The sequence below is a fragment of the Alligator mississippiensis genome, chromosome 3, assembly GCF_030867095.1.
Source record: "Alligator mississippiensis isolate rAllMis1 chromosome 3, rAllMis1, whole genome shotgun sequence".
Classification (NCBI taxonomy): domain Eukaryota; kingdom Metazoa; phylum Chordata; order Crocodylia; family Alligatoridae; genus Alligator; species Alligator mississippiensis.
The window spans coordinates 71,775,990-71,920,168 of record NC_081826.1 but is presented as its reverse complement, the minus strand read 5'-3'; the positions used below and the strand labels follow the sequence as shown (position 1 = coordinate 71,920,168).

Sequence of the window (144,179 nt, the reverse complement as noted above, 5' to 3'; positions counted from 1 at the left end):
GATTCAGTACTGAAGAGAAGGAATTGTGGATTATAGTAAACCAGAAGCCAAGTATGAGCTAACAGGGTGCTCTTGTTCCAAAAAAAAAAGAGACAACAGCATCTTGGTTTATATTAACAGAATCATTATTTTGAAACACAGGAAAGTGAGTTTTCTGCTCTGTTCAGCACTTGTAAGACCTAACCTGGAGTACTGTGTCCAGTTTTGGACCCCACCTTCCAAGAACAACATGGATGGATTAGAGAGAAATCAGCACTGAAATTATTAGAAACCTGGGAAGGAAGACGTATGTTAAAAGGCTGACAGAACTAGGTTTATTAAGTGTGGAAAAAGAAGCGACAGCTGAGGGGGGATTTGGTAACAGTCTTCAAATATGTGAAAGGCAATTATAGAGAGGATGGAGAAGGGCTTTTCTCTGAGGGCACAAGGGACAGGAATAGAGCAACAGTTTCTAATAACTGCATCAAAGGACATTTAGGTTAGCGATTAAGAGGACTTTCTGAATATATGGCAGGTCAAGCATTGAAACAGGTGAACTAGAAGAATTGTGGTATCTCCATTCTTGGAAAATTTTCAAGAGTAGGTTAGCCAGACACTTGGCTAAAATGGTTTAGACAGACTGATCCGCCTTGTCCAGGGGGCTATATTAGATGACCTCATTAATTTCCTTCTGGCCTTACATTCCTGTGATCTGGTCATTGTGCACAAGTGCATGTTTTTTTACATCCTCACCCACCCGTGTAACCTTAGTGATGGACATTCACCATTTAGGTTGGGAAATATATATATATCTCCACCATTTACACCCACCATATTTAGGTGACCAAGAAGTCCATCCTCAGGTCCAGTCTTGCTGACTGGGGCTTCCCAAGAACAAACCCCTTTGCATTCAAAATCAACAAGTATCCTTCTGCTTCATGGGGGCCTCATTCCTGGCTCTGTCAGATCCTTTCAAATCCTCTGGTCAGCAAGTATCCCACAAGCCTTCCTGCCCATGCCTCTATTCGACAGCTATTCCAAAAGGTGAAGCAGGTTTAAGAATGGACAATTCTGCTAGCACTGGCAGGATTGAGACATTTCTGGAAACAGAACCTCCTACTGAAACCTGTGAGGGATCGATTCCAAGAATCTGGCACTGGTCCTAGACCAGCTGACCCAAGGTGGAAAGCTTCACCTAGACCTGCACTCCATCTCACAGCCAGGATGCCCACTCACATACAGCAAGAATGTTCTACTCAAGTCAGAGATTTTCTTACCGATAGATGAACATACCTTATGAAATGGACCAGGTTTTCTACTCAGCACAAAGCAAAGGAATTTATTACCAACCAGTTGCTAGTCCAGTCATACTGGAGTATTTGCTAGCACTCAAAAAAAAGGGGGGGGAGGTGCACAATTTGTTAGCAGTCCCAGGGGTGGGCCAAAAGACCCATATCCACTCCTATACTTCTGTGCCAGCTTAGTGCCCCCGCCCTGCCCCCCCAACATGCCACCAACCTGCATGACAAAAAAACTGCCCTGTCCTGAGTGGGCCAGTCTCAGGGTGGCACATGCCCCCCCTTTGTTCCCCCTACCAGTCGCCTGCTGCTGCTGCTGCTGCTGCTGCTGCTGCTATCTCAGCTCTGCATCTGCTCATTGATAGGATGTCCCTCAGCCAACCACCTTAAGGTTTGTCAATAGCTTGGCAAAAGTATTTCCCTATGCTAGCAATCCAGTTCTTGCAAGGGGACTTGAACTTGATTGATTCCTATACAGGTGATGGGGCAGTCACAAGCTAGGGGCGATGGACTCTTTGTTCCAACTCTCTATTAAAAACAGCATTCCTTACATCTACAGCTTCTTAAAAATAATAAAAAATAAGAAACAGACAAACATGGTTAATATCTAAGAGCACTTCCTCCTTCTATCAAGATAAGATGACTCTGAGAACCCATGTGAAAATCTTGGGAAAAGGGTCACTTATTTCTGTCTCCTGGCATTTTTTCTGAAGCCCCATTGCATCTGAGCAGAGACAGTACCATACATGCTCAACAGGTGCTCCTGGTAGCCTTGCTCATCTGTACAGAATCAAGTCACATGAGAAATCTCCATAGCTGTTCCCCTGAGAGATCAGAAATTGAAGATGGATAGCCCAGAGACAGTCCAGCCAAAGGTTATGTTACAAAACAGGCAATATGGAGCTACCTGCTGTGATATGGGCCTACTCCACCAGATCCCAGGCCACTTCCACAGACTTGATACCAAATATACCAGGACAGTCTCTGAATACTGTGTCTGAAAAATCCTAGTACCCAGTAGGTGCTTCCAGAAATAAATGTGGTAGCATGCTATTTGAATGAGTAGCCACCTAGACCTCAGTGCATGTCACTGACGCCTTCAGGCAGAGACCACATTCAGTAAGGTGTCCTGAAGTTCATGTTCATCTATGGGACTCCAAGTCTTTTCTTCAGGTTTATGGGCACTGATTTGGAGCCATCCCCAGTGAAAATCTGTATGTAGTCATTCACTCCAAGGAGAAAGTAAAGCTTTGTGAAGTATTGTTTAACATAAGCCTTTTCATTACTGCCTAGGGAAGTCCTAGAAACTCAGAATTCACTGGAGTTATTCAAGAAATGGTTGGACAGCTGCTGTTTGGGGATGATTTGGGCGTAGATATGTCTATGATTCACTATGGGTATTTCCCATGCTTTGGAGTTGCACTGGCTTCCTACACCCCATACCCTGCCCTCCCACACCTTTCTATTACATGCATCAGCGTTTTTTTAAGCCTTTCTCAGAGGCATTGGGTGTTTGCTGCAGCCAAGCCTGGGGATTTTGACTGGGGTGTGTCAATGCTTCTGCTAGAATTTAAAGCCAGAAGCTCCTGGCTAGAGGGGCTTGGCCTTACACTAGAGGTCAGATCAATTACTATATTGGGGGTGGGAAGAAATTTTACACTATAATTGGATTGGCATGGACTCTGGAGGTTTCTGCCTTCTGTAACCAGGGCATGACCCTCTACCTGGGATCTCTTTTTGCATATATTAACAAACTTTTATAGAAGCAGGACATTGGCTACTTTGGTTCTTCTCTGCTTTATCTGTGGCAGGTTAGAGGACTATGTCTTGGGTTGTACTGAGGTTGATGGTACCTGGCCAGCCCTGGGCTATACAGGGGAAGTCTGAACATGCAGCCCAGAGCTGGATTAGGACTGCCCAAAAACAGGAGAGTCCCCAGCCACCTTTCCCATGCAGTCTGCAGCTGGCTGGGAACCATCCTATTCAGGGGCAGGTCCCAGCCAATTTCAAGCTAGACAGAGAGCAGTCCCCATGCAGGAAGCTCCCAGCCCCTGCTCTGCTATTGCAATTGTGATTGGAGAGTGGGGGCTGGGGAGCTTGTTCCCCCATAACAATTCTGTACTTGTGGAGCTGGTGGGTAGAACAAGCTCCCCAGCCTGTTCCCCGCCCCCCAGCTCTGTGCTCATGGAGCTGGGCAGGGAACAAGCTGCCTAGCCCCCTCCTTCCCCCTTACCCAGCATGGTTGTGGGGCTCAGGCTGGGAGATCCTTATCTCCCAGCGGCAGCTCCTGACAATGGACCACTGCTGGGAGATGCTTAACCACCCAATCTGAGCCCTGTAGTCATGGGGCTCAGGCTGGAAGATAAGGGTCATCCAGCCCAAGCCCCACAAACCCCCTAACCCCAGGCTGCTGTGGTGGAGCCTGCCCTGGCAGCAGGCAGCTCCTGGGTGCAGGGTGCCATCACCTGCCCCCCGTGGATGGCTGACCAGGAGCAGATTTGCCTCCCAGACAGGAGTCTACATGAGTACTATGGGGCCATTACTAATGCCAAGTAAATTTTCTACTTGCATTTGCAGGTAGCATATTTACTCAGGATTAGGGAGATTTACTTTGAAGTAAGCATGTGCACATCAAGACCCATGTGCTTACTTCACAGTAAACTATGCTAATTCACTGTTAAGCATCTCATGTAGGCGTGCCTTATGACTCTGTGGCTTGCTGACTTCAGCAAGGCTTTTGACAAAATCTTACATGACCTTCTCATAAATAAATTAAGAGAAATGGGGGCTAGAGAAAACTACTATAAGGTAAATGGACAACTGGCTCAACAGCTGGAAGCAAAAGGTAATTACAAATGTATCCAAGTAAGAAAGGTGTGAGGTTTTGAGTAGAGTCCTCCAGGTCTTTGTCTTGGGCCCAGTATTATTCAAACACAGTTATTAATAGTTTGGATTCCAGCATAGAAAGTTTCTTGAGCAAATTTGTAGATGACACAGCACTAGGAAAGCTCACAAATACATTGGAGGACAAGAAAACAATTCAGAAGGATCTTGACAGTTTGAAAAACTGGGATGGAAGTAACAGAACGAAGTTCAAGACCGCCAAGTGCAAGGTACTACACCTCAGGAAGAACAATAGCAAATGTAAAGAGAAAGTGAGCGACACCTGTCTGGATGGCACCACTATGGAGAAGAATCTGGGAGTCTTGATAGATCACAGATTCAATCCAAGTCTGCAGTGTAAAGTAGCTACACAGGAGAATGCAGTTTTGGGATACAGCAATAGATACATTAAGTGCAAGACATGGGAGGTGATGGTGCCTCTCTATTAAGCCCCGGCTAGGCCTCATAGACCTGTATCGTGTGCAGTTTGGGGCTTCACCTTTTAAAAAGAACATGGAGAAATAGAGAGGGTACAGAGGCAGGCAATAAAAATGATAAAAGGCTTGGAAGGCTAGTTACATGAGGAGAAGTTGAAGGAAACAGGCATGTTTAGCTTATGGAAAATGTACTTAAGAGGTGATATGATAGCAGTCTTCAAATGTCTGAAGGTCTTACCATAAAGAAACAGGAAAACACCTTTTTTTTTTTTTTTAATTTTCCTATGGCCCTCTTCCTTTAACCTCAAATCATATTTTACCAACTTTGCTGCAGCAGCGCACTAGCCACATTGGTCTCCCTGCTCTACCTGTGGCAGCTTAGGTGTTGTGGTTGTGTCAGGAATGACTGTAGTTTTGATAAGAGGGTTTATTATGAATGAGGATGATCCTGTCACTGGATTGCACTAGATGACCTATGGAGTTCCCTTTCAGCCGAACTTTATGATTCTATGTTTTCATGATAAATAAGTTATCAGGAGGCTAGAAAATATCAGGTGCAACCAAGCTCTATAATATGGCTCAATTTTAGGACCCACATTTTATGCACAGCAGAAATACTAAGATACACTATAATTGCACTCTGCTTTCAGCATTATACTGCCATCAGTTCTGTATTTTTGCTCTATAGTAAAACTCCCTGTGTGTGTATTCATCTATAGTGGCATGGGGATATGAACAGATTTGCTCTGTGGGTCCTGGGCTAGTCTCCAGGGAGCCCCTGTCCACGTGGTCCACCCACCCATGATACCCGGGCAGCAAGGCTGGGGCCAGCAGCACCAGAAGACTGAAGCATGGAGCAGTATTCAGGATGAGAAAGAGGTTCTGTGCGAGTCTGTGTAAGTCTGTTTAACTGTGAGGTTTGCAATGGCTTAAAGGGAGAGAGGAAGCCATGAATGCATGCCCTGTGGAGGGTGTTGTCACCGAAGGTGCCAGTAATGTGACCCTGCATTTTTGGCCTGTGGTTTGAGGGCCCAGTTCAGGGTCCAAGATGCCAGTCTGAGAATTGAGAAGAGAGAGGGAGAGAGTGGCAGAGGCCAGAGATGTACTAGGGCTTCTTGAGCTGCAAGCTCAAGGGCTGACACATATAGCCTGGCCTCTAGCCTGAAGTGTTGAGACAGGGACCAACACATAAAAAAGGGCCTTGAGGGGTTGGTGCCCTGAAAGGCAGCCCTCTGGGGACAGGGGGAGCTGAAGTGAGAGAATGGTTAAAGTACACCCACCAGGGGTCCCTTGGCTGTCTCTGGAGGCAAACCCATTACAGTATGGAAGGAAAGTCCTTATGAAGCATTAACAGCACAGTTTGGACATGGCCTGGATGTGTATGAGGTCACACACAAATATGAAAAAAGTGGGAGGTAAATGAAAGACAAAAGGCAGCCAGAATTGCAGACCTCCAGGGTGGGGAGAACGGTAGGAAAGGAAGGAAAGTGGAGACTTAGGTGTAAAGATAACAGGAGCTCTGTTTTGGAAATAGTGGGTGCATCTACACGAGATGCTGACTGCGCAGTAGTCTGATACTACTGCGAAGTAGTGTTGCGTGGCAAAAACCGTGATGCAATACTACTGAGCAGGAGTATTAGGTTTCTGCACAGTAGTGTCGCAAAAAAGGTGTTTGGAGGCGCTATTGCATAGTAACTCAGGTTGCTGTGCATTTATTTAGTAATTGTTTATACAAGTACTAAATAAATTCTCAGTAATCACTGTGCAGTAATGTTTCATGTAGATGCTGCCAGTCTGTCTAAAATAGTAAGACACCCAGCAAATTCTGCCAAAAGGACAGCTGTGTTAGCTGATGACAAATCTCAAAGAAAGAGGGCTAAATTGTTATGGTTTAGCTCTTATCTCATCAGATAAAGCCTATGCCCAGCAGAATTTATTATACACCAGTTGGTAATACTAAACCTAAGTCTCTTTTCTGATGTACCCTGTGGTAATTGTTTGCCTGCCAATACCCTTATATCCATTGACAGGATTGATGTCTACAGGTGTTTTTACTCACCACTTTTGCATCTATAGCCAGCTGAGCAAAGCCTTTACGGTGACCCCATATGAGTTTGTAAGTTTTGTCACTAAAAAGTGCTTCTGGAGCTCCACCTGGTGCAATAGCCACTACTCGGCCATTTTTCAGTGCATCCATACATTCTTCTTTTGTACCTACTATAAATGAATAAGCTTCTAAAACTGATTTAAGACCTGTAAAAATATGTACCAAATAAATTATTAAAATAGAACTTAAATCATACAACAAATACAGCAGTCATATGACAAAAAAATATATAGTAGCATAAAAACTTTTCATTAAAAAAAGTCCAATGGCTAGCTACATTCTAATAGAATAAAGGGCTTAGTCTATGTGTCTGTCTGTCCGTAATGCTTTTGGGCAACTGTGCATGCGCTGCCGAGACGGCAGGTGATGATTGGCTGTGGGGGCTTCGCCTGCTCAGGCAGGGAGGGAGGCGCTGCTGCCTCAGGTGGCAGCACAGGTGGAGGTGGGCGGAGGGGTGGGAGGAGCCACTGCTGCCTCCTCAGCTGGGAGGAGAGCCCCGCTACTCCATTGGAGGAGGTGGAGGCAGGCAGACAGGTGGTGGGGAAGGAGCTGCTGCCACCTCCTCAGACAGAGGGAAGCCCCACTGCTCCGCACAAGGAGGCAGGTGGGTGGGGAGGGAGGAGCCGCTGCAGCCACCTCCTCAGAAAGAGGGAAGCCCTGCTACTCTGTGGGAGGAGGTGGAGGTAGAGGCAGCAGGGATGGAGGGGAGCTGCTGCCACCACCACCACCTCCTCCTCAGGCGGAGGGGAGCCCTGCTGCTCCATGGGTGGAGGCAGAGACAGGTGGGCAGGGGGGAGGGAGCTGCCACCACCACTTCAGGTGGAGCAAAACCCCGCTGCTCTGTGGGAGGAGGCAGGCAAGCTGGGGGAGGGAGCTGCTGCCACTGCCACTTCCTCAGGCAGAGGGAAGTCTTGCTGCTCCACAGGAGGAGGCAGAGGCAGGCAGGAGTGGGGGAGGGAGCTGCCACCACCGGAGGCTGGAGGAGCAGGCACTGGCAGCAGAGGGAGAGTTTACATGGCCGGCCCCGAAAGGTGAGCGGGGGGCATGTAAACACTTCCTTAAATGCTGTGTCATTTATGATGGGCAATTGGCTAGTATTTAAAATATAAGACTAAGAAATATATGTTGGAGGAAAACATTGTAGAAGCCTGAGGTTAGCAGTGCTTCTGGGCAAAGTGCCAAAAATACCTGCAACCTCAACTTGTAAAATGCTGGTGTTCCAGGGGTGGGTGGTAGGGGAGCAGAGAGGGGCCCGATCCTTGTTGTGGCAGTGCAACCCCAGCCATCCTCCCTGAGGCACCTGTGCCAAGCAAAATGCTATTACATGCCCCACTCTGGCATGCTTGCAGAGGGTTGCCTACCCCTGGTATAAGTGTTGCACTTCTGACATTATATTTTCGAGAAAAGACCCCTCCCAACACTTATACATGAATATATTCATTTGTTCTTCTTTATTTAGTTAAAAGAAAGGTAAAAAGAAAGAAAAACATGTTTTTATTAAAATGTAAATAAAATTGTCAAAATAAGAGATCCCAAGAATTCCCTTTCAAGTCATATTCAATATAAATTCGTTTCTATTTCAGGTTTTCCTTTAAAACACGAACACACACTAAGCAACTGAGCTATGTCACACTGAACATTCCATTGGTCTATGATAAATTTACACAATGAATCACATGCTCTGCAACAAAGTCAAGTTAAGCTGTCATAGTTAAGACAAAAAGGTAGGCAATGCAAAAATTAAGCATCCAACAAAACCTTTTTAATAGGCAGGGATCCTGGTTTTCTCTGATAAAAGTTCCATTTTTTAATTGGAATTTTTTTCCACTATATTATATAGTGGTGTTTCATTTTAATCATGGAAAAATGTGAATTTGGGGTTACATTTTTTTTTTTTAATTGAAAAAGTGGTTTGCTTTTTTATCAGAGAAAACCAGGATCCCTTTTAATAGAGAAGAGTCTATTAACAGAAAACAGTCAGCCCTGTTGAAAGAGCCCAGGTGCAGGCATTAGGATAGGCAGGAGTCCTGCTAGGAGTCTTAAACAGCTCCCAGAAGAATGTGTAGAGCAGAAGGGAGCTGCAATGAACTTGACTGCTTGCAGCCAGAAAGGGCCATACTGCTGTGCAAGAAGCCAGAGCTTTCTCCTGAAGTGCCCAAGATGAAGTAGAAGAGCTTGCTTTTGTTCATTTGTTTGCTTGTGTGGTATCTGAGGACTGTGTTATTTTGGACAACTGGCTGGAAGAGCTCTACAGAGAGCAAAGCCCTCCTGCAAAAGCCAGCATGCTAGGTAAATCTATACCTTTCTATTGCATAAAGGGTTGAGTGAAATTACATGCTAGATTGCAGATAATGAAACCACCCCAGAACTTTCTGAAGCCCAAAATGGGAGAGAGAAAGACTTGTGCTGTGTGCAAATTGTTTGTAAATTTGTGAGATGTGTGTAGCATTCCTCCTCCCCCAATTCCTGAACTTAACATCAGACCACAGTATTGGAACATGTGACTGTACTAATTAGCATACCTCACAAATACTATGAATACAAACATCACTAAAAAAACCCAAAAAAAACCACTTTAATATATGTGAAAGTATTTAACTATATACAATAAAAATGATTTTACCTGGTATTTTAAAAAAATAACGATGAGCTACTGACACACACATCCGGTGTGTCAAGATAAAGTACCTCGCTAGAAAGATCATGTGGTCCACAGCAAGAGCTCCATGATAAAAAACAACAACACATGGTCCTTCTGGTATGTCTTCCAAACCATGAAGCTCATAACCTATTTGAAGTACAACATTGTTAATATTACTTTTAGTTTATTTGTAATTTGAATACAGGCTAGACAGAAGCATAAATTTAAGGATCAAGCAATATAGAGCAGTTACTGCGAGAACTTCCAACACTTGGTACATTTGTCAGAGTTCAGATCCTTACAGGTATTTGGAGATTTCTCTGCTGAGCACAGCAAGACCAAAGTGATTTAGACACTTCAACATGACTTAAGAAATGAAGAGCACAAGTGTAGACAAAAGTAATATATTTCCTCATGAACAATATGCCCCAAATAAAATAGGGACCATGCCCTTTTTCAAAAGGCAGAATGTAGAAAAGGACTTCTGCAGTGTCATGGCTACCTGCATGACAGAGTCCTCCTGGAAACACAGAGTGTGAAGAAAGTGTAGCATCAGGAACTTCTTGATATGGCAGACTTTACCTGTGATGCCATCCTTCCTGGACATTCTGCATTTCCAAGAGGACTTACTCTGTGGGTGTGTCTACATATGCATTTAAGCACACCTAAATTTAATGTGCATTAGCTTAATGCTCATTAAGTGGGTTTAGGTATACATCTACACATACAGGCATTAAAGCACATTAACGAAAGTTAGTCCCAGGTCAGTCCACACAAAGAATGAACACACTTTAAGTTGTCTACATGTCCTTTAATGTGCTTTAAGCACTCATGCCTAAATGTGATGCCTGCATGTTCAGGTATCAAATTTAGGTGCAAATAGCTTAATGCACATTAAAAATGGTGAAGTTAAAGGTGTGAACATGTAGACATTCACCCTTAATGCTCATTAACTTAGCCTAATGTGCCTAGATGCACCTGTGTTACATACGGTTAGGCCTCAGACACTTGAAAAGTTGCAGTTTTGAGACTGTTAGTTCTTTACTGCAAGTAGTTCTTCATATAAATGTTTCTATATCACAAGCCTCCATAAGATACTATGAACAGTTGCTTGCTGTTTCAGGCACAAGCTTCAGCCAATAGCTACAGCTGCAAGAATGTAAACACAAGGCTCTGCCCCTTCAGTTTGCTGAACAGACATGAGCAGCAGCCACCTTCACACTTGGTGTGCTGTACACCTGCTTCCAGGAGTTCCATGATTTAACAGAGCCAGTCTCCACTCCTTCCTCTAGATTAGAGATTTGGACTTGAACTTGACACTCCTGTATTAATGTGAGCATACCAACCACTGAGTATTTGTGCCTCTCTCTCAGATCAATATAAATTATTTTGCCAAAAAGAGGTCTCAAATGATGGTTTCCAATATGCATACTCTGATAGGCTAGTGGTGAGAACAGACTCCTGGGATATGAAACGTAGCAGTTCAAATCCCTGCTCCAAGTCTGCCAGAGCAAGGATTAGAAATGCTCCCTGCTTCCTAGATGAGCAGTTTCCAGATGAGCAGTGGGCATAATGGGGTGGTAACATATGGCTCTTTTTCACGAGAGAGAGCTGGTTTGTATCACATAGTGTGATAAGTGGCTACTCTTGGGGCTGAGTTTCATGTTGACCCACCCACCTGTCTCTACAGGGCAATATGCCCAATCCCACCTGCCATGACTTTGTTGTTCCCATATATGGATGGTACAAGCGGGAGACTGCCCATTACTGCCCTGATGTCAAGGGGCACTATCTGCAGCTCCAACCTTCCCTACACTGCAGCCTATGCCTCACAGATGGCATCCAGATTAACTTTTATTAGTAAATGTTTAGGATTGTGAATCCAAAAAGCTGACAAAGTCAGTAGGGAAATACATAGTGCCTGAGCAAGGGACTAACAATAGAAGGATGGGGGTGAGGAGGGGAACGCAACTAGTCTGAGACCAGAACAAACTGAGTCCAAAGTTGGGATACATGCACTCACCTCCCCTCTCACGGGAGGCCTCTTCCACTCCACCCTTGTCTCACCAGGGCCTCTGGCATACTGCCCATTACCAGGCCACACTCCACTGCCCTGCTCTTCCTTGAGCAGCCCCTCTTGGACCATTAGGCTTCACAACGCTCATACTGGCCTGGCCATGCAGAACCTTTGGTTCCCACAAGTTCCCTTACTCTACGTGGGTCAGCCTTATGCCAAACCCTGGGCTAATTCTGCCCCAAGCCTCTCACCAGGCACAACTTCTCATAGGGCTGGCCCTTGCGCTGTCCTTCAAGTTTACTCTCATTCAACCCTAATCAGCACAACTTTTGGGCTATCCTTCAGACCTACTTGCACGTCAGCCCTACTCTCTGTGGGGCCTCTCAATGCTCTCCATTCTACCCCTTCTGGGGTCTCCAGGACCTCATATCCCTGCTGGGCTCAGGCACCTACATGTGGACATACCTGGCCCCCACTACTTCTCCAGCTGCCTCCAAAACCCACCCAAAGATGAGGGCTGGGGTTAAGGCACCCCTCCTTGCCTTTCACCAGGGAAGTAACTGCCCTGACATTTCCTAGAGACTCCTGCACCACCAGAAGCCCCATCAGGCCACCCTTCCCTGGCAGGGCACAGTTTTAGGTCATGCCCAAAACCAAAAAACTCCAAACCATCCCCATAAGCTCCTGCCCTTACCTCCAAGGTTGCTCCTGCTGCAGCTCAGCTAGGCAATGTTTCTACCTCCCCTAGCCACAGCAAAGTGCAGCCTTTATATGCCTTGTTCAGAATGGCTGCCCTCATCAGGCACCTGATAGCTGCCTGCCTCTGCCCTTAAAGTGGAAGGCACCCAAAGGTGTCCTGCCACACACAGGTAATGCCAAGATAGGTCTGATGGCTGACAATCCCAAGCAAAGATAGGTCCCTAACCTGCAGTTGGATGCTAACTTTAAAAAGTGAGAGCCTGTCTTGGAGGAAAATGCCGTTTCTTTTTCAAAGAGTGTTTAGGATGTTATTTTTGTTTTTCATTGGATGAAAACTGTTCTGGGGACTCAAATGTTCAGCACTGGAATACACCCAGGCCAAGCCTGGGGACCTCAGTATTATTTATGCCAGGTATAAAGGCAGATGTATTTGGTAGCCACATTGGTCTGAGACAAAAAGAAATGCAAAACTCTAGAACTCTTGGTTCAGAAACAATACCTTTTATTAGACCAACTAAGAAATTACAATTTTTTTTGTGTGATTTCTTAGTTGGTCTAATAAAAGGTATCGTTTCTGAACCAAGAGTTCTAGAGTTTTGCATTTCAGGTATAATGGCAAACTTTTATGAAAATTTGTTTGCAAGGCTAAAAAATTACAGTGAAATTAAGGAAAGTAACCCAGGAAAACTGGGCTCTGAATGATGCCAGCATCAGCTGAAGTGCAAAGGAAATTGCTATACTGGTTTTTAAGAATGAAATAAAGCCAAACTATATACAAATGCAGAGTCCCATGGGGGAGGTGGAAGGAGGAGTGGATGGGGACAATATAAAACAAAGACACCAAGAAAACTTCTGCAGAATCCTATTTTACTTTACTCTTCAAGCTGAGCCACTACACCCAGTATTTAGTATTCATTAAATGAAAATAGAGTAGCAGGGAATGGTCTGTCCTCTCAAGAACAAGGGCATGGACTTAATTCAGGGCCTTGTCCCTTACAGAGCAACATCCGTCCCACTAAGGCACACATCTTCTAGCTTGCTTATTCCTTCAAATCTGTCTCACCTGGGCACCCAAGGAGCACAGCTTCAAAAAAGGAGGGCTTGAATGGCATCTGCATAATGCACACTCTGGATGCCATTCAAGCTCACAGTGTTCTGGCCAGGAAGACTGGGAGGCCCAGGCCCGGTGGTTAGAATACAAGGCTAGACATTGACCTCAGATACAGGATAACACCCTCTTTGTGTGAACAGGACAGGATGCTAGGACCTGGCTCATGCATTTCCCAGACAAGCGTCCTAACCCTTAGGCTAAAGAATGGACAGGCTCTTCTCCTCCTCCTAGTGTTTGTCAGGTCAGAATCCTAGAACTCAGTTATATGTGTACAGAGCCTTTCTGGCTAGAACAGAGCCTGCTTAACTGCTATTTGGGTATGTAAATAGAACAGGATTCTGCCCTTTGTGTACTTCCAGCTTCAGTAGTCAGTGACAGCTGGAAAGAGACTGTTTTGCTCCAGGGAAAAGTGGGGTTGCGTTGGGGTTAAGATTCTGTGCTTATGAGCTTGGAGCTTTCTAATCCCAAACGTGATTATCACATAGGCTAGGGACAGGAGTTACACATAAACTGGTTTAAGTAATCAGAAACTGGTTTAAGCCTGTAACAGAACAGAAGTTCACATAAACCAGTTTCAAAATGGCTGAAATTGGTTTAAAATAAACCTGGTTCATAGATTCATAGATGTTAGGGTCGGAAGGGACCTCAATAGATCATCGAGTCCGACCCCCTGCATAGGCAGGAAAGAGTGCTGGGTCTAGATGACCCCAGCTAGATGCTTATCTAACCTCCTCTTGAAGACCCCTAGGGTAGGGGAGAGCACCACCTCCCTTGGAAGCCCGTTCCAGACCTTGGCCACTCGAACTGTGAAGAAGTTCTTCCTAATGTACAATCTAAATCTGCTCTCTGCTAGCTTGTGGCCATTATTCCTTGTAACCCCCAGGGGCGCCTTGGTGAATAAATACTCACCAATTCCCTTCTGGGCCCCCGTGATGAACTTATAGGCAGCCACAAGGTCACCTCTCAACCTTCTCTTGCGGAGGCTGAAAAGGTCCAGTTTCTCTAGTCTCTCCTCGTAGGGCTTGGTCTGCAGGCCCTTAACCATACGAGTGGCCCTTCTCTGGACCCTCTCCAGGTTATCCGCATCCCTCTTGAATTGCGGCGCCCAGAATTGCACGCAGTACTCCAACTGCGGTCTGACCAGCACCCGATAGAGGGGAAGTATCACCTCCTTGGACCTATTCGTCATGCATCTGCTGATGCACGATAAAGTGCCATTGGCTTTTCTGATGGCTTCGTCACACTGCCGACTCATGTTCATCTTGGAGTCCACTAGGACTCCAAGATCCCTTTCCACTTCCGTGCCACCCAGCAGGTCATTCCCTAGGCTGTAGGTGTGCTGGACATTTTTCCTCCCTAGGTGCAGCACTTTGCATTTCTCCTTGTTGAACTGCATTCTGTTGTTTTCTGCCCACTTGTCTAACCTGTCCAGGTCTGCTTGCAGCTGTTCCCTGCCCTCCGGCGTGTCTACATCTCTCCATAGCTTTGTTTCATCTGCAAACTTGGACAGAGTACATTTCACTCCCTCGTCCAAGTCGCTGATGAAGACATTAAAGAGTATCGGTCCAAGGACCGAGCCCTGCGGGACCCCACTGCCCACACCCTTCCAGGTCGAAACTGACCCGTCCACCACGACTCTCTGGGTGCGACCCTCCAGCCAATTCACCACCCACCGGACTGTGTAGTCATCCAAGTCACAGCCTCTTAACTTGTTCACCAGTATGGGGTGGGATACCGTATCGAAGGCCTTCCTGAAGTCTAAGTATACGACATCCACCCCTCCTCCTGTGTCCAGGCGTTTCGTAACCTGGTCATAAAAAGAGACTAGATTGGTCAGGCACGATCTGCCTGCCACGAACCCGTGCTGGTTTCCCCTCAGCATAATTTGTCCTGCCAGGCTCTCGCAGATGTGAGCCTTGATAATTTTTTCAAAGACTTTGCCAAGGATGGAGGTGAGACTGACTGGCCTATAGTTGCCCGGGTCCTCCTTCCTCCCCTTCTTGAAAATGGGGACCACATTGGCCCTTTTCCAGTCCTCCGGGACTTGGCCCGTGCGCCACGAGCGTTCAAATATTCCCGCCAGTGGCTGTGCAGTGATGTCGGCCAGTGCCTTCAGCACCCTCGGATGGAGCTCATCCGGGCCTGCCGACTTAAAGGCATCCAGTTCTTCCAAGTGACTCTGCACCATCTCAGGGTCTACGCATGGAAGTCTGGCACCTTGCTGCTGCCTCTCTACAACCCCAGTGAGAGACTTGTCGTGCCCCTCGCTTAGGTTTAATGCAGTATCAGACTTACCTGATTTGGGTCAAACTATTTATGAAACTTATGTCCCAGACCCCTTCTGGTTCAAGTTAAATCACAGTCCCCCAGCATCCCAGCAAGCTTTCCAGCCCTGGGCTGGACTTGGCTGTCTGCTCCAGCAGCTAAGAGTTGGCGGGGAGGCAGGGATTGCGCCCCCCCCCCCCCCCCCGCAGGCAAGCCCTGGCTGGGGTCTGGGGCCAGGAAGGGAGATTGAAGTCACCTTTTCCTGAGCAGAAAGCTGTCCTGATGCTAAACTTACTGAAACTTACTGCTGGCTGTGGCTGTGGACTACAAATCCCAGAGGCACCTGGAAACAGGAAAGGAAGTGATGAGCAACCTTGCAGAGTCTTCTTGTTGTGATTCTGGACTGCAAATCCCAGAGATGTTGGGGGCAGCAAGAAGAGGAAGCAAGCAGACAGCCCATGCTGGGTATGTGCCAGAGAGCCATGCTCTAGTACTGCCTGGCTTCTGGCCTGAGCCACTGCAGGCATGTGGCTGCATTTCCTGAATCAAAAGTGAATGTGTGTCTAGTTGTTCCTTAATTTAATCCCTGCAGTTTAGATTAACCTGAAAAGACTGAATTGATTCAGCCTTGGGCTTTTTGACTGTCTGTACTTAGCCATAAGCAGTTCTCAAAGAGAACTCAGAGGCTTCTGTATCTAATCATCAGTCCACTGAGTCATCCAAGGCCCCCAAAACCAAAATAAAAGTAAACAAAGACTTGCTGAATTTCTTTGTACATATCCTATCTTTCAGGTCTTGTAACTCAGCTACATTAGTTTAAGCAGGGGGGAAACAGGATTTGCAGAAAAGGCAAGTAGGATTATCATAGACATGGCAAATTAAATGTTTCCCTTATTGGTGAAATTTCAAAATGCTTGCTCAGTGTCTGATTGGAACGAGGCATATGTTTCATTGCCAAACAGCTTTTCCACAAATTTTAGCATCTTAAAAATCAAAGTTAAATTTACAACTGCACAACTTAAAACAACCCCAAAAACAAAAACAAAAAACCATAATAACCCATTTTCTGTTAAACATGTTCTGTTTTTAGTGCATAGTGAACAGCCACCATGGTCGTCAGTATAAAAAAGCATTTTAGTTTCTTCAGACAGCTTAAACTAGGTATTGGCTGCAGCCAAGATTGGGGATTTTGATTAAGATATACCAGTTTTCCTGCTAGGACCACAGAGGGAGGTTCCTGGCTAGAGGGTCTTGCCCTTTGCTCTGGGTCAGGCCAATCATCATTTGAGGACAAATGAATTTTACCCCGTGGCCAGATTGGTATGCACTTTGGGGTTTTTGTCCTCCTCTGTAGTAGGGGGCATAGCCCTCTACCTGGGATCTCTTGGATGTTTTTTTATCAATCATTTAACGAAGCAGGATACTGGCTGCTGTGATTCCTCTCTTTTACCTGTGGCAGATTAGGGTGTTATAACTTGTGTTGTGCAGTTTTACAAAAAGTTTAGATAATGGATTACATAAAATGTTTTGGAAAGGGATGATCCTACCTCAGGCAAATGGTTGGACTAGGCAACCTCTGGAAGTCTCCTTCCAGCCTTACATTTCTAAGATTTATCTATCCAATGTGAGCCACAATGTGCCTTTCTCAGTACAGTCCATTTTTGTCTTCTATTGTAAGCTCTTTTTGAGACAGGGATTCTTGTGTACTCTGTAGCCCCTAGCAAAACTAGTATTGCTTTCTCAGTGGGTTGAGGAAGCCTAAGGTTTAATTTGTGGGGGGCATTTACCTAATTAAAATAGATATAGAGTTTCAAACAAAGGACCTTTTACTTACCATGCCATATCCTTCCATACAAATCCCACAAGTACAACAAGGCTTTCCTTGGACCTTCCCAGAGATCATCAGAATGGTTTGACTTTAGCCTAGCATTTCTCTTATAAATCGTAGCCACAATACTACTAAGGTAGAAACAGAGGGTGAGCATTAAAGGAACAAAAGTAAAAATTAATATTGAAGCCACCATCACCAAGGTGACCACGTAAATAAGCATATCCCCAGATATGGTATGATATTCCATTGTTAGTGATATGTAAGCCAGGTAGTTGATGCAAGTCATAGATATCTCCCTGAGAATTCTGTTATTCTTATCGTCTCCTGTAAAAAAGGAAAACAGAAACTGAATGTAACTCCCATTATAGCCATGGCAGCATCATAGGCTAGGGGGAAAAAGATAACTGACAACAAGAGTAATTAGTAGGGCTGTGCGAGTCTTCGGATTCTGCTTTGGATTCCATGCCCAGATCGAAGCAGGGTGTGTCAGCAATGATATCCGAAGCGGGTCGAAGCATGTGAAGTGCTTCAGATCCGCTTTGGCCATCTTGAGTCACAATTAGAAGAGGGAGGGGGAGCAAGGGGAGGGAAGACTGACGTCTGTAGGTAGCCAGTGAGATGGATTTCTCCCTGGCTACCTTTCCAATGGCAGCGTCTGTGGGGTGGGGCTAGAAACAGCATAAAAGCCTCTGTTTGCAGCTCTTCTGTGCCTTTTGCAGTTTGTTCCCTGTCAGCAACTGTGTGAGAGAGAAACACTCAGACTGAGATTTGCCTGCTCCTTTTTCTTGTTAAGAAGGAGTGGGTAGGATTTAGCTTAGCTTAGCTGTTCTATTCAATTATTATTAGTATTACAATTCAATTTATTTCTTTGAATTTATATTTGCTCTTTCTTTTTGGAAACTTTGCAAACAGAAAGGCATGTTTTCCAGGTAGTGTGATCTATCACTGTGCAGGGAGGCACAGGTTGCTTGCACGCACGCACCCCCCCACATACACAGACACACACAATATAGAAAAAAAATCAGATATTCACAGAAGAAGGCGGCAGACAGACAGACAGCACACAATTTTTACATAACCCTTAACACCGAAGCAAACATTCAAAGAAGAGGCCAGTGCACGCACACAACAGAGGGAATAAAACGTACAATACAAAAGGATTCACACACACACACACACACACAGACCTTTTGCAGCAGAGGAAAGATCAATATGAAGCGTGCTGGAAAGGCAGGTGCCAGGTCTTCTGGCAGGGGAGGGAGAGGGGTATAGGGAGAGCTAGAGCTGCAAGCCCCCCCACCCCCAAACACAGATGCACTCTTTTCCCAAGCAGCCATGACATCAGTGCTGCCAGTGGAAGCCAGGAGGCGGGCACAGTGTCTGCACCTGATGTCCCTGTACCTGCACCACCTCCACTCAGTCCAGAAGTGGGCACCAGCAGTGGAATCACTGCCTCCTCCATCCCAATTTCAGCTCTCAGCATTAGTCTCCCACTGCCAGAGGAGGAGCTGGAGCTGGAACTGGAACCAGGGATGCTGAGCACGCTGGCTCAAGCAATTCTGGGGACTGAGGGGGAACCAGAGTTAGTGCTCCACACCCTTCAAGTTTCCCCTAGACCCAGGTCTCCTCTGGAAAGCAGCACCTCAGAGGAGGCTGAGGCTGTGGAGGCAAGTGGCTCAGCTGAGGCAGCTCCTCCTGCTGTTCAGCCTCAGCCTGCTGAGAAGGGGGAAAAAGGCAGGATCCTCGCCCTCGACCCAGAGGTGGGGGAGTAGTGTAGTGTGAGAGCATTTTGAGGTGGCAGATGATCCCAAGTTTGCCATCTGCCAGCACTGCCGAAGGCACATGAGCTATGGCAAGGACTTGAGACACTTTTCCACCATAGTCATGCTGCTGTACCTGAGGAGGCACCAACCCCTTGCCTTTCTTCCTGATGATAAGCCTGGCACCAATGCGAGTGTGCTGAAAGGGAAGTCCCCCGCTCGCTCCAAAGCCCCCTTCCCCCCAAAGCAGAGGCAGGCCACCCTGGACCAGTGGGGGAAAGGTGGACAGAAAGCAGGGCGCGTTCCCAAGGCGAGCGAGATCACCCGGAGCATTGGGGAGATGCTTGCTCTGGATAGCCAGCCCTTCTCCCTAGTTGAGCGACCAGGGTTCAGGCAGTTGGTCACATTTCTGGCCCCATTTTACAAAGTGCCCACATGCACCACCTTTAGCAGGGCAGTGTTGCCCTCCCTGTATGAGGCATGCAGGGAGTACTTGAGGGAGGAGCTTCGCAAGGCAGGTCTGCAAGGTAGCTTTGCACTTCACCTCCGATATCTGGAGCAGCCGGGGTGGTGATCACGCCTACCTCTCCCTCACAGGGCACTGGTGCAATCAGTCAGGCCATCGGTGGGCTCTACTGCAAGCCTAGGTGCTGGATGAGTCTCACATGGCAAGGGAGATCATAGGGGCTATGAACCACATGGTGCAGGGGTGGCTCAGGCAGGCCGAGCTCACCTGCGGGTTCATGGTCACCGACAATGACGCCAATATGGTGAAGGCTGTCTGTGATGCCAACTTTGTTGGCATCCTGTGTGGCACACAGGCTGCACCTAATAGTGAGGGATGCCTTGGAGGGGGAGAGGGCTGCCGTAACGGTGCCACCACCACTACTGCTACAAGCCAGCTGATTTTGAAATGCAGGAAGGTGGCGGGCTACGTCCATCACAGCATCAAGGGGGGCAAAATGCTGTGGGAGAAACAGGCAGAGCTCAGCATCTCACAGCACAAAATCATGCAGGATGTGGAGACTTGGTGGAACTCCACACACCTGATGCTCAAGAAGCTGGTGGAGCAACAGAAGGCCATCCATGAGATGGCCTTGCTTGGGGAGATTGGGATCAGAGCCGCTCTGAACAGAGCTGAGTTGGGTACCATCTCCCAGATCTTGCTGGTCCTCAAGGCTACTGAGACCCTTAGTGCTGGTGATGCCCTCCCCAAACATGTGACCCCCTAGTGAGGGAACTGGAGAACCAAATGGAGAAGTTCCAAGGGATCAATGTTCCTGGCTGGGGCAAGCCGCTGTCACCACATGTGCAGGCACTGGTGAGGCGACTGAAGGAGGGCATCAGGAGACGGCTGGATCCCTTGCAGTCCAGTACGGTCCACATAATGGCAGGCATGTGCGACCCAAGGGTGAAGGGGAGCATGTGCACTGGCAACCCCAAAACCCTTAACCACTGGATGCGGGTGCTGGTGAACAAAGTCAGGGAGGCCGAAGTGCAGAGGTGAGGGGATGTGGAAGAGGGGGATCCACTTTCCCATGCCAGCACTCCCAGCACCAGCACCAGTGTCAGGACCAGCCAGTCTCCTCCATGCCAGCCACTGCCAATGTGGGCCACGGGCATGACTTCAATGCTGGGGTCCAAACGCACCAGACCCCAGCCTCGGGCAGATAGCTCTGAGGCTTCGGTGGCTACCTATCTCGCTGAGGAAGTGGAGCCACTGGACTGTGACCCCTTGGCCTACTGGGCAAGCCACAGTCAGATGTAGCAGGATCTGGCCACGGTTTCCTGGCAACACTGGTCCTGTCCACCGACTAGTGTTCCAAGCGAGAGGGTGTTCAGCATTGCTGGGGATGTTGTCACACCCCACCGCACCTGCTTGGATCCTACGGTGGTGGAGCAGCTGGTGTTCATAAAGGTGAACCTCACGCTGCTGGGGTTCCCCAAGCTCTACCTGCAGAAGGACCGAGTGCCACCCTCCTCACTCCGTCTGCACTAATTTCCTTTTTTGAGTTTTTGAAAGCCAAGTAATGTCCCACTCTCAGCTGGAAGGGGCACTAACTGCATCACCAGCCAGCAGGGAAAGAACATGTCCCTGCTGAGCTCATCCCCCATTATAACCTATAGCTGGATCTCCAAGGCAGCTTCAGAGCCGCTTTGGCCAGATTGAAGTGGCAAACCGATCCGGAGCTCCAGATCGGATCACGGCCATCCATAGTGGCTGGATCTGAAGCCAGATCGGATCGCTGCCGACTCATACAGGCCTAGTAATTAGCATTAAATATAAAGGCTAATATGAGTTCTTTGTTAAGGATAGGATCCTTACTCTTTCATAAGCATAGACTGAGACATGACTATATTGAAATGCCTCCTGCCAGAGGATCTGTTTACACTATACTGAGAAAAGTAATTGCAATATGGAGTATGAGATGGCTAATGTAAATCTGTTGTGGGTAAATATGGCACTACTATCCAGGTTGCTAGTTTAAATATGGCACTACTATCCAGGTTGCTAGTGAGTATCTCTGTGCTGCATAGACAAATAAGCAACATAGACACTGCTATTTTAAAGTTTGCTCAATCCTACTATCAATCATTTTGTTATCTGTCTTCTGAAAGGGCCTGCCTGCACCTGCCTGTTCCTATCCAGTATGAAACTTCAGAAAACGGCTCACAGCTCCTCCATGCTTTGCTATACAGTGGGTCAAAAGAGGCACAGCTTAACAGGGCCAGCAGCCTGTAGCTTGCTGCCAACCCCCAGCAGTTTCCTCACCAGCCACCTCTATGCTCTGAACAGTATGCTTTACCAAAGGTGGGTTGGGGAACATGGATCATACTGTTCAACCCAGCTCATCCCCCATTCATCACATGCTCCCAGGGTTTCACCCCAAAGCATGGTGAGCCAAATTCAACACTGGTGTAAGATTTCTTAACTCCCTCAAAACCATGGAAATGTTGTTCTCTTAGCTGAGTGGTGAATTTGGCCCCCGTTTCATTCACTGTTTTTCAGTTGTTTGGCTTTTTCATCATTTTCTTGGCAAGGCCATTGAATAACTTGAAAATAAGTACTAAGACCTTGAACTTGATTTGGGTGAGATAAATAGTTGCTATTAAATGTTGAAAAAGGCACTTAAGGCATGAAGGATCACATATTCATGTTTGTTAACAAATGCTAAGTGTTAAGTAGCATCTTAAAATGATGCGATTTGAAGTCAGGATTATCTTTGAGGGGTGCATCTACACGTGAGCATTTAATGTTCATTAACCTGATTTAAGGCACATTAAGGGTGCATATCTACATTTGTGCACCCTTAATGTGCCTTGAAAATGGCAGTTTAAGGCTATTCATGCCTAAATTTGATATCTGCATAAAGCACATATCAAATTTAGGTGCAAATAGCTAAATAGCATTAGCAAACATGTAGACACACTAATGCACATTAATGCAGTGTGTGTTCATTGACTTGGGACTAACTTTAATCCCAAATAGGTCCGCACACCTGTGTTAATGTGCATTAGTGCGTGCATGTGCAGGTGTGACTAAATTGCCTTAATGCACATTAGGCAAATGCGCATTAAGTTTAGGCGAGTGCAAAAGCATGTGTAGACACACCTGAGATGTGCTACACAGCTCTATTTAGCCTAATTTCTAATTGTTCATGGAAGATCAAACAATCAATTCAAAATCCTCCAATAGAATAGTGCCCCAGGAGGCACTGCTTTTACATGTACTAGCTGCCTTCCTGGGCTCTGATGTCCCACTGTTCTCCAACAGCAGCAGCTGGTGAGTGGGAAGGGGAGCTTCTGGGCTTTTTTTTTGTCCACTCATATAGCTTCCTGTGATGTTTCTGCAGCTCCTGTCTGTTACTTGGGATTTGGCTATGCCAAATAATTTGGTATTTGGGATAATATTATTATTATAATTTGGCATCTGTAAACTTGGAGATTTCACTGTGCACTCCCATTTCCAGATCATTGATGAAAACATTGAACATTATTGGGCCCTCCACTGATCCCTATGGGACCCCACTTCTGACCTCCCTCTATCCTGGAAAGTGATCATTTAGCTCTACTCTTTGCTTCCTGTCTTTTAACCAGCTCTCACCCCACAAAACAACCTTCCCTCTAAACTAATGGCACATCAGGTTTTTTAAAAGCCTCCAGAGGGGGTCCTTCTTTCACCAGGTAACAGTATCCTGTTGAAGAAAAATCTACCTTATTATTTGAAAAAAAAAAAAAAATCTACCATTGATTTCATCTTCCGCTTTCAAGTGATCTAATCTTCTTTCTTTCAGGTCTTCAAGCATCTTGGTCACACCATCTACTTCCTGCCTCTTGAGTTCCTTTTCTCCAGTTTCATTCTAGATTCTCCCTGTTGTTGCTTTCTTGTAATACTCTACATTGAAACTGATCATTTCAGAGTCATTAAGGTCCTCTTCCTGCTCAAATATCACAACTTATAGTCTTTTCCTTTAAATCTTATTTTCCCTTTGACATTTGACATGGGTATCTTTTCTCTTCTTAACTCTTTAATCATCCTTTGGTATTTTTGTGCTGCAAGTTCTCATTTTCCTTTCCAAAGGACACATCTTCCTGAAGCCTGCTCCCTTTTCTCCCTCTACAACCTATTCCTTGAGAAACTTCCAACTCTATCTGCACAGTTTCTACTATCATTTTTATGTTGGTGTCTCTCAAATCTACCTTCCTATTGTAGACTTCCCTCATTCACTTTCTTTTAAAAACATAACTTCAGCCTGCATTTCCAGTTCCTGATTAGAGAACAAAATGATCAACAGTGAGCTCTTGATTTCTTGAAGTCTGAATTCTTCCCTCTACTTTTTATCACTGTTGCAAGCACAACCATCCAGTCACTCAGACCCAAGATTTGGTGTTGTTTTTGGATTTATCCAAACTGGCTGAATGTTTCTTTCTCTGTTACATCATGGAGATACCTTTCCTCTGACCACTCAGTTCATTTCAAGATTGTCAGGCCCTTCTTTTTCTTTAACTTCCCTCTTCTATGCCTTGATGCCTCTAATTCCTAATCACCTCCTTCTCTTTCAAGTGCTTAGAAATAGATTCCTTAAGGACCTTGTAACAGGTCGCCCTTCCCAGCGCCATCTTCCTAGTACTCTGCACCTTGCGTGGGGCGCCCTTGGATCCTGCTTTGGGGTTCTTGTGTCCCACCCTGTACTCTCCTGCCACGTCTTGATGGAAATTATGATGATGTTCTTGCGAGTGGGAGGCTGCCTATTGTACTGCCTTGGTGCCAGGGGGTGCTATCTGCGACTCTGCTTCCTCCTCTACACCGCAGTCCATGCCTCACCAATGGAATAGACATTGCCCTGTCTGGGCCTACACCCTCTCTGGCGCTTGGGCTCTCTGCGGCCCTGTCTCTCTCCGTGCCTTCTCTCTGACATTTCTCTGTAATGCCGCCCTCTCTCGGGGCTCTTCTACAATGCCGCCCTCTCTCGGGGCCTCCTCAGCAATGCCGCCCCTTCTCCAGGGTTCACTGCAATACTACCCCTTCTCCGGGGCTCACCACACCCGCACTGGGGCTTCTCAGCAACACCCCCTTTTCTGGGGCTTCTTAACTACCCCTCCCTGGGGCTGAGGTCTATGCACCCCAAATGCTGCACCCTTACTGGCACTGGAGTCCCCACTCTACTGTGAGTCCCCTATGAGGCCTCCTCCAACCCCTAATAGCCTCACCCAAACCACCGGTTACAAAAAGTTACACAAACACAAGCCCATAGGCTATAACATAAACAGAAGCCGCCTGGCTATAATCACACTCAAGCCTATCGGGGTTCTTCATCCCACAGCTGTGTCAAACGCTGCTCCTTCATCAGGCTTCTCTTCTCTTCTCTTCTCTTCTCTTCTCTTCTCTTCTCTTCTCTTCTCTTCCACAGCAGAGAGCTCCTTCCTCCTGGGCTGCTGGCAGGGAACTGCCTCTGGCCTCAGCCCCCAGGGTTTATAAGGGAGTCAGGCCCTGCCCCTTTCAATCAGCTGACCACTGGCAGGTGCAATCTCTTGCTGGCTCCAGTTGCCCTGGCAACCCACAGCTGGACTCCTTACTCACTGCTAGGGCTCTTTCCCCAGCAGTCTCCCCTCTTTAGGAGCAGAGCACCTCCATGCTCTGCAACAGACCTGCTCTATGTCAGTGGAATGCTCAGGAGTTCTTAGAACTAGCTAGTTGACACCAATCAATAATAATCTTTCCCTGAAGAGGCCCAACTTTAAGGTAACTAAAGGGCACTTAGCACTAATTAATGAGCCTAAAGTGAAGTTGGGGACAACTTCCTCATACAAGTGCTGGAGAGACCAACTAAGGGATGTGCTCTTCTTGATATGTTGCTGCTCTTCTTGATATGTTGCTCACAAACAGGGAAGAATTGGTGGGGGATGTAGAAGTGGATGGCAAGTTGGGCAGCAGTAACCATGAGATGATTGAGTTCAGGATCCTGACAAAAGGAAGAAAGGAGAGCAGCAAAGTATGGACCCTGGATCTCAGAAAAGCAGACTTTGACTCCCTCAGGGAACTCATGAACAGGATCCCCTGGGAGGTCAGTCTGAGGGGGAAAAGAGTGTCGGAGAGCTGGTTGTAGTTTAAAGAAAACTTACTGAGGGTGCAGAAACAAACCATCACAATATGCAGGAAGAATAGCAATATGGCAGGTGACCAGCGTGGCTTAGCAGAGAACTCTTCAATGACCTTAAACACAAAAAGGAAGCTTACAAGAAATGGAAGCTTGGCCAGATGGTTAGGGAGGAGTACTAAAAATATTGCTCAGGCATGCAGGGATGAAGTCAGGAAAGCCAAAATGCAACTGGAGTTACAGCTAGCAAGGGATGTGAAGGGTAACAAGGAGGGTTTCTATAAGTATGTTAGCAACAAGAGAATGGTCAGGGAAAGTGTGGGTCCCTAACTGAATGGGAGAGGCAACCTAGAGATAGATGGTGCAGAAAAGGCTGAATGCCGTTTTTACCTCAGTGTTCACTGGCAAAGTCAGTTTTCAGACTACTGCAGCAGGCAGCACAGTTTGGAGAGAATGTCAGCAGCCCTTAGTGGTGAAAGAACAGGCTAGGGACTATTTAGAAATGCTAGACACATACAAGTCCAGGGGGCTGGATGCAATGCATCTGAGAGTGGTGAGGGAGTTGGTTGATGAGATTGCAGAGCTGCTTGCCATTTGAAACCTTGTAGTGATTGGGGGAGCTCCTGGACAATTGAAAAAGGGCAAATATAGTTCCCATCTTTAAGAAAGGGAAGAAGGAGGATCCAGGGAGCTACAGTCCAGTCACCCTCACCTCAGTCACCAGAAAAACCATGCAGCAAGTCCTCAAGGAATTCATTTATAAGCATTTGGAGGAACAGAAGATGATTAGGAACAGTCAGCATGGATTCACCAAGGACAAGTGAGGCATGAACAACCTGACTGTCTTCTATGAAGAGATAACTTGCTCTGTGGATGTGGAGAAAGTGCTGGACATTATACACCTTGACTTTAGCAAGGCTTTTGATACGGTCTGCTACAGCATTCTTGCAAGCAAACTGAGGAAGTATGGGTTGAATGAATAAACTATAAGGTGGACAGAAAGCTGGCTGTATTGTCAGGCTCAATGGGTAGTGATCAATGGCTCAATGTCTAGTTGGCAGCCAATATCAAGTGGAGTGTCCCAGAAATAGGTCCTGGGGCCAGTTTTGCTCACTATCTTTATTAACAATCTGGAAGATGAAATGGAGCGCGCTCTCAGCAAGTTCATGGATGACACTAAGCTGTGGGGATTAATAAATACTCTGAATAGTAGGGCTAGGATTCAGAGTGACCTAGACATATATGAAGATTGGGCCAAAAGAAATCTCATGAGTTTCGACAAGGACAAGTGCAAAGTCCTGCACTTAGGACAGAAGAGTCCCATGCATCGGTACAGGCTTGGAACCAAGTGGCTAAGCAGCAGCTCTGCAGAAAAAAACCTGGATGTTACAGTGGACAATAAGCTGAATATGAACCAACAGTGTGCACTTATTGAAAAGAAAGCTAACACCATACTGAGCTGCATTAGTAGAAGCATTGCCAGTAGATCAAGAGTAGTAATTATTCCCCTCTGTTCTGCACTGGGGAGACCACATTTGGAATACTGTGTCCAGTTTTGCACTCCCCACTACAGAAAGGATGTGGAAAAGTTGGAGATAGTCCAATGGAAGGCTACAAAAATGGTTAGGGGGCTGGAGAACATGACTTATGAGGAGAAGCTGAGGAACTGGTCTTGTTTAGTCTGCAGAAGAGAAGACTGAGAGGTGATTTAATAGCAGCCTTTAACTATATGAAGTATGGTTCCAAAGAGGATGAAACTAGACTGTTTTCAGTAGTGACATGACAGAACGGGGAGCAATGGTCTCAAGCTGCAGAAAGGGAAGTTAAGGTTGGATATTAGGAAAACCTCTCTCACTAGGAGAGTGGTGAAGCACTGGAACAGGTTACCTAGAGAGATGGTGGAATTTCCATCCTTGGAAGTTTTTAAGGCCTAGCTCAAGAAAGGCCTGGCTGGAATGATCTAGTTGGGGATGGTCCTGCTTTGAGCACTAGGTTGCAAAGCAAGACCTCCTGAGGTCCCCTCCAAACTGTAATTTTCTATGATTCTATTAAATCTTTAAATTTTTGAGCATTCTAAGAGCTAATGGCAGTATGTAATCCCATCTTTAGGCAGGAACTGGTTGAGAGTCATAAGGTTTTGTAGATGATAGCCTATTTCATCAGACATTAACCTTTGGGGAATAGTACACATTGGAGTTTGTGAGTGCTAATTTAAGGAAAGTTAACTGGTAAGATGGTAATCAGGAGCTAATGATCAATGGCACATTACGGTTTAATTCATTCACTAACCATGAACTGGTCAGACTTGGTGCTAAAGGACAAGTTTTAAGCACTCTCAACAAGAGATAATTACTAGGGCTGTGCAAAATGTTGCCAACTGTTTCATTTCAATTCTGTTTTGACCTGTTTCAAGTTCAAAACAGCAACATTGAAATGAAACAAAAGGCTTCAAAATAGCTTCAAAAGTTTTGAATGTTTTGAGTTTCAAAGTTCGGCTTGCTTGCAGCTAAAGAGAAACTAAGAAGAGGGAGGGGGAAGAGGGGGAAGGACTGCTTTAATATTGACTGTGTAGCTGGCCAGTGACTGTGATCATTCCCTGAGGTCCCTTCCAATCCCAGTGCTCTGGGGGAGGGACGGAAAAACAGCATAAAAAGCATTGTTTGAGCTAAACTTTCTCTGTGCCTTCACACTTACAAGTGATGCAAGTTTTGCTCTGAACAGTTTGAGGTGCAGTTTCCCAGAAACCCCTGCACCTGTCTCCTTGAAATCTAGCAGGCATCATAGCCTCGAAAGGGGCTACCATCCCTGCAAGTTTCATCAGAATCAGGCAAGAAATGACAACATTATAGGCAGTTTTGTGCTTCCCCATTATAGCCTATGGGCGAAACATTGAAACAGAGTCAAAACAGCGAAAGTTTGGACGACACAAAATGCAACAGTGCTTTCAAAGTGAAACAAAACTCAAAATGGAACACTGTCCTGTTGAAATGGCAAAATGAAACTTGAAATAAAATGGTGCTGTTTCACACAGCCCTAGTAATTACAATGTGTAATCTTAACAACAGGTTTAGAGATTCAGGACAGATCCAGGTTTTGGCAAGGGAGGGTACAGGAGAACCCACTTGCTGTTAGCATAGCTGCACCTCCACTCCCATTCCCCTCCTTGGAGCCTCTGGGGAATTTTTTTTTTAAGTTCCCAAAGAAGGTAAGAACCCTTCCCCACTTCTTGCTCAGTGGCACATCCCCTTCCCTCCTGCTGCTAGTGTTATCCTGTTCTCCAGGGGTAGGGGAAGCTTCAAAGCTGCTCCTGACTGCTCCAGCCAGGGCTCAAGGCAGCTGGGCTCAGCTGGGACAGTGACAGTGGTAGCAGTGGTGAGTTGGGAGAGGGGGTCCCTCCACCCTGCCTGGTCCCCCTGAGAGAAGGGGTAGGAAGGGGAAACCCCCCTGCCTATCACCTCTGTTGCTGTCACTGTTCCCCACTGACTCACAGAATCACAGAAAATTAGGGTTGAAAGGGACCTCAGGAGGTCATCTAGTCCAACCCCCTGCTCAAAGCAGGATCAGCTCCAACTAGATCATCCCAGCCAAAGCTTTGTTTAGCCAGGTTTTGAAAGCCTCTAAGGATGGAGCTTCCACCACCTATCTGGGTAACCTGTTGCAGTGTTTTACTACCCTCCTAGTGAGGGTAGTAAAAAGGAATATTTGGATCCACAGATGATCCATAAGTTTTATACCCATTACCCTTTAGCATCCTGCTCCACACCACCCCAGTTCTCCCCACCTTAATCTACTCAGTCCAATTTCCTTTCCATATGAATCTACAAACAATCCTTATTTTTGTACCTACTACTCATTTCCTAAAATGTGGAGATTCACCCTAAGCCTCAGATGGGAGGGAATATTTAAGTATACTGGAGCAGTAACCCTCCTAGTGAGGGTAGTGACTCCACCTTGTGCAGCTCAGCTGGAGTGGGCAGGAATGGCTTGGAAGCTTCTGTGCCCCAGGACAGTAGGAAAAGCTGTAGCAACAGGTGGGGGAAGGGGGCAATGGTGCCTCTGAGCATGAAAGGGAAGAAAAGGCATTCTCTTGGGTTTTGGGGACTTCAAAAAAGTCCCCAGAGGCTGCCAGGGTGTGGTCCAATCTGAAGGGAGAGTGGGTGCAGCTCTGCCACTGCACCCCCATTGGATCTGCCCCTGCAGAGAGGCACAAGCCTTTAGGTGACAGCTTGTCTCATCAGACACTAGCCCTCTATACTGGGTTTGCTGGGATGTGTGGGTATCCCTTTAGGACAGGTCCCCACACCCCCATCAGCCCCAGACCTAGCCACATGCTGGTGCTCAATGCCCGAACCCAGAAGCCAGTGGACGTGGCCAAGAATTCTCACCTGTCTCTGGCGCAGCAACACTGACGCCAGGATGAGACCTTGAAGTGCAGGCAGCACCTGCACTTCAAGCTCCAGGAAGGCAGTAGCCACCCAGTCTCACCTTGTGGTTGGGGCAGCTCCGTGCCTAGCTCCCACGAGGCATCTCCACATGGGATGTGCCATCATGCTGGGTTCAAGGATTCCCCATAGGGCTGGGCAAAGCTGGAGAGGCCAATGGCAGAAGCCTGATTTGAATTTTCCTTCTTTTCATATTCCAGTCATGTGCTGTTATGCGTCACCACTGAATTAGGGCAGCTTTGGTACTTGGTATTTTCTTCAACTGAAGAAGCAGGGTGTTGTAACCTAGTCACCTCGTGCTCTTTGTGATAAAATGTTTTCAGCCTTACTCAGGTATTTGCTGCAGTCCTTGAATCACTTTGTGCTTCTTACACTCCCTCCCTGAGCTTTTAATTTCCTTTTGGAAATAGATCCCATGAGTTAGGCATAGGCTCCAGTACTGCTCCGCCCTTGCTATAAACAGTAATTAGAAAACAAAAACCACCTCTCTACTCTTTACTTCCATTTACACCACCCAGTCATGCCTCTTTCTGTCTAGCTACAGCCTCGTGCTGGGAACATGAATTCAACTAAGTTTTGTTTTGTTTTACCTTTTTTAAATTATTATTATTATTCAAGCAAATAGAGACAAAACTTCAAAATTGGAATTACATGTTAGTTACTACACAATAGCTAACATACAAATAATATGCACCTTCTTAGAACTTCTCATCTGGGCAATGGATATTAAGTTCATGTATATAAATATAACCTTTGCTAACAAACAATCTGGCTAGATACACTGGCTGATTGGCTACTAAATGTATGTATACATACAGGCACACGTGTACATACATACACACATATTAAAGGAACTGTCTTCACCTCTTTATACTATAAGAAAATAAGAAAAAAAGCATATCTAGGTTATGCTTGGTGTATTTAATATTGCAACAATACTGTTTCGGGCCCTGTGTATTCTTTTAAACATTCATGTCCTGATATTATCTTTATTTACTAAAAGCTCCAGCTCCTCCACAGAATTTCCCAAGTCCAGTTTCCCTCCTACTTGGATCCACAGATGATTCATATTTTTTTATACCCATTACCCTTTAGCATCCTGCCCCACACCACCCCAGTTCTACCCACCTTAGTCTACTCAGTCCTATTTCCTTTCCATATGAATCTACAAACAATTCTTATTTTTGTATCCACTACTCATTTCCTAAAATGTGGAGATTTACCCTAAGCCTCGGATGGGAGGGAATATTTAACCCCTCTATACCGGTGACTTCCTTCGTGGGAGTTGCCCTATTCCAACCCTAGGGCAGTCAAAGCACTACATCACAACTTATCACAAGGGTGGGCAATTATTAGGGCCAGAGGGCCACTTAGAGAGTTTGGGTGAACTGCTGTGGGCTGGGACAGCACCCCTTTCCCCTGTCAACAGCTCACCAAAACTCCTTAAGTGGCCCTCCAGCCCAAATAATTGCCCATTCCTGATCGAAGGGCAGTCCTCTTTTCCCTGCACATGTCTGCCAAGTCCCCAGCACATGGCTAGGCCAGTGCCACACTGTATTCCTGCATGGCACACCAGGCCAAGTGTAGCAGCTGGTGTAGCTCCTGCCTGACCCGACTGCATTCTGGGGACCAAGGTTGAGGAGGGGATACAGGAAGAAGCAGGGAAACGAGTGTGGCACTGACCCAGCTGGGCACAGAGAATCCATGACTCCCGACCCCCTTCTCCCTGCCCTCCTCCCCTCATCCCAAGGCCACAGCATGCAGCCATGTCTGCCAGGAACCATCCCAGCTGCACCCATATGGCCCAAAGTGGCAGGCAGAAATAGAGTACAGCACCAGCCTGGCTGCATGCCTGAGACTTGAGGTGGCGTGGGGATGCAGTGAGAAAGAAGCTGGGGGCTGCATGTTATCTGGGCCCAGCCAGGCCATTGCTGCACTGGACTCAGGGTTGGGCAGGCGTGGCACTGGGGTCAGTCAGGAGCACTCCAGCTGCGCACATATGACCTGAAGCAACATGAGGGAACAGTGTGGCACCACATTAGCAGTGGCCACACCCTACCAGGCCCCAGCCTAGCAGAGCCCAGACAATCTGTGGCTCCTAGCCCTTTTCCCCTTGCACCTCCTCCCCTGCCAGCAGGGGAACCTTACCTGAGAGTTGACTCTCCATGGGCCAGGCTGTCTGGTCTGCGATGGGCTGCACGGTTGGAGCTGCCTGCATACAGCCCCACTGGGCAGAAACCTGGCCAGGAGCTCAGTGTCTTGGAGGAAATATATATATATATATATATATATATAGACAGCAGGGAGGGAGCAACAGCCAATGCAGCCAGTGTGACTGCACCAGGGCCCATAGCTTAAAGGGGCCCATCCTTCTTGATACCCTGAGTAGATTCAACTTTGCTCACATCCAGTGCTTTAAACACTTTTGACATTTGTTGCTCAGTGTCATCATAATTTCCCTTTAAGTGTAAATTTTAAGGATGATCATCTGCCATACTGACAGATATAGAAGATTTCATTGCATGATACACATGTAATTTAGTAGAAATAAAGCCTATGACAAACTGTCTGTCTCACAGCCATTGTCAGATTGAAGTGTAACCCTTCTGCCAGGCATAGGGTTGCAGTGAGAAAGGCTGGGTTCACATTCTAGGGTACCCAGTGAGTTATACCAGTGACTCGAGCCCCCGCCCAGAAACCTGACAACACTAAATTTGACTGGGATATCCCACACAGACAAACCCCATTCTCACAAGCAGCATAAACCAACAAATACAAATTCACTACCAAAACACAAACAAAAAAACCCAAATAAAAGAACAAAACCTTAAACACAATATAAACCTTATGTCTACAACTACAGCTCATAGGTTGAATCCCTTTAGCGAGACTTCACTCCAGCCCAGGGCAGCCTGGGGCTCCCCAAAGGGTTCCAGGGCCCACGCTGGAGCTGTCTTATGATTGGCATTCACCATACATCAGAAAGCTGCTAGTGGTCAGTGGTTTGACTGTGATGAAAGGGGCCCCTTGCAGCTCTTGTAGAAGTGGTAGAGCATTGATCTTTGCTCCCATGGAGGGGTGGTGCAAGGGGTTGACTGCGACTCCAACCAGCATATACATACCCCAAAACTTCTGGACTAGATTATTTGGCCTGCTGAAACAGAAATGTAATTTCTCTTTTCTCTAGCTACAGATTCCTTCTCTCCTCTCTCTTCAACAGCTCATAGCAGCTTTTCCCCACTCCAAACCAGCCTAGCTGACCTTATATCCCTTAGTGTGATATCACCTTAGCCTTGTCCTGCTTCAGACTTTGTCTCAAACAGTCTGCCTGGAGAAGCTTCTGCTCCCCTTGGCCAATCAGGCCACAGGATTTTACATATCTTACACAGATACAAGGCCACAGCTTTCCATGTTCAGAGCACATGGGCAGAACAACAGGGGCCACCTTGCCCATGTGGCCAGACCTCGTGTCTTCTAAAGCAACAGGCCAGAGGAGAAAGGGGGCAGGGGGAGGGATACACATACACAGCACAAGTGTGTCTGGGTGTTACAAAAGTTTTTAGGTCCCAGTTCTGCAGCCAGGCCAGCAGTGGTGGTGAGAGAGTTCAATCAGTAGCTGTTAGCTGCAGAGCAAGGGGACATGGAGCCAGGAATACAGTCCTGCCTGTGAACAGGCAGTAACCAAAACAGACTGTAACCAAAACAGGAAGAATAAGTAATAACTGAAAGTTCAAAATAATAATGTACTGAATACTAATTCTCAGACAGCAAAAGTGTAAAAGTCCAAGGACAGTGCAGTAAGAAATACTAGTGATGCACTATTTGATGAGCATGAGTCTGACAAAATAAACTATGGATGAGAAAATCCCAAGAAAAGTACTCTAGAGTGTCAAGAAGAAATATATCCCACAGATGGAAGACATTTCCCGTTGGAGATTCCAGACAGATATACAATTTCAAAAGTTTCATGTAAACCCAAGGGACAATTTTCACAGGATGAAAAATAAAGTGGGTAGTGTTTTTCAAAAAGGCATTACACCATCGGAACAAAAGCTAGAGTAATCAAACTGTATACAGAGCGTTGCTATTTTTACATGCACAGAACTTTTGTGTACTAATAAAGACACACATTTTAGCTTGCAGGAAATTGGATCTTTATCACAAGAGCTATGTGCTCATTGCTGATGCTTGCAGCCACGTGGTACAGTGTGTGCTTGGAGCTACTGTGAAATTCTCTAAGCACCTTGAACTTCCTGGTGATACTCTCCAAATCATCCCCAGCACAACTTGAGTTCCAATCTGCAGAAACTTTGCAGGTTGTTCCACCATTAACCTACAGTGGACAGCACATAATGCAAGCCATGTTGGCTCTTTGCTGACTTTAGGTCTTGTACATGAAATGTGGCATGGGTGAGAGGTGTTAGAAACTGAAGAGGTGTCGTTGAACTGTAATGATAGATAGACATAAAACTTCACATTTGCACTTAAATGTTTACATAGTGTTTCTGCTGTGGAGATGAAATGGCATTTTTTGACAAAGATCATGAAAAAGATTTCAAGAAAGCAAAGACCTCCTGGAAGCAAGCACTTGAGCATCTCAGCAATGTAACTTTATCAATGACAATATGCAATTCTCTTTCAGGGGGCATGGGGAGGTTTTAGGTAGGGTGACCATATGGGATCATAGAAAATCTGGGACAATGCCTACTCCCCAACCCACATTCTCCAGGTCTCGTAAGCAGGATGGAGCTGACCAGGGCCACAGTCCCCCCTACTCCCCCCATCTCTGCCAGGCCCCTCAGGGTGGTGAGCATCCAGCCTGAGCCTGGGCATTACCCCATGCAGGTGTGATCCCTGCTACTGCCACAGGGTCTCTGCCTGCCTGGCAGATCATGCCACCTTCCCATCTCTCCACCCTCTTCCTTCCCTCTAGCTCTGTCCTCTGGTCCATTTCCCAGTCCCCTTCAGCACAGCCCTCAAAGCCCGCAGAGGGACTCAAATCCATGGTTGTGGTGAGCCAGTACCACAGCTCTGTGCTGCCAGGGGCACCGGGCTGGTGTCCTCCTACCTGGGGAGAGCGTGGCAAGCAAGGAGCAGCCAACATCACCCCTGCTTGCCTGCCTGCCCAGTTGCAGATGGCCAGAAAATGCCATTGGGGGGATCCATACCACTGCCAGGGCCAGGTTGAGCATGCTGAGCTCCTCAGAGCCCCACCACAGCCCCCTGAGGGCACTGCTGTGCAGTGCCCATCTCATATCCCAGTCACTTCCAGGAGCAGGGCAGAGTGGCAGCATGAGTGGCCTGTACCTGTTAGCCCTTGTAAAGATGACATACATCCAGGTAGGTTGGGTGGGTTCAGAGTTTGCCCTGGGGGATGGGAGGGCTGCCTGCAGGACACCTGAGAATGTGAGTTGGGAGTGGCTAGGGCTGCCTGGGCAAGGGCACAACTAGAGCCATCCATCTGGATAGAGTGGGGTGTAGCTCCAGATCCCACAGTGCCCTGTCCTGCCTGAGCCTGAGGAATCTGGTGGGGACACGGGCTGGAGTGGAGTAGGGAGTCACCTCCCTAAACATGGGTCCCCGGCAGCTGGAGTCACCCCACCAAGCATAGGCCATGGTAGCCTGCTCCCCTCAGGGCAGGGGTCTGAGGCACCCTGTCCCCACCCCATCCCCACCCCCACCCCTACAAAGAAGCCCCCTGGACTCAGAGAAGTGGTGGCTGCTCCCTGGTCTGGACTCTGCTGGGCTGCAAGAGTCACTTCTTCAGTAGAGTCTATGGCTTTTTGTAAATGGCTGGGATCCTGAGCCAGCATACCTACTGCCTAGGAAGTGACCTGCTTGGAGGCACGGAAGCAGAAAGGGATCTTGGAGTCCTAGTGGACTCCAAGATGAACATGAGTCGGCAGTGTGACGAAGCCATCAGAAAAGCCAATGGTACTTTATCGTGCATCAGCAGATGCATGACGAATAGATCCAAGGAGGTGATACGTCTTCCCCTCTATCGGGCGCTGGTCAGACCACAGTTGGAGTACTGCATGCAATTCTGGGCGCCGCACTTCAAGAGGGATGTGGATAACCTGGAGAGGATCCAGAGAAGGGCCACTCGTATGGTTAAGGGCTTGCAGACCAAGCCCTACGAAGAGAGACTAGAGAACCTGGACCTTTTCAGCCTCCGCAAGAGAAGGTTGAGAGGCGACCTTGTGGCTGCCTATAATTTCATCATGGGGGCACAGAAGGGAATTGGTGAGGTTTTATTCACCAAGGCACCCTTGGGGGTTACAAGAAATAATGGCCACAAGCTAGCAGAGAGCAGATTTAGATTGGACATTAGGAAGAACTTCTTCACAGTTCAAGTGGCCAAGGTCTGGAACGGGCTCCCAAGGGAGGTGGTGCTCTCCCCTACCCTGGGGGTCTTCAAGAGGAGGTTAGATGAGTATCTAGCTGGGGTCATCTAGACCCAGCACTCTTTCCTGCCTATGCAGGGGGTCAGACTCGATCTATTGAGGTCCCTTCCAACCCTAACATCTATGAATCTATGAAAGATGTTTGGTCATCCTAGTTTTAGGCAATGTTAATAACAGAAATTTTCTGTCACTCATTGAACTCTTGGCTAAATAAGGCCCAGTGCTGAAACAGCTATTTTATATTGCAGAAGGTTCAGTGTGGTACTTAAATAATTTCACTCAGAACATAATCACAGAATTGCTGTCAAAATGTGTTGAGGGAGAAATTGTTAAGGAAATCCAAAGTGCACTGTTTTACTCTTATTATGGATACAATCCAAGACATTGCAAAGGTTGACCAGCTAAGTCTATTTTTTCACAATGTAACAGTAGAAACTAAGTATATGAATATTGCAAATTGATGAGAAAATCAATAAGGCTTTTCTAGGATTTCACAAACCATTTGATCAAAGTGGTGCTGGTCCTGAACAGGAAATTGTGAAATGCATTAAAGGGAAATGGTTGAACATCTGGAAGTGTTGTAATCAAGGGTTTGATGGAGCTGCTAATGTGAGAAGTGTTTATTCCAGAGTGCAAGACTATCATATAATCATTGTAAATTAGGGTTGGAAGCCACCTCAGGAGGTCATCTAATCCAACTGCCTGCTCAAAGCAGGATTATCCCCAGTTAGATCATCCCAGACCGGGCTCTGTCAAGCCAGGCCTTAAAGACCTCCAAGGATGGAAATTCCATCTCCTCTCTAAGTAACCTGTTCCAGTGTTTCATCACCCTCCTAGTGAAATGGTTTTTCCTAATATCTGACATTAACTTCCCTTCCTTGAGAACAACTTGAGAACATTGCTTCTTGTTCTGTCATCTATCACCACTGAAAACAGACTAGCTCCATCTTCTGGAACCACCCTTCAGGTACTTAAAGGCTGCTATCAAATCACCTCTCAGTCTTCTCTTCTGCAGATTAAAGAAGCCAGGTTCCCTCATCCTCTCCTCATAATCATGTCCCTTAGCCCCCTAACCATCTTCATTATCCATGCTGGACTCTCTCCAACTTGTCCACACCCTTTCTATAGTGGGACCCTTTCTATAAAACTGGACACATTACTCCAGATGTGTCCTCACTAGTGCAGAGTAGAGCGGAATAATTACTTCCCCTGATCTGCTGGCAACCTTCTTACTAATGCAGCCTAGCATACTGTTACCATTTTTGGAAACAAGGGCACACTGCTGGTTCATATCCATCAAGCAACTTGGTGACTTGCCCTGGGTGACTTGCCCTTGGTGAATCCATGTTGACAGTTTCTAATCAACTTTTTCTCCTCCAAGTGCTTAGAAATGGATTCTTTGAGGACCTGATCCAGCTTTTCTAAATAGCCCCTAACCTGTTCTTTCACCACTAAGTGCTGCTCACTTTCTCCCCAAACTGTGCTGCTCAGTGCAGTAGTCTGGGAGCTGACCTTGCCTGTGAAGACTGAGGTAAAAAGAGACATTGAGTACTGCAGCCTTTACCTCATTATCTGTCACTAGGTTGCCTCTCCCATTCAGTTAGGAACCCACACTTTTCCTGACCTTCCTCTTGTTGCTAACATACTTGTGGAAACCCTTCTTGTTACCCTTCACATCCTTTGCTAGCTGCAACTCCAATTGCACTTTGGCCTTCTTGACTTCATGCCTCCATGGCCAAGCAATATTTTTATACTCCTCCCTGGGCATCTGTCCAAGCTTCCACTTCTTGTAAACTCCTTTTTGTGTGTAAGCTTATTGAACAAGCAAATCCTGGGACGTCATTCTCCCCTTGTACTCAGCGTTGGTGAGGCTGCAGCTGGAATACTGCATCCAGTTTTGGGCCCACAATTCAAAAAGGATATGGAGAGGCTTGAGAGAGTCCAGAGAAGAGCCACGTGCATGATCAGAGGTCAGGAAAACAGACCTTACAATGACAGGCTGAGGCTCTTTAGCCTGGAAAAGTGCAGGCTTAGGGGTGATCTGATGGCCACCCATAAGTTTATCAGGGGTGACCACCAGTATCTGAGGGAACATTTGTTCACCAGAGCGCCCCAAGGGATGACGAGGTCGAACGGTCATAAACTACTACAAGACCGTTTCAGGCTGGACATAAGGAAGAATTTATTTACTGTCCGAGCCCCCAAGGTCTGGAATAGCCTGCCATCAGAGGTGGCTCAAGTACCTACATTGAACACCTTCAAGAGTAAATTGGATGCTTATCTTGCTGGGATCCTATGACCCCAGCTGACTTCCTGCCCTTTGGGCGGAGGGCTGGACTCAATGATCTTCCAAGGTCCCTTCCAGCCCTAATGTCTATGAAATCTATGAAGAGTTCTTTGCTAAGCCAAGCTGGATGCCTGCTGTATTTGCTATTCTTCCTGCACAACAGGATAGTTTGTTCCTGCACCCTCAGTAAGGTTTCTTTAAAATACAACCATCTCTCCTGGACTCCTTTCCCCCTCAGACTGGCCTCCCAGGGGATCGTGTTCATGAGTTCCCTGAGGGAGTCAAAATCTGCTTTTCTGAGGTCCAGAGAGCGCTCTACTGCTCTCCTTTCTTCCTTTTATCAGGATCCTGAACTCAATCATGTTGTGGTAGCAGCTGCCCAACTTGCCACCCACTTCTACAACCCATACCAATTCTTCCCTGTTTGTGACCAGTAGGTCAAGAAGAGCACAGCCCTTGCTTGGTCTCTCCAACACTTGCACCAGGAAGTTTTCACCAATGCTCTCCAAAAACTTCCTGGATTGCCTGTACACTGCTGTATTATCTACGAGAGAAACAAATGCAGAATGTGCCTTATGCTGGCCACAATTTCAACTTTAAACTTAATGACTGTGTTGAGGAAATACCTGAAATAAAACATTTTAATCAGATGATTGAAGGAGTTTAGGCTTTCCTTGGACATAGTGTAAAGTGATCAGCCACGTTACCTGAATTAGATTCCATCTCAGAGCTCGTCAGCAATGTTACTTTGAAGAGAGTGTGTCCAATATACTAGTCATCAAGAAATGAATTGGCCATTGCTTTGAGGTTCTGCTATGCTGATATAATAAAAGAGCTTTCCAGAATAATTCTTCAGAGTAAAAAGGTAGATGAACATAAGAAAGCTTCAAATTTAAAGAAAATCTTGGGAATGTTCACTTTTTTTTTTTTTGTTGTGTTTCAAACAAAAACTCTGGAAACGATATAGTCTGTCTCTAAGAGCCTACAGTCTAAAGACATATGCTTAAGAAAGCCACAACATGGCTTCACAACATAACAAAATCACTTGTTTCAAAATATTTCAGAGAAGCCAAACCAAATGCCATCAAAATGTCAGAGAAGTGGGGTGTGCAGGTCAGGTTTGCACTGAAATATGGAAAAAATTTAAATACATATTTTGATTAATTATGTGGGGATGGAAGATTGAATGATGTCAAGAGCTATTTCAAAGTGAACATGTTCTACAGCTGTTTGGATATAGTTTTCGCCCAATTGTCAAATTGTTTTCATAGTTTGAATGAACTGCTACAAAGTTTAAAATAATTATATCGAAGACACTTGGACCAGCAACTGATGAAGAGATATAAGAAGAAGCTGAAAATGTAGTGAAACAAACAACATGGGTTTTTTTGTCAACTTGCCTGGACAATTACTTACATTTACAGCATGTCTGACATTAAAAATTTTGAAGTTACTTACACTGAAAGATTAGGCTAAATTCATGGTTGTTGATAACAGTGCTTTGTCATCATGGTTTTCTGAAGTATTTAAGGAAGTTGTGTTGTTTCCAAGCATCCCCCTACAAATATCAAGTGGTGAATGTTCCTTCTTAAAACTCAAAATAATTAAGAATGACCTTGTAGCAGGGTGGGGTCCCTAGGGGTGGCCATTTTACCCCTAGGCCCCTTAATCGTGCCAGTCTTGCCCTACAGGCACCCTCTATCTCACCCGCCACGTCTTGTTGGAATAATTGATATAGGGAGGCTGCCCTTGATCTTTGGGTTTAGACATGGTCTGGCAAGATCTTACAGAACCCTGTAGTTCATAGATCCCTTGGCACCCCTCACTACAGTGGATGGTTCCTGAGTCTCCCAGCCTTATGGGCTATGTGTATGGCTCCAACCACCCCTTTACCATGCCCTAGGCCTCACAAATGGCACCAACATTGTCTTGTATAAGCCTTGCTGTGATCTGGCCCCTTTGTCCTCTCTGGGCTCTCCGCAGCCCTCGTCTCTGAGCCTCATGGGCGCCTGGGCTCTCCACAGCCCTCGTCTCTGAGCCTCACGGGCGCCTGGCGCCTGGCACCTGTGCATCCCAAATACTGCACCCACTCTGGTTCTGGGGTCCCCACACTGTAGTAGGCCCCCAATGAGGCCTCCTCCTTCCCCAAATAGCCTCACCCAAACCACCAGTGTTATCAGACAGCAAACAAACAGCAATCAAACATGAGCACCCGGGCTATAATGTAACAGAGTTCAGGGCATGCTCTTCCCCTTCAAAAGAGTAAAACTTCTTCTCTAATACTAGGTGCCTAGTAGGCAGGGGTACTTGATGGGATCCTGGTGCCCCATTATCCCTAAGGGTAACATATCTGATGGCTGTAGCATCTCTGAGCCCTTCCTTCCTGAAGGCTCCTTCCCCTTTGGCTGCTGGCAGGGAACTGACCTGCCTGGTCCCAGCCCTAGGGTTTATATGGGCCTAGGGCCCTGCCTCTGCCGGCCAGCTAACCAGGTGCAGGTGTGGTCAATTCCCTCATTAGCCAGTTGTCATGACAACCTGCACCTGGGCTCTTATCTGGCTCTTTGTGTTCCCTCCCCAGGCAATCCTTGCTCTAAGAGGGGCAGGCACCTGCGACACACCTCCTCTCTTAAGACCCAGACTCACCAGGGCAGGTCTTCACTCTTTTCCACCTTGCCTCCTTCGTCTAGGCCCTCTTGAGTTCTTGTTCTTGCCCACTGACAATTCTGACACATGGTGGCAGTTTTCAGGTGCCTCCTGCTCACCTTTTCCATAAGGCGCACCATGTGGGATTTAATGGGAGTTACCCTGCCATGGGCAATCCCCCCACATTAGCCAACCTTGGTAGGATGGACTTCAGTTGGTCAAGCTCCTTGCCTTCTACAGTCAAACCTCTCTTCCTACCCTACTCTCTGGGGGGGGGGGGGGAGCTTTCCCCCCTCCCCTTATTTGCTGTCTGTCCAAACTGAGCCCTTTTGGGGGATAGTCTGAATCTTTTCGCTCCTCCCCAAGGGGGCTCTTGCCTACTTTTGGGGGTTTTCTCCCCCTCACTTCTGGCTTGTCTATATTCAACCCCTATATACCCTGGTCTTTTTCCCAGGGCTGATTGTGGGGTTTCTTGCTCCCCTATGGCTCTCTGGAGATCCCAAAGCTTTCCCCACATCTCTCACTGTTTCCTCAATGCCTCCCGGGCTTATTCTTCCTCCCAAAACTCTATCTTCCCCTGGCTGGTGGGTCTTCCTTTGGGTCCCTTATAAAATTTTTACATACGTGACACCCTCAATTTTTGCTTCCACGAGTTTTCTCAAAGTCCACCATCTGACCTGCCCTGGGATATTATCCATGTAAATCTGAGGTCTTTTCCCAGGCCTTTGTCCCCCTTTGAGAGATTGTTCCCTCCTCCTTATCTCTGGCTCCTTGGCCCAACTTGCTTTTCTGGGTTCCACTGACCCCTTTTTCCTGGGGCTTGTCTCGGGCCCATGTTGCCTCAGGCCTTGGGCTGCCTGCGTACAGCCCTGGCGAATCAGCTGACAGGTCTCATTCCTTGGGCTAGCCTGCTTACCCTTCCCTGCCATCCCTACATCTATCGTGTCTCCTTCCACTGGTGCCCCAGACTGGCTACTGTGATTCCTCCCTTGGCTCACAGTTTACAGAGTTCCCCCAGCTGAAGTCTTAGATGGCTCATCTCATCCTCATGATGATTCAGCCATTGGCCCCATCTTCTATTCCAGCACTCTAGGAGGGCCGGCAGGACCTCTTCTTGTAGGATCATAGGATTTGCCCCTATGGATCCCTTCTCTCTGGCTGCCCTGGTTCAGCCTCCTCTCTTGGATTCTCCAGGCCTAGGTATCCAGGGAAACTCACTTGTTCTGCAGGCTTCAGGGCCCCTAGCCGTGTGGTCTCCAGCTGTGCCTCCACTTACTTCAAGGACCCCTCAATACTTCCAGCTCATGGTACTACTCTAGGTGTACCAAATTGGCCACAACCACATATTCTGGTAGTTGGGCTCTCAGCGTCTACAACCTCTCTTGAATTGTATCTGTGGTCTTTAACGTTTGAGGTTTCTGTTCTGTTTCAGCCAGTGTGGCATTCCTCGTTTCATCGGGCACCTCAGCCTCCCCAGGATCTTGAGCTTTTTGTAGCCATCGGATCGTTTGCCACCTGTAGCATTTTATTTTCAACCTCCAATGCCTGAATTTGTTGCCTTAAGTTTTGCACTTGAAGCTATAACTGCTCGCTCTCTGTGTTCATCACTGCCTTTTTAGCTGAGCTGTGTTCTAGGAGGGTTTTAAGGAGCTGTGCCTGTTCCCCAAGTTGGTCTTTTTCCGCCTCCCCACTCTGTAACTGGGTCCATAACCCATTGTTCTCTCTCTCTCCCTGGCCTCTAGCTGCTTTTCCAGGGACAGCTTTCAATCGTGCAGCGTTTCATAATTTTCCATGCAACCTTTGATATTTTCCATCTCTTGTGCGATCACCTTGCCCATTTCTTCTCTCCGCAGCCCTTGTCTCTGCACCTCATGGGCACCTGGGGCCTGTGCACCCCAAATACTGCACCCACTCTGGTGCTGGGGTCCCCACACTGTAGTGGGCCCCCAATGAGGCCTCCTCTTTCCCCAAATAGCCTCACCCAAACCACCAGTGTTATCAGACAGCAAATAAACAGCAATCAAACATGAGCCCCTGGGCTATAATGTAACACAAAGTTCAGGGTATGCTCTTCCCCTTCAAAAGTAAAACTTCTTCTCTAATACTAGGTGCCTAGTAGGCGAGGGTACTTGATGGGATCCTGGTGCCCCATTATCCCTAAGGGGAACGTATCTGATGGCTGTAACATTTTTGAGCCCTTCCTTCCTTCCTAAAGGCTCCTTCCCCTTTAGCTGCTGGCAGGGAACTGACCTGCCTGGTCCCAGCCCTAGGGTTTATATGGGCCTAGGGCCCTGCCTCTGCCGGCCACCTAACGAGGTGCAGGTGTAGTCAATTCCCTCATTAGCCAGTTGTCATGGCAACCTGCACCTGGGCTCTTATCTGGCTCTGTGTTCCCTCCCCAGGCAATCCTTGCTCTAAGAGGAGCAGGCACCTTAGTGCCCTGTGACAGACCTGCATAGCACAATGGGACAAGAAAGCCTTTGTGGATTAGCAATACTATCTATTAAAAATTAGATGGCTATGAAATTTCATTTCGACCAAGTTGTTGATGAAATTGTGAAGAGGAGGGTGTGAAAGATGAAGTTCTACTAGTAGTAGAGTGAAAATGAAATATTATTTTGCTAATTATCTCTCTTTCCAACATTACTGTTTTTATCCTTTTTTTTCATTTGTAATTTACCCCTTTCATTTTTTCCCTTTTCTACTCCCTCTTTCATAGTTGGTAGGGTCAGAAGGGACCTGAGCAGATCATCAAGTCCAACCCCCTGCCATGGCAGGAAAAAGTACTGGGGTCAAATGACCCCATCAAGGTGTTCGTCTAACCTCCTCTTAAAGACTCCCAAGTTAGGAGCCAGCACCACTTCACTTCGAAGATGGTTCCAGATCCTAGCTGCCCTGACAGTGAAGTAGCGCCTCCTGATGTCTAGTCTGAATCTACCCTCTGCTAGCTTGTGACCCTTATTTCTAGTCACTCCTGGTAGTGCTCGGGGGAACAGGGACTCCCCCAATGCCTGCTGGTCCCCTCTGACTAGTTTGTAACAGGCCACTAGATTCCCCCTCAGCCTTCTCTTGTGGAGGCTGAACAGGTTCAGGTCTCGTAGCCTCTCCTCGTAGGGCCTGCCCTGCTGCCTGCTGATCATGCGAGTGGCCCTCCTATGGACCCTCTCCATGCTGTCCACATCCCTCCTGAAATGCAGCGCCCAGAACTGGATGCAGTACTCCAACTGTGGCCTGGCCAGTGCCACATAGATGGGGAGGATCACCTTCTTGGACGTGCTTGAGATGCATCTGTGGAGGTGTGGTTGACCACAAGGTGTGGTTGACCTTCCTGACCGCGTCCCCACGCTGTCGGCCCATGTTCATTTTGGCATCAATAATGATTTCAAGATCCTTTTCTGCCTCTGCACTGACAAGAAGGGAATTCCCCAGCCTGTAGGTATGCTGCTGGTTCTTCTTCCCCAGGTGCAGCACCTTGCACTTGTCAGTGTTGAAACCCATCCTGTTCTCATCTGCCCACCCCTGTAACCTGTCTAGGTCCAATTGCAGCCTATTCCTCCCTTCTAGCGTGCCCATATCCCCCCACATCTTCCTCATCTTCAGTTCAGTCCCACTCAAATCCTCTTGAATACTCTCAGTCTTGTGACTTTTCCCAGTCTCCTTGTCCTTGTACTTGGTATTGTCGTTGCTCTGGACTTAAGAGATAGCCATTCAAGGTGCTGACATACAGGCCCCTGCTCTAACTCATGGTGCTTTACAGAAAGACCATTATAGCCCGCCCTCCACACCCTTACTCTCCACCTGGACAGACATTCACCTGTTGGGTCTGGGTGAGTGATTGAGCCTGCCTACAATGAAGGAGCCACTCCTCTCCCCCAGCTCTGCCCCTCCCAGATTAAGTGCTGTCTGCAGGAAGTGAAGGGTGGGAAGTGAGCTGTGGGTTGGGGTTTGCCTGGAGTGAGCTGGAGGGGAGAGATGTGGGGGTTGCCATGAGGTGAGAGGGCTCCAGTCCATCTGTCCCCCTCCCTTGGGTGCCACCTGAGTCAGGGGGGCACATGCCCTCCACCAGTGGCCAGGCAGCTGGGAGGAGCATTTGCTGGGAGGAGCAGACAGCCAGGTCTGACCACTCACGTAGGTTCCTGGCTGTATTACAGGACCTTCACCTTATCCAGGAAGTGCACAGCCCCACTAGGGGTAACGCCTTGCTGGACCTGGTCCTGGCCATGGGGGATGACCTGGTGAGGGGACTGCAGGTCCTTGACCACCTGGGCAATAGCGATCATCACCTGCTGGATTTCAGTATCCAATGCAGGGCGTCAAGGGCTCACACCTTGACTTCAGAAGGGCCAACTTCAATGAGCTTAGGAGACTAGTGGGGGAGGCACTAAGGGCCCAGAAGTTAGAGGAGATGGGAGCCCACGAGGGATGGTCGTACCTTAAGGGGGCGATCCTCCAGGCCCAAAGGATAACAGTCCGTGAGAGAAGCAAGTGGGGTAAGAGTGCTCAGAAACCGCCTTGGCTCAGCAAGGGCATTCAGCAATGCCTGAGGACTAAAAGGGAGGTGTACAACCAGCGGAAGGGAGGAACTATCACCAAGGAGGAGTACTCCTCCTCAGCCCAGGAGTGTAGGAGGGCTATTAGGAAGGCCAAGGCAGAGATGGAACTCAGGCTAGCATCCAGGATCAAGGACAACAAAAAGTCCTTTTTCAAGTACATTGGGAGCAAGAAGAGGGCACCAGGCAATGTAGGGCCCCTGCAAGACACAAACGGTAATCTTGTGGCTACGCCAGACAAGAAAGCTGATATTTTTAACAGTTTCTTTGCCTCTGTTTTCCTGAACAGGGACCAGGATATCCCACCTACCACAGGTAGGGACAATCTTGGGGATAGCTCTATCAAGCCTTCAGTCAGTGCAGATGTAGTTAGGGATCTTCTGGAAGGGCTAGACATTTTTAAATCTGCAGGTCCAGATGCCCTCCACCCAAGGGTGTTGAGGGAGCTGGCAGGGGTCATCGCGGAGCCTTTGGCCCGGCTGTATGAGCATTCATGGTCATCTGGCCAGGTGCCGGGGGATTGGAAACTGGCTAATGTGGTCCCTATTTTTAAGGAGGGGAGTAAGGAGGACCCAAGTAATTATAGGCCTGTAAACCTCACCTCGATGCTCGGTAAGCTCTTGGAGAGGATCATCAAGGAGCATATCTGTGGGGGGCCTGCAGGGGAGATCATGCTCAGGGGCAATCAGCATGGCTTCACCAAAGGCAGATCCTGTCAGACCAACCTGATTGCCTTTTACGACCAAGTAACTAAATCCTTGGATGATGGTGTCACTGTGGACATAGTCTTTCTAGACTTTAAGAAGGCCTTTGACACTGTCTCTCACCCCATCCTCATCAATAAATTAAGTGACTGCGGCATTGATACCTGCACAGTTGGATGAGTAAAAAATTTGGTTGATGGGGCACACCCAGAGAGTAGTGGTGGACAGGTTGTACTCAACCTGGCGAGATGTGAGCAGTGGGGCTCGGTCCTCGGGCCCGCACTGTTTAACATCTTCATCAGCAACTTGAACGAGGGGGTGGAAAGCACGTTGTCCAAGTTTGCTGATGACACTAAGATGTGGGGCGAGGTGGACACACTTGAAGGGAGAGAGAGGCTGCAACTAGATTTAGACAGACTATAAAAGTGGGCAGACGAGAATAGGATGGGGTTCAACTTAGACAAATGCAGGGTACTGCACCTTGGGAGAAGGAATCCACAGCATACATACAGGCTGGGGAGTTCCCTTCTTGAAAGCAGAGGCGGAAAGGGATCTCGGAGTCATTATTGACTCCAAGATAAACGTGAGCCGCCAATGCCAGACCGCAGCCAGCAAGGCCAGCCATACCTTGTCCTGCATCCAAAGGTGCATCTCAAGCCAGTCCAGAGAGGTGTTATTCCCCCTCTATGTGACTTTGGTCAGGCCACAGTTGGAGTACTGCGTCCAGTACTGGGCGCCGCACTTCAAAAGGGATGTGACCAGCCTGGAGAGGGTTCAGAGGAGGGCCACCCGCTTGGTGAGAGGGCAGGACAGGCCCTATGAGGAGAGACTGAAGGACCTGAACCTGTCCAGCCTCAGCAAGAGGAGGCTGAGGGGAGACCTGGTGGCTGCTTACAAGCTCATCAGGGGGGATCAACAGCAAATAGGCAGAGCTCTTTTCTCCCCAGCACCACCTGGGGTGACAAGGAACAATGGTCATAAGCTGATGGAGAATAGGTTTAGGTTAGAGATCAGAAGGCAATATTTTACAGTTAGGGTGGCCAAAATCTGGAACCAACTTCCCAGGGAAGTGGTCCTCACCCCTACCTTGCACAAATTCAAGAGGAGGTTGGACGATCACCTGTCTGGGGTCTTGTGAACCCAGCATTCATTCCTGCCTGTGGCAGGGGGTCAGGCTACATGATCTGTTCAGGTCCCTCCTGACCCCAGCTACTATGAAACTATGAGGTCCCCCACAGCCAATCTCACCGACTTGGGGGCGGGGGTCCCCTGCGGACAATCGTGCCAACCGGGAAGCACAAGAGGCACTCCCGGAAGTGGCAGTGGCGCTTCTCCTGGCACCACCTGGTGTCCCCACTCTCTGGCCAGGGTTCATGGAGGGGCACCAGTGTTCCGGCCTGCCCCCCTGCCTGTCACCTAAGCGGGGAGTGCTGTCTGTCAGGGCGTGCACCAGCACTCTCAGGGGGTGCATGTACACCCCCATGCACCCCCTATGCATCACCCCTGCCCCCTCCAGCACAGGCCAGGCAAAGCCCAGCCCATAGCTTGATCTGTCTTCCCCCTCATCAGCCCAGCCCTGATTTAGTGACAGCCTAACTGTATTGTTCTTTGTCTTAGACCAACACAGCTACAAAACAGATCCCTGAAACATGGAAGATACCATATTTTAGCCAATTTTGAAAATATAAATTTCACTGCTAATCAAGAAAGAAAGATTCCTATACCTCCCTGGAATGGGACTAAGTGGCGTTAAGTGTATGGTGATTGACATTTCTTCCTTCCACTCACCAGGGAGCAGGGAGTGGTCTCCATACAGCTGAGGCATGCTAGCTCATGGTTTCACCCTCAGGAGGGGCCGCTGCCACCTCCTCCTCCTGCCCAGCCCTGATGCTGAAAGTCTCCAAACCTGGGTTGTCATCCACAGCCTTGGAGAAAATGATGGACAGTTTGTCATAGAAGGTAGCAAGTGTGCGACCTGCTCCAGAATGAGAGTTTGCATTTTTGGCTCTGTAAAATGCTGATCTCAGGGACTTGATCTGGCACTGGACCTGAGCCCAGTCACGATTGTGCCCTCGCACCTGCACACCTTTTATGATCTTGACATAAACGGGCTTGGCTTATTCCTCCTACTTTCCAGTCCATCGATGAGCTTTGGCTCTGACCAAATATTGATTAAGTCCTCCAGTTCTTCTCGGGTCCAGTTGGGTCCACAGGCATTGGAGGTATCAGCATCTTGGGCTGTCAGCTCCATCCTGCTGGCCTTGGCTTTCTGAAACATGGCGAAGCAGTTCATGGTCAACAGCACAAGTGATTTGTGAAAGGGGCTAACAAATTTTGGGCGAGGGGGTACCTTTATACTCAGGCTAAGCTTGCATGAAGGTCTGGGAAAATTCCAATGATTGTGAAGTCATTACCTGTAAGTGTCAAAACACCCAATAAGGCCATTGTACTTTGGGATGGCTGCTCAATGGCCCGGAATGTTGCAAAAATCGATCCCTACCTGCCTGCTTGTACAAAATAATTTTATTACAGAAGCACAGCCTGTTTTCCCTAAAGTGGCAAAAGTTTTGAGTAGCCTATATTACCAGGAGAGGAGTAGGCAAAACATCTTTTGTTTGCTAGCTTGATTACATCAGAACACCAGTAGCAGCTAAGATCAGGATGAAAGGAAAAAAAGATGTGCAAAAGTCCTAATGCCCTGGGGTGCTAGGGTAAAGTGTTGAAAAAACAGTTACACCAAGCTCCAGACCACACAACACCCTCCAGTCCCTGACCCCCGCTTGGTGCAGACAGGTGAGAAGCTGCTGCTGACGGAGAGGTGCAAAATGGAGAACGAGGATGAAATACGTGACAATGGAGAACAACACAATGAAGAGTCCTTTGACATGGAGAATATGGAGGACATGGGTGAGCAGTAGGAGGAGGAAGTGGCACTACTGCTTCTACAAATGCTGTTTACCTGGGGATTACTGCTGCAATGCTTGAGAAGGATAGGAACTGTGCTACAGTGTTCACTGACAAGTTGTGTTCCTGGTTTAACAGCATTAATGACAATAAGAAGATGATACAGGTACCCAGAGGACTTGGAATACACAGAGGAAAGCGAAGAAGTGGAATTTGACTGGGCTCTGTTGAGAAACCTGAGGAGGACCAGAATCTGCACGGTATGGGCCTGTGAGAGCAGCTCAGAATGGTGGGAGCGAATTATGCTGATGACTTGGAACAACCAGCAGTGGCTGGAAATGTTCTGAATGAAAAGGGGGATGTTCTGTCATATCGTCTCAATGCTAGAGCTCCACATCACAAAGCAGGACACTAACCTGTGTTGGGCCATCCAACCAGACAAGAGGGTTGCAATGGCCATAATGAAACTGGCCAGCCCATCCTGCCTCCGCTACATTGCGAACCAGTTTGGCATGGCTGCCTGCATAGTCAGGCTGGCAAATCATGAGGTATGCCAGCCACTTAAGGAGATCGTTGCAAACAAAATTATCTGTGTGGCAAATCTGCAGCAAGTCATACATGGCTTTAATGAGAAGGGGTTCCCTAACTACGTGGAGGCTTTAGCCAGCACTCACATCCCAGTGCTGTGCCCTGCAGGGAGGGAGGGGGCTTTCACAAATAGAAAAGGATATGCCCCCATGATCCTGCAAGTCGTGGTGAACCACTAGGTCTGCTTCATGAACATTTGTACCAGGTGGGCCGGCAGCGCACATGATGTGTGCATGTTCAGAAACTTCCCTTTGCCTGGCCTCATAGAGAAAGGACACTATGCACCCGGCGTGGAGGAGACAGTGTTGTCATGCCCCCGATTACATTAGTGGACACTCCCTACCCCTTAAAGCCCTGGCTCATGAAGCCTTATGGAGGGAACATCACCGACCCACAGAAGCTGGTTTTTAACTACAGTCTGAGCAGTTGCAGGATAGCCATGGTATGTGCATTTGGCTGACTGAAAGGATGATGGAGGGCGCTTATGTGCCAGCTCAAGATGGAGCAAGAAAATATCACAGCCTTTGTAGTGGCAGTCTGCATGCTGCACAATATCTGTGAGAGCTGGGAAGAGGTTTTCAAGGAGTCGTGGGAAGAAGAAGTGAGATAGGCAGTGGCCAAACAACAGAGACATGTCTGGGCAGCAGCAGCAGCAGAGGGACCAAGGAGATATCCTGAAGGAGAGGCTGGTTGGGCAGCCCTTGTGCATGATTGTCTGGCAGGATATATTGCTGACAACAACACCTAGGAGTGCTTTGTTCTTTCTTTTGGTTATGTTAAAATAAATTCATTTACACTTCAAATTTGTGTCTGTCTACAGGGGCATGCAGTGTTGCAGATGGGAGGTGGAAGGGAAGATGGTCAGGGGAAGGAGGAGGAAATCTGGACTGGGCTAGGGGTTTGCTGCTTCCAGACTGTGAGTAGTTTGGGGGAAGAGGGCATTAAGCACGATCACCCACATCTGAATGTGCCCTTCCCCCCCCCACATGGGTGAGAAAGTTAACTATTATAGCTCTTGGCAGGGTAGGCAGGTGCAGAACCAAGCCGAACAGCAACCCACATTTTCTAAAACATTCCAAAAACATTTATAAAACAATTCACAACACACCTCCAAAAGCCATATGTGGCACTACACAAACAGATTGATGGTGTACGTGGGTAGGGAATGGGAGGGTTCCAATGGAAGCTCCTATTGGAAACTGTACAAAGATCAATGAGTTCAGGAATGCTGGGAAATATAGTCCAAAAAAAAAAAACCCAGAAGAGCTTGCCACCACCACCAATATTGACAGCAATTGCCAGTCAGCCAGGTGGCAACAAGCACCACCCACCCACACTACTCTAAACTCTGAATATTTTATGATATTATAGCAGTTATCATAGCAGCTATAGTAAGTAAAAGAAAAAACACATATATTTGTAACTTGGTGGAACAGGAAGGGAAAGGAATGAGAGGATTCAAGCAGCTTGTCTTTGGGATTGGGATGGGGTTTTGGGATCACATACTCATGGAGAGAGACCAGAGCAACTGAGCATAGGCAGGTGCAAGCGACAAGGATTTTGAGGTGACCATGACCATGCCCAGGGGAGACTCCCAATGAGTCAGGACTGCCCAGTGAGAGTCTGGGGGCAGGGACTGGGGAGCCCAGGTGGTTTACATGCGTCTCCTGCTGTAATACTTAGGAAAGACGTTACAGAAGGTAAATTCGTATTTAACTCTGCCTACTGAAATCTGCGGGGAATGGCACACGAGGCTTAACTCACTCAAAAGTGCAGTTTGTGCAAACACAAACACTGTGTCATGCAAACAAAAATGCACTGCACCAAAAAAACTGTTAAATGTTTCAGGTGCTCTACATTAACACCTGTGTCATTTACACATGCTCACTGTTATTAAATCCTTCTCAGCCCTCACCAGGCCCCATATGCTGAGATTGGGGCACTGTGCAACCCTATGTGCTGGTTGTAGCACACAGGGCCACAGCCATTGGGAGTCCTCTGGGCCAGATGACAAGGAACAAGGGCCCTCTTTGCTTTTGGTTCATTAACTTCACAAAAATGCATCTTTTTGCATAATCTCTCCATGTGTTGCTACCGTCCATACTCAAGCAAGGTTCCCATTAAAATCATCAGAAATCTTGCTTGGGTAAAGCCTCCAGAATTGGACCCTGCATTCAACAGATCAAATCAACTACAACTAATCAAATCATTTTCAAATATACAGACACCTTTAAATTAAATATGCAACATCAATGACAATCAACTAGCAACCATTTTTGAGGAACATTTATTTTTACATAAATTTTCAGTGGGATGCTTATTGAACTACATGTAATTTGGGGTTTTATAACTGAGTCATTAAATAGGTAACATGTTCTAATCATCTTTTTGTGGTTTATCAAACCGTGCCAATAAAGCCTTCCATATGCTTCCTGGTATTTGCTGGTGACTTTGTATCAGATTTTGGAGTGCAGTCTTTGTCTGTTAAGTAAAAAGGAAGAGACAGTTAAGCTTTTAAAAGTCTTCACATTATGCAGGTGTACACATAGTAGAGCCCCAGTTATCTTTTTCAACTTGGAAATGAGTTGGGAGACAGAAAAGGTGCATGTAGCTCTCTCTACACAATTTTCCTTTAAAAAAAAAAAAGAACTATAGTTATAATCTTGGAGAGCACTTAAGTAGCTGCATAACTTTCATTATGGGTTTTCAGTACATACTAACATTATATGTATACATACCTTACTGACTTACGCAGTCCATATGAATTTATAATAATGAAACTGAAATGATAAATGCAGAAGGCCTAATTTGTGCTCCATCTGAAATGTATGGCAAAATTATCTGCTGACCAAATGAGCGCAAGATGGCTGTTATATTTTAATAAGCACTGCATAATTTGTCCTGCAAAATTATGAATAGATTCTAATGTACCATCTTTTCACTTAATTAATACTTTAGGTTTTTTAATTCCCATTGAAACAGTCTGGGAATATGGTTTTGTGAAGTCAGTACCCAAGTCTTCCAGAAGTCAGAGATATGGAATTCGGTGAATAGCTCCCTCAAATTTGGAGAGCATTACTAGAAAAATCCTTTCTAACTGGCACTAACTACAGAGTTCAAGGCCTACTGGAACAGCTCCTTTGATTAAATAGAATGGACCTGACTGGCCCTACAGCTACACTTCCTCAAGGGTCTACATTTCCCTAAGAACAGTTCTTGCAGTCGGAGCAGGCTGAGGAAAAGGAGGTGTGTAGGATCAAATATTTATTCCTAGTTTTATAGAACTGATTCTAGAAAATAATGTGTAAAGGAGCATGAACTAGGAGTTGTAATATGGTATGGTAGAGCTTTAAATGACTTGCTTGTCTTGTGGTTAGACACTGGAAGCATGTGTATAGTCCAGATCAATTCCCCAGAGAACTGCAGGGTACAGAGGAGTCTGGTATTAGACCTGGAGTTGGGAGCCATAGCTGAAGTCAAAACAGGACAAAGGTAGAAGCCATCATAGCTAGAGACAGGGTAAGCCGAGAGTTCACCAGGATCGCGAGCCAAAAGCCAGTGCTGCAGGTCAAATCAGAATCAAGACCTGAGAACTGAAGTCAAGGAATGTCAAGGATCTAACCAGCATACCAGCAAGAAAGCACATGGAAGTTCAGGAGCAAGAACTTTTGCCTTTGTTCAGACAAGGGTACTGTAGATTTGGTCTAGTTTTTAGGGTGGATTGGGTGGGGCCTGCTGCCTATGGCTACCAGTGCAGGGGCTGCCCTGATTGCCTCACTCAACCCAGCTGGGATCAAGGCACGGCTGGCTCTGTGGCTGCATCACATGGAGTCTGTTCAGTGGGTGACTTGCCCTAATTTCCTGATTGTGATTGGCTGGGTACTAGGGTCCGGTCTGACCTCTTTTCTGTGAAGTCCCTAAATAAGATGTAGTCATCAGTAAAAACACTAAGCACCTGCAACTTGATGGAAGCTCTGACAGACAGAACACAGCAACACCATCTCATATCCAAGTGGGAGCACAGCACCATGCAGGGAGCAGTCTCTAAACTGTGTGCTGTAATACTCTGGGTTGTCAGTAAGGTCCATGGCAAGTGGAGCAGGATGATGCCAGGACCAGTCAGGGAACAAGGGGGTGGCAGTGAGTTGGGGGCCCTGGCAAGAGGGGCAGGACAATCTGAAACCACTGTTGCAGTCAAGCAGAGCTGCAACCCAAGCAAATATTTTAACACCAACTTCTTCCTGGGAACCAAAACTTTCCTTTTTTTACTGTGGTTGATATTAATGTAGCCTGGGTAGTACGTAGTTGTGTACTCCCCTCTCCAATCAAAGGGAAAAGTTAGCAGGGCAGGTGCATGGTGGGATGAAACTGCTGCTCCATGTAGTTTCTCTCCTACCCCTATAGAGCCAGACCTGGACACTCTATGAACTTAACTATGTACAAATTTATGTAATAATAAATAAGAGTTAAAGTGGAACATACATGTATTTAAGGGACCTGGAAATTTATGCAATATATATACATGCACACACACAATCCTGTTTCCCCACCCCCCAGATACAGGTAAATAATTTCAAAGGATCAAAACCAGCATCTCAGATAAAGATTATACAACCTTAAACTCCATAAAGTGTAAGCTCATCAACATAAGAAACAAATACACAAAATATAAGGTGTTAACTTACAAAATATGAGGCACAAGAACATCAGATATAAGTGTAAACCTTGAAAGTCACAAAGAACAACTTGGGCTGCCTCTGGAGCAGTGGCAACACTCCAGAGGGGGAAAGATCCCCAGTGACTCCAGGCCCTCGACCACCCAACTGGGATAGTCCATGAGGGGAACCTCCAAACCCAGGGGTCCCTCCCTGTCAGGCTTCTCTACCCAAGGTTAGGCTCACTGAAGGGTGATTCCCCACCTCTCCTGTGGGAAATCCCCTTTCCTGGCACTCACGACTCCAAAGCCCAGTGCAGCTGTCCCCATCTCCCCAGTTGTGGAACTTCTGGCTTGGCAGGGGCCCACAGCTGCCCTGGGCTCCTCCTGCTGTCAGCCCACTCGGGGCCCAGTGCACCATTCCTTGCACTGGTGGCTCTCCCTTATACCAGGGGGTTGGAGACCCAAGCCACCTTGTACAGTGATGAGGTCTCAGTCTGTTCCAAGACCCTCCATGCGCTGCCTGTGCACCAATGGCCTGGCCTCGTGCCAGGGGTTGGAGACCCAAGCTGCCTCGAGTGGCTCCCAGGGTGTCAGTCCGCTCCCAGACCCAGCGTGCACCATTTGTGCACTGAGTTCCTGACCTCATGCCATGGGTTAGAGACCCAAGCCACCTCAAGCAGCTCCCAGGGTCTCGGTCTGCTCCTGGACCCAGCATGCACCATTCATGCACCGCTTACCACATTCCCTCATGGCACGGCTGGGGAACACGGCTGCCTGCCGCTTCCCTTCTGGAGAAGCGGGTTCTTCGGGCTCCTCAGGGCAACAGCTCCACCCCACTGGTCAGCTCTGCTAGCTCTTCTTTGCCCGCCCTCTTCACTGTCCCTTGACACAGTGGCCCATGTGCCGGGCACGCTGCTCTTTTATCCCAGCCAGAGGCTCTGCCCCCTGGATTGCAAATGGACCAGTCAGGAAATGGGGAGGGGTATAGTCCTCAAACAGGTCTGGCTTTTTTCCTCACCCCAGGGTGTAGGGTGGGGGGCAAGACTTCCCCCTGCCTTCACCCAAGTGGTGGGAATGCCCCACCAATCACTCGGAGCTCTTCTGAGCTGACAAGCCGGGCTGTTACCAGCAAGCCCACCACATTAAACTCCTAAACTTGAACACAGCCCTGCTACTGGGGCCTGGAAAAAGAATTGCATTTATATTACGTAAAACATAACAGGAAAAAGATGCACCAGTAAAACAAGTTTGACTGCCAGTCAAAAGCTCACAGACTGTCAGGAAAAATATTCTTGCATTGCCAACCCTCTCCTTCCTAAGTCCATAGCTTGCAGCAGCAGGCACCTTTCTCAAATTTTGCCCCCAATCTCTCATTAGACAGCAATCTGATGTTTCAGGCAAATACGCCCAAATATATTTGAGCCAGTAACCATAATTTTGTACAATTCACATAGACTAGAGTCTACAGAACTGAAACCAGCATAAACCAGAGGATGGCAGATGTTGGTCTGGCTAAAGTACTAATAGTAGCCTTTAGGTTAAACACCTGAACCTTAAACAAATCTTCAAGCATGTGAACGGGCCTAGACCCCAGATCCTCATAGATTTTGATAGGGTTGTGTGAAGCAGCACCATTTTGTTTTGACTTCTATTTTGCCATTTCAAAGGGACAGTGTTTCATTTCACTGTTTCAAAGCACTGTTCTGTTTTGTTTCATCAAAACTGGTTTGCTGTTTCAATGCTGTTTTGACACATATTGACGTTTCACCCATAGGCTATAATGGGGAATTATGGCAATGCCTATAACTTCGTCATTTCTTGCCTGGTTAAGATGAAAATTGCAGAGATAGTAGCCACTTCTTAGGGCACAAAGCCTGCCAAGTTTCAAGAAGATAGGTGCAGGGGTTTTGGGAAGCTGCACCTCAAACTGCTCAAAGCAAAACTCATATCACTTGCTGGCATCAGCAGCCTGCTGTCATACCTCATGCATATTCGGGGGCCTGCACCCCCTGGTAGGAGTCTCGTACAGCCCCGCAGCCCTTCCACGGAGTACATGCCCCCAGATCTGTGAGGGGGATGACAGCATGCTGCCGTTGTCAGCTGGGGCCAGCACCAGGGCCAGGACTGGGTTCTTCCCAGCACTCGGTGCAGGCTGTGCCAGACAGAATCAGGTGCTAGCACGGGCCCTGGCCCCAGCCGGCAGCAGCAGGCTGCTGTCATCCCGCATGCAGATCCAGGGGCCTGTTCCCCCCAGGAAGAGTCTTGCACATCCCCACAGCCCTCCCAGGGGCGCAGGCCCCCGGATCTGCATGCAGGATATCAGCAGGCTGCCACTACCAGCTGGGGCCAGTGCCAGCACTGGGTTCTTCCCAGCACTCAGCGCGGGCTGCACCAGCAGACTGGGGTGCTGATGCTGGCCCCAGCTAGAAGTAGCAGCCTCCTGTCATCCCGCATGCAGATCTGGGGGCCCATGCCCTCCGGGAGGAGTCTGGCAAAGCTCCACAGTCCTCCTAGGGGCCGCAGGCCCCCGGATCTGTGTGTGGGATGACAACATGCTGCCGCTGCCGGCTGGGGCCAGCACCATCCCTGGGTTCTTCCCAAAGCTCAGCATGGGCTGCACCACTCAGACTCAGGTGCTGGCACTGGCCCCAGCTGGCAGCGGCAGCCTGCTGTCATCCTGCATGCAGATCCGGAGGTCCACACCCACCAGAAGGAGTCTGGCACAGCCCCACAGCCCTCTCAGGAGCCATGGGCCCCCAGATCTGCATCCAGGGTTTCAACAGGCTGCTGCTGTTGACTGGGGAAATAGCCCAAAGCCACCGCCATCACCATCTGGCAACGACAGCCTGCTGTCATCCCACATCATCTGGGGACCCGCACCCCCAGAGAAAAGCTGGGGGAAAGACTGGGTAGCTGGGGAATCCAGCTCCCAGTTCGATTTCCCAGCTCCCAATTCAACTCCCCAGCTCTCTAATCGCTTCCCCTAGCTCTCTGATCACTTCCCCCAGCTCTCTGATCATTTCCCCAGCTCTTCCCAGGGGGCACCAGCCCCTGGATCTGGATGCAGGATTTCAGTAGGCTGCCACTGCAGGCTGGGGCCAGCAGCAGCACCACAGTCTTCCCAGCACTCAGTGCAGGCTGCGCCAAGCAGCTGCCACTGGCCTCAGCCTACAGCAGCAGCCTGCTGAAACCCCGCATGCAGATTGGGGGCCCACACCCCCCAGGAAGAGCTGGGGAAATGATCGGAGAGCTGGGGGAAGCAATCAGAGAGCTGGGAAATCGAACCAGGAGCTAGATGTCAATACCAAAGCAGTTCTTACCCCCTCTCCCTCTCAGTTTATGTTTACCTGCAAGCCCGGCTTTGAAATGCTAAACGTTTCAAAGCTTTTGGAATGTTTTGAGTGCCCTCATTTCATTTTGAAGCTGTTTCCAAGCCTTTTGTTTCATTTCAATTTTGCTGTTTTGAGATCAAAATGCATCGAAACAGCTTTGAAAGGAAACACTGGTTGAAATTTCACACAGACCTAATATTTAAGCAAATAGCTCCCACCAATTTTGACAGATTAAAATAGTTTCAAGTATTTGTCTGATGCAATGCTGGGCAGTCTTGATACTCTGACTAGCTAACTTGGAAACTTTAATAACCATGCTGCTTAAGACCAGACTTTTCAGCCACAATCTTATGGTGACAGAAGTGACACAAGACATGGAAGGCAAGAAATGAAGGAAAAGTTTGCAATTCAAGCAGTAGAGGAAAAAATACCCACCACTAAAACCCCTGGCGACACTATATCACTGGCAGAGTTTACAATCAGCTACTTCAGGTGTGGCTCTGGAACATTATATAATCCAGGCTGCCCAACTTCAAAGTGACCATGGGCCACATGCCATGCAAACTGTGTTTGTGCTGCCTGAGGGTCCCCCTGCTTCCACACACTATATATGTCTCCAACCACTGTACATCACTTACTGAACTTCACTGCATGGGCACCTCCCTGCTGTGCCATGCCACACAAGTTACCCCTCCCCTCTGCATGGGGACCCTGAGCCTAGGCTCCCTGGCCCCCACAGCAGTGATTTCCTGACTTGACCTGCCTTCAGGGGCAGGATCAGGAAGCAAAAAATGACAGAGCAGGGAGGATCCTGGTAAGCCTGATGTCAGCAGCCTCCACTGTGGTAAGGGGAGCAGTGCCTGGGCAGTAAATTAACCCCTCACAGGCCACAGGTGGCCCACAAGCCACCAGTTGGAGAGCCCTGATGTATCCCATAACTCAAACTCTAAGATAAAGTCTGCAATAAAATGAAATGAAGATATATCTGCACTTGAAATATTTATTTCAAGTAAAAGTAAGAGAAAATTAAGATCTAGAATAAAATTTGATATTGCTAGAGGAACTAATGTACCTTTTCAGCTAGTTCCTCAGCAGTCGTATTTGGATCATATGGAATGGGTTCTCCAATGTGTGTGCGAAGTTTGACTGGAAGCCCTCCACATGGTGCAGTGACTGACAACCCAAGAGTTTCATATAACCACCGAGTTAATTCTGTGCATTAGTTTAAAAGACAAAAGAAAAGGCTCAGAGCTCTGAAAGACTAAACATATATTAAACTTAACAAATAAACAAAGCTGCCAAATTTCTAAATATTAAACATTTCCATCACAATCAAAAGGCAAGACATGGTGGCACCTTTGAGATTGATTGGTTCAGCCAGCATAAGTCTTCATAGGTAAAAACCATCACGTTCTATTATTTCACTTACCTCCTTAACCTCTAGTCTGGATATTTTAACTCAAAGGCTGCTGGTGTCCAGTGCAGTGCAGACTGCTTGAGTTTAATTTCAGCACCATCATAATCCAAAAGCACTGATTCTCAGTTGAGAATAAAAAGTTTGAGAACTGCTGCACTAAAGACACACATCCTTAACTTCTATGAATTGAGCAACACCTTATTTCAAAAACGTCTTTATTATTACAGGGACCAGGCAGTGGGGGCAGAGCAATGCCCAGGCCTACATGAGCCTGAACTTGAAATTATCTCCTTATTTCCTCAAACTTGTCTTACCTCCTTATATTTTGTAGCACCCTTCAAAAATTATCCTGATTACTAAGAGTGCCCCAGTACGCTTACTAAGAATCACTATTTTAGCCACTTGACTCATCAAGTCAAGTTGTATCACCCTCCATAGTTGTTCCCAGTTTAACTAATACTTTGAGTCCACGTACCAGCCCCATAAGCCACATCAGCTAACAAGGATTTAATCTCCTTCAGAGTCTTCCCTGTAATGCAGTGGTTCCCAACCTTTTTTTGCTGTGACCTGCTGCTGGGAGCAGAGTGTGGTGGCAGCCCGGGGGTGGGGGTAGGAGAGCTCCCCGGCACACGGCGTGGCTCATCCTTCATGTGCGGCACCATTGGCATTGCCCCTGCAACCCTCATTTGGGTCGCAACCTGAGGTTGGGAACCGCTGCTGTAACAGCAATGTCCCCATCTTGGCAAACCCATCTGCACTCCACCCTCAAGTAAGTACAATCACTTGTTTTAATAGTTCTCTTGCCTGCCATTACGCCACAGGCCTTCAGAAAAGATCCTCAGCTTGAAACTGAAGACATAATTAGTCTATTAATTGTCTCTTAAATAGTAACAGCCACAAATTGAGGCAATAAATGGCATCACAAAAAAGTAAACCAGCCCCCAAAATATCACACAAAATATGTGTAATATTTGGAGGGGAAAAGGGGGAGGGGGGATCCCATGATGCCAATTTGGGCATGTGGCAGGGTTAGGACTTCACTGAGGTCTTCAACTAGCCCCAGTATGTCCCCACCAACTAACCAACAGGTGATGTCTGGCTGGCCCAGGACTGTACTGAGGCTCAAGCCAGCCGCAGTGTAGTCCTTGCAGGCTGATGATTAGCTTATTGCTAGCTAGCTCCAAGACTGCACCAGAGCTTGAACCAGCTGGTTGGAGCCCTGATGTGTTCCAGTTCAGCCAACAAGCTACTGACTGGCAGGAGGCATAACTGTTGAGAATGTGAAAGGGATGTCTGTCAGAAGCCTATGCCTCATCCAAGACACACATGTTAATATCTGATAATCCTTGGGCACTTTCCATTTTCCACACAATTGAGAGAAAACAAAAACATAAAAGATTCAAAGGAAGATACACATTTCTAGGATACACATTTTGAGATGGAATAGTGACAAATGCTCAAACAGAATATATAATTTAAAATGCCTCTTACTCCTTTCTTTAGGCATCCTATATGCTTCCCGAACATTTTCAGTATACATTGGGATGATGGGCTGAGGAGAAGAAAAAAACCCCAAAAGATAAGAATTTAATAATGACCATGAAATTAAAAATCCATATTTCTTTTCTGTTCAAGTGTTCAATTATTTCAAGAGGGAAAAATATATGTTTATACACTAACAAACGTCCATTGATAGATAGGATCTGGCTTAGAAGTCTTGTCTCCTATAAGCCTTTGTATAATTCACACTTCATTCATAATTGTACATCTGAATATTAGAGCTGGTCAAGGAACAGATTTATTATTAGCTACCATGCCAGAACATCTAGTAGTCTTGTATACATAAAGCACCTTCACAGTGAGAGATGCAGCTTCAAGGGTCTTGTCTGAATTTGGGTTGAAAAAGGACCTGAAATGATGTCTTTCATATTCCAAGGAAGTGCCCTGTCCAGTAAGTTATGGACCACTATAAAGGCACACAGATTTTTTTTCCAGGGAAAAACCTGAAATGTATGCATTGGGAACCCTCAATATTTTCAGGAAATGTATGTTTTGGGAACCCTAAATATTTTGGGGTGATTTGTGAGATGTCGTGCATGTTTTTCCAGTTGGATTTATCGTTATGATGTCTGGGTCTCTATTGGTGCTAATGATGAGCTGCGTTTAGTTTTCCCATTTTTGTAAGTTTGTATGAACTGTAGCCATGGGTGCAAATAGGTACTATCTTATCTTTTTTATAGTATGGTCAGAATTAGGCAATATGGCAGTAATTAAGTTCAGTGTTACTCTTCTATTCACACAAAGTAGTTCTGGAGACTTTGCATCCCAAATGGGCTCAGTGGCCTCAGATCACATCTTCATGGGAATATGGGCCAGGCAATGGTAATTCACACTTTAAAGGAAAGAGTGAGAAGGCTAAGACCTGGAAACACACTGAAAATTTGAAAAATGCTGTTAAACTGGGACAATTTTTCTACCTCTTTTCTTAAGAAGGATGGGGATTTTCTTTTGTATTTCCTTCTTATTTTTTTTCTATCTGAAATGAAAGAAAATAGATACATGACAATGCCCATACCCATGACTACTCCCTTCTTGGCAGGTGTTAGTGGATGTCTGTCCTGCAACAGTGTCTGACCAGCTTCAGACAGAAGTACAAGTGTCTTTTCTGTCTTGAAGAAATCCATTCCCAGACTCCTGTCCTACCTCCTTCCACAGGTGGCTGTTGTAGCTTTAATGTTTAGACCAATAAGGACTGACCAAGCTCTATAATGCTCCTTTTGAACACCTCCTAGAGCTCGATCTCCAATCCATGGACAAGAGATGCTGCCAACACTACAGATCTCTTTGCAGCTTTCAACATCAACTATCAGGAACCTCCCTCCTCCTTGGCACCACTGAAACTGGCACTGTGGCCAGTCAATGGTTCTGGTAGTATTATTTTGGCTTTAGAAAAAGGCCTTCCATTACTGGCCTGTTGCAGAAGTTCACTTCTTCCACATCTGGCTGATCCAAATTTCAGCTTTTACAGGCTCCAACTGAAATTCCAAGTCTCAAACTATTCACAGCCCCTTACAGTTCTCAAAACCTCCAGTCTCAGATTCCTCAGCCCAGAATGACTCTTGGAGAAAGAAATTATAGTCAGACAGTATCATCATCTGGAACAGCAGAAACTCTTTAGCTGTTGAATAAGAAGTCTCCTTGCTTCTGCCCTGAGCATTGCACAGCCCATGGCAACTGTAGATACTTTAGCATCAGTCTTTGGACTGAACTAACAGACACCAGAAAGCTTGGTACTACTTCTCTGCCTTCAGATTTGTCATCTCTTGCTCAGAGGCCCATTCTTTCAGTGACAAAGAGTGACTTTACCATCTCACCAAAATTAATTCTTTCTACAAGTGCTCTTGCATGGGAATTTTCTCTTCACCCAGAACTCTACTCAGTACTGTCCTCTGACTTGACCTTGTTAACACTACAAGCAACAGTTCTTCCGAGTGTTGCTGTGGCACCAACTCCACGCTGGTAATCAGCCCTTCCCAGTATCACACTCCTTCATATACTCTATGGCTCCTCACTGTGCATATTGGGTGCCCATGCAGTTGTGACTGTTGCTCAGTGGCCTCCAGGCTATTGTTCAAAGTGGCTCTTTCGGCCTTGAGGATTCCAAGATGCCTTGAACAAAGTAACAGAATGGGTTATCCATTCTGGTTCTTAACATCCTCTGCTCAAGCTCCCCTCAGTTGTTTGTTTGGCTAATCCCTGGTGTATGCCCCAGACACTCAGGCCCCATTATAGTGGACTGAAGAATGATTCCTTTTGAGGGGAGATACTCAGAATGATAATCCCAGTCTATCAGAAGATTCAGGCACCTTCCATATCTAGTTTCATAGTAGTTAGGGGTCAGAAGGGACCTGAATAGATCATCTAGTCTAACTCCCCGCCACTGGTTGGAGCATGTACTGGGATCACACGACCCCAGACAGGTGTTCATTCAATCTCTCTTTGAATTTACCCAAGGTACGAGCGAGGACCACTTCTCTAGGAAGTTGGTTCCACCTACCCTGACAGTGAAATAGTGCCTCCTAATCTCTAACCTGAACCTATTCTCCAGCAGCTTCTGGCCATTGTTCCTCGTCACCCCAGGTGCTGCTGTGGGGAATAGGACTCTTCCTATTTGCTGCTGATCTCCCCTAATGAGTTTGTAAGCATCCAACAAATCCCCACTCAGCCTCCGCTTGCTGAGGCTGAACAGGTTCAGGTCCCTCAGCCTCTCCTCATAGGGCCTGCCCTGTTGCCCTCCAACCAAGCAGGTGGCCCTCCTCTGAACCCTCTCAAGGCAGGCCACATCCTTCTTAAAGTGCGGTGCCCAGAACTGGAAGCAGTACTCTAGTTGAGGCTGGACCAATGTCACGTAGAGGGGGAGTATCACCTCTCTGGACCGGCTTGAGATGCATCTTTGGATGCATGACAAGGTGTGGTTGGCTTTGCTGGCTGCGGTCTGGCATTGGCGGCTCATGTTCATCTTGGAGACAATAATGACTCCAAGATCCCTTTCCGTCTCTGTGCTCACAAGGGGGGAGCTCCCCAACTTGTATGTATGCTGTGGATTCCTTCTCCCCAGGTGCAGCACCCTGCATTTATCTACATTGAAGCCCATCCTATTACCGTCCGCCCACTTCTGTAGTCTATCTAAGTCTAATTGCAGCCTATCTCCCTTCGAGCATCTAGTGAAGTAAGTTGTCCAAACTCTTCAGGTATCTCTGGAAGTGGTTTTTAAAACTTCTCATTCTCAAGTGGACATTTTCCAGCAGCCTTGCCTTTCAGAGACATGCATCATTTAATGGAGAGACATTACGGATTCCACAAGCACAGTCTGTAAGAGCCTGCATCTTGAACAGTGATGGACAAACACATCACCCAAAAGGCATTAAAATCCTTCCTTGCTAGAAGGTGAACTACTAACACAAAGGTGAAAGAGCTCCAGTCAGCACAAGGTGATGGTAAACTAGAAAATAATCACTCCTTCATAAAAGGACTCACTTCTCAGTTAGTTTACAATTCTGGATCTGGAACTACTGAGTGCTTTTTGATTTGACTACATAACTATAGTGCTGACCTGGCAAACTTTCATTCAACAACTCAAAATGAAGCTCTGCGCTTAAAGGGCAGCTGGTAACAAGATTCAATTTACAAAGAGCCTTGAGGTGGTGTCAGCCTCATCCAAGTTCTACAGCAAAGGAGGTAGGAAGGACACAGTCCTGATGGCTCAAGGGACCTGAATTCCAAAGAACATCTAAGTCATGGTTTAAACCATCCCATGCAAGTCTCCTGAACTGTTCATCACTATGATAGGTAAAGCATTGTGCAGCCTGCTGGCTCTTTTAGGATGAACCCTTTAGGAACTAGGCCTTCCATTGGAACCAGAAGTCTTGGAAAGTTTCATATCAGAGCCGAGACATTTTTGAGGATTTTTGGAAGATGTATGCAGTAGTAGGTGAGAGAGAAGAACATAAGGGGATACATTTTATTGTGGGAGAGAAGACAAGAGAAAGGATAATTATTCAAATGTACATGGACATGCTTGAGATGCAGGAGGATAGAAAAAGAGTTGAGGAATTATGTACAAAAATTTATGTATACTGAGAAGTTACACAATAAATATAGTATATGGGCAGGACTGCAGTGAGCTCAAGTGATAATGAGGGGGGATGAGTGGATTCCTGGCAGGATTATGCATGTACCATCAGTAATCTAAGTAGGACCACACCAAAGGTTTACAATGTATTTCAGACAGCCTAAACTCTATAGCAACTGTGGGCAGGAAGGACACATGGCCACATACTGCTGGTGTTCAATACGCTACAGCCATGAAGAGAAAGGGCACAGGGTGGCAGAGCGCCAAGCAAGAAGTACTGAAGTGTATTATTTGCAGGGAAGAGGGATACTTATAGCAGCAATGTCTGTGGTCCTTCTCAAATAAAGCTAGATCTACAGAGGAGCAGCAGAGACATGAAAGTGAAAGTCAGAAAGAAGAATCTGTTGAGTCATAACATATGACATCGGAGGAGATGCCACAAGAAAGAAGAGCCAGGGTGGGAGAGAGGGAAATTTCAGTAGCCAAAGGAGCACAGCTGCTGACAGAAGAGAGGAAAGATAAGTGGAACAAGTGACTTTGAGACACAGGAGAGAGAAGGGAAAGAGGAAAGCATGATACAGGAAGAAGAAGGAGTAGTGAGGCTAGAACAGGAGAAAGAAGAAAAGAGCCAAATTGGGAAAAGGGAGAAATCACATGCTATGAAACTCCAAAAGAAGAAGCAGACAAGGAGAGGGGAGGGAGATGGGCTGACAAGAAGGTCATCAGAGCTAATGTCATCTGGGACTAACAGAAAGGGAAAGGGGAAAGGAGAGGTAGGGAAGCAGAAACGTCGTGGAGAAGGGAAAGGGGAACCTTTATTGAATGTTAAAGCAATAAAACAACTGGCAAAGACTGCAGGGATGCAAATAGGGGAAGGATTAGAGTTGACCAGCATCAAGCAATGGCATAGAAGATTTGTAAAATGATAGAGATATGAAATTTAAATGGACAATGATGACTTCATGTATTGCATCTATAAATGTCTGAGGTGTGTTATTGAGAAAAAGGTGGGATAATATTATGCCAATATTGAGTGGGGTAAAAGTGGAAATAATATGTTTACATGAGTGTGTAATCCCATGGGAGAGGGATTACAAGTGTTTTATAAAAAAATCGGGGTGGAGATGGGGACTATCGTGGTGGGCAGGGTTAGATGTAAAGTAAGCAGCTGGAATCATGATTTTGCTCAAGAGAGAGTAAGTGGAAGTGTCACAAAGCTTTCTCTCGTGCGTGGATGATCTCTATCTGACGCAGGAAGTCTACAGGCCGACGAGAGGTAAAGCGCTGCTCAACCCGGTACTGGCAGGTGAGGATGAAAAGGTAAATGGTTACTTGAGCAAAGTATTCCCCATACAAACAAGAGTGAGACAGGGATGCCTGCTGCTCCCCTATCTTGTTGTGTGTACAGTGGAGCAATCAGCTCAGAGAATTGGGATAAGCTGATAAGTGCTGTGAAGATACCAGGAGGAGAAGTTAAATGTACATTATATATAGATTATGTTAACATGGTGGCTCTGAACAATGTATCAAACAAGAGGGTATTGAAACATACTGGCCACATCTACATGAGATGCTGACTGAGCAGTAGCCTGTGACTACCGTGCAGTAGTGTCACATGGCAGAAAGCATGGTGCAACACTACTGTGCAGTAGTCTCAGGCTAATGCACATTCAGCATTATAGAAAAGCTGTTCCTCAATGCTACTAACTCTGGTTACTGTTCAGTCATTTAGTACTTGTTAGAAACATCTACATGTGCATTTAGGTAGCACTAAATTTACTGCACAGTAAATCACTGCACAGTAATGGGCCAGCATCTACATATGCAAGCATTACAATGCAGGAACACTGTGTGTGTGGACCGATTTGGGGCTAAAGTTAGTCCCAAGTCTGTCCACACACACATAGTGTTACTGTGTAGTAAGGCATCTACATGTGCTTTACTGCACAGTAACTAATCGGAAATAAATGTGATACTTGCATGATGCAGGTATCAAATTTATGCCCAAGTCAACATAAGTCACCATTTACTGTGCAGTACATGTAGATGCATGCCCATGCTGCGCACTAAATTTTCAGTTACTGCACAGTAAATGTGAATGTGTGCAGTACTAAATTATGCCCATTTAGTACTTAGTGCCCATTTAGTACTAAATGACTGCATAGTAATGATTGCGCATTCAGTGTCTCATGTAGATGTAGCCACTGAGGACTATAGCAAAGTGACAGCAGCAAAATTATATAAGATGAAAAGTACACTGATGGGTTTGGGGAACTGGGAGAATTTACAGAAGTTCAGACTCTGTGTGGTAGAGGATGTAATCAAGATCTTGGGAATCCAAATGGATACCCAAGGGAAAGAAACAAAGGCATGGGAGAAGTCAGAGGTAAGAGTGAGGCAGTTGTTGGAATTGTGGAGTGGTAGAACATTATCTTTCAAAAGTAAAGTGGCTGAGGTGAAAGTAGTACTCTTACCAATCAGCCTTTACATGGGAGTGGTGTATCTACATCATGGCAGCAGATAAGGAGTATGCAGAGGCAGAGAGGTGTCTTTTTGAGGAAAAGTAAAAGAGAGAAGATAGCTAGCAAAGAGCTATAGAAAGCTAGGTAATTAGGAGACTGCAGAATGCCAGATATGAAAAGTTTTGTGTGTACTTACTTTATAAGTATGTTCTACGAAGAGATAACAGAGGGGGTGGGGAAGACTGTGTGTTTATGCTGTTTCCTGGCAGGGGTACTGTTAAGAAGATGAGGCATGTGTGAGGGAGATTGGAAAAAAGCCATGAGCTTAGCAGCTACCAGCCCACTATGCAAAGATGGAGAGCTTTTTAAGGGTAAATAAACTTGAGGGAGTGGGATTAAAGTGCTTGAAAAACCATAAGAAGGTGATTAATAAGATAAAAAAGAAATATAAAACTACAATAGCTGGGATTCTGATGAAAAGACAGATGGCAAATGTGTGGACATAAGCGACAGATAATAGAGTGAAAGGAGAACAGACAGATATGGATGTCATATGGATGATGATATGGAATATTCTTCCTGTGCAGGATATTCAGCCTAAATGGGGTTTGGCAAGATCAGTGACCTACCTGAAGGAGAGATGTGGGGCTAAAGAATCTGTATTGCATGTATTTTGGGACTGCCCTTTTGTGCAAGGGTATGGGGATGGGGTGTCAATTTTTGAGGGCAATCAATATGAACTGTAACTTAACATATGAAATGGTGCTGTATGGGTTAATGCCCAAAGGACTGGAGACAGAGACTGAGAACAGTATTACTTCGTGCAATAGTAATGATATGGAAGGCGGAAAACTTATTTTGGTCAAGAGACTGGCTTTCACCAGAAGAGAGTGCTTTGAGTTGCCAATATATAAACTGAAATACTATGAAGATCCAGATGCAGATGAGATGGGGAAGGAGAAGGCAAAGAAAAGATGGAGAAAAGAATGGCCATGTTTCTTCCAAAAGGGCAAAGGGGCAGAGAAAGCTGTTGCTTCATCCTGGGGCTTCAGAGGTATCAGACCACGCCCAGAACTTTCCCCCTACCTATTCCAGCTGGTCCCAAAAGGAGGAGGCTCCACCACCGCTTCTGCTGGCCAGTGCCGACCCAATTGGGTTCACCCCGTCCCCAGCAGCACCTGGTAGGCTGGCTTCAGCTACATGCTGCTCCAGATGGGATGGACCTGGCTGGGTCTGCACCAGCCAGGAAAAGCGGCATGCAGCTGAAGTTGACTCCACACGTGCTGCTGGGAATGGGAGGAGCCTGGCCAGGTCTGCACCAGCCAACAGAAGTGGTGGCGGAGCCATGTGCCACTCAGGATCGGACGAGCCAAGCCAGAGCAGCAGGAGCTCAGCTGCACTTTCCCCCTGCCTGCACCAGTCAGTCCAAAGTGACACACAGCTCCGCTGCTGCTTCTGCTGGCCAGTGCAGACCCAGCCAGGCTCCTCCCATCCCCAGCAGCATGTGAGGAGCCGACTTCAGCTGCATGCTGCATTTCCTGGCTAGTGCGGACCCAGCCGGGCTCCTCCTGTCCCCAGCAGCATGTGGCTGAAGCCAGCTTCTCATGTGCTGCTAGGAACAGGAGGAGCCCGGCCGGGTCTGCAATGACCAGCAGAAGCAGCGGTGGAGCCGTGTGCCACTTGGGATGGGACAAGCCTGGCTGCAGTGGCAGGGACTCAGCTGCACTTTCCCCCTGCCTATGCCGGAAAGTCCCAAGCAGCACTTGGCTCTGCCACCACTTCTGCTGGCCAGTGCTGACCCAGCTGGGCTCCTCCCATCCCCAGCAGCATGTGGGAAGCCGGCTTCAGCTGCATGCTCCTCCGGATGGGATGTCCCATCCTGAGCAGCACAGGGCTCTGCCACCGCTTTTGCTGGCTGGTGCAGACCTGGCCAGGCTCCTCCCATCCCCAGCGGCACATGAGGAGCTGACTTCAGCTGTGTGCTACCTTTCCTGGCCAGTGCAGACCCAGCTGGGGTCGTCCCATCCAGAGCAGCATGCGGCTAAAGCCAGCTTCACACGTGCTGCTGGGGACAGGAGGAGCCCAGCTGGGTCTGCACCAGCCAGCAGAAGTGGTGCTGGAGCCATGTACCACTCAGGACTGACCAGCACAGGTAGCCCCTGCTGCTCTGGCTGGGCTTATCCTGTCCTGAGCGGCACATGGCTCTGCCGCCACCTCTCCTCCCTGGTGCTGACTGGGCCGGAGCTGCGGCCCAGTTGCTGCTTCCCCTCCCCAGTGCCAGCCCAGCCCAACCCTGCACGGCCCGAGCAGCATGGTATGGCATGGGGAAAACCTGCCCATTAGCTGCTTTCCTGGGCTTACCTGCAGGGCAGGGCCCGTTCCAGTCCCACGCAGGAGGCAGAAGCTGGCCCAGCCACTGTTTCCCCTCACTGGCGCCACAGGTTCTGGCCCAGCCCCCCCTGCCCCTCTCAAGCTGTAAATGTAGCCTGAGCTGGGGCGGGGCAAGGCTAGCTGGGTCAGGCTGAGGTCAGGGTTGGTTGCCTTGCAACCAGAACCCAAGAAAACAGCCTGAGGTGCTGCAGCCAGCGGCTAGTGCCGCGGGAGGCTTTTAGAGAGGCAGCTGCCATTACATGGGTTTTGAAGGGGCTCTGCAGGCCAGAGGGAAGTGCTTGGTGGGCCGGATAAGGCCTGCGGGCCATATTTTTCCCACCCCTGAGATAAGGGGACTCTGAGAACCCATATGGAAATTGTGGGAAAAGGGTCACTGATTTTTACTTCCTGGCATTTTATCTGAAGCTCCATTGAACCTGAGCAGAGATACTACTGCACATGCTCAATGACTGCTCATGGTAGCCTTTGTGGCTGTTTCTATAACTGAAAGATCAAAAAGTGAAGCAGGATACCCCAGAGACAGTCCAGCTGAATGTTATGTTACAAGGCTGGCAATATGGAGCTACCTTCTGTGATGCAGGCCAACTCCACCAGATCCCAGGGCACTTCCACAGACTCCATACCAAATACAACAAGACAGTCTCTGAATACTGTATCTGAACATCCTGGTACCCAGTAGGTGCTTCCAGAAATAAATGTGGTAGCATGCTATTTGAACGAATAGCAACCTGGACTTCAGTGCATGTCACTGAAGCCTCCAGATAGAAGCCACATTCAGTAAGAGTGGCAGGGCACTGTTGGTGCCTGCCACTTTAAGACCAAAGCTAAGCAGCCATCAGGGGCTTGATTAAGGCAGCCATCTTAGATCTCTGGCTGTCTATATAAAGAGCTCAGTTCCCTGCTGGCTGGGAAGGCAGTAACATTGCCTGGCTGTGGGGCTTTGTGTATCATCCTGGAGGAGCTGTAGGGGATGGATTGGAGGCTCCTGGTTCTGGGCATGACCTAAAACTGTACCCTGCCAGGAGTGGGGCTCTTAGTGGTGCGGGAGCCCCCAGGAAATGCCAGGCCAGTTATCACCCTAGTGAAAGGCAGGTAGGGGCACCTTAACCCTAGCCCTCACCTTCAGGTGGGTTGCATGACACCGGAGACAGTTGGGGTCAGGCACGGCTGTGGCCACCTGAGTGCTGTGGAAGTGAAAGACCCCAAGGAACGAGAGTGGGGGCCAGGTATGGCTGTGGACACCTGTACCCTGTGGGGGTGCAAGACCCTGAGAAGGAAAGTTGGGGCTGGGCATGGCAGCAGCCACCTGAGCCCACTGGGGAGGAAAGCCTCATGGTCCCAAGTGAAGAGGATGGTGTGGAGCCCTGAGTGAAGGGCACAGAGATAAGTAGCCCTGAGTGAAAGGGGCAGAGATCTGGAGCCCCAGGTGAAGCGGGTGGAGATCTGGAGCCCCAAGTGAAGGGGTGGTGTGGATCCCCGAGTGAGGAAAGTAGGCCCAGGTTGGTCTTCAGATGCGTGAGGCTGAAGTTTGGGCCAGAGGCCAAGTAAAGGGGGCTCAGCCCAAGAGATAGAGGGGCGAGTCCTGACCCCAGTAAGTCCTCCACAGTTGGGAGGCTGAGTATGGGTCAAAAGTAAGATTGTAAGTAGCACCATGACCTGCTGCTCCAGTGGGGAGTGAGAGTCCCCTGTGAGACCCTGGAGCACCAGTCATGGTGTGAGGTACCCCAGCTCTCATATCCAGGAAGGTGGACCCAAGAGAGAGTGTGGGGCTAGTGAGAGAGGCCAAAGGTAGAGTACCCCCTCGACTGGTCAATGCTGGGGCCAGGACTGGGAAGGTCAAAAGGGCCAGAGGCCCACTGTGAGGGGTGCCCAGAGCTGAGGGCCTGGGGTCCCACCTGGCCTTGCAGGTGAGGCCAGGGCCTGTGTGCCTGAAGGTCCCCGGGGGACCACGCTGACAGGGAAGATAGCTACAGGGAGCTCAGCAGCCCGAAAGATGGCAGAGTAGGCTGCCTGAGTGGAGGGATCAATGTGGGGTCCTGATAGGAGGATTCTGGAGCCCAGTGTGGGGCTGGTGTGACTAACAGCTGGATGCCATCTGCAAGGCATGGGCTGCGGTGTAGGGAAGGTTTGGCACCACAGATGGCACCCCCTGGCATCAGGGCATAAAATTGGTAGCTTCCCACTTAATGAACATCCTAATTAATAAGAATAAGGTGTGGCAGGTGAGTCAGGTGGGAGGCGTGCCCAAAGGCAAGTGGGGAACCTAGCACTGTGGCTAGGTGGGGAGCCCCACTTTGCCACAGTAAGGTATCCTAAAGTTCTTGTTCATTTATGGGGCTCCAAGTCTTTTCTTCAGGTTTATAAGCTTTGATATGGAGCCATCCACAGTGAACATTTCTATAAGGACATTTACTCAAATGAGAAAAGAAAGCTGTTTACCAGTAACTGGAAGTCCTTTGAGATGTACTGTTAACATACACCTTTACATTACACCTTTTTTCCCCTCTGAAGGCATGCGCAGCAGTGCATGTGCCCTGGACAGAAATAGTAGCAGTACATATCTGTGCCACTGCTAGGTTTCCCCAGCACGCACACTCTGGCTAGCAGCAAGTTGCACCAGGTGTGGTAGGGGAGACTGGGGTCAGTACCTGGGCTGGCCCCGGCAGCCTTACCTAGGATCCTAGGGGCCTCCTGGTGCTCACACTAGCACCACATGCACTACCCTGCTTTTTTTTGGCACCGGAATCTCCCAGTGTCAAAAAGCCCACCATGCTGCAAATTAACAGCATGGCAAACAGCTCCATGTGCAGTGCATGCAGTTTGTGGCACTGCAGACAGATCTACGGTGCCACAAACTGCACATGTGTGCTTATCTGGATTCACCTTGACTACCTAGGGAAGTTCTGGACTCCTCATGACTGGAGATATTCCAGAAGAGGTTGGAGAGCCACTGGTTGTGGATGATATGGGCATAGATATGTCTATGTTCTACTATGGATATTTCTCATGCTTTGAGGCTTCACTGGTTGCCCTCCCACATCTTTCTGCTACTTGTGTCAAGGTGTTTTTTAAGCCTTCCTCAGAGGCACTGGGTGTTGGCTGCAGCCAAGACGGGAGATTTTGACTGGGGTGTGCCATTGCTTCTGCTGCAACTTAAAGCCAGAGGCTTCTGGCTAGAGGATCTTGCCCCTCCACTCAGTTGCCATATTTGGGATCAGGAAGGAATTTTACATCATGGTCAGACCTACAACAGAAGAAAGGAGCATGGAGCAGGATACAGGGTGAGAAGTAAGGTATTTGTTTTTGTTTGAGTTTAACTGTGAGGTGTCCTGTGTCTTAAAGGAGAGGAAGAAGCCATGAAAGAAAGGGTGCCCTAGGGTGGGTGCTGTCACAGAAGGTGCCAGTAAGACACCCTGCATTTTTGGGCTGTAATCTGAGGACCCAATGTAGAGTCCAAGACATGGGTCTGAGGAGCCAGGGAAGAGAAGCAGGGAGTGGCAGAGGCCAAAGATGTACTTGGGCATCTTGAACTCCAGACTTTGGCTGAGGGCTGGCACATGCAGCCTGACCTGTAGCCTGGAGTGCTGAGACTTGGAGACCTAAAGTCTCCCAGTACCTAAAGAAGGGAGTGCTGAGACTGAGTACCTAAAGAAGGGCCTTGAGGGGTACGTGCCCTGAAGGGCAGTCAGTTGGGAATAGGGGTGTTGGCAAAGATCTGGCACAGTCATTAGCAAATGTTGAGCCCTTTAACTGATTCTGAAGCTACTAACAGCCCAAAGCAGGGGAGGGGTACCAGACTGCTTACGCTGGCTGTTGGGACATAAGAAAGCAAGGAGATACATGTATAGTTCAAAGTGAGCAGCAAACACTTGGTTAGCATCTGTGAAAGCTGGAAACAGTATTAGAAAGGACCATAAGTAGTAATTGATGTAGCCAAATGTATAGTAGGTTACTTTGCTATAATAAATGTATTTTTGTCAAAATGTTTAGATAAGTTGTAAGAAAAAAGCAGCCTTATCATAGAAGTAACAAATTTGTGTAAATGAAAACAAAAGGAAATAAGGAAGGGTGGCAGAGCACCTTTGGTGGCTGCCATTTTAAGAGGCTTGAACAGGCTGTGGAGCAGCTGGCAGGTGCAGTGTGGCTTAACAAAGCAGTCACATGACTGCAAGAGGGCTCCTGGATTGGGGGATGGGGCTGGGCAGCCTCAGTATAGACCCAGGTCCTCAGACCTAAGCAGACAGTTGCTGCAGGGAGCCAGAGCTGCTGCTCCCAAAACGCCTGGTGGTAACGGGTAGAAACTATGGGGATGGAGGAGGTTCCTGGTACTGGGGAATGACCTAAAACTACACCCTGCTGGTGTTGGATGGTGTGGTGGGGCTGCCTGTGGCAGGCTGGTCCCCAGGAAATGTGAGACCAGTGCCTCCCTAGTGAAAGGTGAGTATGGGGTGCAGGTATAGGCTCAGCCCCCATGACCTGGTGGTTACCCCATAGAGGGGACAGGCAAGAGGTCCAGGCATATCATCAGAGACCTAAGGCCCAAGGGACATAAGGCCTAGTAGCCCTGGTGAGGGAGTGGTGTAGTGGCCCCAGTGAGGGGGCATGTGTGAGTAGGCCATGTAGAGTAGTATCTGCGTAGGCAGGCCTGAAGGACTGTGCATGGGCCGTGTAGAGTTGGGTCCATGTGGGTGGGCCTGAAGGACTGTGTATGGCCCTAGAGATGGCCTTAGAGACTGAGTGAGCTGTGTTTGGAGGGGCTCAAGAAGGTGGACCTGTATGAGAGGAAGAGGGCTAGCTTGTAGTGCGCAGGTTTGTTATTACCCTGAAATAGAATAGCTTTCTGATAGCATACTGTTAAGTTAACAATAATTTGGATTATTAAGAAGTATTAGCTTTACAGCTGAATACAAGGCATGACCTGTGGCCTAGCAATGCAGCTGACCACAAGGCAGAATGATAGCTAAGCCTTTGCTTGTGTCAAGTAATCATTTTAACTGTATTAAGCATTTTCTGAGTTAAAAAGTGGATCTGTGTCTGTGTGCTGAAAAATCAGCTACAGCAAGAAGCAAGATAAGACAGGGAAGCCATTGTTCTGGGTGCAGGGGTTGTGTCCTTGAGAAGTATCTAGTACTGTGTAAGGTTTTGCTAACATATTATAATGTTACTGTTACTTAACTTTTAGCTTTAAAAAAGTGCTAGTTCAGCTTAATAGAAATATGCTGTTACGAAGATTTGTAAAGCACCGCCCCAGTATTGCTTTTGTTAACCCTGTAAGTCTTGCCTTATTGTAATAAGTATAAAAGATCGCCTCACCCTTTAGGGGGGGCCATTTTGCCTTTTGCTGGTTTTATGGTCTTTGCTCGAGCAAATAAACAGCTGTCTTTCTTTACCTGCGTTGTCTGTCTATCAAATTACAGCTAGACAACGAACCTTAGGGAGGTTTTGCCCACCACAGCTGCTCAAGAACCTAGCCAGGAAATGCTCAACTGGTCAATGCTGGGGCCAGGACCAGAACGGTCAAAGGGCAAGGATGCCCACTGTGAGGGGTAGCCACAGCCAGGGGCCTGTAGTTCTGACTAGCCTAGAGGCGAGGCCAGGACCTATAAGGCCAAAGGTCCCAAAGGGGGCCACTGCCAAGAGTGAAAGGGGTCTAGGGAGTTTGAAGCCCTGCATGACAGAGGAGGTTAAGCCACCTGACCAGGATGGGGTCCAACATATCAGACTGGAATGTAATGGGGCCCATTACAGTGTGAGGCCACATCCCATGCCTTGCAGATGGCATCTCTATGTGGCTACAGTGTAGGGGTGGTACAGAGCTGTGTATTATGCCCTTGGCATCGGGCAGTAAATGGGCAGCCTCCCACCTATAAACAACTTCTCTGAGTTACATCAAAGGGGAGGCAGGTGGGTAAACTGCCCTAAACAGATGGCCAATGGTTAAACCGGCTGTGAGACAGCTCCCCGTCTGCCTTTTATTCCTTTTTTTGGTTTCTCAAGAAAAGTAACTTTAACTAATTGACACTTTTCTGGTCCGTAAGAGATCTGGTTTAATCCAGTTCTGAAAGTTTCAGTTAAACAAAGACATTTAAAAAAAAAAAAAGCAATAAGGGATCATTCATTAGAATATTAAGGTTGTTTGCCAGACATCTATACTTAGTAAGTATAGGCTGGGGGAAATTTGAGATCTTCTATATAACACTTGCTGAACTGTTTGCCTGTGGGATTGTTGGTAGGACTCCTTGCTGTGGAGACTGTGAGCCTAGCCAGCTTCACTTCATGGCAGTCAAGACCTGCCCCATAAGATTATGCTTTTCCTCTGTTATTAATCTTACTTTGTCAATTCATCCATAAACTTCTTTCATTGTTTGTTGGAATGACCTATCTAATATTTGTTAACAGGAGGAGCTGAAGTGAGAGAATGGTTAAAGTTTACCCACCCTGAGGTCCACGGCTACCTCCAAAGGCAGGCCTATTACAATATGGAAGGAAAGTCTTACAAAGCAGCAACAGCACAGTTTGGACATGGCCTGGATGTGTATGAGATCACAGCAAATGCAAGAAAAATGGGATGTAAGTGAATCCAAACGAAGGCCAGAACTGCAGACCTCTAGGATGGGGAGAATGGTCAGAAAAGAAGGAATGTGGAGATTTAGGTGAACAGAAAAAGGCCATTGTTGGCCATTGTGTTGGCCATTGTCTGTCTAAACAAGACACTCAACAAATTCTGTCAATGGGACAGCTGTGTTAGCTGATTACAACATCTCAGAGAAAAAGAACAACATTGACATAGTTTAGCTGTCTTCAACTCAGATAAAGCATATGCCCAGCAGAATTTATTATAGAGCAGCTGATGCATAGTAAAACTGAGCCTCCTCTGTGCTACACCTAGTAGTAACTGTTTGCCTCCCAATACCCTCAGATCCACCAACATGACTGATGATTACGAATGTGTTACTCACCACTTTGGCATCTATAGCCAGCTGAGCAAAGCCTTTATGATGAACCCATATGAGTTTGTAAGTGTCATCACTAAACAGCGCTTCTCGAGCACCACCTGGTGCAATAGCCACCACTTGGCCTTTTTTTAGTGCATCTAAACATTCTTCCTTTGTACCTGGTATAACTGAAAAAACTTCTAAAATGGATTGAAGACCTGTAAAAAATATGTACCAGTGAAATTATTAAAATAAAACTCAAATTATGCCACAGATACAACTTTCATAGAACATAAAAATACAGTAGCATAAAAACTTGAGTAAGTCCAATGGCTACATACTTAAAGCATAAGACCAAGAAATATGCATTGGAGGAAAAACAATGTTTAAGTGATGCACTTCTGATATTATGCTTTCACCAGGGAGCTGCAGAGAATAACTTGTCTAACTCTTGTACATGCATATATCCATCTGTCCTTTTTTCCTTTTCCCTTTCCTTTAAATAAATCCAAAAAACATGATTTTATTAAATGTAAATAAAATTGTCAAAATAAAATATCCAAAGAATTCCTCCTTTCAAGTCGCATTTAATATCAATTAGTTTCTATCTCTGGTTTTCCTTTAAAGCACAAACACACTCTACCCAACTGGCCTATGTCACACTGAGCATTACATTAATTTATGTTAAATTGACACAGTAAAAACACACGCTCTGCAACAAGGTCGAGTTAGGCTGTTGTAGTTAAAAGAAAAAGGCAGGCAATGCAAAAATGAAGATTCCAATAATACCTTTTGTAACAGAGTGGTCTGTCCCTTCAAGAGGGAGCAGTAGTCAGCCCTGTTGAAAGAGCCTCAATGCAGTGTATTTGGCTAGGCAGGGATATGACCTGCTAGGAGTCTTAAACAGCTCCCAGAAGGATATGGGGTATGCAGAAGAGGAGGAAGTAGTGGTGAACTTGGCTGCTTGCTGCCAGAAGGGCCACACTGCTATGCTAGGAGCCAGAGCCTTCTCCTCAAGTGCCCAGGATGAAGCAGAAGGGTTTCTTTTTATTTGTTTCTTTGTTTGCTTGTGTGGTACAATTCCCTGCTACAAGATCAGTGCTATGGACACCACCCCATAAGTTTGAGAAGTTCAAAAGGCGAGAGACAAAGACGTGTGCTGTGTGCAAACTGTAGGCAAATTTGTGAGAAGTGTGTTACATTCCTCCAGCTCCTCAATTCCCTGTCAGAGTGCAGTATTTGCACAAGTGACTGTGCTAATCAGCATACCTCACAAACATGATGGTTACAAACTTCACCAAAACAAAAAAGGCTTTATATATGTATCTAACTATATGCAACAAAAACAATTTTACCTGGTATTTTAAAAAAATAACGATGAGCTACTGACACACACATCCGATGTGTCAAGATAAAAAATCTAGCTACAAAGATAATATGGTCTATAGAAACAGCTCCGTGATACAAAATAAGAAGAGCTGGTCCTTCTGGTATGTTTTCCAAACCATGAAGCTCATAACCTGTTTGAAGCACAAAATAGAATACTGTTATTGTTAATTTTATTTCATTTGGAATTTGAATATAAGCTGTTTGCTAGACAAAAGCATGAATTTAGGGAACAAGCAGTCGCAGTGTGGCAGATTGTGGTCACAGGGCGACTGTGATGTCCCCTGGTGGCCTTGCAGCTCCTGCCCAGCTTAGACTCTAATATTGCTCTCCCTAGACTGCTCACCCACCGTGCCTTGTTCTTATTATTGAACGTCTATGAAGGGAGGCTGCCCACAGGCCTTAGAGTGAGCCTTAAATCCTAACTGCAGGTCTTTCCTGAGCCCCCACTAACCTCATTCTACTCCTCAGGCTTGACTATGCCCCTGTAGGGCACCTGTACCCTTAAGAGCATATTGTGTGGATCCTTTCTTCCCCTACACCATGCTCCCAGCCCCACAGGTGTTATCAACACAATGTTCAATTCCCACACTTGGCCCCTGTGGTCCCATGTTCAGCCCTTTCGGGGCTCCCCACCCTCTGGTCCGACCTGCAGCCCCTTCCTCTCAGGCGGGGCTCCCTGACCCTCGGTCCAGCCCACAGCCCCTCTCAGATTTGTGGACCCTTGTCCAGTCCTCTCCCTTCCCATGAGCCTGTGGACCCTCTGGTCCAGCTGTCCATCAGTCCCTGATTCCTAAACCTCCAGGTCTCACACTCAGGTACTCCCCCAGTCTTTGGACCTTCTTGGGTCTCATTCTCTCTCAGCCCTGCTTGTACCTGGACCTTCTGATCACACTCCCAGCCTTTTCCAGGCCTGGTGCCTGTGGATTCCCAGGTCCCTACTCTCTAGGACAAGGGTGGCCAACCTGCAGCTCCGGAGCCACATGCAGCCCTTCAGAAGTGAATATGCATCTCCTTGAATCTTTGCACAAGCACACAACATGATGTAACAGCTATGGAAGCTGGTCACCATGTGCTTGTGCAAAGATTCAAGGAGACACATATTAACTTCTGAAGAGCTGCATGTAGCTCCGGAGCTGCAGGTTGGCCACCCCTGCTCTAGGCCCTTTTGCCCCTGGCTAAGCCCCACTCTCAGCCCCACTCTCAGCCCCTGCTGGGCTACTGGCCCTCTAAATAAGCTTTGCCTGCTCTTGCGGAGCTCCAGGCTAAACTGCTAGTACAACTTAATAATGAATACCTGCACTGAGGCCTTCCCTAGGCTTAACATAAAACAAGGCCACCTACCCATATAAGTAAGCCTTTCTCTGCTCCAGGTACCTTCCCTTGTTCCCTGCTGTGCAGAGTTCCTCATTCAAAGCAACTGTCAGTTCAGGAGTCCTGCTGCTCTGCTGTCAGGACTCCTCACTCCATAAATACCAGGACAAGACTAATGGACCAGCCAGGCTCTGGTCTTATATACATCAATCCTCAGCCCTATTCTGGTCAGGTGAGTCCACCATCAGCCCCCCTTTGCCATCTCTCAGGCTGCTTGCTCCCTTAAAGGAGTAGATACATTTCATTGTCCTGCTAGAAGTAGCTATTGAAAGGACTTTTAAATGCTTGGTACCTTTGTAAGAGTTCAGGCCCAGATTCTTAAAGGTATTTGGAAATTTCTCTGCTAAACAGAGAAAGATCTACTTCAACATGCCTTAAGAACTGAAGGCACAAGGCTAGACAAAAGTACCATACTTCCTCATGAACAATATGCCCCAGATAAACTGGAGACCTTGCTTTGGTGCACCGTGCATGCATCTACTTCCAGGAGGACCAAAATTCGAACCAAGAAAACAGCTTCACCACCTAAGCCACATACCCCAATTTTGAGCGGCTGATTTTGGGGGAAGAGATATTTGTCATAACTAAGGAAGATATATTTATGCAGACAGGTTTTGCTTATACTTTTGCAGGATTATGTTTTTGCAGACAATTAAAATACCAGTTTGGACAAGAGAGAGTTCTTAAATTCAAAAGGGACCTTTTCTTTTGTCAAAAAGACCTTCAACTCAACCATAACAACAACCCAATGTCAGAATACTCACTTGCAATGTAACAGAAGTAACCCCAATTCCTTGCTCTAGATTAGGGACTTGGATTTGGCACTCCCACATTTGTTTGAGCATAATAACCACTGAATATTTATCCCAGTCCCTCACATCAGTATAAATTATTTTGGGGAGCCAAAGAGAGGTTTCAAATGAAGCTTTCAAACATGTATTTAAAAGGGAACCACTTCAGCATGCACAGATAAACTGATGGTTAGAACAGTCTCCTGGGATGTGAGATGTAACAAGTCTCTGCTCTAAATCTTCCAGAGTAAGGATTAGAAATGCTCTCCTGTTTCCTAGTTGAGCGCTTCCTGGGTGATCATTGGACAAACTGGGGTGATGCTATCTGTCAGTCTTTTTCACAACAGAAAGCTAACTTGTTTTACTTAAACAACTCCAGGAAAGATCTGATGGTTGATAATCTCATGCCAAGATAGCTGGAAAAAGCAAGAGGCCCTGGCTGCCTCCCTACACTGGCCCCACCCCTAAATTCCAAAATAAAAAGTAAACAAATACTTGCTGTCATTTTTACTGTATTCATCCTATCTTTCAGCTCTTGGAACTCGGCTACTTTTGTTTAAGCAGGGGGAAGAGAGGAGTTGCAGAAAAGGCATGCGGGGTTATCATAGACCTGGCAAATGATATACTTCCCTTACTGGTGAAATTTCAAAATGTTGGCATGTCTGATTAAAATGAGATGTATGTTTCATTCCCAAACAGCTATTCCACAAAACTTAGCATTTAAAAAAAATCAGTTAAATTTACAATTGCAGAAAGATTTTTAAAATAAAATCCCACAATAATCCATTTCCTTTTAAATGTGTTCTATTTTTAGTGCACAGTGAAGAGCCACCATTGCTGTCAGTATAGAAACAAGCATTTTATCAAAAGGTCTTCCTCCCCCCATTTCTGCTACATTTGTCAAGGTGCTTTTAAGCCTTCTTCAGGGGGTTTAAACTGGTATTGGCTGCAGCCAAGGCTGGGTACATTGACTAAGCTGTGCCACTGTTCCTACAGGGCCCAAAGATGGAGGTTCCTGTCTAGAGGGTCTTGCCCCTCTGCTCTGAGTCAAACCAATCACCATATTTGAGGTCGCAAAGCAATTTTACCCCATGGTATGCATTGTGGGGGTTTTGCCTTCCTCTGTAGTGGGGGGAGGGGGAGGGGCATGGCCTACTACCCAGGATCTCTTTGGTGTATTTAACAACCACTTAAAGAAGTAGGAAATTGGCTGCTGTAGTTCCTCTGCTTTACTAGTAGCTGGTTAGGGTGTTATGTTTTCTGTTGTATCAGGGGTTGAGAGTACTTTAATGAATAGTTTAGAATATAGATTGTAAAAAATAATTTGGAAACGGATGATACTACCCCAGGCAGAAAGTTGGACTAGGTGACCTCTGGAGGTCCCTTCCAGGCTTATATCTCTATTATTTCTATCAAATATGAATCACAGTATGCCACAATATGCTCTCAGCTCTGCCTTTCCCAGTGCATTCTTGTGCATTCCCAGTGCATTTTTGTGTCTTCAACTGTAACCTTTTTGGGGTAGGGATTCTGGTGTACTCTGCAGCCCCTAGCAAAACTAGCACTGCTTTTTCACTGGGTTAAAGAAGCCAAAGGTTTAACTTTTGGGGGCATTCACCTAATTAAAATAGAGGTGCAAGCAAAAAAATGTTTACTTACCATGCCATATCCTTCCAAACAAATCCCAAAAGTATGACAAGGTTTTCCTTGGACCTTCCAAGGTATCATCAGAATGGTTTGACTTTAGCTGAGCAATCCTCTTATAAATTATAGCAAAAATGCTACTAAAATAGAAGCAGAGGCCAAGTATAAAAGGAATGGCATGATAGATTAATATTGCAGCTACTGTCACCAAGATGACCACATAAATAAGTATGTCTAGAGATACGCCATGATAGTCCATTCTTCCAGTATGTAAGCCAGGTGTCTTATATAGGTCATGGGTATCTCCCCTGAGATTTCTGTTCTTCCTACCCTCTCCTGTAAAAAAGGAAAACAGAAACTGAATGTAACTCCCTACATAGGTGTGGCAGCATTGTAGGCTAGGGGGGAAAAAGACCACCACTAACAATAGTAATTAGCATTAAATATAAAAGCTAATCTAAATTCTTTCTTAGAGATAAGATCCTTACTCTTTCATAAACATATACAGGGCCACAGTTATTTTGAATGCCTCCTGCCAGAGGTTTGTTTACACAGGATGAGTCTACACATGCATTTTAATTCGCTGTAGATTATTTTAGTGTGCATTAAAGCATCATGTAGAAAACTGTGACATTACTCTAATGCACAGTAGAATAGTCTACTGTGCCTTGAGTATCGCTTAAAAAGTGTACAAATACACTACTGTGCATTAGCACAGCCTAATGTGCATTAATTTAGTACCTCACATTGGACGTACTAAATTAAATGCACATTAGAAAAGGTGCGTTAATGCACATGTAGACACGCCCACTGTAGTGAGAAAAGTAATTGCAGTATGGAGTATGAGATGGCTAATATGGTTGCTAGTTTAAACTAGTTTAGGTATCTCTATACAGTATACACAAATAGATAACATAGACATACATATTTGCCATTTTGCTGCACCCTATTGTCAGATATTTTGTTATCTGTCTTCTGACAAGGCCTACCTGCACCTGCCTGTTCCTATCCAGTACAAAACTGCAGAAAACAGCTCACAGCATTCCTTGCCATACACTGAGTCAAAAGAGGAACAGCTTAACATAGCTCTTAAAAATGGAATGCCAATTTCAACCAATTAAGAAATGGACTGGGCCAGACTATCTGAAAGCACATGTAAACAAGAGACATTAGGAATCATTATTTTTAAATCTGCGGTTCTAGATAAGTTGTACACAAGAGCCATTAAAAGCTGGCTGAGTAGATTTATGAACCTTTTATATTAGATTTCTAATACATCATGAAACTCCAAGAAAGGTTAAAATTGGGGCCCTGGCAGATGTTAATTTATTCATGCAACAGAATTGAAGAATTTTATCCTGGATCATTCTGCCAATGCATGATTTTTGGAGTCCAGGATAAAATTCCTTAAACCATACTATGTGTCTGATCAATGCCTGAACCTCTGAAAATTCAACAAGTAGACCACAACTGGGGAAGCAGGTTCCCAGTGCCAGGCTTCACAGTGCACCTTTTCCCTGGCCAGCAGGTGAGGAATCCAGATCTCAATCCACAGAACCCTATGTGCTAGTGCACCCCAGGACTGTACAATCAATTCCCTGAATTGGCAGAATCGGGGATCAGCCTCCCAGCATCAGACTACACTACATAGCTTTAAGGCTAGGGACAGAAGTTACACATAAACTGGTTTAAGTGATCAGAAACTGGTTTAAACCTGTAACAGAATTCAAAATGGCTTAAACTGGTTTAAGATAAACCCAGTTGAATGTAGTAGCAAGCTTAACTGATTTGAGTCAAACCAGTTTATGAAACTGCTCTCCCAGGCCCCTTCCTGGTTCAAGTTAAATCACAGTCCACCCCACATTCTAGCATCCTTTCCAGCCTTGGGCTGGACTGTGCTGTCTGCTTCAGACTGCAGGGCTGGCTCCACCCCTCTTTTCCAAGGCTGGAGCAGTGAGGGCTAGCTAACAATTGGGTGTGGGAAGGCAAGCCCGACTGGGAATGCAGCCCAGTCTACAGTGGGGGGGACTCCCCCCCCAGGAAAACCCCAGCTGGGGTCTGGACCAGGGAAGGAGGTTAAACACCCTTTCCCTCACCATAGGCAGAGAGAGAAAAAAAAAAGGGGGGGGGGGGAGGGGGGCTGAGCACATGTGCACATGAGAGCATGCACACACACCCCCAGGTGGGAAAGTCTGCAGAAGAAGGGACAGGGGGGAGGGAAAGGGCAGTGGGAGGGAGTGGGGCTGGGACTGGGCAGAGATCAGGAGGAAGTGGAGTCAAGCCAAGCCCAGGATTGGGGTCAGGGCCCACTGTGCCCATGCAGCCACCCCTTCCCTCATGCCCAAGTTCATTGCACCCACCCTGCCCTGAGTCATCATTGCTCTTCGGGGGGCACAGGGAGGGGATGGTGGCTCCCACCACTGCACGTGTCCCAGAAGTGCATGGGGGGCACATGCCCCCGGGTCTGGGTGTGCAGGGCAGGGTGCTGCTGTGAGCTGGGGCGGAGGCTGCACTGGGCTCCTACCAGCCCAGTCCCCCCAGGAACAGCCTGGCACAGCCCTGGACCCAGCCCACAGTGGCAGCCTGCCCTGCCCTGCACAAAACTCGGGGCACATGCCCCACATGCTTTCTGGGGTGTGGGTAGCAGCAGGTGCCACACCCCCTGGATGAGCCACACATGGCTCAGTCCTGTGGCATGACAGCCCCAGCCCCACTCCCTCCCCACCACTGCTGCACCAAAAGCCCTTGCTCAGGCTGCCTTCTGGCCCTACTGCTGCCCCACATTTTGGGAGCTAAGCCCCATTAGCCCCCCCTCCCACTGCCTATGTTACTTTATTCATGCCAACAGCACCTAGACATCCATGATGCTCCTTATCTGGTGGTCTTTCAAACTCTGCCCATCTCTAGCTATGTGTAACAGTGATATTCTGGAGAGAAGCTGTGTGAAAGGGGCAGTGAAAGCCCCTCTATGGGGGCCTGGACCCCCACCCCATGCACCCCGCTACTCACCATAGGGACCCTGAAAAGTGGCAGCTGGAAGGAAGTGTGGGCAGTGGCCCCGCAATTCCAGAGCTGCCTACGGCTGCGGATTGGCAAGGGACATGGGCAGAGCCTCCGGAAACCACGGGCTGCTCAAATAGCAGCCGGGAAAACAGCTGAGCAGTGGCGAATGGCGGGAAGAAGGGACTCTGACCCAGAGACACCGGCAGGGAAAGAAAAGGACACCGACCCATAGACTCTAGTGAAGGAAGAAGAGGATGCCGACCTAGAGACGCTGCTGAAGGAAGAAGAGAACACCGACCCAGAGATGCTGGTGGAGGGAAGAGAGGACATCAACCCAGAGATGCCGGCAGTGAGGCGGAAGATTGTCCAGCTGAAGGCAAGAGAGGGGGAGCTGAGGGCCCTGGCACAGGAGGTGGGAGGCACCGGCAGGAGCAGTTACCCCACATGGGGGGCGCAGTGGAGAGGCACAAGCAACCCAGTGTGGGAATCACACACCCTTCCAGGCTGAGGAAGGCTTGGAGCGACTCCAGGTTATCTAGGGGCCAGTGCTGGCCAAATTGAGGAGCAGGACCAGGGTGGGGCATGGAACGGCGGCCCACCCCATAGTCACCCGGGGTGCAGAGACAAGTAGGTCTCTCATCTGTTCCTTCAAGTTTCTTTTTTTTCTTTGGACTATGAAAGGGGCACTGGGAGATGAGATCCCAGGGGGGCCCTCTGGTGGAAATCCGGGTGTTGCTTTTGGTCGATTTCACCAGAAGCCCTAGCTAGTCCAAGACAGGGCTGGCTTATTTGCACTAATCAGCCTGAACTCAAGGAACTGGCTACAGTGAAAGGCAAACTGACTGGGAAGACCCAACCTACTTGGAGGCGGACAAGCCATGCAAAGAGGGAAAGTCATCCAAGGGGATGCCTGCAGAGGATAGTATCCATCCTGGCCGTGGATGTGGTAAGGGTGGAGTAAAGGGTAGGTTTGGAGCCCCACGAAGCAAGAATACAGATTGAGGCATCTTCATCCTCGGGGGGGCCACCTGAAGGGAACTGCCTCCCCAACAAGAACATCAAAGTCGTGGCAGGAGAGTAAGGGCAGCACCCATACCACCCAGGTAGCATCCGAGCTCAAACCTCACCCTGACGTCGCTTGGGGGCAAGGCGCCCAGTAAGAGAAGGCTGAAGCCTTACAACATCTTCCAGCAACAAGCTGGGTGACAGCCTAACCCTGAGAGGTATGCAGTCCTCACAACCCCCAAATCTGGAATACTTGTGTGTGAGGACAAAGTTGGAGAGTGTAATGGCAACAAACGCAGCGTCCTTGATGGAGATAAGGTTCTTTATGGCTTGTAAGCCATCTTTATGGGGGATATATCATAATATTAGAAATGCACTGATGTATCAGTTGCATATCAGATCACCACCAATAAAAGAAAATTAACACTATCAGCTATAGACTTTTTTGCCCAATGTAGCCGATAATATCACTGATAAATGCTGCATGCATGCATGTGGCTATATGCATGCATGGCCAGGAATGCAACTGGGCAGCTTGGAAAAAAGCACCCTCCAGGTAAATCTGTGTCAGGGAAGGAGCATGGGTGAGGGAAGGGGCATGGGGGGGGCAGATCAAGGCCCCCACAGTGAGGGAGGAAGTGGGGCAGGGGCAAGGGCAAGGGCAGGGGCTGCTTATCCAAGGCAGTGAATAGGATTCCAGGGACAGGACTGGGATGGAGTTATAGGCAGCTCATCTAGGGATGCAAGGGAGTTGAAAGGGAAGGGAAGGGGTAGAGAGTGGAGATGGCCCCCTGCCACTGTGTGCACCCCTGTGGGAGCCATGGGGGGCATGTGCCCCCCTGGATTTGTACTCAGAGCAGAGGTGGGCTGCCTGCTGGGGGCTTGGAGCCAGGGGCAACATCATTCCTGGTGTGGGGGGCTGGCCACGGCTGAGCTTAGAGTGAGTAGGAGTGGGGCAGGCTCAGCTTTGTGGGGCAGATGGTGGTAGTGCCAGGAGGGGTAGCTATGGGTGGGGGGCTAAGGTGAATTATGGGGTGTCTATAGCCCCCTAATCCCCCCTAGTGCTGCCCCTGCTCAGGGCACTCCACTCTCCTGCCTTTCCCTTGCCAGCTCTGTGCTGGATAGACGGCCCCTGCCAATCCCACAGCGAAGGGCTCCTGAGAGAAAGGTAGCAGAAAAGAGTGCCCCAAGCAAGGGTGGCACTAGGGGATGTTTTGAGGTGGCTATAGCCACCCCAAAATTCACCTTAGCTACCCCCCCCCAGTGCCACTGTCACCTGCCCCACGCAGCTGAGCCTGCCTCACTCCCACCCACTTCAAAACAAGCCCCCCCAACCCCACCAGGAAGAGGCTGGCATTGCCTCTGGCTCCAAGCCCACAACAGGATACCATCCTCCACCCCACACCCAAATCTGGGAGGCCCATGCCCCCCATGCCTCCCCCAAGAGTTTGCGCACCACAAGGGAGCTGTTTTCCCCCCTCCCCCCACATTCCCCCTGGATTATCTACCCACAGCTCTGTCCTGCTCCTGGCCCCGGTGTCCCATTCACCACCCTGGCTGGGCAGCACGTGCCCCTGCCTCATTCTCTTGTTCACCATGAAGGCCTCTATCTGCCCCCTTCACGTCTCTTCCTTCCCCCATATCCCTTCCCCCTAACAGACTTACCTAATGAGCCACTAGGCGTGCCACTTCCCAAGCTTCTCGGCTTCCTCCCCACAGACTTGCCCAGTGAGTCACTAGTTGTGCCACTTTCCAAGCTTCCCAATTACATTCCTGTAAATCAGCTATTGGATCGGTATTAGCCAATATGTCTGGTTAATAATCGGCTACTGGTATCAGCTAAGAAAATGGTTATTGGTGCACCCCTAAATAATATCTAATACAAATACTAATGCATCATTCAAGAGATACCAAGGAAAGCTCAAGCGTGTGTATTATTTTTTTTAAAGGAAAATCTAGTGTAATAGCCCTTATTTAATACAATATGCCTTAACAGGGCAGGAAAGGTGGGGGTATGGCGTTCTACGTCAAGGAGAAATACACATCCTCAACGAGTAACACTAGTTGGAGCTGGTCCTGGCCACGGGCGACGACTTGGTGAGGGGTCCGTGGGTGCTCGATCACCTGGGCAACAGCAATCATCACCTGCTGGAATTCACCATCCAGCGCAAGGTGGCAAAGGCCTGCAGCAAGGCAGCAGCCCTAGACTTCAGGAGGGCAGATTTCAGTGAGGTAAGGAGAATAGCTGGGGAGACACTGAGGTACCAGAGGGGAGGGGAGTTAGGTGTCCAAGAAGAGTGGTCGTTCCTTAAGGAGATGATCCTCCAAGCCCAAAGGGCGGTAATCCCTACATGGATAAAAGAGGGCAAGAGGGCACAAAAGCCCCCATGGCTCACCAAAAGCATCCAGGAATGTCTCCTAGCTAAAAAGGAGGCGTACATCCAATAGAAGGGAGGGGCCATCACCAGGGAAAACTATATCTCTGTTGCTTGGGGCTGTAGGGGGGTGGTCAGGAAGGCCAAGGTGGAGATGGAACTGGGACTAGCTACCCAGATCAAGGACAAAAATAAGTCCTGCTGGGCATGCAGAAAGTGGATCACACCTGTTCCATTCCAGACCTGCTCCCCGCCCACCCAAAGCCCCATAGGGAATTTTAGTGAATTGCTGCAGGGTGGGGGAGGAAGTAGGGCTAACCCAGCCCACAACAGCTCATCAAAATTTCCTATGTAGCCCTCAGGTTCAAATAATTACTTACCCCTGCTTTAGGAAGGTTAGTAAGTGGGCCTACAGTAGTCATTTTGCATAGTCTTCACTTCATGCTCCATCTCTCCCTCTTGTTTTTCTTTGCTAGTTTTGTTTTCCTTCTTGTAAGGATATTTCTCTTATACAATGATCCTCCACCCTCCACTGCAAATGTACTTACTATTGAGTTTTCCCCTCACACCTCTGCCCTCCTCTCCTCACTTGTATCTCTGATTCCTTAACTACCTCTCTCTTTGATCTCTGTCATTAAGGTAGAACAGCACTGCTGAACTGGAAGAAGTTGGTATTGACAGAATGCTGTTTCACCTAATAACTTCTGCATAAGTCTCAAAGATATTATGGAAAGATATGCAGGTCTCACAGCCACCTCCTATTTTACATGCACATATAGCAGCACACAGGACCTGTGGATCTCTGGGTGGAGACAGACATTATCTAATTTCTCATTTGGGCTGCGTTCAAAATTAAGGTTGCACAAGTTCCCACCAAATAGACATCCTTATCCTTTGTTGTGCAACATGACAGGAAAATCAGTGGTGCAATAAAAGGTAATGACAAACTGCCACTTTATTGCAGTATACATCTATTGTCTTGTTGCACTGGCTGGGCGGGGAACACCTTGCTTTCCAAGTTGCTGCAGATCCGCATTGTGACACCCCTGGTTCCACTGCTGCTGCCAGGGAATAGCGCTCAAGACTTGTGCGAGGACAGTAGGAAGTCTACCTGTGATCTTCCTGGCTACTGCTTCAAGTTTAAGGGTGAGCATGTTCCCTCGCAAGATCTGGGCAGCTGCAGTTTTTCAGAGGCTCAAGGGAGAGGTATGCAGTGCAGCTGCTGTAGGTGGGTGGGTCACTGAGCAGCCCCCCAGTCCTTTGTGGTTCCTTCCTGGGACTTGCCAGCAGCCCTAGAATTCAGGAGGGTGGAAAGTTTGTCCTTAGAGCAGGAGAGTGGGGAAGGCTGGGCATGGTGTAAAGTACATCTTGGTGTACCAGAGGACTCCAAATTAGTTGTTTTATGTCAGTGGAATGCTCAGAAGATTGCTAGCACTAGCTAGTTAAAAACAATTGAGGATACTAATCCCCTGAAGTGGCCTAACTATAGGAAACCTAAATGACACTTAGCATTAGTTAACAAGCCTGAAATAAAATCTTTCAAGTTTTAATCACTCTTAAGAGCTAGTTTCAACATTTAATCTCAATTTAGAGAGGAATTAATTGACAGTCATAAGATAGTGTAGATGATAGCCTATTTCATTAGCCTCTAGCTTTTGTGGGACATTACACGCTGGAATTTTCATGCTGGAATTACACACTGGAATCAAGGGCCAATTCTAAGGAATGTTAGTTGGTGAAAAGGCTACCAGGAGCTAATGATTAGTAGCACATTAGGGATTAATTTCCTCTCTAACCATGCACTGGTCAGACTTGGTGTCTGAAGGCTAGTTTTAAGAACTCTAAACAAGATGTAATCACAATGTGTAATCTCAAGAACAAGTTCAGAGAGGCAGGGGCAGATCCAGAATTTGGCAGAAATGGGTGCAGGAGCAGCCTGGCTGGTTGCACTGCCACTCCCCCTCTCCTCCCCACCCACTATGCTTGGAGCCTCTGGAGAAACCTTTTTCATGCCCCTAAAGCACATAAGAATCCTTCTCCCCCTCTTGCTCAGAGGCATGTCCCCTGCACTCCTGCTAATGTTTTCCCACTGTTCAGGGGTGGGGGAAGCTTCAAAGCTGCTACTGACTGCTCCAGCCAGACTACAAGACAGCTGGGCTCAGATGGGACAGTAACAGCAGTGGCAATGATGTGTGGGAGGAGGTTCCCTCACCCTGCCCAGTCCCACTGGGAGAAAGGGCAGGAAGGGGAAACAGCCCCCGCCCCCCCCTCCCTTTCCCCCTTCCCCCCCCCCCCACACACACACACCAATTAGCTCTGCTGCTGTGCCTGTTCCCATCTGACTCCTTCCCTGTGTATCCCAGCTGGAGTGGGCAGAAGCAGCTTGGAAATTTCCCTGCCCCAGAACAGTGGGGAAAGCAGTAGCAGCAGGTGGCAATGGGCAGCAATAGTGCCTCTGAGCATGGAGGGGAAGGAGAGATATTCTCATGGGCTTTGGGGACTTAAAATAAAGTTCACAGAGGCTTCTGGGGTGTTATTCCATCTGAAGGGAGGGAAGAGTACAGTTATGCCACTGCAACCCTCTGGATCTCATCCTGCAGAAAGGCACAAGCCTTTAGGTGGCAGTTTATCTCTTCAGACACTAGCTCTCCTCACTGATGAAATGCCCTCTAAGGGGGCCCAGCTTCTCTAAACTACTGCCCATGACCAGGATGAACCAAGTTCCAGCACAAGCCTGGAGAGACAAAGACTTTGGTGGAGAAAGGTCTCCTTTCCCATGGAGTCCTGCTCCGCTCTGGAGACAGGCCCCATAAGGTCTTCCACCATCCACACCAGGTGCCTCCATCCTCCCAGTTGTAACACAGTACCAAAAGCATCCTCCTAGGTTATTCCCTCCCACCCCTCCACCCACCTTAGTCCACAGCCTCAGCCTGAGGCCCCAACCCCAGCCCCAGCTCTGCACCACTGCCCAAGAACTCTCACCTGCCTCCTGCGCAGCAACACCAGTGCTGAGACAAGGCAGGCGACACCTATGCTTTAAACTATGGGGAAGGGATGCCCATCTGGTCTCACCCTGTACGTGGGTGCAGCTGTATGACTAGCTTACCCCAGGGCAGATCCGTGTGGGCGGTACTACCACACTGGGATCAGGGTTTTCTGCAAGGCTGGGCAGAGCAGGCAGGGCCCAGAGTACCTGCTCTCTGCACAGCCTCTCAGTTGGGTGTTTTCCAGTCCCAGTCACATTTTCTTATAACTCACAGCTGAGTTAGGGTAGCTCTGGTACCCTGGATTTTCTTCCACAGGGAGCAGGGCATTGTAACCCAGTCATCTCCTGTTCTTTTTGGCAGAATGTTTTCAGCCTTACTCAGGTGTTAGTTCAAGACCTTGAATGACTTTGTAGTTCTTCTGCCCCCCTCTTCGGGTTTTTAATACCCATTTTGAAACACATCCCACAAGCTAGGTAGAGGCTCCAGTATTGCTCTTGCCCTTGCTGTAAACACAAATTAAAATACAAAAAACACCTTTTCTACTGTCTGCTTCCATTGACACCTCCCAGCCAAGCCTCTTTTCTTCTAGGAAGAGTCTGGTGCTGGGAACATGAATTCAGCTGGTTTCTTTAAATTTACATAATAACTTTACACAGTTATTACTTATGAACTAACATGCAAACAGTATACACATTATTCAAACTTCTCATCTGGACTATTGATGTAAGGTCCATATATGTAAATACAGCCTTCACTAATATACAATCCGGCTAAAGATACTGTCCTATTGCCTACTTAATTCATGTATACACACACTCAGCAGGACTGCGGCAGCCAGGACCCGGGTTGGCTTCCCCCTGCCACAGCTGAGAAGATTCTTCCTCCATCCCCTTCCCACTCTTCCTCTCCCTTTCTCCTGGGCCTAGCCAAACCCCCTCCCCACCCTTACCCTTCTCTCCAGGGCACAGGAATAGCTGGCTATTCCTATGGCAGGGGTCAAGCAGCAGTCATACAACCTGGGGGGAGAAGCTTGCCCCCCTCAATCAGCAAAGGGCAGTGTAAGGTCAGCTCAGCCCCAAGCCCTCAGCCCCTCCATTGGCTGGGCCCCTTTCACAGGGAGGACCCAGCTCCCACCAGGGCTGTTGCTAGATGTTGGGCCCTTGGGGCTAGGCTCCTCCCAGGGAACCTGTGCTACAGGGCTGCTGCAGCTGGTATCCACCAGCAGGTAAAACACTATGTCCCCTAAATTCTCCTATGGTGGACCCAATATCCGCTCCTCTGTCCCCTTCTGCTCTACCCAGGGTGCTGGAGGAACACACTAAGCCTTGATCTCACCACCCCTGCTGTCACCACACCCCATTTTTCAAAATCCTAGATCCACCCACATTGGTGGTTATATAATTTCATGGGCTTGTTGATTCACTGAAACATCACTGGGATCCCAGGATTTAAGACTTTTGTTTTCCTCCCAAGCTGAGGGCCAAATCCCATTAACACTGACAGAAAGATGCTTCCACACAGTCATTTTCAAGAGCAAGCTCTGGTGGCAAAATCAAATGCACAATATACATGACAAGGAAGCAACTTGTCTAAATTCATCACCAGGCTTGAATTCATCTGTTTCTCAGTCCACATTTCATATATATATGTTCTTCCTATGACTGCAACTTGCTGATTCATAGTTTCATAGTTGGTAGGGTCGGAAGGGACCTAAGCAGATCAAGTCTGACCCCCTGCCATGGCAGGAAAGAATGCTGGGATCAAATGACCCCGGCAAGGTGTCTATCTAGCTTCCTTTTGAAGACACCCCACGGTAGGAGTAAGCACCACTTCCCTTGGAAGTTGGTTCCAGATCCTGGCCACCCTGACTGTGAAGTAGCACTTCCTGATATCTAGCCTGAATCTACTCTCCATCAACTTATGGCCATTATTCCTTGTTACTCCCAGTAGTGCTCGGGGGAACAGGGACTGTCCCATTGCCTGCTGGTCTCCCTTGGCCAGTTTATAGATGGCCACCAAATCCCCTTTCAGCCTTCTCTTGTGGAGGCTGAACAGATTCAGGTCCCATAGGCTCGTAGGGCCTGCCTGGCTGCCCCCAATCATGCGAGTGATAGGGATGGCCTGTTTAAATTTTGTAATCACTGTTCTTGACAATGTCCCCAAAACATAAAAGCAAGGTACAAAAGTGGAAGGAAAAGGCAAAAGGGTTCTGTCCTACAAAAGTACTCAAAATAAGTTCATTTCTTCAACATGTTGACATCAGAGACTGTGACCACAACAGGAAAAGTAATAACTGTGAGTTCAAAATAATAATGCACCAAGGACCAGTTCTTATGTAGCAAAACAATATAAAAGTCCAATGATAGTACAGTAAGAAATACTGGTGGTATGCTATTAAATGAGGATGAGTCTGACAAAATAAACTATGGACAAACAAATCCCAAGAAAAGTACTCTAGAATGTCTAGAAGAAAAATATATATCCAGATAGAGGACATTTCCTGTTAAGATTACAGACAGACAGATGGATAGATATCTAATAGAGCTGTGAGAAACGGCACCATTCCATTTCAACTTCCGTTTCAATGTTTCAATGGAACAGCATTTCATTTTGAGTTTCATTTCAAAACCACTGTTCTATTTTGTTTTGTCAAAACTGTTTCTCTGTTTTGATGTTGTTTCGACATTTCGCCCATAGGCTAGAATGGGGAAGCACAAAACTGCCTATAACTTTGTCATTTCTTTCCTGATTCAGATGAAACTTGCAGAGAAGGTGGCTCCTTCTGAGGCCATGAATTCTGCCAAGTTTCAAGAAGATAGATGCAGGGTTTCTGAGAAACTGCACCTCAAATTCTTGAAACCAAGACTTGTGTCACTTGTGAGTGTGAAGGCACAGGGGGGGTGAAAACTGCAGGCATGGTAGCTCCTGCTGAGGCCATGAAGCCTGCCAGCTTTCAATGAGATAGGTGCAGGGGGTTCTGGGAAACTGCACCCCAAGCTGCTGACAGGCAAAACTCATGACATGGGTGACTGTGTCTGTGTTAAGGTGCTTACTCAGCCTAACAAAGGGGTTTTCAACCTGAAAGCTGGCATCCCAGGCAGCTAAGCTCAGCTTACCTGGAGCCTCACAACTCCACTGCAGCCAGCAAGCGTCAGGCCTGTCAAAGACATGATAGGTCTGGGCTTTCCCCAGCCAGGATTCTGTGCATGCGTGAGATAGCTGGAGATTATAGCACCTCCTACCCACCTTTCACCACAGGGATCCTCAGTCCTGGCATTTTCTGGGGCTGCCGCACCTCCAGCAGATCCACCAGGACTCCCCAACCCTGGCAGAGTGCAGTTTTAGTGGTTTAGTCATGCCCAGGACCTGGGGCCTTCTCCATCCCCATTGCCCCAGTCCATACCTCCAAATTTGTTCTGGCATGGAAACTCAGCAGGGGCATGTTCTTCCTCTGCTGGCTGGTCATGTAGTGAGTGCCCCCTCTAACTCTGAGAGTGGGGCATTAAATGCTTTTTAAAAAATGAAAAAAGGAAATAGGTGTGGACAGAATAAGGAGGGTGGCATTCACTCCATCTGCACCTGGAGCGTTGGGAACCCCAGCAATGGAAGGTTCACCTTCAGGAACACCAGCTGCTCCACCAAACCAGGATCCAAGTAGGTGCAGTGAGGTGTCACTTCATCCCCAGCATTGCCCTTGGCCCACATTGGCAGCACCTGTGGTGGAAGAGAAGACTGGCTGGTGAATAGTGTACTAGCATGGGATAGTGGATCCCCTTCTTCCACGTCCCCCCACCTCCACCATTCTGCCTCCCTGACTCTCTTCACCAGCATCTCTGTTGCCCTGTGGGGTCAGGCCAACTCTCAGGATCTCAATATTGTGCTGTTAGACAGGAGGGTGTGACACAATTGCACATATACAAATACACTGTGGCAGTGCACTGTGTGTGCCTGCCACTTGCAACCAGTGGGTTGCGTACGGGGGGTATAGACCCCGGCCCCAATGAGGGGGCAGCCCCAAGAGAGGGGGCAGTGGAGAGATGCCCCAAGAGAAGGGGCAGTGTGATCAGGCCCCAGAGAGGGGGCAGTGATCAGGCCCAGAGAGGGGGCAGTGATGAGGTGCAACCAGTGGGTTGTGTGCGGGGTGCAGGGACCCCGGCCCCAGGAAGGGGGCAGTGATGAGGCCCCAGAGGTGGGTCAGCGGTGAGAACCCCCCAGTGAGGATGTGATGAGCCCGCGGAGAGTGATGGGGGTGTGGCACTGCAGTTGTCCCGGTGGAGAGGGGATAGCAGCGCGGTGAAGCCCAAGGGGATAGAGTGAGGGGCTAGAGACCCAGCCCGAAGGAGAGAGTACCCTCGACTGGCCCAAGCTGGGGCCAGGACTACGGTAGTCAAAAGGGCCGGGGGCCCACCGCGAGGGACGCCCAAGAGCCAGGGGCCTGGGGTCCCGACTGGCCTGGAGGTGGGCCAGGGCTAGGTGCTGAAGGTCCCGGGGGACCACACCCGAGAGGGGAAGAAAGCTTCGGGGGGGCAGCGACGTAGAGCCCCAAGCGACGTAGAACCCCAGTGTGAGCAGGTGGAGCCCCAGTGTGAGGGGGCAGCGACGAGGAGCCCCAGTGTGAGGGGGCAGTGATCAGGAACCCCGGGCAGTGATGATTAAAGGGGGGAGGTGTGTGGTAGTGCACTGTGTGTGCCTGCCACTTTAAGGGCCTGGAGCTGGCAGCCTCCAGGTGCCTGATTAGGGCAGCCATTTTAGAGGCAAGGGCTGCCTATATAAGCAGGGCAGTTTGGCTGCTGGAGGCAGGCAGCAACATTGCCTGGCTGAAGGGCTGCTGTGAACGACCCGGAGGTAAGGGGGAGCTGCAAGGGGATGGTAAGGAGGTTCCTGGTCCTGGGCATGACCTGAAACTGCACCCTGCCGGGAGTGGGTGGTCTGGTGGGGCTCTCAGTGGCGCGGGAGCCCCCAGGAAATGCCAGGCAGTTATCACCCCGGTGAAAGGCGGGTCAGGGTGCCTTAACCCCTAGCTCCCACCACTGGGTGGGTGACCCTGTGTTTGGACGGGCCCAGAGCGTGGACCCTGAGAGAGTGATTGTGTACAGGGTGTGGTGCTGCAGTTGCCCCTTTGGAGAAAGGGAGTAGTGGCACGGTGAGGCCCGAGGACACAGAGTGAGGGGCTAGAGACCCAGCCCGAAGGAGAGAGTACCCTCGACTGGCCCAAGCTGGGGCCAGGACCAGGAGGGTCAAAAGGGCCAGGGACCCACTGCGAGGGACGCCCAAGAGCCAGGGGCCTGGGGTCCCGACTGGCCTGGAGGTGGGCCAGGGCCAGTTAGCCGAAGGTCCCGGGGGGACCACACCCAAAAGGGGAAAGTAGCTTTGGGGGGGCTAGGTAGCCCGGATGATGGTGGAGAGGCCACCTGAGAGGATCATAGGGGGGTCCTGTATGGATGATTCTGGGGCCCAGTATGGGGCTGGTGATTAGGTGAACACCATGATGCCATCTGCGAGGCTTGGGCTGCGGTATTATGGGAGGTCGGAGCTGCAGAGCGCCCCCTGGCATTGGGCCACTACAATGGGCAGCCTCCTGCTTAATTGACATCGATATATGAATCAATTATCATCAAAGGCGTGGCAGACGAGATAGGCGGGCGGTTGCCCAAGGACAGGTGGGCGGGCCACGGAGGTCAGCTCCAAGTGGCCCCCTGTCATGGTGACAGGTGGGCGGGCCACAGACCTCGGCCCCAGGAGGCCCCCCTGTCACACACACAAATCAATTAGGTGCGTGCGCACGCGCGCACACACGCACACGCGCGCATACACACTACCAGCTCAGGCACATACACATCCAAACCAGCCTAGGCACATGCATACCTATTACCAATTCAAGCACATACATTACACACCCCAAAAGTTAGACACAGATCACTAATTCATATATAATTCACACAATGCCATATATATATATATATATATATATATATATATATATATATATATATATATATATACACACACACACACACACAGACTCTCACACACTCTCACCAGTTCACGCACATACAATCCACCTACACATGCACACAGGTAAGCTCCTAACTTGAATGGTACAGTGTGTATGTGTGTGCTTGGGGTACCTGGAATAGTTCGGGGAAGGTTCAGGTGAGAGAGAGAGAGAGTTAAAGTGTAGGGAGTGAAAGTTGCCAGAACCAGGATTAGAACCAGTAGACTAGAGGGGCTTGGGCTGAAGAACTGAGGCTCGGGGGTAATTTTAGGTTAATTGATATTAATTGATTAAAAGACAATGTCCAAAGCCTACAGAACAGGGGAGCGATGCCGGCCCAGAGGCTGGGACTGGAGCCAGAGCTATGGGGAAGCTGAAAAGGTAGGTGGGGAGAGGGAAAATGGGACTAAGAGAAAGTGTGGGTGTTAAAGAGGGGCTCTGTGTGTGGGGAGCCAGAGGATGGCTCCAGGACAGCTAGAGAAGTTGCAGGGAGTGGCAGTAGGTGCTGGGAGCTGGAGAAAGACTCCAGCTGCTGGAGAAAATTGCAGGACAGTCACGAGGAGCTGGAAAGCTGCAGGGGTGGAGGGAGGACTACAGAAGGTGCGGGGGAAGCCTGAAAACAGAGACGGACAGCAGAAAATCACATGAAAAGCAGCTGGAGAGACTGAAAGGTGGCAGGGGCAGCAGGAAAGCAGAGAAAGGCACCAGAAAGTTACAGGGAAAAGGCAGTAGGAATTGAGAGGAGGTTGGGAAACTAGTGGGGAGGGGGGGTGGGAGGAGGGGGAGGGGGAGGCTGGAATTTATGATAAGGAAGGGACTGGGATTCAGTAAAACATGACCCAACTCACGGTTGCAAATGACAGTGGTTTTATTGAACAGGGGAGATGGTGACACAATGTCTTATTGGTTCCCTTGCGTGCACACACACAATGGCAGCAGGGGTTAGAGAGGCTTGGTGCAGGGGCTGAAGTCTACTGCAGTCCAGGAGGAGAGAGAGGGACAGAGATAGAGAGTCCAAATTGTAGGAGGAGGTGGGCAGGTAATATCTACCTATCCAGGCTGGAAAGGGGTCCTTGTCCAGTAGGCGTTGTTCAGAGGGGGGTCAGTGGCAGGGAATCTGGGTGGATAGGTGGTGTGGCATGGTGCTGGTCCAGATGGAGAGGGCATCCCACTGGGTCTGTCTTCACTGCCCCTTTTTATAGGGGCAGACCTTGTGTGACCCTAGTGACAGGAGGCATGGCCAGGCAAGGGTCAGCCCCTGGCATACTGAGCATGTGTGCTCCATGCAGGGAGCGGCAGTTTCAGATGTCTGTAATAGTGAGAGTTGCTGGTTCTGCAGGGTCTTTTGTCTTTCAAATGCTGGGTTCTTGTCTCTGTTCCTGGGTGAGGTCTGTGGTTCCTGGATGAATCAATGTGAGGTGATGACCCAGTCATTACAGGACATTCAGTAGAGGCCTGCTACCATTGTATTTCAATCATTCCCAATTATTCTCATTCATCCGGGAACCAATTTAAATGGGAGGGGTATGTGACTCATACAGTTGCAACATGGGATGCCCAGGCAGAGGACAGAAGATGGAGGCTTGATATATAAAATGGAAACTTGACACGACTTTGGTTCACTTACAAACACAGGCCTAAACCATACAATATCCATATGAAACAATAAAAATCAATGCAAAAATTATAATAATACAATATACAACAGTAAAAATCAATACAAGCCTAATAATTATACAATATAAAACAGTGGATATCTGAAACCAAAAACTTGCTACCAAAATAAAAATGTTAAAGCTTATTAAAGCTTATCCTAAGTCTGAGCTCACTTATACTTACCTGTAGGGAATAGAGAGGGAGAGAAAAAGTCAGAAATGGTTGGGGAAGGGGAGGGAATACATTTTAAAATAAATTAAAAAAAAAAAAGAAAAATGGGGGGTTTTGCTACATCTCCATCCACTGATTCAGGGTTTGGCTGCTGCATATCATGCCCTCCGCCCTCAGGTCACACATGGCGGCCAGCACGTGGACCATACTGGATCACAAGGGATCAAGCCATTTCCTGATGCCCTCCTTCAGCCGCCTCTCAAGTGCCTGCATGTCTGGTGACAGTGGCTTGCCCCAGCTAGGAACATCAGTCCCCTTGAAGCTCTCCATTTGGTTCTGAAGTTCCCTTACTATGGAGATCACCTGAATAAGGAGGGCATCGCCAGCGCTGAGGGTCTTGGTGGCCTCGAGGAAGGGCTTGAGGACCACCAATATCTGTTAGATGGTATCCTACTCAGTTCTGTTCAGCAGGCTGGTAATCCCAATCTCCCCAACAAAGGCCTTCTCATGGATGTCCTTCTCTTGCTCCAGCAGCCTCTTGAGCATCAGGTATGTGGAGTTCCACTAAGTCTCCACATCCTGCATGATTTTGTACTGTGCGATGTTCAGCTCTTCCTGTTTGTCCCGCAGCATCTTGCCCCGCTTGATGCTCTGGTGGAAGTAGCCTGCCACCTTGCTGGATTTGGAAATGAGCTTTCTTGTGGTGCTAGTGCCATCACCAGCAACCCTGTTCCACTCCAAGGCATCCCTGACAGTGAGGTTGGAATTTGTGTGCCACACAACAGATGCTAACAAAGTTGGCATCACAGAACGCCCCGTTGTCAGTGACTATGAATCCGCGGGTGAGCTCGCCCAATGAGCCACCCCTGCAGCAAGCAGTTTGTGGCCCCCATGATCTCTGTTGCTGTATGGGACTCATCCATCACCTTATCTTGAAGAAGAGCCCACCAATGGCCTGACTGGTCACACCAGTGCCCTGTGAGGGAGAGCTAGGCATGATCTCCACCCTGGCTGCTCCAGATATCCAAAGTGAAATACAAAGCTACCTGTGACCCTGCCATCTGCAGTTCCTCCCTCAAGTGCTCCCTACATGCCTTATACAAGGAGAGCACCACCATCCTGCTGACGGTGGTGTGTGCAGGCACTTGGTAGGATGGGGCCACAAGTGCCATGAGCCACCTGAACAGTGGCCGCTCAGCTAAGGAGAAGGGCTGGCCACCAACAGCAAGCATCTCCCCAATGCTCTGGGTGATCTCACTTGCCTTTGCAAGGTGCCCCGCTTTCTGTTGGCCTTTCCCTCACTGTTCCAGGATGTCCTGCCTCGGCTTTGGTGGGATGGGGGCTTTGTAGCAAGAGGGGAACTTCCCTTTAGGCATGCTCCCACTGGTGCCAGGCTGAGGACGAGCAAAGGCAATGGGATGGTGCCTGCAGAGATGCATCAGCATCCCCATGGTGCTCCTCATGGTGTTTTGTTCCCTTGCCCTGGCTGATTTTGGCTTGGCAGTGCAGGAAGATAGTGTAAGTGGGATCATCTGCCAGCTTAAAATAATCCCAGACCACACTACCTGCTTGCTTCTGGGGTGCGGGTGCACATGTGGATGCTGCTGTACTTTCCCCCTCCTCAGCAGGCAGAGGCACAGCAACAGGAGGAGCAGACTCAGCTGAGCTACTTGCCTCTACCTCTACATCAACCTCCTCCAAAGTGCCTTCTGGGGAAGAAGACCTGGCTCTAGGGGAAACTTGAGGGGTGTCAAGCACAAGCTCAGATGATTCCCACTCCTTCCCCAGAATTTCCCTTGCTAGGGCACCGAAATCCAGATCCAGCTCTTCCTCTAGCTTGGAAGGCTCAGCATGGGAAGTGAAATGGGGGTGGAGGAGGCTGTCATGCTGGTGCTGCTGCTTGTTGTTGTTATAGTGTGGGGGCGGTTATGGATGGTGCTTGTGGAGGGGATGCTGTCTCAGGCATAGGCAGTGGTACTGGCACTGCTCCCCTCTCCTTGCTGCTTGTGGAAGCCTCATCCCTTCTAGCTGGAGGAAAGAGGCTGCATCTCAGTTTGGAGGGGGGAAACTTACACCTGTCCCTGTACCCCCTTTTCTGCCCCTCCCTGAAAGCTTGCCACCACCTGCCCTTCTATCACACTTCATGGTGTGTTTCATGTCTTGCTTTTCTACGACTATATAAATTTATTTGCATTCCTATATAAATAATGTGAGTGAATATGGCGCAAAGTAGAAATGTATAAAAACAAATATGAATGAATGAAGAACATCTTTCCTCCTATATAAACTTTGTGTGTGGCACAAAGTAGAAATATATAAAAATAAATGTGAATTAATGAATGAATGAATGAATGTATGTATGTGTGTGATATATGCGTCTTTCCTCGTATATAAATTCAATTATGTGTGGTGCAAAGTATAAATATATAAAAAATATAAATATATCTTTCTTCCTATATGAATTCTATAATGTATGTATGCTGCAAGCTTTAAATGTATAGAAATAAAATATAAATGTATTTCCCTTCCTATTTAAATTAAATTCTATAATGTAATTCTATCCAATATAATTATAAAATTGAAAAGAATAAATCAAGCAATATAATAATAAAATAAAAGCTTTCGGAAGATAGAAAAAGCCAAAAAGGTATTCTGAAATCCCCCTTGCTAGGCTAGCAAGTAGGAAATTCTTCAGAACATCAGTGCTAGTAGCCTTTGCTGTCTGATGCTGCTGAGCTGCTGGAACACACAGCTCACTAACTAACACCAAGGCAGAAAGCAGGGAAGTTCAAACAATGCTGCCTTTTATGCTGTTTTTCCATCCCTCCCCCAGAGCACTAGGATTGGAAGGGACCTCAGGGAAGGATGACAGTCACTGGCCAGCTACACAGTCAATATGAGAGCAGTCCTTCCTCCCTCTTCCCCCTCCTTCTCCTTACTTTCTGCTTCCCTGCAGGCAAGCACAGCTTCAGCTTCAAAACTCAAAATATTCTGAAGCTTTTGAAATGTTTTGACTGCCCTCATTTCGTTTCAAGGCTGTTTTGAAGACCTCCATTTCATTTCGATTTCACTGTTTTGAGCTCAAAATGAGTCAAAACAGTGTTGAAATGAAACAGCCAGCGAAGCTTTACATAGCCCTAATATCTAATGTCATGGGTTCCATGCAAACCCAAACAAGCGTTTCTACAAAGTGCAAAACAAAATGGGCAGTATTTTTGCAATGGGCATTTCACCATCTGGATAAAGGCTGGAGTAATCATACAATGCACAGAGCTCTGTGTGCTAATAAAGAGACTCTATTTAGCTTGCAAGAAATTGGATCTTAATCACAAGAGCTATGTGCTCAGTGCTGCTGCTTGCAACCACATGGTGCAGTGTGTGCTTGGAGCTACTGTGGAATTCTACAAGCACATTGAACTTCTTGGTTATATCACCAAAAAGTTCAATGTGCTCTCCAAATCATCTCCAGTACATTTTATGCTCCAATCTGTAGGAAAATAAGGGTTGTTCCATTATTAACCTAGGGTGCCTGTGGAACTAGCGCCCATTCCAGGGACGTGTGAGGAGTAGAATACAGCTCTGCCCTGGTCCCTGACCGCATGCTGTTACCATCCAGTGACCCCAGCCCTGGTCCCACCCATCTGTCCCACACCTGGATGCCACTTCTTACCCACCAGTGGCCTCATCTCATCTGCCTGGATGTGAGTGCCCTGCCCATGGGGGTCCTGAGCCGGTCTCCATGAAGACCCTGGCCACACACACACACACCATCTGGCATACCCAGTAATAGGTGCAAGGCAGACAGGATCAATTGGCATCTCCCCAGCCCCTCCCCTGCCACATCGGGTGGTGTAAATAGCTGTGATGGTGGACAAGGCTGGGTCAGCACCCCCCCAGTCCAGCCCTCAACAGCTCACCAAAACTCCTTAAGTGACCCTCCATCCCAAATAATTACCCTCCCCTGTATTAAGGCAACACTACCTCCAGCCTCCTTTACAAATGGTTAGGCATTTGGGGCTACATCAACAAAGGGACATGGAGGTTGCACCACTCAATCTTTAGGGGTACCCTGCTGCCTGCTGCAGTCCTTGACCTAGCTAGGCACCTAACTCTGCCCATGCATTATATGGTGAGTCTAGATGACTAAGAATGGGGTATATGCAAAACAACATTGTGAGCAAGAAGCTACCTCAACATTTTCTAGCATAGTAGAGAAGTGGTCCGATCCTTTGCTGCTGCTTAACCACCTATTTCCAAAGTCTCAACTGGAGTTAGTCACTAAACCCTTATGAAAGAGGACAGCATGATGCTCCCACCCCCCACCTCCCTTCACACACACATACACACACACACACACACACACACACACACACACACACACACACACACACACACACCTCTGTACACCTAGGTGCTATAGCACTCATTAGTAAGATGGGGTGCATGTATTTTCAGATTCCTTTTCTGCTTTACTGTGAGCAGGGACTCAAATATCTCAAGCAACTGCTCAATATATCACTTTTCTTGGTATTCTGGAATAAGTATTTTCTAATGCTCCCCTATTAAAACCACTCTTTTTCACACAGTCTCTCATTCCCAACTATTTTGGGGGATGCTTACTCAAATAAGTGTGCTGAAAACAGTGCTTACCAAATTGGACCTACAGGTGAGATAAGCTGGCAACACCACTTTGAGACACTTCCTGGGGTTTGGCCTCTGAGCAGCTCAGCAGCATTGAGACCTAGACACCTTTTGCACATACCTATGGATAGAAACTTAGGCACTTGCATGAACACGTTGCGGCTAAGAAGGGTATCTTGAGGACCTAAACACTGTACTTAATTACCTAAAATAACAGCTAGGCACCAAAGCCTCTTTGCTTCTGGTTCACTAACTTGACAAAATTAAAACTTTTTGCATAATCTCCCCACCGGTTGCTGCCGTTCATACTCAATCAAGGTTCCACTGAAATCATCAGAAATCTTGCTTGGGTAAAGACTGCAGGAATGGGCCCTGGATACAACATAGGAAAATCTATAATCAACCAAATGACTTTCAGTTATACAGACTGATGTTGCATATTTAATTTACAGCTATGACAATCTACTAGCAACCATTTTTATGAATTTTTTTTTTTTTTTTACCATGAATGTTAGGAGGACTGTTACTGAAGTACGTGTATCTTGAATGTTATAATTAACTAGCAAAGTACCCATTCTTTGTTGTTTTTTGGGGTTTATTTTTCCTTGTGCCGTCCTGCTATTTCTTCATTACTTTCTGTTGCTCTTATGCCTGCATGTCTTAGACTATCTTCTGCAAGATGCTCCACCTTTTCAACATTAGTTTCTTTAGCTCCTAAGGCAGCATTTCTTATGTCAGTAGCAGCAAGACGGTCTGCTCGTTCTTCTTTACTTTCGGTTGGTCTTGAAGCAGCATTTCTTCTATGATTATTTGCAAGATGTAGTGCCTTCTCTTCATAAATTTCTTTCAATCTTATATTTTGCATCCTTTTCTCAGTACCTGAAATGCCACTAAGAGTTGAAGTCCTTTTCCTTGGCATTTTCTGTATTACCCTTTATGCAGAGCAAATTGATAAACAGTGGGGGAACAGGGAGCACAAGAAACCCTGAACCAATGGATGGAGGGCTATGGTTGCCAAATGGTGGAAGCAGCTTTGTTTGAAAATGTTACTCAAAGATGTGAATAATGACAGTTTAGCTGAATTCACTGCATCCAAAATGGAGTGGTACCAGTTTGCTATTTTAGAAGCGAAGTAATCCCAGTCACTGGAAGCCCCAGAAAAGGTCAAGTGAAAAATAACCCACCTATAATTTTCCTCAGGTGGCATTCAGTGATCTTGGAAGGTTTAGAGTAGATAGGACTAGTCATTCTCAAGTTATAAGTGAACGTACATACATAGATTTATACGTACAGACAGACAGACAAACAGACACTTCTTTATATATATATATATATATATATATATATATATATATATATATATGATGAGCCACTAATAGGTGACATTTTCTAATCATCTTTTTGTGGTTTATCAAAACGTGCCAATAAAGCCTTCCACGTGCTTCCTGGTATTTGTTGGTGTCTTTGTATCAGATTTTGGAGTGCAGTCTTTGTCTGTTAAGGAAAAGGGAAGAGACAGTTGAACTTTTAAAAGTCTTGACACTAAGCCAGCCTACACATAATAGAACCCCAATTACCTTTTCCAACCTGGAAATGAGGAGTTGAGGAAGAGTAGAAATTATTTGGAAAAAGTGCATGAGAGTAAGACTGCTGTAATGCTGCAATGAGCATTGCATAATGTGTTCTGCAAAATTATGAACAGGATTGCTATGTACCCTCTTTTCACTAAATTAATACCTTGGGTTTTTTAATTCCCATTGAAACAGCCTGGAAATAAGGTTTTGTGAAGCCAGGACCCCAGTCTTTCAGAAGTCAGAGATATGGAATTCAGCAAGCAGCTCCTTCAGCTTTGGAGAGCATTAAAAGGAAAATAATTTCTAACTAATATTAACTACAGAGTCCAAGGCCTGCTGGAACATCTCCCCTGATTAAGGAAAGGGAAGTGGAGCAGCATGGTTCAGGGTGCAGTCAGGGCATCAGGGGAGTTGGGGGCCAATTTCAACAGATTGAAAGTTGTATTTTCAAGTATTTGTATTTACAAGTATTTTTTCCATTGCTAGGGAATCTTGACACTGACTAGTAACTTGGACATTTTCATAACCATGCTGCTTAACACCAATTTTTCAGCCACAAACCTATGATGACAGAAGTGACAGAAGACATGGAATCCAAAAAATAAAAGCAAAGTTTGCAATTCAAGCAGTACAGGAAAAAGAACCTCACCAAAACACCTGACAATACAATATTGCTGACAGAGCTCACAATCAACTACTTCAGTTGTGGCCCTATGTACAGTATGTACTACATGGCTGCCTGTAGTAAGGAAAATACAAGCTCATTGTAGCTACTTAACAGGAGTAACAAGACTCCCAGAATCCTCTTGGGTGAATGGGAATAACCCCAGATTGGTTCAAATAACTGATGTGCAATTTGCACTTAGCCCAGGGGACAGGCAGAGCAAGAAACTCAAAGCAAAAAATCCTAGTAAAGGCAAAACAAGAATCCAACCTTGGAAATAAGTAAAACAGGTTTGTAGGGTCGAAAGTTGGCACTACAGATTTAGTGTAGTGTAGAAGAAGATGTAAATATTGCTTAGAAAGACAAAACTGCCTTGAAAGATAAAGTAGGATAACAACTGCCTAGCAACTGTAATGTTACATCTGGAAATATAGAAAGACAGCAAAGGACAGCAGTGTGTTTGTGTTTCTCCCTCTCTGATGGACTGCATCCCAAGAAGCATCAAATCAGTGCAGAGACACAGGGACCCAGGGAACCCTGCCCCCAACATGGCCAGCTGACTAAGGGCTCTCATTAAACCCAGCCAGGATTGTTGCAGCACAATGAAATTCACTTTAACACATGTGTAGCATTGCTGTTGAGCTGTATGTGTTTAACCAATAAAGCTTTGCTTGATCTCTAATTGACAGGTGTGCCATGGTTCAATCTGTATAACTTCCCTGGCCCACTCCAACCTCTGACGAGTAGTGAGTTCTACATCAACATGCCTAGCTTCAAAATGACCAGAGGTCACACGCAGTGCAAGCTGCATCTGTGCATCCTGAGGGTCCACGCACCACATGGATCTCCCACCGAACCACCTGCTAAGTGCTACAGTGCATGCCCCCCCTTCTGTATAATGCCATACAGGTTACCCCTCCCCTCAGTACAGGAACCCTGAGCCTGGGCTCCCTGAGCCCAATGGCAGTGATTTCCTGTCTTGACCCACTTCCAACAGTGGGAGCAGGAAACAAAAGCAGGCAGAGGGAGGAAGAACCTGGTGATCCTGGTGACAGCAGCCTCTCCTGTAGTAAGGGGAGCAGCACCTGGGCAGGAGGTTGGCAGTAGCAAATTAATCCCTCACAGCCACAGGCAGCCTATGAATCACCAGTTGGACAGCCCTGATGCATCCTATAACTCAAACTCTAAGACAAAATCCGTAATAAAAAGAAAAATGAAGACATAAATGAACTTGAAATAATCATTTGAAGATAAGAAAAAATTAAGATGTAGGGTGATATGATGTTGCTAGAGGAACCAACGTACCTTTTCAGCTAGTTCTTCAGCAGTTATATTTGGATCATATGGGATGGGTTCTCCAACGTGTGCGCAAAGTTTGACTGGAAACCCTCCATGTGGTGAGATGATTGGCAATCGAGAAGTTTCATATAGCCACCTAATTAATCCTGTGCATTAAATTAAAATTAATAAAGGCTTTCGAGAAATAAACATATATTAAATGTAAAAACAAAAACCAGAGCTGACAAATTACCCAAAATTAAATGTTTCCCTCACAATCAAAAGGCAGGAAAAAGTGAAAACTTTCTTCATCAGATTCAATTATTTCACTCACCTCTTAACCTCTAGTCTGTGTATTTTAACCCAAAGGCTCCTTGAGTTTCATTTCAGCATCTTCATAATCCAATAGTACTGACTCTAGCTGCAGCGCAGCGGCTCTCAAAATTTTTAGACTTAAGACTCCCCTCCTTAACTTCTATAAATTGACCAGCACCACATTAAAAAAACCCTAGTGCATTTATTATTACAGGGCTTAATGCTTTGCAGTGGGGCCAGGCAGTAGGGGCAGGTAAACTGCCAGGCCCAGACAAGCTTGAGTTTGAGATTATCTCCTTATTTCCTCAGACTTGGTTCACTTCCCTATACCTTGCAGCACCCTTTAAAGATTCTCCTGGTAACTAAGAGTGTCCCAGCACCCTGGCTGAGAATCACTATTTTATCCACTTGACTCACCAAGTCAAACCAGGTCACCTTCCGTAGTTCTTCCCAATTCAATGCAATCCAGAGAGGTTTGCCCTGAAACTGTGTGCCCACATAAACCTGAGATTTTTCATGTCATGATGAGCTAACAAGGATTCAATCTCCTTCACAGTCTCCCCTGAAAAAGCTATGTCCCAATCTTCACAAAACCATCTGTACTCCACCCTCAAGTAAATGGAAGCACTTGCTTTAATGGTTCTCTTGTCACCATTAAGCCACAGGCCTTTAAGCAGAGCCTCACCTTGAAACCGAAGATACGATTAGCCTGATAATCCTGTCTTAAATAGTAACCCAGCTACATATTCAGGCAATTAATGACACAATGAAAACGGAAATCAGCCCTCAAAATATTACACAATATATGTGTAATATTTGGATGGGAAAGGGGATGAGTCCCATCATGCCAATTTGGGCATGTGGCAGGGGTTAGGACTGCGCTGAGGTCTTCAATCAGATCCAATATGTCCCCACCAGCTGACCATCAGCTGTTGGTTGGCTGGCTCCAGGACCACACAGGAACTTGAACCAGTCCCAGTATAATCCATGCTGGACTATGACCATTGGCTGACTGGGAAGTGCATGAGAACCAGTTGGATCCCTAGTGTGATCCCAATCCAGCTAACAAGCAGTTGATCATCAAGCACCTGGCTTTCAACTTGCCAGGGCTGGGGGATCCCAAGATCACAATCCCAGTCTCCCCCTGCAATGGCATGTAGAACACAATTGAGATCTGATCCCTGATCCCAATATCACATGTCCTGCTGCACACGTGTGGCATGGAAGGAGGCATGACTGTTGGGAATATGGATCACATCTCTTATCATGCCTTTAAAGTAATGTCTGTCAGCAGCCTATGGCAAATCATGGACATGCACATTAATGTCTGACAATCCATGGACACTTTCCATTTCGACACAATCAGGAGCAAACTAAAACCACAATAGAATAATACACATTTCTAGGAAACATATTTTGAGATGAAAAAGTGAAAAATGCTCTAACAGAATATATAATTTTAAATGCCTCTTACTCCTTTCTTTAGGCATCATATATGCTTCCCGAATATTTTCAGTATACATTGGGATGATGGGCTGAGGAGGAGAAGAAAAAACAAAAGATAAGAATTTAATAATGAACATGAAATGAAAAATGTCCACATTTCTCTTCTGTCTGAGTGCTTAATTATTTCAAGAGGGAAGAAGACATGTTCACACTCTACCAAACTTCCAGAGATAGATGTGATCTGGCCTAGATGGCTTGACTCTCAATTAAGGATTTTTATAATTCACACTTCATTCAGAATTGTGCACCAGAACCTTGGAGCTGGTCAAGGAACAGATATATCATTAGCTAAGATGCCAGAACATCTAGTAGTCTTGTATATAAAGTACCTTCACAGCGAGAGATGCAGCTTCAAGAGTCTTGTCTGAATTTGGGTAGAAAAGGGGCATGAAATGGTGTCTCATATTCTAAGGGACTGCCTTGTCCAGTAAGTTATGCACCACTATGGAGAAAGATAGATATTTTTTTCCTGGGGGAAACCCTGAAATGTTTGTGTTGGAAACTCTCAGTATTTTGGGGTGATTTGTGGGATGTCATGGTTTCCCCAGTTGGATTTATTGTTATGATGTCTGGGATCTCTATTGATGCTAATGATAAGCTGTGTTCAGTTTTACCATTTTTATAAGTTTGTATAGACTGTAGCCATAGGTGCAAACAGATCATTAACTGTTTTTTATAGTATGATCAGAATTAGGCAATAAGACAGTAATTAAGTTCAGTGTTCCTCTCCTATTCATACAAGGTAGTTCCTGAGACATTGCATCCCAAATGACTGTGCTCAGTAGCCTCAGATCACATCTGCATGGGCCTATGGGCCAGGCAATGGTAAATTTACACTTTAAAAGGAAAGGGTGAGAAGGCTAAGATCTGGAAACAGTCTGAAAACTCAAAAACTGCTGTCAGATTGAGACAATTTTTTCTACCTCTTTTCTTAAGCAGGATAGAAGGTTTCTTTTGTATTTCCTTCTTATTTTTTTCTATTTGGAGTGGAAAAAAAAAGGTACATGATAATGCCTATATCCATGACTACTCCCCACTTGTCAGGCTTTGGACAAATATCAATCCTGCTACAGTGTTAGACCAACTTCAGATAGAGATACAAGTGCCTTTCCTGTCTTGAGGAAATCCACTCCTGAACTCTTCTTTCTCCTCTTCCCATGGGGGGCTGCTAGAGCTTTAACTTTTACACCCATAAGGAACAGGGCGGGGGGAGGGAGACGAAGCTCTATAATGTTGCTTTTGAACACCTCCTAATGCTCAGTCTCCAAACCATGGACAAGAGATTCTGCCCAACAGTATAGATATCTCTGCAACTTTCAGCATCGTATCTCAGGAACCTCCTTCCTCCTTGTTACCACTGAGACCGGCACTGTCTAATCAATGGTGCCAGCAAATGGTTCCAATAGTATTATTTTGGCTCTAGAGAGAGGCTTTCTACCAAAGGCCATTTACAGAAGTCTACTTCTTCCACATCTGACTGATCCAGATTTCAGCCTTTACAGGCTCACACTGAAATTCCAAGACTCAAACAATCCACAGCTCCTTACACTTCTCAAAACCTCCAGTATCAGATTCTTCAGCCCCCAGTGGCTCTTGCAGAAAGCAGCTCATAGTCAGGCAGTATCATTACCTGGAATTAGCAGAAGCAATTTAGGTTTTGAAAAAGGCCAAGAATAAGAAGTGTCTGTGCTTCTGCCCTGAGCACTGCACAGCCCATGGCAACTACAGATATTTTAGCATCAGTCTTTGGACTGATCTAACAGATACCAGAAAGCTTGGTACAGCTTCTCTGCCTTCATATTTGTTATCTTTTGCTCAGGGGCTCATGCTGTTGGTATAAGGAATGACTTTACCATCCCACCAAAATTGAATCTTTCGAGCTGGGACCAAGCTGCTGATCTGGGTTTCCTGCAGGCACCACTTGTTCAGGGGATGACTTGTCCTGATCTGATTGGATCCAACTGGGTCCAGGATCCTGACCTTACATCATGACACTCAAACTATTAGGAGCCACTTAGGACTCTGACAGAAAGGATTTACTTCTCACAAGATTGCTTCCAAGCACTAAGAGATCTAATTCCATGGATCAAGATATGCCCAAATAGAACCATAAGGATTTGTCTGCCCACTCTCAGACACATGGCCTCCTGTGCCTTTGTGATACTGCATACTAGACTTCACCTCAGAGGTTTACAAACCTGGATACGCCCATCTACTCTCCCTGAGAGAGTCTTGCCAAGCATAAGGAGACAGACAACCCCTCGTATGGAACTAGCCTCCCTGGCTCATCTGCAGGATCTGTGCACAAGTGCATGTTTTTGTACCTCCTCACCCACCTGTGTGACCTTAGTGATGGACACTCACCATTTAAGTTGGGAAAAAACATGCAACATCTCCACCATTTATACCAACCATAGTCAGGAGACCAAGAAGTCAGTCTTAAGGTCCAGTCTCTCTGACTTGGGCTTCCCAAAAATAAACCTCTTTGTACCCAAAATCAACAAGTACCAGTCCTTCTCCTCCATGGGGCCTCTTTCGTTGGCTCCCTGTCAGATGCTGTTCAAATCCTCTGATTAGCATGTCTCCCGCAAGCCTTCCTGTCCATACATCTATTCAACAGCTATAACATGAAGTGAAGCAGGTCTAAGAATGGACAATTCTGCTAGCACTGGCAGGACTGAGGCATTTCTGGAAACAGAACCTCCTACTGAAGCCTGTGAGAGATCGATTCCAGGAATCTGACACTGGTCCTAGACCAGCTGACCCAAGGTGGAAAGCTTCACCTAGACCTGCACTCCATCTCACAGCCAGGATGCCCACTCACATACAGCAAGAATGTTCTGCTCAAGTCAGAGATTTTCTTACCGATAGATGAACATACCTTATGAAATGGACCAGGTTTTCCATTCATATGTCAAGCAAAGGCCATTATACCTAACCAGTTGCCAGTCTAGTCATACTGAAGTATCTGCTGGCACTCAAAAATACTGCTCTATCAGTTCACTTAAAGTTCACCTGCCTGCGGCTGCTGCTCTTGATGAGTTTTCTCTCACCCAACCAAACTTAGGTTTCTCAAGGGCTTGGCAAAAGTATTTTCCCATGTTAGCAATCCAGTTCTACAATGGGACTTGAACTTGGTTCCTACATACAGTATTTACTTGAATATAGGATGACCTCCCAATAATTAGATTCTATATATGAAAAATTTATAAATTGGTTACAGCTTTCTAGGTATAGAATCTACTAATTGGAGGGTTGCCTTGAATTTGTCCCCCTCCCACTGCTACAACAGGAAAAATAAATCTAGGAGGCTCAGGCAGCCCACTTGTCCTCTGTCTCCTGCCTCGCCTGTCTTATCCCTCCCCTTCTTATTTTCAGGGCCCTTCATAGATTCAATAGACATTAAGGCTGGAAGGGACCTTGTAAGATCATCGGGTCCAGCCCACTGCCCAAGGGGCAGGAAGTCAGCTAGGGTCAAAGGATCCCAGCAAGATAGGTATACAAGAGTTTCTTGAAAGTGTCCAGAGTAGGTGCTTGCATCACCTGGGTGGGAGGGGGAGGCGGGGAGGGGAAGGTCTATTGCATACCTTGGTGGTTCAGACAGTGAAGAAGTTTTTCCTTATGTCCAGCCTGAAACCGTCTTGCAGGAGTTTGTGACCATTGGCCCTTTTCTTTCCTTGGGGTGCTCTGGTGAAAAAACGTTCCCCCAGATCCTGATGCACACCCCTGATGTACTTATAGGCTGCTATCAAGTCACCCCTGAGCCTAGCTTCTCCAAGCTAAAGAGTCCCATGGCTCTCAGCCTTTCTTCATAAGGCCTGCTCTCTTGCCCTCTGATCATTTGTGGGGCTCTCCTCTGGACTCTCTCAAGCTTCTCCACATCCTTTCTGAATTCTGGAGCCCAGAATTGGATGCAGTACTCCAGCTGCAGCTTCACCAAGGCTGAGTACTGAGGGAGGATGACTTCCTGGGACTTTCTTGAGATGCATCGGTAGATGCAGGCCAGATTTTTATTTGCTTTGCTGACTGCGGTATCGTATGGGTAGCTCATGTTCATCTTATGGTCATTCATACCCCCAAGTCTCTTTTGGTTATGGTGCTAGTAAGTGTAGCACTGCCGAGCCTATAAGTGTGATGCACTTTTTTTCCCCCAAAGTGGAACACCTTGCACTTCTCTGTATAGAATGTCATCAGGTTTTCCTCTGCCTACCTTGCGAGTCTGTCAAGGTTGGCCTGGATCACCAGCATATCCTCCAGTGTGGGCACTATTCCCCATAGTTTGGTGTTGTCAGCAAACTTAGCCAGTTCACTTCTGACACCAGAGACCAGGTCATTTATAAAGACATTGAAGAGTACAAGTCTGAGCATGGAGCCTTGGGTGACACTGGTCACTGTGTGCCATGTTGATTTGGTTCTGTCAACTACCACTCTCTGGGTCCAGCCTTGGAGCCAGTTCCCCAACGATTGGACTGTTGGGTAGTCGAGGCCACAATTCCCCAGTTTCTCCATGGGACACCAAGTCAAAGGCTTTTTTAAAGTCCAAATATATTATATCAACCTCTTCCCCTTTGTCCAGGCGATGCGTCACCTGATCATAGTAGAAAATGAAATTGGTCAGGCAAGACCTGCCCCACCATAAACCCATGCTGGCTATCCCCTAGAATGCTGCCTTCTGTTAGCCAGTCAATAATGTTCCCTTTTTTTCCAAGATCTTTCCAGGGATTGAGGTCAAATTGATTGGCCTATAGTTCTCCAAATCTTCCTTCCTCCCTTTCTTGAAGATAGGCACCACATTGGCCCTCTTCCGATCTTCAGGTACTTTGCCCAAGCACCACAAGTTTTCAAATATCCTTGTCAGTGGCCACGATGTGATGTCTGCCAGTTCCTTTAGCATTCTTGGGTGCAATCTATCTGGGCCAGTTGATTTGTGAGTGTCCAGCCTCTCAAGGTGTTCCCTCACAAGATCTATGTCAATGGTGAGCATATATTCACTCGCACCCTAGTCATTCTGCATCTTGTCAGGCAGGGTGTTTCCTTTGGGCTGGTGAAAGACGGATGCAAAGTAATCATTAAGCAGCCTGGCTTTTTCCTGGGGTGCCAGTTGTCAGCTGCCCCATTTGGTTTCGTAGGGGTCCAATGATGCCTTGGGGGGGGGGGGGGGTTCCTGACTTCCCACGTATCTGAAAAAGGACTTTTTATTGTCCTTGATTTGTGTAGCCAGATGGAGTTCAGTTATAGCCTTGACTCTCCTAGTTCACTCCCTACAGGTGAAGACCAGTGCAGCATACTCCTCCTTAGGGGTGTTACCTGTCTTCCATTCTTTATAAGCTTTTCTTTTTAGACATAGGAGGTCCATGAGTTCCCTGTTGAGCCAAAGGGGTTGCTGAGCCCTTTTATTACCTTTCCTATGGGCTGGGATGGACTTTCCTTGTGCTTTTAGGATCACTTCCCTAAGGAGTGACCACTCATCTTGAACTTTCCTCCCTGTCAAATCATGGCCTCTCGGGGCCTCGACAACAATCCACCTGAGCCAGTTTTCCTGAAGTAGAGGACTTCTGCATTGCTGACTGACTTGCTAGCTTTGCCATGGATAGTAAAAGTGATCAACTCATGGTCACTGTCACCTAGCTTCCCTTTGATTCTTAGGTCACTGACTAGATCATCCCCTTTGGCCAGTAGCAGATCCAGCAGTGACTTACCTCTTGTTGGCCCATAAACTTCTTGGGACAGGTAGAACTCATCCACACATGTGAGGAAGTTTTGTGACCAATAGGATTTGGCTGAGTGCTCCGGGTACATCTCCATGAGATGTCCGGGTACTTGAAGTCTCCTATGACTACCATGCACCGAGATGTGCAGCCTCAGCCAGTTCCCTAGTGAATTCATGGTCTAGCTCTTGTTCCTGATTTAGAGGTCTCTAGTAGACCTCCTACTATTGTATCCCCTTCACTATGTTCCCCTCATATTCTAACCAAGAGGGTCTCCAGTCATCTTCCTTGGGTGCCAATCTCCACTTGTAGGGAAGTGTACTGCTCCTTCACATAGAAAGTTACACCCCCACCTCTTTTTTCAGAATGATCTCTCCTGTACAAAGTATAGCCATCTATACCCATGGTCTAGTCATAGGAAGAGCCCTACCAGGTCTCCGTTATCCCTATAAGATCATAGTCATTTCTGTATAGAAGAAGGACCAGTTCCTCCTGTTTATTCCCCAAGCTCCTGGAATTTTTATGCAGGCAAGTTCTGTTACAGGTCCTAGGCTTCCTTATATTCTTGGGAAATCTCCATTCCTGGGCTTATGTAGGAGTGGATTCCTCCTTGAGCAGCCTAACCTGTTGATTTTGTGATTGATGCTTGGTGAAGGGATGTTGCACTGGTGGTTGTCCGCCCATTCTCTGGCAAGCTTAGTTTAAAGCCCAGTCAAGCAGGTCAGCCATTCTGGCTGGGAAGTGCTTCTTCCCCAGTGGAGTGAGGTGGAGGCCATCCCTTCTGAGCAGGCCACCGCCTCTCTCTCTGAAGTGCAGACTGTGGGCGTAGAAGCCAAAGCCTTCACGATGGCACCAGTGCCGCAGTCTTCTGTTCACTACTTCAATTCATCTCTCCTTCCTCTCCTTCCATAACCACCTGTACCCCCAGCCCCCTAAGCCCCACTCCCAGAGCCCTGTAGTCATCCATGACTTGGCTGGGATTGCTCTGAGCCATGTCATTTGTGCCCACATGGATAAGGAGCATGGGGTAGTAGTTGGACGGCCAAATAAGTTTTGCGATCCTCTCAGCTGCATCCTGGATATGGGCCCCTGGGAAGCAGCAGACCTCTTGGACTAAGGGGTCGGGTTGGCAGATCACTCTCTCTGTCTCCCTCAGAAAGGAGTCTCCCACAATGGCTACTCTGAGATTTTACTTAGAAACGTGACCAGCTACCATCCCTTTCTCACTTGCAGGAGCTGGCAGCTCTGCTGGCTCTACTGGTGCTGCTCCTGTCACTTTAAAAGGAAATGAATCTTCAGTGAGGGCTTAGGTGGCAATCAGGGGAGTCATCTGACTGACAAGGGGTTGGCTATTAGCATATATACTCAGGGCTTGAGCTGGTCAGGCAGTCTAGCCCTGAGAGCCACAAAGATAGAAGCTCCTGGGCAGCAAGCCTGCAGCAGTGCTTCTGAGTAACAGATGAGCTGGGGTAAGCAGCACTAGAGGTTTGTGGATGGGACTGAGGGGTAGAGGAGGTCTCCACAGATCTGGGAGTAGGAGTAGAGATCTGGGAGCAAGGTTGGAGCAGTGCCCAGGAAGACAGTAGATATCAGGGCCAGGGGCCCAAAGTACAGAGAGTAGAAGTGGGGTAAAGAAGCACACAAATCAGTGCTAGGGCTACAAGACCCAGGAATGGGCAGAGATAGGAACCTGGCAGGGCAGGACGCAGTGCCTGGGAGTAGTCTGCATATGCGAAGTGCCCAGGTGGGGAATACAAGCAGAGAGGCTGTACTCAGGAATAGCCATAAAGTGAAGTGCCCAGGAGAAGCAGGAAAGCCTAGAAATCACATCAGGGAGTATCTGAGGTAGACGAAGTGCCCATGCAGAGAGGCCCAGGGACTAGGGCCCAGGGACGAGGCCCAGGGAATAGGGACTGAGGTGCTGGCACAAAAGGGATGTTGATAGAAATGATTGATAACAACTGTGAGGCATGGGCATGGTGTAATGGGCAGTTGGAGCCACATAATTAGCCCTTAAAGCTGAGAGTTGGGACATCTGAGGTCAAAAGTGCAAGATCAGGCTTGGGTAGCCCTGGGGTGGCCTACCTTTTTTAAAAAAAAGATAATAACATCAAGGCATGATAGACAAGTGAAGGGAAGAGTGCCCAAAGACAGCCAGACTAGGAAAGGGTTGAGCAGCCACCAGGGGGTGTTGTGGCCACACCTGGGATGAGTGCTTGTTATAGTGGGCACATGGAAGTGAGGGGCAAATATGAAAACACTGACTTTTATGTCAACTTGCAAATTATTATAGGTACCCATAGACTTAACTCAAGAATGTATACATTTTACTTTTTTTTTAAACTTGCATGTTTTACTACAGGTATTCCATAAACACACTTCTAAAGAGTACTTTTGTGCCTACTTAAATATAGTATAAATGGCTTTAACCAGTACAAACAGTGAAGACATATGGCTTTATCATACAACTGTATTCACCATATAGTTCATTGGGTTGGGCTCCTGCTGACAACAGCATTTCAAGCCATGGTGACCCCAGAGCTCTGCACTGCTCAGCATGTATGTGTAGTCCAAATAGATCCTTTATAAGGGGGTATGTGCTAACTATCCCCCACTCATAACTGGAACCAGGTGTTCTTGCCATGAGTCCTGGCATCCTCCAAAAATGTATAGGCAAATAAGGCACAGGGCAATGTGGTCCAGCTCCATCTCACGGAGGGTAGAACCACATTTGTCAGTTGAGACAGGCTGAGAGAGGGGGAGACACAAGGATTCTGGGTGAACTGTTTGGAGCCGTTTGGTGATGTTTGCCAGACAGCTAAGGCTAGTGAAGAATCAGGAATCATTGGAAATGGGAAAGAAAGGCTTAGCTCAGCTGTAAGTGTGAAGAGGACATCTAATTTTTTTCACTGTAGTGGCTCACCATGACTTGAAACACTCAGCACCGAGGGCTCTAAATGTAATGGGCACTATCAGATATCTTATTCAGCTAGGCTGCACTAATCTTTCTTTGTGATAGGGAAGGAAGGGAGGAAGAGCTAGACAGCTCATCAAAAATAAGGATCTCTCAAGAATGTGTGAAACTGTATAAAGGATGGAGGACTCTGAAGGGATACTACCAAAGCATATGGGAGTGATTGATTATGATCAAGAGAAGAACAAGAACATTTTTCAGAAATATTGGTTGAAGAGAGATTAAGAAGAGGGTGGAAGAGCTAGAAAAAGTGGAGGCAAGGAAGTAGGAATTAAAGGAAGCACTAAGAGTATGAGTGAAAAAAGAACTGGAAGACAAAGCAATGGACTGAAAAATGGTTCAAAAGGAAAACAGATGAGAAAATCTGTCTGACCAGAGCACCCTGGATGGAGAAGGGGGAAGGGTGGTGTAAGTATTTTATGGCAAAATTGAGGAGTGAGAAAAAGGAAGGAAGTGAAAGCAGTAAGAACTGAAGAAGGAATCTGAATAGAAAAGAATGCAAAGGTCCTGGATGTGGTGGTAGAGTTTTATAACAGAAAAGGAAAGCTGTACAAAAGAAGAGAAGTAGATGGAAGAAAAATGAAGGTGCTCCTTGAAGGCATAAAGGAAGGAATAGGGAATGATAAGAAACAAAAATTGGAGAAGTTAAGTCTGAGAAAGGTGGAAGACTACTCTAAAAAACCTTGTAAGAGGGGGAAGACACTGCGAAGAGATGGACTTCTGGTAGAATTCTTTGAAAAATGTTGACAACGGTTGGGGACAGATATAATAAAATCATACAGGGAAATAATGGAGGATGGGGAGATAGTGGAGGATTTTGCAGAAGGGGTGGTAATATTAATATTCAAGATGGGAAAGGAAGACATTTTAAGCAACTAGAAGACAATAACCTTTTAAAATACAGATGACAAATTGATGGCAAAAGTAATGGCCAAAAGAATGTGCGACTGTTTAGCATATGTGATACAAGAAGAACAAACGCGTGCCATTCCTGAGAGGAGGATATCCCAGGCCTGATGGTTAATGAGAAATGTCATATTGGATGTGCTAGAAAGGAAAATAAATACAGTAATAATGAATCTAGAGTTGAAAAAAGCTTACAATAAGGTTGACCATGATTTCATGTTTGAAGTATTGCAAAGGAAGAGGTTCCCAGTGGAGGTAAAATGATTACTTGAGCAAAGCATACCCCATACAAACAGGGGTGAGAGGGGATGCCTGCTGCCCCCTATCTTTTTTGTGTGTGCAATGGAGCAATTGGAGTAGAGAATTTGTCATGATAAGCTGGTAAGTGGTGTGAAGATACCAGGAGGAGAAGTTAAATGTACATTATACATGGATGATGTTAGCATGGTGGCTCAGGGCAATGTACCAAATCAAGAGGATATTGAAACATACTGAGGACTACAGTGAAGTGTCGGGGGAAAAATTAAATAAGATGAAAAGTATGTTGATGGGTTTGGGGAGTTGGGAGAATTTACAGAAGTTCAGGATCCAGGTAGTAGAGGGTGTAATCAAGATCTTGGGAATCCCAATGGACAGCAACAGGAAAGAAGCTAGAAAAAGCTAGAAATAAGAGTGAAGCAGTTCTTGGGATCATGGAATGGTAGAATGTTATCTTTCAAAGGTGAAAATGGTACTCTTGCCAATCATCCTTTACTTGGTAGTGGTGTATCCACTATCATGGCAGCAGATTTCATAGATTTCATAGACATTAGGGCTGGAAGGGACCTCGGAAGATCATCGAGTCCAGCCCCCTGCCCCAAGGGCAGGAAGTCAGCTGGGGTCATAGGATCCCAGCAAGATAAGCATCCAGTTTGCTCTTGAAGATGTTCAATGTAGGCGCTTGAACCACCTCCGGTGGCAGGCTGTTCCAGACCTTGGGGGCTCGGACAGTAAAGAAATTCTTCCTTATGTCCAGCCTGAAACGGTCTTGTAGTAGTTTATGACCATTCAACCTAATCGTCATCCCTTGGGGCGCTCTGGTGAACAAACGTTCCCCCAGATACTGGTGGTCACCCCTGATAAACTTATAGGTGGCCATCAGATCACCCCTGAGCCTGCGCTTTTCCAGGCTAAAGAGCCCCAGGGCTCTCAGCCTGTCATCGTAGGGTCTGCTTCCCTGACCTCTGATCATGCGCGTGGCTCTTCTCTGGTCTCTCTCAAGCTTCTCCACATCCTTTTTGAATTGTGGAGCCCAAAACTGGACGCAGTACTCCAGCTGCGGCCTCACTAAGGCCGAGTACAGAGGGAGAATGACGTCCCGGGATTTGCTTGAAAAGCATCTATGGATGCAAGCCAGCATTTTGGTCGCTTTACTAGCCGCAGCATCGCATTGCAGGCTCATGTTCATCTTGTGGTCAATGATGACCCCCAAGTCTCTTTCTTCCATAGTGCTAGCCAACATAGCACTGCCGAGCCTATAAGGATGCTGCGGGGTTTTTTTCCCAAGGTGGAGAACCTTGCATTTATCGGCGTTGAACACCATCAGATTCTCGTCCGCCCACTTGCTGAGCCTGTCCAGGTCAGCCTGGATCATCTGCCTGTCTTCTGGTGTGGATGCTTTGCCCCAAAGTTTGGTGTCATCTGCGAACTTCGCCAGTCCGCTTCTGACTCCAGTGTCCACATAATTAATGAAGATGTTGAACAGTATGGGTCCAAGGACAGAGCCCTGGGGGACCCCACTGGTCACAGGACACCACGATGAGTGACTTCCATCAATTATTACCCTCTGGGTCCGACCCCGGAGCCAATTTTCCAGCCACTGGATCGTGGAGGACCCAAGGCGACAATTGGCCAGTTTCTCCAAGAGGCGATCGTGGGAAACCAGATCGAAGGCTTTTTTGAAGTCAAGATATATGACATCAATCTCTTCTCCCTTGTCCAGGTGATAGGTCATCTGGTCGTAGAAGGAAATGAGATTGGTCAAGCAAGACCTACCCGCAACAAACCCATGCTGGCTATCCCTTAAGATGTTGGCATCGGCCAGTCCATTAAGGATGGCCTCTTTAATAAACTTTTCTAAGATCTTCCCCGGGATAGAAGTCAGGCTAATGGGCCTATAGTTAGCCGGATCCACTTTCCTCCCTTTCTTAAAGATAGACACCACATTGGCCTTCTTCCAGTCTTCGGGCACTACACCAGAGCGCCAAGAGTTTTCAAAGATCTGTGCTAGAGGCTAGGCCATGATGCTCGCCAGCTCCTTGAGTACCCTGGGGTGAAGACTGTCAGGGCCGGCTGACTTGAAGGTATCCAGCTTCTCAAGATGTTCCTTCACGAAGTCAGCATCAATGGAGGGCAGGGGATCACCCTCACCCAGACTTCCCTGTCCCGTAGTGGGCATAGGCATCCCATGAGACTGATGAAAGACCGATGCAAAGTACCTATTTAATAGGTTGGCTTTTTCCTGGGCGTCAGTTGCCCCATCTGGTTCAGCAGGGGTCCAACATTGCCCCTGCTTTTCCTCCGGCTCCCCACATATCTGAAAAAGGACTTTTTATTGTGCTTGATGCTCAAAGCTAGTTGGAGTTCATTTGCAGCCTTGGCTTTCCTGGTCTGCTCCCTACAGGACCGGACCAGTGCAGAATAATCCTCCTTGGAGGTGACTCCCATCCTCCATCCTTTGTAGGCCTTTCTTTTTAGCCTCAGGAGGTCTGCTAGGTCCCTGGAGAGCCAGATAGGAGGGTACAGAGGCAGATACGTAGTTTTTTGGGGAGGAGTTAAAAAGAGAGAGGACAGCCAGAATGGAGCTATACAAAGTCAGGGAATTAGGATGCTGAGAAATGTCAGATTTGGAAAGTTTTGCATATACTTACTTTATAAGTATGTTCTGCAATAAGATACGAAAAGGGGTGGGAAAGTCTGCATATTTCTGCCGTACCTGGCAGGGAGAACATTAAGATGAGGATGTACAGGGAAGATTGGAAAGAGCCATGGGCATGGCAGCCACCAGCCCACTATGCGAAGATGGATAGCTCTTTAAGGGGAAATAAGCTTGAGGGACTGTGATTAAAGTGCTTGAAAGACTGTAAGAAGGTCATTAATAAAATTAGAAAGAAAGATAAGATAACAATAGTTGGGAATCTGATGGAAAGACAGCTGGCAACTGTATGGAAAAAGAACTGGCAAATAATAGATTGAAAGGAGAACAGACAGATATCATACAGTATGGATGATGATACAGATATTCTTCTTGTGTAAATATTGGGCTAGAGGCACAGTGTGGACCAGGTCTCTACAACAGAAGAATGTAGCATTGAGCAGTATACAGGTTGAGAAGTAAGGTCTTTTTTTTTGTTTAAGCCTGTTTAACTGTGAAGTTTGCAGTGGCTTCAAGGAGAGGAGGAAGCCATGAGAGGGTGCCCTAGGGAGGGTGCTATTAAAGAAGGTGCCTATGGGGCTGTGGTCTGAAGGCCCAATGCAGGGTCCAAGAGGTGGGGCTGAGGATCCGGGGAAGAGAGGAAGTGAGTGGCAGAGATCAGTGATGTACTTGGGCATCTTGAGCTGCAGGCTCAGAGGCCGGCACATGCAGCCTGGTCTGCAGCCCAGAGCATTGAGATGGGGACTGGCACCTAAAGAAGAGTCTTGGAAAGGCCAGGGGGAGATGAAGTGGAAGAATGGTTGAAGTGTGCCCACCAGGGGTTGTGTGGCCACCTCTGGAAGCAGACCCATTACAGTATGGAAGGAAAGACCTTACAAAGCAGCAGGGTTTGGATGTGACCTGGATGTGTATGAGGGCACATGCAAATGCAAGAAAAATGGGGTGTAAGTGAAGTCCAAAAGAAGGCCAGAACTGCAAATCTCCCAGATGGGGAGACTGATGAGAAAAGGAAAGTGAATATTTAGATGTGGGGAAGAAGGAGCTCTGTGTTGGCCACAGTCCATCTAAAAGAACAAGACACCAACAAATTCTGTCAAAGAGCTAGCTGTGTTAGCTGATGACAACATCTCAGAGAAAGAGGGCTAAATTGCTATGGTTTAGCTTATACCCCCAGATAAAGCCCAGCAGAATTTATTACAGAGCAGCTGATGCATAGTAAAGCCAAGCCAACTGTATGATATACCTTGTGGTAACTCGCTACATGCCAATACTCTTTGATCCATTGGGATGATTGACACTTACATGTGTGTTACTTACCACTTTTGCATCTATAGCCAACTGAGCAAAGCCTTTACGATTACCCCATATAAGTTTGTAAGTTTCATCACTAAAGTACGCTTCTCGAGCTCCACCTGGTGAGACCGCCACCACTTGGCCATTTTTCAATGCATTCAAACATTCTTCCTTTGTACCTGATGTAGCTGAAAAAGTTTCTAAAAGTGATTTAAGACCTGTAGAAAATATGTACCAATTGAATTATTAAAAGAGAACTTAAATCATGCCACCAATAGAGCTTTTATTTGACAGAAAAATATAGTAGCATAAAAATATGAATTTATTAAACTTTGTCCAGAGATGTATGGAGAATAACCTGTTTAACACTTGTACGTGCATATATATTAATCTGTCCTTCCTTCCTTTTCCATATATTTTAAATAAATCAAAATAAACATGTTTTTAAACGCGTGTAATTAAAATTGTCAAAATAAAATATCCCAGAAACTCTTCCTTTCAAGTCACATTCAATATAAATTAGTTTCTAATTCTGGGTTTTCTTTAAAACACGAACATATTGAACATTGCACTGGTTTATGTAATATTTACACAATAAAAACACTCTCTGCAACAAAGTCAAGTTAGGTTGTTGTACTTAAAAGGAAAGGGCAAGCAATGCAAAAATTAAGCTTCTATTGAAATCTTCTGTAACAAGGCAGTCTGTCCCTTTAAAAGGGAACAGTCAGCCCTGTTGAAAGAGCCTCAATGCAAGGCATTAGGATAGGCGGGGATATGTCCCACTAGGTGTCTTATATAGCTCCCAAAAAAAGAACATAGAGGAGGAGGGAGCTGCAGGGAATGGGGCCTCTTGCTGCCAATGCTGGGAGCTTCATATTGCTGTGCTGGAGCCAAAGATGAAGCAGACAGGCTTGTTTTTTTTTTGTGTCTTTGTTTGTTTGTTTGTGTGGTACCTAAGGACTGTGTTATTTAAGAGGACTGGCTGAGGAGTTCCTCAGAGATCAAAGCCCTCCTGAAAAAGCCAGCAAGCTAGGTAACTCTACATCTTTCTATTGCATAAATGGTTGAGTGAAAGCTCTCGCTACAAGATCAGTGATAATGATAACACCCCAGAAGATTTAAAAGCTCAAAACAAAAGAGACAAAGACTTGTGCTGAACACAAATTTTTGAGATGTGAGTTACATTCCCCCAAATCCTCATTTCACTGTCAGAGTGCAGTACTGGGACTATGTGACTGTGCTATTTTCATACCTTACAAATATTATGGATACAAATTTCACTAAAACAAAACACACTTTTATATATATATATATATATATATATATATGAAAGTATTTAACTATATATAATAAAAAAGAATTTTACCTGGTAATTTTACAAAGAAACGATCAATTACTGACACACACATTCGGTGCGTCAAGATAAAGTACCTAGCTACAAAGATCAAGTGGTCTATAGAAATAGCTCCATGATAAAAAATAATAAGACATGGTCCTTCTGGTATGTTTTCCAAACCATGAAGCTCATAACCTGTTTGAAGTATAAAGTAGAATATTGTTAATGTTAATTTTACGTTATTTGGAATTTGAATAAAAGTTATTTGTTAAACAGAAGCATAAATCTAAGGAGCAAGCAGTATGGAGCAGGTATTGAAAGGACTTCCAATGCTTAGTACCTTCATAAGAATTCAGGCCCAGATTCTTAAAAGATTTCACTGGGTATCTACACGAGCTGCTTACTGCACAGTAGCCTAATAACACTGCATAGTAGCGTGCCGGTCAAAACCCTTGCTAATACGCTACTGCACAGTGTTATTAGGCTACTGTGCAGTAAGCATCACAAAAAAATCATGTTCTATCACTACTGCATAGTAACTGTAATTACTGCACATTTAGTTAGTACTTTATTAGGCAAGAACTAAACTAAATGCACAGTAACAACTGTTCATCAATGAATGTGTAGACGTGCCCTCTGCTGAGCACAAGACCTACATAATTTAGACACTTCAACATAATTTAAGAATTGAAAACCACAAGGCTAGATGAAAGTATGATATTTTCTCATGTACAACATGCACCAAATAAAATGGGGACTTTGCCTTTTCTTGAAAGAGAGAATGCAGAAAGAGACCTTTGCAGATTCATGTCTGACTCTGTAACAGAGTTCTACTGAAAACAGAGTGTGAAGGAAGTGTAGCATCTATCCAGATGCCATTCAAGCTGTCCTTGTTCCGGCCAGGAAAGCTCTGGGAGACCTAGGCCACATGGTTAAAGTACTATGGGTAGTGTGGGTTAAGCAGTGAAGTCAGAGATGCAGGTTCATCTTTGTTACATCTTTGTGTAAGGAGGGCAGAAGCCAAGCAAATGGGTTGCCCATATCCCTGACAAGTGCCCTAACCCCTAGGCTAAAGAATGGACAGGCCCTCCTTCTCCTCCTGGGTTTTTGTCAGGCTACAATACCAGAACATGGCTTCAGGGATAAATGCACAGACCTTCCTGGCAGGAACAGAGCCTGCTTATTTTGCCCAGGAGCCAGGGGGCTTAAGCCTGAAAAATGGGCCTACCTAAAGTACAGTTAGGTGATTGAGAAACTGCCATTTGGGTATATAAATGAAAAAGGATTCTGCCTTGTGTGTGCTTCCAATTTCAATATTCAAAGAGAGCTGGAAAGAGACTGCGGTGCTTGAGGGGAAAGTGAGGTTGGTGTGGGGTTGATGTTTTGAGTTTATGATCTTGGAGTCCACTAATCCCAGAATTGATCACCACATAAGCAGTTCTCAAAGGGAACTCAAAGGGGTCCATATCTAATCATCAGCCCAGTGGATCATATAAGCCCCTAAACCCAAAATAAAAGTAAACAAAAGACTTTCTGGCTTTGCTACCGTGCACATCCCATCTTTCAGGTCTTGTTACTCAGCTACATTTTAAGCAGAGGGAAGAGAGGAGTTGTAGGAAAGGCAAATGGGGTTATCATAGACCTCGCAAATTAAATATGTCCCTTACTGATGACATTTCAAAATTCTGGCACAATGTCTAATTAAAATGAGGTGTATGTTTCATTGCCAAACAGCTCTTCCATAAATTTTAGTATCTTAAAAAACAAAGTTAAATTGACAATAGCAGAAAGTTTTTAAAAAAATAAAAAATAGAAAACAGAGCCATTATCTGTTAAAATGCTTCTGTTTTTAGCATATGGTGTACAGCTGCCATTGTTTTCAAAATAGAAACAAGCATTTTATCTGGAGATCCATCTTCCCCCATTTCTGCTGCATGTGTCAGGGTATTTTTTAAGCCTTCTTCAGGGCATTGGTGGACCCAGGGGGAGTCATCAGCAGGACACAGCAGCCCAGCCCCACCCCACCCCCAGCCATTTCCCTGCCCCCACACTGCTCCAGCACCATGTGGTTCCCAGCTGCATCACCAGATGGCGGGAGCAGGGGGCCGTGCTGGTACCCTGTGTGTGTGTGTGTTCGTAGGGTGAGTCCCACATGCACATCCCACCATATGCATGCACCCACACCCCTGCTCTCACTGCCATACATGCAGACCCCACACCCCCTCACACATTCCAGCCACCCTCCCCCCACAAACCCCATACCCACCCATGCCCCATGTGGCAGGACACTGTTGTGCCTGCCACTTTAAGGACCTAGGACAAGCAGCCAGCAGGTGCCTGATTGCAGCAGCCATTTTAGATGCAGGGCTGCCTATATAAGGAGGGCATTTTGCTGCTGGCAGGCAGGCAGCAATATCACCTAACTGCAAGGCTGCTTGTATCATCCTGGAGGTAAGGGAGGAGCTGTAGGGGATGGTCTGGAGGCTCCTGGTCCTGGGTATAACCTAAAACTGCACCCTGCTGGGGGTAGGTGGCCTAGTGGGGCTCTCAGTGGTACAGGAGCCCCCAGGAAATGCCAGGCCAGTTACCACCCCGGTGAAAGGCGGGTCGGGGCTCCTTAACCCCCAGCTCCCACAACCAGGTGGGTTAGCCCCTAGTAGGGGCCAGAAGGCAGATCCCAGGAGTGACAGTGGGGCTAGAATGGCAGAGGCCTGACATAGAGTACCCTCGACTGGTCGTGCAAGGGCCAGGACCAGAATGGTCAAAAGGGCCAGGTACCCACCATGAGGGACACCCAGAGCTGGAGGCCTTGGGTTCTGACTGGCCTTGGAGTCAAGGCCAGGGCCTGTGTGGCCAAAGGTCCCGGGGGGGACCACGCCCGAGAGGGGACATGGTTTCAGGAAGCCAGACAGCCTGAATGAAGGCTGGTAAGCCGCCTGAATGGAGGGATCTTAGGGGGTCCTGATGGGAGGATTCTGAGGCCCTGTGTGGGGCCGGTGAGAGTAACAGCTGAATGCCATCTGCAAGGCATGGGCTACGGTGTAGGGGAGGTACAGAGCCGCAGATAGCATCCCCTGGCATTGAGGCAAGAAAATGGGCAGCCTCCCGCCTAATTAAGATCATTAATTCATTAAAAACAAGGCGTGGCAGATGAGAGGGCGGGAGGTTGGCCCAGAAACAGGTGGGTGGACCAAAGGTCAATCGGCCCCGAGAAGGCCCCCTGCTACATCCCACATATCCACACACACATGCTCCCTCATCCCATACCCACCACACCTATCCACCCCCCACAGAAACACCCACGCCTTCCCCCAGATACCCACACACCCACAGTCCCCCCACAAACCTATATCCACTGCCCCACACAAAATATACAAAAGTAAGACTTCATTTTAAGCTGTTATATACAATCACCTCTATGTACACTACACAAACACATGTAAACCAGGACAAAAATATTCTCTTGAAATCAAATTAATGAATGTTTTAGATGTTTGCATTTTAGAATATAATTTGGTATTTTTCTAGTTCCAAGATGGCAAATCTGCTTGCTGAAAGGAGTACTTCAGGGGGCAAGAGAAGGGACTTCTGGTGGCAAAGTTTAGGGGTAGGGGATGGGACTTTCAGTTACAAGATGGCAACCAGGGGGCAGGACACCTGTCAAGGGTGGGGATACCCATGCGGCCCTCAACAGCTTGCCAAAACACAGTAAGTAGCCCTCTGCCCAAAACAATTGCTCACCCCTGGACTAGAGGATATTGCCCCTCTGCTCTGGGTCAGACCAACCACCGTATTTGATGTTACAAAGGAATTTTACCCCATGGTCAGATTGGTATGCACCATGGAGGTTTTGGCTTTGTCTGTAGTGGGGAGGTAGGTGGGGGCAGGGGGGAGGGAGAAGCTGGCCCTCTACCTGGAGATCTCTTGAGTGTATTTTAACAACCTTTTATGGAAGCAGGACATTTGCTGCCATGGTTCCTCTCCTTTATCTGTGGCAATTTAGGTGTTATATCTTGCATTATGTCAGGATTGATGATAGTTTCGCAATGGGTTTAGATTATGGATGGTATAAAATGGTTTGGAAAGGGATGATCCTACCTCAGGCAGGGGGTTGGACTAGTCAACTTCTGGAGGTCCCTTTCAGCCTTATATCTCTATGATTCCTCTATGAAACTTGAGCCACAATGTGCTCACAGCCCTGCCTTTCCCACTGCATTCCATTTTTATGTCTTCAACTGTAACCTCTTTGGGGCAGAGATTCTTGTGTACTCTGCAGCCCCTAGCAAAACTAGCACCACTTTTTCAGTGGGTTAAAGAGCCCAAAGTTTTCACTTTTGGGGGTATTCACCTAATTAAACTGGATGTACAGTTGCAAGCAAAGAAACTTTTACTTACCATGCCATATCTTTCCATACAAATCCCAGAAGTATGACAAGGCTTTCCTTGGACCGTCCAAGATATCATCAGAATGGTTTGACTTTAGCTGAGCAATCCTCTTATAAATTATAGCAAACATGCTACTAAAATAGAAGCAGAGGCCAAGTATAAAAGGAATGACATAAGGGATTAGTATTGCAGCCACCATCACCAAGATGACCATGTAAATAAGCATGTCTCCAGATACTCCATGATATTCCATTCTTCTGATATGTAAGCCAGACAGCTTATACTGGTCATAGGTGTCTCCCCTGAGACTCCTGTTCTTCTTATCCTCTCCTGTAAAAAGTAAAACAGAAACTGAATGCAACTCCCTCCACAGCTGTGGCAGGATCATCAGCTAAAGAGAACAAAGACCACCACCAGCAACAAAACGGGTCAGCAAGAAACCACAATCGACCAGGAGAGCCGGGTTCACAGTCTTGAGAGTGCGCTCATAGCAAAAAGTCATGTAAATGAATGCAATGCATAGGCAATTCCACGCTAATGAAGTAAACAGTAAACAGAGGCTTGAAGTAGGGGGGAATATGGGTGGAACAAAGGAGGGACAAGGGTGGAGTTAATGTTAATGAGTATAAACTAAAGTGTGTATATATGGATAAAAACTACTGTTCAGGGCAGGTCCCTGGTTTGTTGGACTTGGCCAGAAGCAGTCTCCATTCTGAATAAAGCTGTTGTCGAGCAATGTGTGCTGGTGTTTGCTCCCTGAGCAACTGGATCCATGAGCAATTGGATCGTCATCTCCCTAGTCATTGGACACCGCATGGAGTCAGGGTCTAACAATAACATCTACCAAGGGCCTCAGGAACTTAGGACTAGAAGTGTGTGTTAATGCTGTGCCAATATTCAAAAGAAAACAAGATGAGGTGATCCAGGTAAAGAGTGACAGCAGTCCAAGTAACTGAATCCAGTATCCCCTTCCATTAATTAAAAAAAAAATTAAAGGGTAGGAATAGAATAAAATCTATTCAATATGGTTCATGAAAAATAAATCTTGTCCCAACCTTGGTTGCATTCTTTGAGGAGATGGCAAGTTTAGCTGATAAAGATAACTCTTTAAATACAACACACTTAATTTTGTAAGGCATTTGACAGAGCACCACATGTCTTGTGGTTAGAACAAAACAAAACAGACAGCACTACACAGTATCAGTAAACCTCATTATTAATAATTAGTTAAAACACAGCTAAAAAACCCAGAAATCATCCTCAAGGTACACGTGCTTCTAGTGGGGATTGAAGCGACTGATACTAGTGCCTATACAACTCATCATTTTCCATATGTCTCCTAACTTCAAAGGATGTATTACAGTTAGACTGGCAATACTGCTGTAACTTGTGAAACAATTCATTTCTGATTTCAAGTCTGTCCAACATGACACTAACAAAGAGCTGCAGAGGAAGCTCAAAATACAAATTAAATTATCTTTTACAGGAGAACAATGGCCAGCACTGAACAAAACAAACAAAACTCTCCCCCCTGGACACTTTCAGGAAAGGGCATTGACAATAATACATTTCCAAAAATACTATTGGGTTACTTGTACAAGAGCATGATCTGCCCAATATAATGATATACTAAATACTGGTTAGTATCTGAACAATTTGATACAGGTAAGAGACGTTTCCTTTCCCTACATTTACCATTAGAAACAGTTCTGAATTTCATCCAGCTTGGGAGGAAAATGGGTATACAGTTATTGACAAGCTATTCATGATTGTAAAATGATACCATAAATTATTAAACAAAATAAGGGGAATATTAGTATATAAAATTTATTAATTTAATTTTAATTAGAGCATAACTTAAATTTCCAAAGAATGTTTAATTAGTATTTATACTCTCATTGCAGCCTCTGGCAAGATCCAAGAAAGAACCTGAGTCTCTAAAATACAGTTAAGTGAAACTAGTTACCCAAACCCAATATTACAAATCTTGAAAATCTTGCAAATAACTTCCATTTACTGTGAAGGTGCCTATGTCAGGGCAGCAACCTGTAGCCTGCTGCTCCCCGCCCCCAGCAGCATCCCTACCAGCCATGTCTGTGCCCTAAACAGTATGATTTACCAAAGTGGGGGAAATGGACCATACTATTCAGCCCAGCTTACCCCCATTCCTCACATGCTCCCAGAGTTTCACCTCAATGCATGGTGAGCCAAATTTAACACTAGAATAAGATTTCTTAAGTCCCTCAAGGGTCAAAGATGCATAAATATGACTGAACAGCAAGCCAATGGTTTGTATCCTAAATATTCTGTACTACAATTGCATCCTAAAACATGAATAACTAAGGTAACCAGATGTATTAATAGTTATTTTGCTATGATAAATGTAATTTTGCTAATAAGTTCAAATGATTATAGACACAAAGGCAGCCTTGCAGATGAAAAGTGCAAAACAGCTGTGTCAGGCCACAGTGAATATGTTACATAATGGGAGACAGCAGAAGGAAAGATTTCTCATCTCAAAAATATACATTTAAATTAATTAACAAGATCTTGATTAAAGTAAAAATTCCCAGGTGATTAACTGACTGGAGTCAGACATCTAAAACTAAAGAGCTTTAGCTAAAATGATCCCATGACTCCTTTCTCAGGGCCACCCAAATCGGGTTCCATGTGGTTCCAAAAGTTCCAGCAAAACAGAGACATTTAAATAATACCAATCAGAGATTAATTAGTAGCATGTCAAATCAACCCTCTATAAATATTGGGCATGAGGCAAGCAATAAATTGGGCCTTTCTCAAGCCCAGCAGAAAGAACAGCTCAGCTAGTGTCCCTAGGAAAGCAGACATCTGGCCAGCAGACCTATTCTTACAAAATCCAAGGCTGCATAAGCATTGTCTTTAGTAGTACCAATAAAGTTTCCCTCCCAGCGCCACCACCACCCACCCTGAGCACAGCGCAGCCCAACCCCCCACTGGGAAGAGCCCAGCACCACCCCAGGTCCAGCCTGCAGCAGCAGCCTGCCTTCACCCCATACGCAGGTCCAGGGGCACCCACCCCCACGTGCTCTTGGGGTGCACATAGTGGCAGGAACTGCCCCCCCACCCCACGACCTGCAGACGAGCCGCTCAGGGCTCTGTCCCATGCCCTGCCCCACACTAGCTGGGCAGTGCCTGCCCCTGCACCAGCCCTACTCCCTCCCTTACCATGGGGGCCTTGATCTGTAACCCCCACACCCCTTCCCTCCCTCCACTCCTTCCCCCACAACAGACTTACCAGCCAGATTGCTTTCCATGTGCTGGGCTGCATATCATATAGCCAATCAATATCAGCTGATATGGCTCATTAAAATTGGATATTGGTATTGACCCAAAAAATCTTTATCAGTGCACCCCTATAAACCATTGGTGTAACTTTAAAACAAAATACTGATGCCTTCCAGCAGGTGCCCAAACTCTCTCTGGCCTTAACATATATAGGGAACCCCTGCCTGCACAAACTGGTCTTTCCCTCTGTCCCAGGCAGCTGTCTCCTGTTCCCAGATCTATAGAGTCACTTACCCAGTTACTCCATGACTTTAGGAGCCCAGCTATTCTGCTCCCCTTTTCCTGGCCCCCAGGGCTAGACTGCCTGACCAGCTGAAGCCTTGGGCTTATATAGCTTCAGCCTGGCTCTCTGCTGGTCAGGTGACTCTCCAATTACCCTCCTCACCACCTGCAAGCCACCTCTCGGGCTACTTGCCCTCTTAAAGAAGCAGTTGTGCCCTGGCACCTTGCTATGCTACAATAGAGAGTAAAGCTTGTCTGGGCAGAAGACAGCCTTCTTGAACTCTTACAAGTGAGGGCAAGCACAAACCTCACTGGCCATGCCATATGGAAGGATCATTTCTTCAACCTTGCCTTTTCTAATATACGAACATAGCAATAAACATAGTATATACTTATGTAATGCTTTGTTACATTTTGTATATATGAAATCCAGGGGCAGCACCAGCCTGTTCCTGGTGGGGGTATTGCGCTGGGGCTTTGCTTGGCCAGGCTGGGAGCGCAGCACCTCTGTGGGCAGGAGTGGGGCGAGCTCAACTGCGTGAGGTGGGCAAGCAGTGGCACTAGTAGGGGTGGCTACGGGGGGAGAGGGGGTCTAATGCAAATGTTGGGGTGTCTATAGCCCCCCCAAGCTTCCACCTAGCACCACCCCTGAAAATGATATGTACTTTCCCAGGTATGCAAGCACACACTGTTTATACAGACACACATTTTCACACCTGCACGCATGCACACATCAACATGCACACTTGCATTCAACCCTACCAGAGCAAAGCACACTACTGCATACGTAATTGTTCTGAAAGATCTATCACACGATAGACATTAGTTACTTGCTTACTGGCTATTTAGAAAGTACTTGTATTACAATACAAACCATGGTACTAGAACTTGTACAAAATTAAAATGAAAGGGAAGAGAGGGAGGGAATCACTGGGACTGAGCGAGAAGCTAGAAAGGGAAAGGCTGAAGACAGAAACAGACCGCATTAAGCTGAATCAAGGAGAGAGAGCAGGACAAAGCAACCAAGGAAAAGTGAGAGTGGGAATGTATCCAGTGCCACAGACAGAGATGTCAGGGAAAGAAGGAATGGTACATATGAATGAAAAGTCTGGGAGGATCTTATGCACATTAAAGGAGTGGTAGGATAACCATAACCAAACAAAATGAAAAGCAGGGATCAGATGTGGATTTGTTCCAGTTTCAGCTCTGATTTTTTTCTAGATTCAGATCACAACAAAGGAACAGTAGATTGTAGTTTCCTGAGAACACTCTTTGGGATGGAGGCGAGGTATTTCTCTTTTGTCGAGAGAGAGAGGTCCTAGGAAGAAGTCTGGGTTGAAACTTTTCCAGTTAAGATTGAGCAAGGAACCTGACTGATGACCACTGATGGAATTGATGAATCAAATAAACCTGCGGACGTTAAGTTGGCTGCGTAAGGCAGTTAGGGACTATCAGGGAAGACAAAGTGAAAAACTGACAAATGCGTTCCTGTAGGCAATGAAGGAATATCCTCCCACAGGGCTCCTCACCAGCCTCATCCTTTGCACTGGCCTCACAGGGCACCTTAACACATAGGCTGCCTGGAACAGATGAAGTCAGAATAAAGAAGTTAGAGAACTAATGGCAAAGGTTGTGGCAAAAATTTAAAGGTAAAAAATCTTGAACTCTGTCTTTGCTGGATCTGTCTCTGGCAGATGCTATGTCCTAAGAGAGAAAATATTTATTTTTATTACAACTATTTCATGTCCCTAAGCAGAGATGCTGCTGAGCTCCAGAGAGCAGCTGGGGAAATTGGAGTGGGGAGAAGAGATGAGGAGGGACAATAAACACCAGAGGACTCTGACAATAAGCACCAGAGGCAATAAGCACTTGCTGTCCTCACCCATGACATGCTACTGCTATCTGCAAAGTCCAGATCAGCTGACCTGCTGAGTGATTCATGGATTACCTCTAAAATGGAGGTTAGGCCAGCTTTTCTTCCTAGGTTGTTGGAAAATAAAGTCAGTGACCTGAAGTTTCTGCCTATGACCATGTATTGTGATTTACTAAACAAAAAACAGAGATAAAGTTGGTGAAGTTCCATTTAGCAAGGAAAACAGACTTGCCTGTAAAACAAGCAATTGCTGGATACTTGCAGAAGTACTCTCTGATGTTGGATCAGGTTTTGGAAAACAATGCAATCAAATCGTAACCTCACCCTCTAGAAAATGAAAAAACCCTCTAATGTATAAATGTAAATAACATTCAAGACTGAACAATTTTTTTACTTGTTTTTTCTCTGGGGTCAGACCAAATGATTACAAAATTTTAAAATATATAATAAGAAGAAATAAAAGAAACAGCGTCAAGGATATCCCACCAAGATAGATTTTGAGGTTCATTATGTGTCATGCATAGATATTTTCCCAAACTGGATTTCTACTGTTTGGTCTCAATTTACAGAGCATTAAACTATATTCAGTGTGATTGTGTTTATGTTTCTAGAAGCCATGGTTTTGGATATGAATGTAGTTTTGTAATTTGATAACATGACTACGAAAAAGCAGTGATTGGTCAGAACCCTGGAAGCCCAGAACCCTATAAACAATGAGTGGAGAAGGCCAGAGAGGCAGCAAAGAGGGGGACTCCAAATGACCATGGTGCCACAGCTGCAGCCTCTTTCGGAAGAATACACCATGCTGTGAGCCAGAAGCATGGTCATCTAAAGTAAGCAGGCATGTTGCCTCTCTTATTTCTTTATTATCATTTTTCCATTTTATGGCCAATAGAAGCCTATGTTTTGCGTTGGATGTTAATACACCGGAGGACCAGGCTGAAGCTATTTGGGGAAGGAGGCCTCAGTGGGGGCTCTCTGCAGTGTGGGGACCCCTGTGGCAGAGAGGGTGTGGTATCCAGGGGTGAGTGGACCCCAGTGCCAGAGAGGGCACAGGAGCCCAAGTGAGTTTTGAAAGCTAGAGCCTTAGAGTCAAGCCTTGATTAGTGGGGGGTTTTAGCTGACAGGCCTAGCTACAGAGAGAAGGGGTAACCCCACAGCGGCTGAGACCCCAACATAAAGAGGAATTTATAAATACTATCTGCGAGGCTTGGGCTGCAGTGTAGGGGAGGAAAGGAGCTGCAGGTAGTGCCCCCTGGCATCAGGGCAAGAAATGGGCAACCTCCCGCCTAATTAAGATCATTAATTAATTAACAACAAGGCATGGCAGACAAGAAGGCGGGCGGTTGGCCTAGAGACAGGTGGGTGGGCCAGGGAAAATCGGCCCCTAGAAGGCCCCCTGTTACAATGCTCCAACACACTGTCTCACAAGCTAATTTTGTTGCCTCTGACCTCCTCTGTAGCCGTGCCCATGCCTGCAAATGTTGCTGTTCATCACTCTCTCTTTTTGGTATGTCAGCCTTCATAGCCTCCCCTCCTTTTCTCTTTCTGGGCCCCACAGCACAGCTTCCCTGTACTGGACCTGGCTTCTAGCTTCCAGCCTTTGTCTTGCCTACTTTCACACTGGCCCACCCTGGCCCTATCTCTGCCCTGCTCAGGCACTACTGGGACGTCCTCCACCCTTGATACTCCCAATCCAGACTGGCAATCTAAATCTTAACCAAAATACAAGCACACTTCCTCATCATCTTGAGTCCTACCTCCCCTGCAAGTTGTCAGGGTGCAAATGTTCTTGTATGATACAAGTTGCTGTTCTCAGGGATGCTCATTCAACAGTCAGGTACTCCTCCACAGCCATCCTACTGCAGAGCTCTTTACCCTGCTGCCTACAGGGTCAGACTGACTTCCTGTTCTCAGGCACTGTCTTTACATGCCTCCTAAGCCATGTCCCTTCTGGTCAAATGACTCTGCAGCCACACACAGGTGTTCCTCTTCTGGGTCTGATGATTAGTGTGCTTTCTCTGCTACTGATTCACCTAGGTGCCTGCAGCTTGTTGCCTCTGGGCTGTCCCAGTGCCTGTCCTGCTGCAGTTTACTGCCCTGCAGCTCTTTCCTAAGAAAACTACTTCCCCCAGGGGTAGCTTCCTCTGTGTAGTTACTGATCTGCTTGTTTTCTGGCAGCCAGCTCCCTAGTAGTTAGCCTGCTTTCAATCTGCCACCCCCCATGCAGCTAGCTCAGCCTACTAGCTTCCTCTTAAAGTAACAGGAGCCCTCTGGCTCCCTGTTACAGGGACATTTTCAATACATGCCTGCTCTTCTTCAGTGGGACTTCTTTGTAGTAGGCTGCAACTTTCTATCCTGTCACTCCACTCTTCAGCCTTACTAGGAAGACAACAGTGGTTAGGCTATAACAGAGTCACCTATGCATCTGATTTTGCCTGCTAATTAGGGCTTCAGTGAGGACTCACCAATTGAAGCCCAATTCTAATATAACAGACATGGTAGGGAAAGCATCAAAAGCAGTTAAAAAAAGGAAATCCATCTCTTGGATAACACCTCTTGGATAAGCAAAGCAACAACTTACTAAATAATAAAAGACAACCAAACTGCTCCTATAATTAGAAGGAGCAGCTGACACCTAATTTTGGAGCTCCAGCAGCATTTACATGGTAAGTGGCAGCAGTTTCTAAGTGTCAGGAGACTTGCTCACTGCAGACCTCACAAGAATTTAGTATGCTCTCAAATAACATAGTATCATCTAGACTTCTCCTTGTGCCTTTTCCTGAAGGATTTAAATGTTTCAAAAGTAGATAGTTGCTGTCTGCTCATTCAGTATTTCATTTCAATATTTCACACAAAGAGCATTCCCCCCCCCCAAGCCTGGAGAGATGAAGACGTTGGTGGGAAAGGGTTTTCTTTCCTATGGAATCCTGCTCCACTCTGGAGACAGGCCACAAGGTCTTCTTCCATCCATGGCAGGTGCCCTCCCAACTGTAATGCAGCATTACAGGCAGCCTTCTAGGGTAAGCCCTCTGAGTCCCACCCCTTCAGTCCACAGGATCAGCCTCAGCCTCATCCCCAGCTCCACACTGCTTCCCGATGCCCAAACCCCAGTGCTGGTGGAGGTGTCCAAGAGCTCTCACCTGCCTTCTGTGCAGTGACGCTGGTGACAGGACAAGGTAGGGGCCACCTGCCCTTTAAGCTTCAGAGAAGTGGTGCTCGCCCACTCTTGCCTGGGGCACAAGGGCAGCTCCATGGCCATCTGCCTGCAGGGCAGCTCAGCACAGGTGGTGCCACCGCAATGGTATCTGGGGTTAGGTAAAGCCCCCCCAGGGCTAAGTAAAGCAGGCAGCACCCAGAGCACCTGGTTGCTGTGGAGCCTCTTGGTCAAGAGTGGGAGGGGCTGGAAATTGCTTTGAAGTAGCCTTGTTTGCAAGTTCCAGATGTGCTCTTCTGCCTCACTGCTGGGTTAGGACAGCTCTTGTTCCTAGGATTTTCTTCCACTGAAGGAACAGGGCATCATAACCCAGGCACCTCCTGCTCTTCATCACAGAATGTATTCAGCCTCACTCAAGCATTCGTTCCTATCCTTGAGTCACTTTGTGGTTTTTCTACCCCTTTTCCAAGTTTTTAATATCCATTTTGAAACATATTCCATGAGTGGGACAAAGACTAGTCTAGCACTAGTCCAGCCCTTGCTGTAAACAATAATTAAAAAACAAAACCACCTCTCTACTCCCTGCTCTAATTGACACCTCCCAGGTATGCCTCATGTCTTCTTTCCACAGCCTCATGCTGGGAACATGAACTCAGATTTTTATTTAACTTTACATAACTTTACACAGTTATTTCATAATAACTAGCATGCAAACAGTCAACAAATTCTTAGAACTTCTCATCTGGGCTATTCAGGTCTGTGTATATAAATATAATCTTCACTAAAAAATCTGGCTAGAGACACTGATAACTGCCTGCTTAATGTATGTGGACACACACACACTAGGGGAACTGTCTTCAACTCTTTATACTATGAGAAAAAAGCAAAAAAGCATATATATGTTACCCACTGGCCTACTTAATATACCAACGATATTGTCTTGGTCCCTGTGCATTCTTTTATATATCCCTGCCCTAAAAATATCTTGATTTACTAAAGTTCCAGCTTCTCCCCAGAATTTACCCAGGCCTATTTCCCTCCCATTTAGGTCCACAAACAATCCTTAGTTTTTATACCCTTTATCCTTTAGCCTCCTGTCCCACCTAGTTGTTCAGTGTCATCATAATCTCCTTTTAAGAATAATATTATGGAATATTCTCTCTCATATAAACAGATACAGAAGATTTCATTCCATGATAGATATATATATCTATATAGATATATAGATATATATGATAGACATATATGAAACACCCTCATATATATAATTTTATATATATATATATAAAATTGAGCAGAAATAGAACCTATGACGAACCCTATAACTCACAGCTATTGCCAAATTGAAGTTTTTAGGGCATTTGGGCAAGTAGTGGTGGTGAGAGGATTAATGCAGTAGCTGTTGGATACACAGAAGGGGAGCATGGAGTGAGGAGTGCAATCCTGCCTCTCTGATCAGTAGGACTGGAGCCACCTGCCCCTGGGTTGACTTCCCCCACCACAGCTGGGAAGTTTCATCCTCCCTTCCTTCTCTCCTGGACTCAGCATAACCCCTCATCACCTCACTCTTCTCCTCAGTGCACAGAAATAGCTGACTATGCCTGTGGCATGAGTCAAGCATCCAGGATGCCTGGGGCTCTGCCCAACCTGGGGTGAGGAGCTTGGTCCCCTAATCAGCAAAGGGCAGTGTGAAGTCAGCTCAGCCCCAAGTGCTCTACTCTTCAATTAAGTGGGTTTCTTCCACAGGGAGGACCCAGTTCCTACCAGGCCTGTTCCTAGGCCCTAGGTATTTGGAACTGGGCTCCTCCAAGGGGCACTGTGCAATCAAGTGGCTGCAGCTGACATCTACCAACCTGTCCCCAGCGCAGCAACCACTGGAGTGAAGGGAGCCTGGCAACCCAGCATGTAAAACACTGTGTCCCCCACCTTCTCCTACAGTGGACCCAGTATCCTCACCTCTGCCCCCATCACTCTGCCAAGGGTGCTGGAGGAGAGCTCTATGCCTTTATTTCACCACCCCCACCCTCACCACACCCCGCTTTTCAAAATCCTAGATCCACCTATGTCGGTGGTAAATATTATTTTCTTCGATTGTTTACAGCTTCACTGAAATGTCATTGAGATCCCAGTATTTGAGACATTTATTTTTCTCCCAAGCTGAGAGCCAAATCCTCTTAACATTGGCTGAAAGATGCTTCCATGCACTCATTTTTCAGAGCAAACTCAGGTGGCATGATCAAGTCCATGATATAGACAACAAGGAACCAACTTGTCTAAACTCATCACCAGGCTTGAATGCTTCAGTTCCTCAGCCCACGTTTCATGTGTACATGTTCTTCCTATGACTAGGGTGGCCATCATAGAGGACATTTCGGTTTTCTGCTTCTCTGTCCTCTATTGATATGAAAGCCGACACCTTTATGTCCTCTATTTTGGCGCCTGGTTTTGTATCAGTACAGGACAGAGGACAACTGGACTGTCATCTATAATGGCCACCCTAACTATAACTGAAAATTGGTGATAGAGATGGCTTGCTTAAATTTTGTAATCACTTTTCTTGACAGTGTCCCCTAAACATAAAAGCAAGGCACAAAAGTGGAAGGAAAAAAGGAAGGACTGAAACTATCTGCAAAACTACCCAAAATAAACACTTTTCTTCAACACGTTAACGTCAGAGGCTGTGACTGTAACAGGAAGACTAATAACTGTGAGTTCAAAATAATAATGCATGGGTACCAGTTCTCAGACAGCAAAACAATGTAAAAATCTGATGACAGCACAGTAAGAAATACTGATGGTGTGCTATTAAATGAGGAGGAGTCAAACTATGGATGAGAAAATCCCAAGAAAAATACTCTAGAATATCAAGGAGAAATATATCCCACAGATTGAGGACATTTCTTTTAGAGATTCCAGACAGAATATACAATTTCACAAATTTCATGTAAATCCAAAGGACCATTTCCACAGGATGAAAAATAAAGTGTGTGGCATTTTTGCAAGAGGTATTACACCATGATAGCAAAGGCAGCAGTAATTATACCGTGCACAGAGTTCTGTGTAATAATAAAGAGACTATTTAGCTTGCAAGAACTTGGATCTTTATTGCAAGACATATGTGCTCAGTGCTGCTCCTTGTATTCATGTGGTGCAATGTGTGCTTGGGACTATTGTGAAATTCTCCAAGCACATTGAGCTTCCTGGTGATACTCTCCAAATCATCCCCACTACAATTTGTGTTCCAATCTGCAGGAACCTTCAGGTTGTCCCATTATTAACCTAGGACAAATAGTGCATAATGCAAGTCTTCTACACATAATGGGTGAGAATTGTGTCATTGAACTGAAATGATAAATATTCATGAAACTTTGCATTTGCACTTAAATGCTTGGATAGCATTTCTGCAGTGGACATTACATGGCATTATTGAAAAAGATCATTAAAAAACAATTCAAGAAAGTAAACGTCTTTTGGGGGCAACTATGTGAGCATCTCACTAATTTGACTTTTACAATGACAATATGCAACCTCACAGGGTTGGTTTTAGGCAATGGTAAATAACAGAAATTGTGTTGAGTCATTGAACTGTTGGATAAATGAGACCCAGTGCTGAAACAGATAATTAATATGCCAAAAGGTTCAGTGTGGAGATTGTTGAAGAAATCCTAAGTGTGCTGTTTTTTTCTGTTATTATGGATACAACCCAAGACACTGCAAAAATTACCCAGCTCAGTCAAATATTTCAACAAGTAACCAGCTAAGTCAAATTTTTCATATTTCAATTATATGATTATAGTTATTCATGTGAACATAAACAAGGCTTTTCATGAAATGTCTGATCAAAGTGGTGCTGGTCTTGAATAGGACATTGTGAACTGCATCGAAGGGAAATGGTTGAACATCTAGAAGCGTTGCAAGCAAGGGGATGATGGGTCTGCTATTATGAGCAGTGTTTTTTCCAAAGTGCAGGCAAAAATATCTGTGGCTGCTTGTACACACCACAGGGATTTACTCTGGTTTAATTCTCCCTAAATTGAAGCGATGGGTTTTTTAATTAAACTGAAGTAAACCCTGTGGTGTGTACACAAGGGTCAGGCCTGATCTTTACCTGCCTCTGCGGCGGCGGGGGGGAAGAGAAGAGGGGGAGAGCAAGCTGCCAGAGGGCTGAGTGGTCCCTGAACTGTCGGGGGCCGGTGCTTCCCTCCATGGCAGAGGTAGTGCCCCCAGGCAGCATCCGCCCGCAGGCATCCAGCCCGGGTGGTCCCGGGGGGCACCGCAGCTGTGGAGGGAAGCACCGAGCCCCTGCACAACTCAGGCAGGCAGGCAAGCTGATAGAGAGAAAAGAAAAGATCAGGCTCAGCATTTTTTTTCCTTCAGTGAAGCCTGCCTGCACGGACTGCCTGAGCTGCACGGGGCCCAGTGCTTCCCTCCATGCCTGTAAGGTAGCAAACTAAAACACATTGGACATTTTTATTTTGTTGTGTCCCAAAATCATTTAACATGCAATACGCCGCTGACAGTGTAAACAGCAGCGCCATTAAAGCAGTGCAAAATGGCATTTAAGCTGCTTTAAAGGCCAATTTTGTGAAGTGTACAAACCCCACGGGAAAGAAACAAATGCCAAACATGTGCACTATGATGCCCACCATTTGAACTTTATTTACACTTAATGACTGTTGTCAGGAAATACCCAAAATAAAACCTTTTGATGACGTGATTGAAAAAGTCTATGCTTTCTTTGGGTATAGCATGAAGTGATGGTCATGTGTCTGAATTGGCTTCCATCTGAGAGCTTATCGGTAACATGACTTTGAAGAGAGTGTATGTCCAACACACTAGCCATCAAGCAATGAATTGTTCATTGCTTTGAGGTTCTGGTACAGGGATATAATAAAGGCTCTTCACAGAACAATACTGTAGTGAAAAGGTCAATGAATGTAACTAAGCTTCAAATTTAAGATCTTAGGAACTTTTAATGCTGTATTTCTTCTTGTGCTCCAAACAAAAATTCTAAAAACTATAAATTCTGTCTCTAAGGGCCTACAATCTTGTGAAATATGCTTAACAAAGCTGCAACATAACTTCATAATGTAACAGAATCACTGGTGTTTCAAAACATTTTCAGAGAAGCCAAACCAAGTGCCATCAAAATGTCAGAAAAGGCAGGTGTGGAAATCAAGTTTGCATTGTAATGCAGAAGGAAAGAGGGAAAAAAATGGATAAACTACGTGAGAACAAATGTTTGAATGATGCTGCAGGTTATTTCAAAGTTAATGCATTCTACAGCTGTTTGGGTATAGTTTTAGCCCAATTGTTAAATTATTTTCATAGTTTGAATGAACTGCTACAAAGTGTAACAGAATTATATCAAAGACGTGTGTCAGCAACTGATAAGGCGCTGTATGAAAAACTGAAAAGCTAGTGAAACAACAGGGACTTTTCTGTCACCTTGCCTGGACAATTATTTGGATTTGGAACATATGACATCAGAAATGTTAAGGTTACTCACACTGGAAGATTTGGCTAAATTCATGATTGTTGGTAACAGTGTTTTGTCATCAAGGCTTTCTGAAGTATGTAAGGTAGCTGTGTTGTTTTTAAGCATCCCCATACAAGTATCAGGTGCTGAACATTCCTTCTCCAAACTCAAAATAATTAAGAATGACCTGCATAGCACAGTGGGGCAGAATTGTGGTTTAACAATACTGTCTATTAAAAATGAGAGAGCTAAGAAACTTAATTTAGGTCAGGTTGTTGATGAAATCGTGGAGCATGAAAGATGAAGTTCCACTAGTAGTGGTGAATGGAAAAGAAATATTATTTTGATAATTATTTCTGTTTCTAACATTGCTGATTTTATCTTTTTTTCTCCTTTGTGAGAGTTCCCTGGCAGCTGCTGGAGAAGAAGCTCCTGCAGGAAAGGAAAGAAAGGCTCTGTCACAGTTGGGCTGCCTGAGACGCTAGTGCTACTGTGCTGCTTTCCTGTTGTTATTTTAAGTGGTGGACCGGCTGATGAGGAGACCTCACTGGGGCACACTACCGTATCCTGTAGAGGCCCCAGCACCAGTGAGGGTGCACCTTAACACACACACACAGTCATACATGTCATGAGTTTTGCTTGACAGCAGCTTGAGGTGCAGTTTCCCAGAAACTCCTGCACCTATCTCCTTCAAATTTCACAGGCTTTGTGGCCTCAGAAGGGGCTACCCAACCTGCTGGTTTCATTCAAATAAGGAAAGAAATTACAAAGTTATAGGCATTTTTGTGATTCTTTATTTCAATCATCTTAATCTTATTTTGAAAATTATTGCTGATAGCAGGCTTCTCTCTGCCTTTTTCTCCAGGTCTGTGATCGTTCCCCCAATTTCTTTTCTCTCTTATTTTGTCAAACTATGCTTTCATGGGGAATTTTAAAGTTGATTTCTCAGATTAATTCACCAAAGTCATCCCTAGTCAAAGGGGATAATTTTTCTTTATTCTTTGTTCTGCTTGATCTGTTTTCCTCTGCAGCCAACATATTTGAATCTGCAGACCTTGCGAGCTGTTCTGAATGAGAATCTCCCCACCACTTCTTCTGAGGAAGTAGCTTTTCCACTTGATCCCTGTAGCAGGACCTGGACCCAAAAGGCAGCCATAGTATTCTCTGCTGGCCAAGGGACTCCTGCCACTAGCCAGTTTCTGGGGATACCCTCCTTTTTCTACCACCTGTCATGGTTGATCTTATAGCACTTAGGAAGGCTGCCCCA

At 46.8% G+C, this 144,179-nt stretch overlaps 1 protein-coding gene and 1 pseudogene across 1 annotated transcript; both read right to left on the bottom strand.

The window, feature by feature from the left end:
- Positions 1-52,420: 52,420 nt before the first annotated feature.
- LOC102559401 (monoacylglycerol/Diacylglycerol O-acyltransferase) lies at positions 52,421-82,503 on the bottom strand. The gene is given in 7 exon segments (XM_014606814.3): positions 52,421-52,630; positions 59,211-59,350; positions 61,047-61,107; positions 77,000-77,193; positions 78,331-78,495; positions 82,186-82,392; positions 82,395-82,503. Coding segments are annotated over 7 exon segments (945 nt in total). The 5' UTR covers positions 82,468-82,503; the 3' UTR covers positions 52,421-52,525.
- Positions 82,504-104,431: 21,928 nt separating this feature from the next.
- On the bottom strand, positions 104,432-129,182 carry LOC102559621 (monoacylglycerol/Diacylglycerol O-acyltransferase-like; annotated as a pseudogene).
- Between the last annotated feature and the right edge of the window lie 14,997 nt (positions 129,183-144,179).